Source organism: Podarcis filfolensis (assembly GCF_964270895.1).
Source record: "Podarcis filfolensis genome assembly, chromosome: 6".
In the NCBI taxonomy this organism is placed as follows: Eukaryota; Metazoa; Chordata; class Lepidosauria; order Squamata; family Lacertidae; genus Podarcis; species Podarcis filfolensis.
The window spans coordinates 34,894,273-35,016,168 of NC_139609.1; the positions used below are offsets into that span (position 1 = coordinate 34,894,273).

Here is a 121,896-nt window from a genome sequence, read left to right on the forward strand (position 1 = left end):
TCATTTGGACCTAAATAGGCCCTTATCAATACATTGCCTGAAACCAGTTTGAAGTTAAAATCCCAAGAGCAATTTCAAAATTTCCAATCACGCAATGTACTGCGAATCCCTGGCCCTTCTTGCAGCCAGTACAGTATTATAATGTTATTAAATACAAAAACTGAAGTAAAAAACAAACAACCCCATTTTATTGCCCCATTTGACAAAGCCTGAAGTACTATAGCCCCAGTCCTCAACGCTCTCCTTGTACTGCACTCCCTGAAATGTAAGAGCACAGTAGTGGAAGTGTTTTCAAGATCTCAACCATATGTACTTTAAAGATTACCAAATAATAAATGCTAAAGAGCTGTTCATAAACAAGCACTTTTAGATGATAAACAGTGAATTGCCAAGCTCTGTGACTGTAATTTCTGAAGTATTTATTATAACTATCACTACTAGAGATGCATTATTTTAAAGGCAGCACATCTCTCTAAAATTGCTTTATAGATGTTCAATAAGTCATTTATAATGAAGTAGACAGCCCTTAGAATTTTAGTGAATGCCGTAAATTCATTTGTAAAGCAGTTATTGATCAACTGCTTAATGAAGCATTTATAAAACAGCCTGTGCATAGATTATATATACAGTTCCAGCCTTAGGAAGCTGTTTACTGCAGTAATAGGTAACTTTCCATATAAAACACTACAGACATACAGCTAAACATAGAAGACATGCTCATATACATATAGTTAAATAGAGTTAAATGGTTAAATGTGTAAGAGTAAATATTTATTCTGAAGTACGACATTAAGACATGTAATGTTAGGGTTGACACAGTTAAAAAAAAACTTTTTTGTACACAGTTTATAAAAATAGCCCTTTGCTTTTCTTTCTCTGCACACTGTCCCTTGGTGATCTCATCAAATCCCATAGCTTTCAATATCAACTATATGCAGATGGCATCCAGCCTTGTCATTCTATCCCAGAACTTTCCCTCTCTATCCAACCCTTCATCTCTGGCTGCTTCTCTGATATTTCTGCATGGATGCTTCACTATCGTCTCAATGAACTTCTCATCTTTCCTCCTAAGTTCCCCCTGTCATATCCACTGACAGTAGAGGTGTTCACATATTACATTCAACAAGTGTATGATCTGTATACCTGTATGCAAATAGATGAGTTTGCACAGTTATTCACATACAACATTCAAGGAGTGTATTATCGGTCTACCTGTGTACACAATAAATGAGCTGCACTAATCATCAAATGTATACTCTTCCACACAAACACTTGTACATTTGTAGAGGCAGCTTGTACCTGTGTTCAGAGTAATATGTAGACAACCATAGTGTTACCATCCTCCTGTTGAACACACAAGTAACGTTGGTTTTACCTTTGACCTCTTTCTTGTTTCTTTTATGTATTCACATGTCTTCTCCTGGTACACATTTGGAAAAATCTGGCCCTTCCTTTCCTTTCAAGGAACCACAGCAGCCTGGCTTAAATATTGTTCTGGGGGTTGGGGTCTTCTTGCTATAGTCCAGGGTTCACAACTGGCTCCCTCAACTGGCTCTCTCCTCCAGCAGAGGCTGACAGCGACAAAAGGGAAGTGGCACATACAGCAATGTTAGAAAATGCTCTTCCTCAGCTTCCCAGATGTTCTGGCTGCTAATGCTGGTCTTAAAGAGTTTGAGTCTGGTTTATTTTAAGTAACTAAAGTTACATGAAACCACACTTTATTGAGTTTGGACATGTCAAGTAACTGTGGTTAGTTCGAAGGCAAAAGCAGAAACATTTTTTCTCCTCCACACAAGTATGAAGGAAAAAGAAAATGAACAACACAAGCCTGTGCAGGTTCATACTCCTGATGGCAAAGTGGTTGCATTGGATTTCAGCCCTCCTCACCTCTAATTCTTAGCCTCTTCTGCCTGCCTGTTGCTTCTGCTAGCTATTGTCTCCTCCTCCTCAGACATAGCCCTTTGCGTTTTCTTCTCCTCAGTCTTCTGGACCATCCCTTTGCCTGCTGCCTCTTCCTTTCCCAGCCTCGTGCTTCTTCTACCCATCTTCTCTATGTCTTTCTGCCTGCTCTGACGACACTGAAACAAGTCAGTCAACGACCACACCACAAAATTCCTTAATGCTTTGCACTGAGACACCAGCAATGTCTGCCTCTGCTCTGTCATTTATACCAGTAAGCCAGCCAGCATAATTCCAACTTTTACCCTCACTATCCAGAAACAGGGAATTTAAACCCCTGACCTTTTTTTTTTTTTAGGCATCTATTTGTTGCCTGTTAAATTGTGTGCCAGTTTATATAAATCTCCCAGCCTGTTTGCAAAAGCCTTCACAAAGACTAGGCATAATCTGTTCTGAATACCAAAACACTTGGCTGCAGTTTGCGCATATCCCCAAACTATCTTTTTTTCTTTATCTTTTTTTCGTTTCTGTTCAAATTGGATTTTTCTTCCTCCCTGAGAGCAAGTTGTATTTTAAAAATAGAGGCACAGGTACATCAAATACCTCCTAGCACTTTCATGGTTGGCAAAATATGGAAAAGCAAAATGGTGTCTCTAGGCCAGCGTCATCAGTAGTCTGGTTACTGAAGAGAAATGTATTTTGCACGCCTCTCCTGGAAAGCAACTTCCTGAAGTTCAACAATCCTTGCCCATGAATAATTTTGCATAGCTATTTCCAGTTATTGTGGCTTTCTCTCCCTTTACTGTAAACAGAAGATTTTTTTAATACAGGGGAGGGGGAACCTATTCTATTATTACACTTCTGCCAGGAAATGAACATTTATTCTGCAAGAAATAGGATACTCTCTTACATGCACAGAAATTTAAGCCTCACATGAGAGCAGCTAATGAATTCCATGCAACCAAGCTAAAGCTAACTATGGCAAAAGAAGCACATATAATTGTACAAACACACATACATGGGCAAGGAGCCTGAGAGAAATCCGATCGCAAATTGAGGAGAATTTGTAGTGCTCACAGTTCCATCGACGTCCATGATATTCTGAACTTTTCCAATACGAAAAATAGGTCATGAAAGAATAATGCTGAGAGGCTCTGTAGTAGACAGAGCACATGGTTTCCATGTACAATTTGCTAAAACCCTGGCATAGCCAGTTAAAAAGATCTCAGGTGGTCAGAATATTCATATGTATCTATCTAGAACTTTATTAGTTCTATTTTCTCCTCTTCCTCCTCCTCATCCTTATGGTTCATCTTGCAGAAGACTTCTGGGGTGAAGTGGGGCTGAGAGGACACCCAACACCCCCCCCCACAAAATTCCATTGCAAACTTGCTTTAGGAATCAAAGGAGACTTGGGAGAAAGGAAAGGAGAAAATGAATCCTGCCAGATATTTATGCTTTGTTAAATGTGATCCAAGAATGGGAGAGATGATAAAACAGTCCTCCTGTGCATGTTACTCTAACTGAATTGATAAATTCGCATAAATTCAATTTACGGAATGGCTCAATGGGCTATATCATTTATTTTAAAATGTATCAACTGCTTTTCAACAGAAGCTCCCTGTCAGTGCGCATGCAAAAGGTTGAAGGCTAAATCCCAGGCATCTCCAGGTAGGGCTACTGGATGAGCAGAGAGAGAAAAGACTGAGTTGGAGGGCTAATGGTTAAAGGGAAGTACTGGCATGTATTGTCCTTTGTACTGGTTTCAGGTGGGGTTTTTTAAAAAAACATACGATGACATCTCAGATGAGTAAGCTATCTGCTTCTTTTTTAGGCAGCAAAGTAAACATCTTTATACTGAGTCAGCATCTTCAGAACTGAGTCAGGCAAGATTTTGGGGAGGGGGGATTCATCAAGTTGCGACAACTGGAGATCTATTTACCGTAGATTTGACAGCATGCAAGAAGTATGTTTTTCTCATATTTCTTATCGAAGCTAAGTAGCTTGAAGACATCTCTCTCCAAATGATTACTCTGGATGCTTGTACGGCGACTACTTTAATGCCATGCTTCCTGTACTGAGAGCAGGCATCTATCGGAAAAAGGGATTAGTGCACTGGCAGGTACTACTCTGCTTGGTATGTGCATATGTGCACTGTGAGGGCATTGCTACACCATTCCCTCAGTCGTATCCAAATCCTGTATGCAACTGTTAACACTAGGAAGCTGCCCTATACCAAATCTGATCAATGGCCCTTCTAGCTCAGTGTTATCTATCATAGGCTATCTGGCAGTGGCTCTTCAGGAGTTGAGACTGGGAATTTGTCCTTGCCCCACATGGACTTGCCAAGGCCTGAACCTGGGAATGTGTTCGTGTTGATGCTGTGCCATTTGGCCTCTCCATCCAGTTTGATATACGGCAGGCAAGCTGAACTAAGTCAAGTCCTGTCTTCCTGTGGGAACCGTGGAGCCAGAGAGGACTGACCCAACTATTAGACAGTGAGATGGCTGCCTTATGCAGCTAATTTTGGATGCCACGAAATGGCGACAAATGGTTAAATTACTTTATTTACTGGAATTGCACTTGTAGTGCCAAGGAAGAGAAGCGGTTGTGGGGTTTTTTGCCTCCATTGCCAAATCATTTTACCAGCTTTAGATACTATATACAGTGATTTAGGAGAGAAGGTGACATCTGCTGCTTTGCCACTGGCAGCAAAATATCCTGGGCTGATAATCTTGAATTACATTCACATGACAGCAGGTAGAAGAGACTTTACAGGGGGAAAATATAAGGAACAGGGGAATGCAATTCAGGACCTAAAACACCACCACCACCATCCGACTTTGAGCAAGGATGTAGGGATAGGCCAGGCTGGTGTGGGTGTTGATGAACATTGGTGGTGTGGTGGACCAGAAATGGTGATGAACAGAGCAGCTCCTGTACTTTTTTCAGGCTAGCAGTTCTAATTAAAAGCAAAAGGCTTTCAGCTAGCTGAAGATCTTTAGTGAAAGCACAGTGTGTTTTACCAAATGAACCTCTGCAGTCAAAAGTAAACATCACTGAGTTCAATGGCGCTTACTCCCAGGTAACTCCGCAGAGCATTGCAGTCATCCCAGATGGCTGATCAGAGATGGGAACCCAAGTTCCAACATGACAGCCACCATAACTCCCTTTGTCAGCTCAGTGTTCTACAGCTGTCAGCTAATCCGAACAAATAGTTCTTGGAAGGCCTGATTCAACAGGCTGCAGCTAGCTGCCAGGAAGCCAAGCTTAAGGGCAGCCTAACACAGAGAGCACTGCAGTAATCCAATCTGAAGATTATGAATGTGTGGATCACTGTGGCCACTTTATCCCCATCTAGGAAGAGTTGATATCCCTGCTGAAGCTGGTAAAAGGCACTCCTAGCCACTGTTTCCATTTTTCCTCCAGCAACAATATGGATCTAATAGTATCTGAAGACTATGTGTCTGCTCCTTCAGACAGGGAGTGCAACTCCATCCATAACAGGCAATTCATCTATTTCCCAAAACCATTCACCTGTTCGACCTCCATCTTACCAGAATTCTGCTTCAAGGTACATAGTCCACTGCATATTTATCACATAACTTTGCTTATTACACGTCAACTTGCAATGCATTTGAAATGTTAAATAGACATTTCTCTCACACACAGCAATATGTCTGTTAAACTAAAGAGTTATAAATGTTACCAATAATAATAATAATAATAATAATAATAATAATAATAATAATAATAATTTATTACTTATACCCCGCCCATCCAGCAGGTTCTCCCCAGCCACTCTGGGTGGCTTCCAACAGGAGATTAAAAATACATTAAAACACCAGTCATTAAAAAACTTCCCTAAACATATAATGATTATTATTACCATGAAATGATAAAAGAGCATTTCAAAAGGAAATCTTGCTTATAGACCTGTAAGGGAATGCCCATGAAGCAGAAGAGAGCAGTCCTAGTTCTCAATGAGGCAATTACCAGCCTTTTAACTAGCTAGTTATCCAAATAGTTAAACTGGGCAGTTCAACTATACTATTCACATTTACAATAGTCCTCTAATAATGCAGCTCCATCCGCTTATACGAGAGTAAGTCCCATTGAATTCATTGGGACATTTGTCTGAGAAGACATGCACAGATTGCACTGAATGTTGCCTAGGCTGTCCTTAACAGTGAGTAAAGTGATTCATAAACAGAATTGAGCAAATTTCTGGGGTCAGGTAGTTGAAGAGCATAAGAATGGAGGTATGTAAGATCACCCAGAAGATCACAACTGATGATCTTTGTAGTGATATTCAGAATAGCCTCTCCTGGAGTCAGGGGCTAGTTCCAAGTGTCTTATGATGACCTGCTAGTTTCTGGCTCTTATAACAGTATAGTATATTATCAATTCTGTCAGATATACAGTATAGCGTTTGCCCAATAAAACTGTTTACCTAGACAGCAGGTGCAGCTATGACATTATTGTACCCAATTTTATTAATAAAGCTATTAATAATGCTATTGGTTTTTCATTACTAATCACTGATGGTTATGAAAATTAATAGCTTAAAATGAAAATATATGACAAAATACTGTATTAAATTTTAATCATACAATTAAAATAAATAAATAAATAAACTTGCCCCAATCTTTTAACCTGGGCTGAGGGAAGGTACTGCCCCAATCTTTCAGCCCTGGACTGAGAGGAGGAATTCCTCTCCTCCCAGGGCAGTGCTGTCAAGAAAAGGAAAATTGCTCTATCACAGCACTCAGTTCAGAAAAAAAGGTTTAAACCTCTCATTTCATCTCAGCACCATGATGGGTAGATTTCTCCATCACTGCACTGGGCTCAGATCTCCACTGCAGTGGTAGACTAAGAGCAAAGGTTCAAAATTAAAACATTTAAATCACTGTTGGACTTCTATCCTAAAGTACCCTCTCAGCAACTTAGGCTGCAATACTAAACATAAGAGCTGGGGAGTAAATCCCACTGAACTGAATGAGACTTACTCTGAGTAAACATGTTTATGATTGATCTACACAGGACTGAAGTACACATTTTTCCAACTGAGAATTCAGTTGGAATCCTGTGGATTTATTTACGTGAGATTGGCTAACACAACTCACATATTTTCCATATACACTTAGTTTCAAGCACAAGTCTTGCTGTGATCAGAAAAGGTCCATTCACTTAGGCATATACGACAGCTATAAGACAACAAACAGACATGATATGTGAGAAATGTGCCAGCAGATATCTGAAGGTGCCAGTCAAGTCTGTTGTTGTTTCCAGTATAAAATGGCTTTCGACTGGCTCTGGTATAACATGCCTTACAGGCAAAACTCAACAGGGCTTAAACATATACTTGCAAAAGCTAAACCAGAATTATTTAAGGATGAAATAAAATTGCCTCAGACTTCTCAGAGCTCGTAAGCACAGCTTCCAGCAGGAACAGGCTGCTGGATCCAATCACCCTAGTTCAGTCCTAATACAGATCTTATGCATCAGGCATTTCCTTATTCATTGCTTAATATTTAAGAAACATCATGGAAATGGTCTATCGGTAATGAGCTACACACCTCCCTCATGCCAACTCCCTGTTGTATAATTTCACAAAGTCATATTCTCTCTATGAGAAATTTAATCAACCTGAATATGGACTTTGAAGAGAGCCCTGGGGAAAATCAGAGCAGCAAATGGCTGCAAATCAGCGAACTGATTCTGGAAAAGTTTTTCTCTTGCACTCACAAGGTTCCATCGCTCCATTCCAGAGAGAGAAGCAGCTGAGGGATTTATCAGCTTCATGACCAGCAACCAGAACAGCATATTAATTCAGAGATTTGAGCTCACAAACTCCTACCAGCTTTTCCCTGGCTCCGAAAGAATCACATCTACTTAGAATTGTGGAGCAGAAGTTTGGCTGCAGTTTCAAGCAGTTTTATAAGATGCACGATGGGGGTAGGATAAGTTTTGCCTGCTAAAGTTTAGGATTGGTTTGTTTTCAACGGAATATGGATGTCTAAGGCTTAGACTGTAATCAGTGGGATGGAGTCATGAATTAGTTCCTTTAAGTCAAATCTTTTTAAGATTTCCCTCTTGCCCTATCCCAAGTATTAAGTGGGGATTACAGTGCCTCCATCACATTTTATCCTTACAGCCACCCTGGAAGGCAGAGCGAGTCAATAAAGAGAATTTGTCCAAGGCTACCCATCAAGCTTCTTGAGTGTGCAACCTGCTCATATACAAAACTCAGACACATCTACTGCACATGCTTCCCTGCCTGCTGTTTTTTAGCTTTGCATTGTTGACTATGTTACAATGACAGCTGTAGAAACAATACACTGAGCGGTAGTGTTCTGACATTTTGCAATGTCACTGCCTTTCTTCAGCAGGGCTGCTTCCCTTCCCAGGGGGGCGGGGTTTCAGGCAGGCCACATGTACAGTGGGGGGGGGCTGGCAATACCGCATCATTGGGGAGTCCTGGCCACATCACACCCTGCGGCCAACCAATCCAGTCGACCAGGGGGCATGGTTTACACCATTTAAACCACCACGCAGCTGGGCAGCTCCTTCTCCTTGCACACATCTCACTTCCTCCAGCAGGAAAAATGGTTTTGGGGTTTGGCTTCCTTTGGTGGAGAACTGGAGACACATTGTTCTTGCAATACTTGATTTATTTTCAAATATACAAGGACAGCATAGGCGGGGCAAAGAGCTACTGCTTTCCTAACACCAGATTTCCAGAGAAACCTGTGGGTTTAGAATAGTCTCTTTCTCTCTCTGGCTGAGTCACTTCTAGAAAACTACAATTTCTTTTTATTATTTCTGTTACAGATCTAGGGTAACAGAGCTTGGAAGTACAAAGGCACTCATAATTATTGAATGTTAGAAATTAATAAAGGAGTGGAATTTAGCTGATTTTTATTTTAATATTTTTTTAGTATTGAAAGAAAGATGCCAGGCCAGTGGGAAAATACATGCTTTCGGTGTAAATATGTGTAAGCCACAATTTCAAATCTTACCTGTTGAGGGCTTTTGACAGGATTGCTGAGAAAATATACATGAACCATTTTGAGTAATTGAAAAGTACTATCAAAATACCCACAATGCTACACCAAATCTGCTTGTAGCAATTCCATCTGGGCCCAGAGGCACTGGTGTAAGATGAAGACGGTAGACAGCTGGAGCCTTGGTGGTCTTTGCTTTACAGTGGACCCAAACACCCCATAAAAATGTAAAGAAAGAAAGAACTGCCAGCCACTAATGTTGTAGGTGAGAGGAATGTGGAGAGATGGGTGGTAGGAGAACAGATTGGCTGGGGGCAATGTGGAGGAAAAAGCAGGGCAGTGTGGTGGTCCAAGGTGGGAGGAGACTTCAGTGACTATGGTGGGGAGCAGAGGGCAGAAGAAAGGAGGATGGCACAGCTTGGTGGTGAGTCAGCAAGTGACAGGACCACAGGAGAGAAGAAGAGGAAGGGAGAGAGAGGGAACTGAGATGCGTGGCTTTCTGTACCAAACACTGTAAGTCAGGAATGAATTCACAACTGGCATTTTGCAGCATTGGGATTTCTGATTTAAGCTGAAAGCATGCCTGCTTGCATTAGTTTTGCAAAGAATCTTGTCATGAAAGAAGCTCTGAAATTCAACAGACAAGAAAGATGATGCAAAGGTTAAGTGTATTTCATATTTGATCTATATGGAAAAGAAAATCCATAAATTATCCTGTTTATCGCTGAATCAGAACTAGTTTGGGCTCTTTGAATCATGTTGACTGAAGTTCTGAAGTCTCTAACATTTTGGTAAGTACAAAATCTCTTTACACCTGTCAAGCAGCAGTTTCTAAGTAACCGTAATTTGATTTCCTGCTAATGAGTGCAGTTTCTCCAGCCTTCTAAATGTGAAAACTGATCTACTCCAGATGCTAAAGAGGCTTCCATATAATAGGATTCTTCTAAGAGAGTATCTCCAGGAGGACTTTATTCAGACTCCTCATTCTGAATCAGATGACAAGAACATAGCAAAGATGGGAACAGCTCATCTGTTTTATCATCTTGAGATAAAATATGTAATAAATCAGGAAATGGAAGTAGCAGGTGAAACCCATTATAAGCATAAATATAAACTCAGAGAATCCATGGGGATTGGAGAGGCATTCTAGTAGTTAAAAAATATAAATTAAAGTCAGGCTTTGAACTTCATTATCTGTTCTTTCAGAGACTCCAGAAGGAAGTTTTAGCCACAAGCCTCTTTTTTTAATGTGGTATTAATTATGGATATTTGAAGCCGGAGTTTCAAAACATATGCTGCCTTAAACTTCCTTTGCTGCAACTCTTTGAACCTGCCATTACACTTCAAAGAAACGACATCGGCTAAATTAAACCACTTCCTGCTGCATTTTCAGACAGAGAATGACACCTATTATGTTCCATTACGTCCTTTTGTGACTTGCATGGGAAAGGTTGTGTTCAAAAGGAAAGCAATTATGAGAGAGCAACCACTAAATAATCTGTTTCGTTTGTGTGTGGAGGTTAAGCATACTGATGAATGAGCTCCCATAGTGCAAACTGGGAAGTGAAACAAAGGGGCCCACCAATCTGTAAAACTATATTCCAAAATGGCAGCTGCTAGTATTCACAAGTAGAACCCATAGACTTGGCATATTGCTATGGTTTTGAAGGAAGGAACTCCACAAAAATGCCTCTGCTGAAAGGGGTGTTCAACCGAGGCTGGGTGAGCTACTCTGTTCTACTCTTGGTTATCAATGCTGCAAACTGAACACCATTTCTATTAGCAGGGGTTGGGGAGAGAGACAAGAGGACCCACTGTGAAATAAGGGATATGAGGGCAAATGTGGCTATGTGCCCCCATTACAACTGGAAAACATCCAATTTTCTCTCAAGCCCTTTTCAGGAGTTGTAAACACTTGAAGGAGGCACCGAAGGCAAGCATGGTGGCTTATCCTACTGGGGGCAACTGTCCAAAGCAGGGAGTCCTTCCATGCAGACATCCATGTGGAAGAAGAAGAAGAAGAAGAAGAAGAAGAAGAAGAAGAAGAAGAAGAAGAAGAAGAGGAGGAGGAGGAGGAAGTAGTTTAGCATGGAGGTTCTTCGCCCGCCTGCACTTTGAGACCATCCGAGTAGCAGAGAAGATGGCGCCGGGTCGAGTCTCAACTGAGTCTCTGCTGCATGAGTAGGAGCTCTAATGATCAAATTACCCTGATAAAAAGACTCAACCTATGAAAATATCTGCCAACTTTTATCAGTAAAAGACTCTGGGAGCTGTCAGGTGGACTTTTAAACCTCCCCTCCCTTTCAAAGCTACTTAAATCAACTTTAAACCACCTCACTTGAAAAGCCCATAAAGCTGTGGGCTGCACTTTGAGACCATCCGTACAAGCCTTGTTCACAGGTTTGTGCCTTTGAGAACAACAGAAGGGGTGTTCACAAGTTACATTCAATGAGTGCACAACCTGTGCTCCTGTGCTCGCAAGTAATTGAGCTTCACGGATCAACAAGTGTACACATTTTCATGCAAACACTTATACATGTGTAGAGACAGGTTGTAGCTGTGCTCATTGTTAAGGTGTGTACAAGCCTTAAGTTCACAGAAGCCTTAAGGAAGAAGCAAGAGTGTTCCCCACCCCCCAGAAGGTGCCTTCCATTTGTGGATTGTTTTGCAAATGTGGGTACATCATGGCCCCATCTCCGCAGACTGTAAAAAGAGTTGTTCACTGTTGATTCTCTTAAACAGGTTTTTATTGAGTTACTGAATTTATGAAATGGTTTTCGTTATATTTATTTATTGGATCTTGGAGCTTTTACGGGGGTGGATGTGTTTTTAGTGTTATCACTGGTGTAATTTTAAATTTTTCTAAACCATCCGTCATCGAAACAGATCCCAGGGTAACGTACGGCAATAATAGCAATCATAAAATACAATAAAAGCAAAACATAAACCATCATAAAACAATGAAAACTAAAAGGCAGCAGCTACTTCAGGAAGAACTGTGTATATTTGCACTTACGTGTACTTTAAAATGGTGCAAAATTAACCCAAATTCTTACATACATTCCCACCTGCGTCTACTTGCTTATTCCACCTAATATATTCTGCCTTTCACAGTCATAAAAAGTGGAAAATAATTTGATTTATTTTTTTTAGTTTCTGCCTAACATCCTTACAGAGTTCAAAAAGTATCTTACAACATTTATTAAACCAGTGCTTCCCAAGCCCACCCCCCCTTCCACCACAGAACTATTCAAAATTGCTGAAGATCCTGGCAGACTAATAATATAGCAATTGTAATGTGCTGCTCTAGATGCGGCATGGTTTTTAGTTGTATTTTTATTGCTTCTTTTATTTATTATATATTGTATTTTGTTATATTACAATTTGAATTCCACAGAATTCAAAGTGTAATACAATAAAAATCAATATAAGAAAGCAAAGCAATAAAAACACAATTAAATATCTATCTGGCTATTTAATGCAATTGAAGTGCTGTCTACTGCTCTTCAATCACAAATCCGTAGGCACATGGCAGAGCACCTGAATGAATCTCCCACACCATTGATGCTCCATGGACCACAGTTTGGTAACTCCTGTGTTAAACAATGCAGGGCACTGAAGGCTGCTCTCCAAACTCCCTAGTAAAGCTGCAATCCTGTGCACATCCACTGAACTCACTGGGACTTGCTTCTGAATAAGTATAAACAGGGTTACTCTTTAAGTATGTTTGGTATTGCAGAATAAGGCTATGATCCCAAATGCACATACCAGGAAGATGGGCCGGCATAGAATCATAGCATCATAGAATTTTAGAGTTGGGAGGGACAAGGGTCATCTAGTCCAACCCCCTGTAATGCAGGAATCTTTTGCCCAATGTAGGGCTCGAACCCACAACCCTGAGATGAAGAGTCTCATGCTCTACCGGCTGAGCTTCCCCTGGTCAGGAGGCACAATGAAAGTTACTTCAGGAAGGCATTGAGCTGTTAAACTGTGTCCAAGCTACAGTACTTATGCTCACGTTAGAAAACGTTTGGGCTTTTCTTAAATCTGCAAAGAATTTTCAGATAACTCCAGTATGTTGTGATTAAAATATATATATATACAAGGCCTTTCCTTACTTACACCTGAACTACTGATGTACCTTCCATTTGCCTCCTCCTAGAAGGATATGTATTTTCATAAATGGATTACACTTCCCCATGAAGTGCTTTCTGCCTCTGTTCATGCAACGCTTCACAGGGCACTTTTCAGATAAAGCTGAGGCAGTAAGTGTTAATAGAGCCATTAGGAAAGCATGGTCAGTCACAGTTCCTTGCATCACTGGGATGCATCACCAGCCTTGGTCTTCTTGACATGGGGTGGGGGGGCACTTTGCCAGCTTTCAGAAGCAGAGGAAAATGGAAGGTGGGCTGTGTCATTTTCATCTTTCTGCTTTTACTGTCAACATTTTCATGCTGTTCTTGAAAGCAGCCACACTCCATTTCCTGAGGTCCACAACCTACTGAGCACACAGGGTGACTAGGAAGGCAGAGTTCTCTCTTCACCACAGGGACTGTTCCCTGGTTTGCATTTGAGACTTCAGAATTTTCAGAACTGGAGATGAGGGGATGAATATGTGAAAAATGGAGAGTATTGGCTGACAGCTTTTGCTACCAGTATTCAGAATAGAAATATTGTAGAACTTTGTGCTCAAACTGCAAAGAGAGAGAGTGTGTGTGAGGGGGGGGGGGGAGAGAGAGAGAGAGGGAGAGAGAGAGATCAGGAAAATTATGTCACAAAAGAACAGTTAAGATTTCCTCAGGCAAGATTCAGACAATTAGGCCTCCATATCCCAAATGAGCTCTGTTGCCCGGTGACCCAATTACTCTGAAACTGTTAGCACTGTCATTAGGGATTGCCACTTCAGTTTCATACTTTTCCCTCTGACCATGTTTCTTCCTAGCTATTTGCATAAACAGCGGTTTGACGTAATTCTACAGAACCTAGCCATGGCCATAAAAACAAGAACCTGGTAATACACAGTTCCCACATTTAAATTTTGATACAGTTCAAATCAAGGCAGATATGATGGGAAGCGAATTTGACAAAGGAAGAAACTGGAAAGCTTATACACCCTCACTGACACACACAGAGCTAATAAAAAATGATTAGCTTATCCAACACTGTAATCTCAGTCTCTGAAGGAACATGGCAACAGGACACTAGAACAACACATTCCCACCTTATGGGATTCAGTAGAAGCCTTTCAGGCAAACTTTTCTTCCCCTTTTGAGACTTTGCGTTATTATCCAACCCTCGTGTGGAGGATTTGTGTTAGAAAACCTAGTATTTGAACCTAAAATTAGTCATGGCTCCTAAAAAAAGAAATTTGCAGCATTCTTCATTAAGGCATTCCAGCGCATGAGAAGCATGTGAACAGAACTCTCCATATTCCAGCATGACACCCAGAGAACATTTAAAAAATAAATGCATAATAAGTAAATAACATTATCATTCTTGCTGAGGAACCCTGAGGCTGGAGACAGGCTTTTAAAAAAAAAGAATAAGAACAAAAAATGTTAAATATGGTACTGAACTAGCAGTGTCACTCATAGTCGTGTTGTGCACTCTTTCTGTACATATCTCTATTGTAAAGAGGTTTATTTGGTGCCTTCCCTACAAAACAATCATGATATGAAGGAATGTGGATATGCATCATGATTAAAAAATGGTTCCATCACGCCACCTTTGACTCCCTTTAAATCTCTCTCCAACATAACAACCTGCATGTTTCAGAGAGAAGAACAAAAGACTGTTATGTCATGTAGCAAGGGTTAAGAGTAACACAGTTATCAACAACTTTCTGATTTCTATCTCTCCACTGTGTCTGCAAGAAGAGCCAACTCCTCTGGGAATGCTAACATTCTTCTCTTCCATAAATACTCTGAGGTATGTGTAACTAAGCTTTCTGAGCCTGTGGGCACATTTCCAATTCCAACTGTTGTGGGCACCACATACATGCCGCAGCACTCCCTTCTCCCAGCTGTAAGCATCCCGTATTTGACCCCATACTGCAATTGGACTTGAAAATAAGTCTTCTATTGGCTAAAAAAGCTCTCTTTCAAGTGAGGGAAATGAGAGCCTGAGGGCACCAGGGAAGGCCTCTGAGGGCACATGTGTGCCCAGGGGCACCACATTGCCAACCCATGCTACAACATAATAAAAGGGATGGGTGGGTTTTTGCTTTGCGGGGGGGATGGTGGAGTTTAAAGTCAAGGGATACACAGGAAGAAAAATGCATTCTCTTAGCTTCACAAAAAAAATATAATGGTCATTATTATTATTGAAAATACTCCGGAGTGATTTTATGGGCCTATTAATACATGCCTGGGGAAGCTTCACAGCCCTACTTGATTGTACAGTAATGAGCCAATAAAGCATACGCTGTCACTCCTTGATGCTGTATTATTCCATCGTTTTGGTAATGAAAAGTTCTTAAATTTAAATATAGTGCAAAGAGCAGATCATGTAAAAGTGTGTTTTTAATTGGTTGGGCAGTAACAAAATTCAAGGTGAGGCCTGGTTCTTCTTTCTTTAAAAGAAAAAAGAAAAATTAACAGGCAGAGAATCACCCATAAAGGAAGCAGACCTCTACTTAAGCCAGCACACAAGAGGATTCACTTAATTGGTTCAGCCCCAGGAAAGCAAAGTCAGCAAGCAGAATTCCTGCAGAGCCACTCTGAGAAGAGCATGAGGATTGTGGGCCACTTACCAACTTTTTGAAATGTTTTCATCTGGTTCAAAAATTGCTAATGAAACAATCCATTTTCTTTCTAAATTTGTACGATTCCTAAATGTCAATCTATTTTGAACATTCCATCTTCAATTACAGGCACTATTATGATATCTCTGGAGCTAAACTCCAGAGGTGCTATCTTTGGAGTTGACAGATGTTTGAAATTTTTTGCCACCACTTTCACTTAAACCAATGTCTGCCCAAACCAGAAACAGTGATTAACATTAAATGCAAGACAGCTTGTACACAAAACCATTTCATAAACCTTGTTTTGAAGCGAACTTCTTTTAAACTAACCATAGCTAGCATTAACCATACTTTGTTGGTTTGAACAAAGGGACACACCACAGTTAAGCATCAGTTTTGGAACTACAACTCCTGGCTGTGCAGTAGGAAGGGGAGGGGAGGCAGGGAAGAGAGTGTACAAGTCTAGGAAATAACTACGTAGGTTCATTCATATAACATTAAACAACAGTTTAGCATTACCTTGAAATGCAGCCACTGCCTCTCTCACTCAGGATAGGCAGATTGCAAATAACACAATAACCAATACTGAACCTACCAGCTGTCTTACTGAATTAGGTAAAGGGACCCCTGACCATTAGGTCCAGTCACGGACTCTGGGGTTGCAGCGGCTCACTTTAATGGCCAAGGGAGCCGGCGTACAGCTTCAAGGTCATGTGGTCAGCATGACTAAGCCATTTCTGGCGAACCAGAGCAGCTCACGGAAACGCCATTTACCTTCCCGCCGGAGCAGTACCTATTTATCTACTTGCACTTTACGTGCTTTCGAACTGCTAGGTGGGCAGGAGCAGGGACTGAGCAACGGGAGCTCACCCCATCATGGAGATTCAAACTGCCGACCTTCTGATCAGCAAGCCCTAGGCTCAGTGGTTTAGACCACACACAAAAATGCATCACAAATAAAAACAATACGCCATACACACAGAGTTTAAAAGGCCAGTGGATTGTTTAATTAGACAAATGTTAGAACATTTTTGTGGCAATTAATCCAACTAGTTATGTATTCTGTAAAGAACAACACATTCTCCCCACAGTAAATTTGGTAGCTTCAGCTAACCATAAGAATAACCGAATACCTCCCACATGAAAGGGTTACAATGGACCATAACTTTAGAGATATCTCTGCCAAGAAAAACAGAGTTGGCAAGACAGTGAGTTAAAGTGCAATTTTATATACACACTTAAATGAAATAAAGCCCCATTGAACTCACTGCTGCTGACTTCTGATTTAACATGCATAGCATTCAACTGTAACTCAAGGCTTTTCATATGAATGCTGGTTATGTCATATTTATAACTATCTCAAACTTCAGTTTTCAAATACCAAGGAACAGGGAGCAACCACAATACACCACCAACTTTTGCTTCTCAACACTGCCAACTCTTTATTGACACCACACACATCAGCCAAATCTAAAATATGATGGAAACACATTTATGGATTCTCAGTTTAGCTCCAACCTACATATTCGTCCAAGATCAGACACTAATCTTCATACAGTAATCCTCTGCTGTATTTATATGAAAAGCTGACATCAGGAGAACAAGAAATTTGATTTACAAAAGAAAATGCTAGCCTTGGAAAAGGAAGTGTATAATCTATGAAAAATGCCCTCATTATATCTAGACAATACCACACCAGCTGGGTTTCTTTATCACATAAGTACCAGGGGTTACTTTGGCTAAATCTATTTGCTGAAGCTAAGAGCAACACCCAAACTGAGCAAGTTTTTCTCAACAAAGTCCTGCTTTTCTTAAAGACATATTCTGATCTGGCTCCAACTTAGGAAAGCATCTGTGCCAATATAAAAAGGACAATACACATAAGCCATAGTACTTTCCATTTTAAAAAATACTACCCTTTCCTTTAGGCATAGATTGGCTGTGCAAAAGGAGAAACAATATTCTGTGTTTAGAGACTGATTTAAAGACTGTGGCGATGTCAACGCTAGGAAGACTATAGACACAGGTCTGATTTGCATATCACAATTAAGTCAATCCATGGCTTAGTGTGGATGCACAAGTATGTGAGCTCCCAGGGAGGCAAATGCAGCCACTCTACTCCTCTCTGATTGTTTCGCTACTGCACCACACTAAGTTAAGCCATGACTTGGCTTAAAGCAGTGATGGCCAAACTTGGCCCTCCAGCTGTTTTGGGACTACAATTCCCACCATCCCTGACCAGTGGGTCCTGTTAGCTAAGGATGATGGGAGTTGTCCCAAAACAGCTAGAGGGCCAAGTCTGGCCATCACTGGCTTAAAGTCTCACTTGAACTCAGGCCCATGGTTTAACTATCTCCAGACTAACCATGAGCTATAACCAAGATATTTTTTATTGATTTATAGCTTGTGGTTTGTCCTGAAGAGGTAAACTATAGATTCCCTATATTAACATATATATTTACATTAAGATTTATGGATTATTTTCATGGTTAATATAATGTGACATGCAAACCAGGTGACTAACTACTTGTTCTTATGAGTGCATGGTTTATAATGGATTTGCAGTAGTTGTAACCCACCAAGTTGACCACAGCTCATCATCCATCTATGTTGGCCCTCAGGACCTGTGGCAAGTCACTTGTTTTGAGTTCCTGTCTGGAATTTTGCAAAAACACAGTGCAGAGAGTTGGCTAGTACTTGGCAGACCACAATATATGGCTGGTGGGTTGTGCTTGACCTCATGAGTCACAAGTTATTTAGGCTGGGTGTACACAGTATTTGCTAGCCTGAGTGTTCTTATTAAGGGGTGGAGGAGAAGAAAGCAGCTTCCCACCAACGCATCAACTGATGGAAGGGCAAAATCTCTTGAGACCTCTGTAGACTAACATGCACGAAATCCTAAAAATTGGAAATGGACTCAGATTACAGAGAGCTGCAAAGTAACCCCTTGAAAACTCGCTGGCTGTGTTTGGACCATCATCCACAGCTTCAGTAACCATGGTATGTGTGCCATAGACATACACTCATGCCTTGTATTCCCTCATTCCGCACTAGCTTTACAATGGAGATCCTAGATTGTGTTAAGTCAGAGTCCTTGTTATGTTAAAACCTGGGAGCAGTGACTTAAAGTCAGAACAATAGGCCAGGAAAGGGGTGGATGGGGGAAGAAGGAGCACATAGGCACTCATTCACAGTTGAGGAAGTCATGGGCTGTCACTGTTTATGAAGTAGTTACTGTCACCATAAGTACTGCCCCATGCATAAATACAGTGTTGCTACACCTCAACTTCCCCAGATGTTTAAGCACTACAAGTAACTGCGAGCACTACTCTTAAAGGCAAGGTCAGAGGTCTTCTCATGGTTTCAGAAACCACAAAACAAGCTTTTTAAACAGCCACGCGGCTTCCACAAAACCTGCTGGAACAGCAAGGAAAACAAGTTTCACATATTTCCATTTAGACTCTGCTCCCATTGATCTTAAAGGGGAATGACGAACTTAGCAGCAGATGTTAACCGTCAGGACTGGGTGAGTCAGATCCTGTATAACTCAGATCATTGTACCCTGTCATTATGCTAAGGGTCAATTTTGCCATAACCATTACCTAATCAAATTTTGGGAAATAAATGTAGGGAACTGGGCACATATGCATGTTTTCAAAGCGTGAGAAGGGGCTGGTCAAAGTCTATCGCAAGAGGCAGGCAATGGTTGCCTCAGAATGATGAAGAAGATCTGGAGCAGGCATCAATGTTTGTGGTGTGTACAGTCATTCCACAATTGTCTCTAGTAAACAGATTTTGTAAGTTTTGTCACTTTTCAAAGGCTTGCAAAACCTGTTCTACCACAGATGACAGCAAACAAAAGAAGTGCCCATATCTCAAAGGCACCACATCTCTATTGTACCACAGCCTCATGCAAACCGTTGTCTCTTGCATGATGCAGGCAAGGAAAATTTTGTAGGTGTGTTTTGTTTGGTTCTTTTTTCCAGTTACACATTGATGTTTTAATTGTGTTTTTAGGTTTAATAGCTTGATTTAATGGTTTAATTGTTTCATGAGGCGCCCAGAGAACTTAGGCCATGGGGCAGCTATGCAAATTCAGTTTAAAAATAAATAATGAATTACAAGTCTCATAACAATGTGTCTACAGCTCTCTTCAGAACACCGTGCAGAACTGCTTGATGTAAGAACCACTGTCAGCTGCACATATTTAAAGAACCTGTGTTGTGTACTGGAAAGGTGAGCAGACATAAATGCAATGACAATAATCAGAATGTAAGTGCCTAACTTCCTTTGACCAAAAGAAATAAGTTATCAATAGGGCATAGAGTCAATGTACAAGGTGCTGGGGCATTGACCAGCAATACGATGAGGCAGGAGCAAAGCTCTGGCATTTCTGGCAAGACATTACCAGAGCCCCTTCAAAGAGGCTAGAGACTATGCACTATGCACCTCTCAGCCAAAATGTGCAAGGGGTGGGAAGATAAAAGTTGCCACCATGTAAACAATTTTGCTGTTTCACTGCCCTTTCCTACACCATTGTTCATTGCAGTCTAAGATTTATTTTTGGCTTGTCTTGCAGCTGAAAGCATCATGGAAACACAGAAGCCAGCCATCATAGCCTAGTGCTATGCCACTGCAATAAAACAGGGGTAGACAACCTAAGGCCTGTGGGCCAGATGCGGCCCAATCGCCTTCTCAATCTGGCCCGCAGACAGTCCGGGAATCAGCGTGTTTTTACATGAGTAGAATGTGTCCTTTTATTTAAAATGCATCTCTGGGTTATTTGTGGGGCATAGGAATTCATTCATTTCCCCCCCCAAAATATAGTCCGGCCCACCACATGGTCTGAGGCATGGTGGACTGGCCCACAGCTGAAAAAGGTTGCTGACCCCTGCAATAAAATCTGTCAAAAAAATAAAAAGCCCTTACTGGAGAAAAGCGGTAAGTTTCACTGGAGAGCTTGGGTGGGACGTTTTCGTAATCAGGGGTAGCAAAAAGCCACCCCATAGAATGTAAACTCAGTTTTCATTATTTGGAGCCAATTCTGTAAACATTGGAGAGAAGTTATTTGAGATCACTTTCCTTGAGTGATGTTTAACTGGAACAACATTGCCGCTTGCCTTATGGTGTGGCTAATCTCCCACTATCCCTTCCTCCTTTTATCCTCACACCCTCCTGCAATAACAAGATTAAGCATTAGCCAGGCCAATACTGGTTTGGTTACACAATTCCTGCTTGTTAAGTCTTTTTCAGTGAAGGAAAATAATAGCTTGGGAAACGGTCATATCTTGATAGCACTATTAAATAATGGGTTCGGGGGGGGGGTAACCTATAAGATCTGCAGAGAAGACCTAAACTTCTATATCCAATAGTGGCATATGAAAAATAACTTTTAGACTGCAATCTATATCCACTTATTTGGGAGTAACTCTCACTGAACTCTACAGGGCTTGCTTCTGAGGTGGCACATTTAGGCCTGGCCAGTTCACTCCCCCTTGTCAGACTCCTTCGAGAGTCCTTGGAAAACTGAGTTGTTCATCCACTTCTAAAGGTACTTCTGTTTATTTTAACCAGTTTCCATAACGTTTGGAAACTTCTTAGAACAATGTAGCAGTGACTAAGCCAGTGGCTCTGGTTAACCTTTCCGCATCTTTCTGATAGCCATCTATATAATTAAATTAGCCCACAGCCTTAAAAGCAAGGGGATTAGCTACTTTTGTGATGTCTAAGAATTGCCTCTGGAAGAGGGGAGGTGGGGAGAGTGGAGGTTGGTCTGAGCAAGATCATCTTTCCAAGTCTGATAAGAATCCTTCTTACATATTATTCTAGGTATTCTAGGTCAGGTGTGAACATTATAAAGGCACAGAAACTAGATACACATTCTTGCTTCTGTTTGAAACAGAGGAGAAGGTATCTACTTAATGCCAAATGTGGAATGTGGACAGCTCAAATTCAGCATCACATTTTGGCAATGCTTTGTTGGAACGCTGCTTTCCTCCAGTGGGCCTTTTGGCTCAGTAGGTAAGGGTGCCTTCCTATTAACCCTGAGGCTGTGGATTTAATGCCTAGTGAAGGTCGACAGCTCCGTGGCACAGAAACCCCCAGGTTTAATTTCTAGTATTTTAACTTCTAGTATTGAGCTTGGGGTGGGGGAATACCCTACTTGCACAAATAGGAGTTTTGCAATGGGAGGGCAGGCAGGCAGGGTCAGTCAAAGCGATTCTGCTGCCTGGGGCAAAGAGCAAGACAGTGCCCGCTCCCACTTCCACATGCAGAAGCTAACTAGGCTGGCAGTGGAGTCTTGCTTCACAGGACAGAGTGTCCCACTGGAGAGTCACAACAGGCCACAGGCCACTCCCTGCCTCCCAGTAAATGTTCCTTGAAGTGGCTGCCTCCCTCTGCCCCTGGGGAAGAGGGCAGGTTGCAGGCCAGATGCAAAGGTGCTACAGGCCCATGGACTGGTGATTCCTCACCCATGATGTAGTCAATTACGCAGGCCAATGGTCTGACACAGAATAAGGTTTCTTCCAACTGTGTAGTTATTGCCATAAATGGAACGGTGCTTCTTAATGAGATATCTTGGAAACAGACACCTTGGCATATGCACTAATAAGGACTTCAAGAAGTTGGGCATATCTTAATCCTAGGGCACACTGTGAGAAGCAGAACCTGGATAGTTCAGCTGGTTAGAGTGTGGTGCTAGGAACGCCAAGGTTGCAGGTTCGATCCTCATACAGGACAGCTGCATATTCCTGCATTGCTGGGGGTTGGACTAGATGGTCCATGAAACCATGTGAAACCATGCAAGGCCAACACAAGAATATTGCTGGCTGCAATTTCTCATTCCGGGAGGGTGCTTTTCAAGTTTGGGGGCTTCCGCGCAAAGGACAGCTATTTCAGTAAACAACTCTGAGGAGCTGAACCAAGCAGAGTAAGGAACCTTGGGGGCTAATAAGAAGGGGCAAGAATAATAAGGGGGAAGGACTTGCACAATCAGACTAGTGTGCTGCCTGCAGAGGCCATGCATGCATTTACAGGTAAAGCAAAAGCAGAGACTTCGAAGCCAGAAAGAAGGTGCCTCAGGTGGCTGTGCTGATGCATCTTGAAAATGTGGTTTGTGAGAGGCAACTAGTGTTCTCTCTACCCCTCACTTCTGCCTCCTGGGAGGCCCCCTGATCCACATATACCACCACTGCTATATTTGTTTGCATAGAGGCTTGCCCACGTCCCTGTATCTAAAAGAACTGGGTGTAAAGGTGATAACGACCCAGAAGGATGTCCTGCTGCCTGTAGGCAGCGAGGGAGGAAGCCAGCCAGAAGATGTTTTGTGGAGTGGAGTTTGACCGTCTCAAACAGATTAAGGACAGGTTCGGGCTCTGCTGAAAACTGAGGAAGGGGGAGGGGGGTCGGCGCGTGTGCTTGTGAAGCAACTTGTACGGTTGTTGCAAATCTGCAAGGAGTCATAAGTTCTGCAGCGTCGGTTCCCAAAGAAGAGGAGAGCAGGGTGGGAGGGGAGAAGAGGAAGAAGAAAAACGTCTCCGGTGTTTTCACCGATGGAAGAAGACGACACCCTCTCCGGCCCAGTCGAAATGCTGTTTCTCTCCCCACTGTGGCTCCTACAGCAATTCCTAAACCTAAACACAAGAAAGTCAAGCAGGCGAAGCCGGCGCTTCTCTCCTTAGCCTAGCCTATCATTGCTGCGCACAGTCCTTCCCTCCCTCTTTTCCCAACACCCGCAAGCTGCTCGCCTGCAGCTCCAACAATGCATGGAAAAAAAGGACAAGAATGGCAGAGGAGGAAATGAGCCACAGCTGGGCGATTCTGAATCTCTCGGTCTTCCTTATTCCAGCGGGGCTGGAGGCGGGGGTTTGGGGTGGGGGGTGGGGATCAATGCTCAGAAATGTACAATTACGACCAAGCTGCAGCAGGACCATGTAAGGACTGCATACACAGAGCAGCAAACGGGTTTTTCTCTCTCTTTCTCTAACCAAGCCATTCAAGCAACAGATAGACGTTTACCTTCAAAATGCAGGCCATGTTCTTCCCTAGCCTTCCTCAGCCCGCAAAGCAGAAGGAGATCTGCTTTGTGAGTAACAGATCCAGTCTGAGACAGGAGGTTGGCCGGAGAGCTGCGGAGGGGTGCCCGTGCCTACATTCCTGGAGATCCAGAGAAGGAGCCACAATTCTTAAGATCCGTTAGTCATGTTAGTCTTTTCATGCCCTGTTTGTTCCACCCATCAGCTTCTGCCACTGGCTGCAAGCCAGCCCAGTACCTCCCCTCCGTCACATGACTGAGTTTGATTCAAGGCTCTAGCTGGGGGATTTTATTTTTTTCAATTTAAGAGGGAAAAGCTCAGTTGGATGCTCTCTCTGCCTTTACGGTATGCGAAAGCAAATCTGCACTGTGCAGATGTTCTGGGTTTTAGAGAGTTGCTCATTAAATTATCTTTCCGATCATTCCAGTATTTTTTTTTTTAAAGGAACATTTCTCCGCTGCGTTGGTCAGTTTACAAGCACAAGAGTGTTTCCCAGTAGTTGAGGGGTCACACACGCAGACACAAACACACACATACACAAATCAGTCATCTGCAAACATTTATTAAATGCCACGCTGCAGTCTTTCCTCGTCTGGAGAACAAACTTTCCTTTGTCTGAAAGTCCTGCAGAACTGCCTGCGGTAGAAAGAGGCTCACTCAGTCCCGACTCAACACACACACACACACACACACACACAACACACAACACACAACACACAACACACAACACACACACACACGCCGGATCGCTTTGCCCTGAGTGTGTCTCCTTATATGCTGCTGTTCTTACCGGAAAGAATACGTATGTAAATTCCATTCCATTTGTTTCCAGGAAGCTCGGAACCTATCCTTGGAAAATATATGGATAACTAAATGTAATTTATGGATAATTGGAGTAAATAAATGGAATTCGTTTCCCAATGATAGGTTCTGAGCTTCCTGGAAAGGCAACGAAAGTGAAACGAAAGTTATTCCATGATTTGCTTATCTTATCGCCTGGCATTTAGGGTGAATCCAAACTGCTGTCTGCTCCACAAGACTCTTTAAAAGAAAAAAAATGTTCGTTATTCGAATCCTTTCTGTATTTGAAAATGCTCTAGGGAGACTTTTGCTGGGGGTGTCACACAGCTATGTGCTACCAGTGAGAAACAGCCTTGTGGGAGAAACATCCAAGCGAAGTCTCTCACGTAGAAAAACTTTATTATTTATTAAATTCGGATACCACCCTCCGTAGATCACAGGGCAGTTCACAGCATATAAATGCAAGTTAAAAAACAAACAAACAAACCAGAACGTAGTGGGTAGGTTCCAATTCAAAGCAGAACTCCGGTGCTGCCCAAAAGATTGGGAATCCTTGGAGTTCCTCCCCACAAACACACACTTTTGAACTGCAGAGACACACACATGCCCCCCCCAACTGGTTTTTTGCCGTTCTTTTTATTTATTCATATACATTAGAGTACATATCCTGTGCTCTCAGAAAATGTCATTGCGGTGAAAGTCAATATAAAAATCTTTTTGAAGACCATTGAAAACATTACAGATTATCAAGAACCATGAGCCCAAAGCATCCTCTCTGATGCAAAGAACTGGTCACATAGTTTTTCAGGCGCTAGTCACTATCTGGCTTTTCAAAAATATAACTTGTCTTTGTTATTTATTTAATAAAATAGTTCACATGGCGCCTTTCATTTCAAGAAGAAATGCCAAGGCGGTTCACAAGCAACATCATGCAGTAAAATCAACTCATTTGTCTATTATTATTATTATTATTATTATTATTATTATTATTAAAAGTTCAAATATCCACCCTGAATAAAATAATGTTACAAATTTAGTCTCACTAACCAGAAAAAGTGGAACTGGGTATTAATGGCCATAGCAATTCCCAGGTAAACAGGTACATTTTCAATGGGGGTGGGGTTTCCACAGACATAACCTGCCTGATGTCCAGGGGGTGATCATTGCAAAAAGTAGGTGCCACCGCGGAGAAGGCTCCACGGAGTAGGCCATGGCACAATGGTGCTCTTTCAGATAACCAAGTCCTGAAATGTCTAAGACATAGTAAACAAGCACTAAGACCTTTAACTTGGCTCAGTTGCTAGCTAACCAGCTGCCAGGGCAAACTCTTTCAGCGCAGATGTAACATGTTCATGGTGGGAAGCCTCACTGAGCAACTTAGCAGCCACCTCCTGCTTCAGCTACAGATCTGAATCTACTCTTAAGGGCAACCTCACATAAACTCTTTTTTTAAAAAAGGCATTCTAAAACAGACAAAATGTTCTAAAAACAGTTACAGTTAGAAACATTATTTCATTCAGTGATCTCATAGTTGCTGGGAACAGTATTCCTCAGCTGCCAAATGCCTGGGTGAAAACGTAAATGTTTCAAAATTCCTCCTGAAATTTCATAATGCTAGAGACAAGCACACCTCACTATGGAGGGCAATCCAGGAACAATAAACAAGAGCCGAAAAGGCCTGTCATGAGTCAACACCAACCAGGCATCCCCTAGTGGTGGCACCACCAACAAAGTCTCAGTGCAAATGTTTCTAACATATGGATAATAAATGACGTCAAGGGTGCTGATAATTGTAGCTTTGCAAACCACAGTGCCCAAAATCTGATGGAGCTTTAAATGTGCTTTATATGTATGGTGTTTACCCTGCCAGAACAGGAGGTCAGGCTTCCTGTTGGATCATTGGCCCAATCCAGGAGGTTCTCCTTATCTTCTTAACATGCTGTGTGGGCCACACATCTGTATTCTAACTGTAATTTTGTTTGTGGTGACTTCTGAATCAGAGTGACTTCCGTAAACCAGGCTAAAATTCTAGTACTTACACATTGCAAGACAAAAAACGAAAAAACTCAAGCAAACTTTAATCTCTGGCCAGGAAACCTGCCCAGGAAGCTACCCAGTTACTGTTAATCTGTTTTTCAGGGATGGTGGTGCTGAAACAATATAAGAACAAACAGTGATAAAATCTTTATAATGTAAACCACAGCAATCCCCGCCTCAATGACAGTGAACACTGGTTTTATCCAGAGGTTTAACTCAGAGCTGTACTACCCAACCAATACAATTGTCCATCCTTTCTGATAATTTTTCTTTAATTAAAAAAGTTGTTTGTAAAGCTCTTCGGGGTCCTGCAGAGCCTAATGGTTATTATTGTTTACTCTCCATAAACACTTATAGGAGCTATTTGTAGCTTTATTAGGTCCCTTTACTGAAATTTATTAAGATCTCCCAAGGCATTGCAAGCCAAACTGCCTAGAAACTATTTCCAACTTTCTTTAAATCAAAATACGCAACATCCCACCAATGCAACTGGTTATAAGATATGGATAAAGGTTTGTTAAAGGTTTGGTCTGATTTACGGCTTTTATTCCACTTTAAAAAAAAAAAATATTAGAGCATAGGATGCATAGGATTAGTCATCATGACTTGACTTCAGAGATAATTCTTCATGCTTTCTGATTATTCTCGTAGTCCCACATTTGATGTTGTTATTGTGTATTCAGGCCTGGCATTTTTAGGTACATTTAATCACCAGTATTCTACCTAGTGAGCCTGCCCCCATGATCCCCATGAAGTTGGATATATTGTTTGGAAAGGGTTTAACTGTATTACGTGTGCTTAAGCATCATTGATTTCACTGAAATATATGGTACTTGTGCAAAGCCATGCTATTGCCTATTGTCCAAAGGCAATAATAACCTTAGTAATAATTTTCCTGGCTAGTGCTTGTATTCAAAAAACTAAAATTTAGACCAGAGCAGTCTGCTGGCCATGCTGTGTGGATTCATTAACTGTAATGTTTTCGTCACAGCACTTAACAATTGCTTACCCTCAAGGGAGTTTTATTCTGCTATTTTCCCATTTTACTACATTCTTTGATACTATATGCTGGTTTTCTCTTTTATTTTTAAAGAAAGCTTGCATGAATAAACTGTTCCCTCATATGTGATTTAACTATGTCCCAAATATGAGCCAGATGAACATATTCACTGTCATGTAGTGGTTAGCATGCTGGACTAGGGTCTAGAAGACCAGGCTTCAAACCCCTACTCAGTCATGAAGCTCACTGTGTGAGTTTGGCCAGTCATAAGATGTATGCCTAACCTACCTCAGAGGGTTGCTGTGAGGCTGAAATAGGGTGGAGGAGGACCATGTATGTCACCATGAACTCTTTGGAGGAAAGGTGGGATATAAATATAACAATTAATATGAGACTGTATTGCTAAAATAAAGAAAAAGAACAGCTTCTTGCTTAGGTCTTGAAAACTCATTGGTTTTTGAAAGTTATTTTTAGTTTAGTGCAGTTATTTTTATACTTACATGTTGGCAAGTAAAACATGGACCACTTATAAAGGCCATCTCCAACTCCTCGAAAGATTCCATCAACGGTGTCTCCAAAAAATTTTACACATCACTTGGGAAGACAGATGAATTAATATCAGTGTACTGGAAGAAGCAAATATCACCAGTATTGAAGCAATGATTCTTCAACATCAACTTCATTGGACTAGTCATGTTGTGTGGATGCCTGATGCTTATCTTCCAAAGCACCTACTCTATTCCGAACTTAAAAATGCAAAGCGTAATGCTGGTGGTCAACAAAAGAGGTTTAAAGACTGTCTCAAGGCAAATCTAAAAAAAAATGTAGTATACACACTGACAACTGAGAAACACTGGCCTGCGAGTGCTCCAGTTGGAGAACAGCCTTTACCAAAGGTGTCATGGGCTTTGAAGACACTCAAACTCAAGACGCAAGGGAGAAATGTGCTAAGAGGAAGGCACGCTTGGCAAATCCACACCGTGATCAACTCCCACCCGGAAACCAATGTCCCCACTGTGGAAGGACGTGTGAATCCAGAATTGGCCTCCACAGTCACTTATGGACTCACTGTTCAAACCATGATTATGGAAGACAATCTTACTCGGCTACAAGTGATCGCCGAAGAAGATATAAACAAATAAACAATGCTCATATTATAGAGATAATATTTACATATATTATAACCTTTAAGATTCTCTGTGTGATAAAAGGCAAGATTTATGCTTTTCAGAAAAATTGGTGTAATTCTGTTCCAACAGAAAATGGCCCCTCCATGCATCTATTAAAAATAATTTACGAAAGAGGTTCCAAATGTCTTTGAAATTATAGGTTGAGTTCCTTACTGTATTTCTATATTTAGCACATTTCCCACCAAGACATCATCATAAGAGATCTCAGAATGGGGTACAATCCATTAGAAAATCAAATTCAAACAATCACAATAAAAACTATTACACAACTAGAGCCGACCAAGTGTTCAAAAATGTATCAAAAATGTTACTAAATAATCTACTGTGATTCCCAATTGATGAAAAAACCCACATCCCCATTTAAAAGAACTTATCCTGCTTTAGAATCAGTTATTTATAATAATCCTCTTTCCCATTATCTGAAGAAGAAGAAAAGCAGTAGTATTAATTTCAGTAACTTCAAATATACTGTTATAAAAATTAATCTTCATCTAGATAGTTCTGTTCTTCTGTAAAACTTCTTAGGGACATTTTGGATCTGTATCACAACTCTTTTGGTTTCAACTAAGTTCAGCAGCATAATATCTTATCAGAGGAGGATTTCAAAAAGTGTCTTCTGTTATCCTGAAATGAGTTTCCTATCTAAAGATTACATTAGGTTTTCCTTTTGATGTATTTGTTTAATCTCCATATGTTAAATGGGGTAAATCCTGCCACATTTAGATTTAAAGTAATTTAAATTTATCCCTGTGTTCCCTCAGTTAAAAATAAATACTAGGGCTGTAGGGGGCGGGAGTTGAAAGAAAATAGAAAAAAAAAGGAAAGGATGAAATATCAGGAAGAGAAACCAAAATCAAGAAGGTTGAATAAGTGTGTGTGTGTGTGTGTGTGTGTGTGTGTGTCAAAAAGGTTTACCATTCTCCATCCCCTGTGTATATAATTCAATCTGTACTCCATCCTCATCCTCTGTGATAAAGGTATAAAATAGCTGATCAGCATTTTTTTTGTAGGGGCCACATAAGCATCCACTATCAATGCCTCGTGTCTTTTTTTTTTTTTTTTAAAAAACACCTTGAAGACTTCTCTGTAGCTTTTAATTGGGAGTTGTAAATAAAGGTTGCTTGCATGGATGTGATTAAACAGTTGCCTATTCTGGGTTTTAGTTCACTGCCATTAATAGTATAGTAATATGTCTTATGTGCAAATTGGCTTTGAAGCTTCTTGTAAGCCATTTTGTAGAGGACTTCCTTAAAAATCTCTTAAATAAGATAGAAATACAGCTTCCCAGAAACTCAAAACATTAAACAATTACACAGGTAGAATGCATATAACATTTAATAAACAAATAAAAAGACAGCAACTATAAAAGCAGCACGAGCAAGTTAGCTAGACGCCTTCCTGAAATGGGTGGCCTTTGAAGCCAATATCCTAAACAAAACACAGTGCTAAGTAGAGAAAATTCCATTTGAGATTTGCATTTCTTGAGTGATGTGAGGCATGGAAGGGAATTCTACTGTTTTGCCAGCTGGCTGTTTGGATTAAATGACTGTTCCTACAGTCTCTTTGCTTCAGTGTTTTTCTCAAAAGTTAGACATAAGAGAACCTAACTTCAGAATGATGGTGTGTTACTTCTTTCTGAGGAAAGGATAGCTGGATCATGAATGCATAAAGAGCCTCCTTTGTTTCAAGACAGCGAAGAAATTTAATTATCAGCTAAGTCAGCATCAGAATGTTCTGGTGTAGACTAAATTTTCACGACAATGCAAGCGGCATGATTAACATTACACACAAAAAATATATTTTGCTATCAGGCTTAAAATTGCAACTAATAAAGCTGACCTGCTTAGAAAAAAACAGCTTGAAACAATGTATCTGATTATTTGGACATAATGTATTGTATCTGACCAAGTTATGGAGTAGTAGGTGCATTGCAATCAACAGACAAGTTAATAATGACTAACCTAGGTGCATTGATTTCAATGGTTCTGCTTTCAATATGACGTTGGATAAAATCCATCTTGCTTTGTAAACACTGAAAACTGACTACCTTAAAGGTTAGGTTGTGATCACATGTTATGTTTTGTGCAGTTTTTTTAGATAAAGGAAGCAGCCCTATATGTGAATATGACACATAGTTGTAAACATGTGAATAGCACAGTTACACTCATCAGAAAATTGGTGCTCTCTATCAAGTATACGCGGGTGGCGCTGTGGGTTAAACCACAGAGCCTAGGACTTGCCGATCAGAAGGTCGGCAGTTCAAATCCCCGCGACAGGGTGAGCTCCCGTTGCTTGGTCTCTGCTCCTGCCAACCTAGCAGTTAAAAAGCATGTTAAAGTGCAAGTAGATAAATAGGTACCGTTCCAGCGGGAAGGTAAACAGCATTTCCATGCGTTGCTCTGGTTCACCAGAAGCGGCTTTGTCATGCTGGCCACATGACCCGGAAGCTGTATGCCGGCTCCCTCGGCCAACAATGCGAGATGAGTGCCGCAACCCCAGAGTCGGTCACGACTGGACCTAACGGTCAGGGGTCCCTTTACTTTTACCTTTATCAAGTATACATCCTATGTCACATGAAACCAAAGGAAAAATGCTGACTGGCTGACTGACTGTCAGAGTAGCAGAAAATGGTATGCAGTAGCTGGAAGCCTGAAAGGAAGCACTTTACACTGCAACACTTCTGTTGCAGACCTCCACTCTAATCATCACGTGCCATTAGAATGAATGGAAATTTCTCATGTTAAGATGTGTATGAAATCAGAAACTTGGACCATTCACATAATATGGTAAGAATACAGCCCTATTGGGAAAATAATAGTCTGATTCAGTTGGACTTACTTCCGAGTAGGTGTGTATAAGATTGTACAGTTAGTTGCTTCATAAGTTGGAAATGTAAGTTTAAAAATAGTCTGTAATTTTCTGAAGGCACTGAAGCATATCTGAATAAGCTCTTATTATTATTTTTGAAACTCCCCAGTTTTCATCTTATCAAGATGTGACAGCAGTATGCCTAATGGTATGTTTTATGCTTCTGCACAGCATCAGCAATAACACATTTTATAGTTCAAGATGAACTTTTAGATAATTAGAATTGTTAAAAAAAAGTAGCTTCCAAATTATTATTTTAAATAGCATTAGGAGAAGCATGGCAGCTGCAGAAATGTAAGCCTTGCTAAGAAAATGAAAGGCAAATCCTGCTTGAAACAGGAGTGCTCAACCTCATGCAGAGAGAGATTGTGCCTGTGACTGATTTTTTTTTTAGGAAAGAGAGATAGTGATGTAGCACAAGTACCTTCCACTTTCAGTACTTAAAAACCCATTTCCATCCATATTATTCTGTGTACAAACATGGGATCTTCTAGGCTCCTTCTTCAAGTGCTGAAAGGTGCTCAGTGATCTAGGGCATCCCATGAGCCATAAAGGGCAACAACAACAACAAAAATAATAATTGTGTAGCAGAGTGGACCCCAACTTCTATCGCCAGTGAATCCATCAGGTATTCTGCCTCCCCCATGACATATCTAACTAATCACGAAGTCCCTAAGCACCGGAGGGCCTTTACCCTGGCACGATGTCACACCCTCCCCTCGGCTGTCATTGAAGGTCGATTTGGGAAGATTGCTTACTCGGAGGGACAATGCCCCTGTGATTCTGGACAAACAGAAACAATAGAGCATGTGCTTCTCCAGTGCCTATATTATAGAGACATTTGTATTGGCCTCATTTCCCCACTACTCCATAAGTACCCAGGGTGCACAGGATAATTCTATACCCCCCTGCTGCTTTCAGATACCAACCCTGCTACAACATACAATGTTGCCAGGTTCTGCATAGCAGCATTCAAAATTTGTCGGATGATGACCTGTGCCACAAATGAACACTCATATCAGAGTGCTCTGTAAATTGATAGCCATAGCCTTTTATATACTAACCTTTTATGCTCTTCCACTTCTATTTAATGCTTCTAACCCTTCTTTTAGATTCTTATAGTCTTTCATATATACCTTCTGTTTTAATAATTTTAGCGTTCCAAAACGTTTTGCAGATTTTAAATGATTGTTCCCCACCCTACTTATGCTGCTCTATGACTGTAATAAAGATTTGATTGCGTGAGTGAGTGTAGCAGAGCGTTGTACTAAGACCGGCGGGGGCGGGGCGGGCAAGATTCAAGTTCCATTCAACCATGAAACTCACTGGGTCACTGATCACTTTAGGATTTTATTGATTTATTAGACTGCCCTTCATCATAGGAACTCAGAGCAGTTAAATTAGGATTAAAAACAAGTAAATAAGTAAAATAGAACAGCAAAACAATAACTTCCCCCTTCCCAAAGACACATGTAAAGGCTACGTTTCCGAGCACAATTCAAAGTGTTGGTGCTGACCTTTAAAGCCCTAAACGGCCTCGGTCCAGTATACCTGAAGGAGCGTCTCCACCCCCATCATTCTGCCCGGACGCTGAGGTCCAGCGCCGAGGGCCTTCTGGCGGTTCCCTCCTTGCGAGAAGCAAAGCTACAGGGAACCAGGCAGAGGGCCTTCTTGGTAGTGGCGCCCGCCCTGTGGAACGCCCTTCCAGCAGATGTCAAAGCGATAAACAACTACCTGACATTCAGAAGACATCTTAAGGCAGCCCTGTTCAGGGAAGTTTTTAACGTGTGATATTTTACTGTATTTTTGGTTTTTATGGAAGCCGCCCAGAGTGGCTGGGGAGGCCCAGCCAGATGGGCGGGGTATAAATAATAAATTATTATTATTATTATTATTACTATAGAATATTAATGAGCCCAAGGCCTGGTTGAGCACCCCTTCAAGCTCCTTGGATAAAAGTTAGAAGAGAAATGTTAAGAACTAACAAAGGAGAAGTCTTCCATGGGGTCTTCATGATCAATGTGAGGTGATATGCTGGGGGTGGGGGGCAGGTACATGGGCTATTGCCCAAAAGCAAACTTGGATCCTCGGGTAAGTTAACTAAGGGAAGCTCACAAACAGGAAGTTTTCTGCCCTGTCATCTCCTCAGAAGCCCACACAGCCCTGTCCGTGTTATTCAGGAGGGTCCCTGACCCTGTAGAGAAACTCTTTGGGACACATGTGGCTAACAGGAAGAGGGGAAAGGAAGGATGGGAAACTTTCCTTCTGTGAACTTTCTTAAGTTAACTTCCTGCCAATGAGCTACCAGCCTAAGTTCAAGGTGCTGCCTGAAAGATAACCTCTCCCCTTATACACCCAGTCAATAACTGCTCTGTGCAGATGCCATCTTATCATGAGGTCCGTTCCACACACTGTAGGAATCGGGCCTTTTGTGTTGCAGGCACTGTCTCTGTCATATTTTCAGCACCTAGAGAAGGCCTTCCTCCTTCAACAAACCTTCCAAGTTGAAATCGTTCCCATTCTGCATCAGTATTGCAACTGCTTTTTAAACTGTGGTTTTTTTAAAACTGACATTTTTATTTTATTCCCTGTTTTTCACTAGGCTTCTGTGGGAGGAAGGGCAGGATATAAATTTAATGAAAAATAAATAAACCTATCAAGCCATTGAGTTTAGTATATTTTATATAATGTTTTTCCAGCCTATGTTGTAAGCTGCTTTGAGCAACTGTAGGGGCATAAACATTTTTGAATGAGTGAATGAACAGAAGAGAAAGTTGAGTAGGCTCCTATAGTTGGTAGAACATGACCCATAATCTCAGGGTCCTGGGTTTCAGCCCCATGTTGGGCAAAGGTTTCCTGCACTGCAGGGGGTTGGACTAGATGACCCTCACGGTCCCTTCCAACAATTCTGTGATTCGATTACATGGGCCACTTTAGCAGCACAATGAGGCATTTTGATGCCCATAGTTTCCTTCTACTGGTGGTGAATGCCAGCAGCATTTAAGGCAATCAGGGCCACTGAGAAACAAGGAGGTGGTATCAGCATGCCCTGGGGAAACCCTGGGGTTTTCAGAAGTACAAAAATGTCTCTTTTAAAGACATACGAGAGCAAAATATTCAAACAAAAAAGAGCAGCCCAATAAGTAGCCATGGGCTGTAGACTGACCGTTGGGAAGGAAATGTAACTTGTCACTGAACACGCTGCAACATTTTGCTGCAGGCCTCACCTGTTGTACATACCTGACAAATCATAAAATAAGAATTTTGTTTAAAACCTTATTTGACCAGAAACCATAGTGGGATGGGGTGGGGGTAGATGTGTGTAGCCCCAGGCAAAGATAGCCCTACACACTGCCTTTAAGTGTCTGAAAAACTATCATTTCTGAAATAACACTGCCTAACTTATTCTGTTGGACAGAGCTTTGCTTCAGGCAATTTCTTCAAGGCCTTTCTGGTCTCGTCTGTGTGGCTTTGGGTGCATTTGCACACTCACTGCTCACAGCTGTTTCTGTGTTTCTAACCTGAATTCAGAGATGTATAGTGGCAAAGCAGCAGTCTTTCAGGAAAGACAGGATACAAAGCCAGCATTGGGTAATTATAGAGTTAAACATTGCCCCAGTTGTTATGGGTTGGGTATAAGACTCTACCCTGTAGCTTGTTTATGTGATTACTTTCATTTTCTTAGCAGCAGTTAGCAGTGACAGACAAGTCCATTGATTTAAGTAGTTCTCCTCTCACTTAACAGTGCAATCCTATGCACGTCTCTCTGGAAGTAAGCAACATTGCTTTCAGTGGGACTTACTCTCTGGTAAATGAGTATAGTTGAATACAGTCATACCTTGGTTGATGAACGCCTTGCAACTCGAATGTTTTGGCTCCCGAACACACAAACCCAGAAGTGAGTGTTCCAGTTTGCCAACATTCTTTGGAACCCGAATGTCCAACGTGGCTTACGTGGCTTCCGATTGGATGTAGGAGCTTCCTGCAGCCAATCAGAAGCTGTGCCTTGGTTTCCAAACATTTTGGAAGTCAAACAGACTTCCGGAATGGATTCCATTTGACTCCCGAGGTACTACTGCACTACCAATAAACACCTTTCCACTTCTCTTTGTGCTTTATGAAATTTTGTATTATGCACTAGAACAGTAATTAATAACCAAAAAGGTATAGTAAGCCAATGTGCTGGTTCAGAAATTGCATCAAATCATGTTTTGGTCTTTCACATTTTGGCAGAGTTTGAACTGGGTTTTTGGTCCTGGATTGTAGATAACCTACGCTTCCCCAAATCATAATTTACCCAGTTCAGACAAAATTGCAAGCTAAATTGATGTGGAGGAGGAAAGATGAGTATGCAAGAGAAGGAACAGTGGGGGGGGGGGAGGTGTAGGAAGGTCAGCATGGGACTGATTTTTATTGTCCGAAAACATAGTTCTGCCATTAGTTTGACCCAAAACACAGCCTGACTAACTGTAGCCCAAGCACTGTTATTTCTAACTCTTCCACACAGAGCCTTTTTAACAGTTTCAGAATAATGCATGAAAATGAAGCTATATTGCACAGTCAGGCATTAGAAAAAAATGGCAGCCATACAATTCTTTATTATATATATTTTTAAAATGCTTAGTTTTATTTATGTCCCATTTTTTTAAAAAAAACATGCTAAATTGTAATGATGTCCCATTAATTCTGTCCCATTTAAAACAAACAAACAAACAAACAAACAAACAAACCACCTCTCAGAACAAGGACATTGGCAGCGCCAATAGTTTCTGCAAGGAAAAGCTGGGTTCCAGTTGGAAAGGTAAACTGCACAGGCTTTAGACTGACATCTAATTTAACCAGAATGGCGTCAGGGTGGAATTGATAGATGGAAAGCCGACACATTTCTGTCCAATCACATTTGCAAATGGAGACAGAAATGACAAGCATTATCCTAAGGTGCAATGTTGTTGTTTTAATGCAGCCCCAGGAGACAGTGCCTGAGGAATGTCAGCCCAGACCTGTGAATCTTCAGAGCTGACTCACGGGGCCCATGAGTGACTTCAGTGACATTTACATTCCTGTAATGTGGCTGCTTTATTTTTATTTGCTTTACAGAATGCTATTTTCATTTCCATTGCTCAGAGCTTTTCTTTTTTTTTTTTATCTACCCAGGACAAACACCATTGCACACACAAAGCTTACAGCAGAGAGAAAAATGCTAATGTCAAATTCAAACTCTACCATTATTATTATTTAATGCACAGACAAGGCCAAGCTGGCTGACCAAGCGACCATCTGCAGCAATATTTTTAGCAGTGGGTGGGTGTCAGGGCTTGTCAGGATCAGACACAAATGGCACCACTCAAAACAATCCAGTGTATGGGTTCCAAGGCTACTTCTTGTAGGGGAGGGAATGGGTCGATCAGTAGGCATACCCATATTCCTGCTTTATTTTTTGGGAAGTAGCCTGTTGACATTGGTAGGCAAAGGCACATTGGCAGAAGCAACAGACAAGTGTGCAGATGACTGGCTGTAGGTTGCAGATAGCTAACAGGTGGATGGATGGCTCTGCTACCATTCCTGATCTGCCACCCGAGTCCAGGGGCTCACCTGGGCTCATAGTAGAGCTGGGATTGTTGGTTTCCCCAGTCACTTGATTCCTCCAGGGCTGATTGGCTGCAGCTTTCCTTACTGCTGCCAGCAGGGGATGATGGAGCTGCAAGTCTCAGGTCATCTAGTTTCCTTGTGACTCGGAAAATTAAGTAGGTGGGCTGGGCTTCTGCTTTGAGTCTGCTGTGGCTGGCAGACTGCCATCTAGTCTAAAAAGTGGGCCTTTTCCACAGCTGCATCAGCCCTCTGCAACACGTTCCCCTGTGCAATCCAATAAGCATCAACTGTGACATGTTTTAGATGCCTATTAAAAATACATTTGTTAATTTGGGCATTTCCTGACCGTTGATTTTTCGACTGTTGATTTTTACTATGTGTTTTGCTTCAGTGTACTGATTCTGGATTTTTATTGGGATATTGACAGGATGTACCGTACTTTGTTCTATCTTAATTTTGTGATCTTTGCTTTCTACATTTCTGAGGGTCACATGACAGTGGTCAGTGGGGCCAGAGGCAAATGTGAGCAGAACAACCTTTGCACAGTAGGCCAGTTTCTACACACAGCCCTCTATGTCCTCCATCCAAACAAGATGCTCTATCAGAGTTGAAGGACACATGGTGGGCAGCGAACTTACTTGGGGTGCAAGGCAGGGCCAGCGAGGGATGTATGACCAGGGGAGACCTCTAAGGGCCAGAAGAGAGGCCATATGCAGTTCCTGGGACCTGACAAATAACATTGCCAGGGATCATGTGATCTAGCCACATGAGGCAACCAAAGTTTCACCAGGTATACTGGCTGCATAGCTTTGTTGCATTGTCACCATTTCCCCCACTGCCTCATTGCACAACTTCCTAGCTTCATTTTTGCATCCAGTTGTATTTTTTCTGCGTACACTGATTTAAAAGTCATCCCCTCTCTACTGGGAATTGCCATGTTGAAACTCATAATTCTAAGCATTCTTGTCAAACTATGATCCCCAGGATGTTGGGTGGGGTTGTTTTGTTTTGTTTTGTTTTTTGTTTTGTTTTGTGAAGGGCAGGAAGAAGCCACAACAGTTGCACTGGTATAAAACTAAAACGAGGCTGTGCACACATTATCGACTCAAAATGCAGCTAGGTTGTTCTTTTTCTCAACTTGGACCGAAGCTGGTTTGTGGGGGGAAATGCATCAAAATGCAGTTTTTTATGAGAAACAACAGGATAAATGCATGGATTGCAACTAACATATTGTACACGTGGCTTCGCAAACCAGTGGATGCAGGAGTGTATGAACAGCCTAAGCCTGTAGTTTAGATATGCCCTTAGACATTTTGAAAGAGCCTTAAAAGGATGCAGCAGATGTCCTTTCAATTAGGAATGTGTGTAATTAGCACCTTTAGGGAGCATGCCAATCAGGCAGATTCTCAAAAGTTTTCATTAACTCATGACTAACTACTTGCATTCAATTAAGAAGGCACCGCTCAGTGGAAAAAAGTTTCACTTTGAAGTCTCCTGCAGTTTGCTTCCTTTCAGCCTTGGTTAACTGAGCAAAGGCTGCGCACAGCATGTCGCATCCTTCACCGGGAGCCCCAGAGACACTGCAGAGGAGCCTCATTTGCATCAACAAAAAAGAGAATAAGGGCATTGCTGAAATACAGCAGCTAATTCATTCTGAATCCGGACAGCAGCTTCATTTGTAGGCACTTCCAAGTCCCAGGGCGTTCTGTGGCTTTGACTAAAGGTCTCATTGGAGATACTCTTTGAAGGGAAAATGCATGCCACCTTGTTAGCTTAAGCAACACCACGAGGCATTGGGTCAGATTTCCACAGCAGAGATTGTGCAGAACCGTAGCTTAAACGTATGTGGATATTGCAAGCACAAACTCTGTGCGTTGTTATTATCCAGCTGATTTAAATGAGGATAAGGAGCAGTTAATAGCTGCTAAAGGTAGTTCAATTCTGTTAATTTTACCCTTTGCTCCTTGACGGCTAGTCTGTCATTGAGGTATAATGTTGATATTATTGATGCTGGATACTGGCAAGTGTCTTGTTGGTATGTTTCATCCTCAAGTAAACTTTTCATATGTTTCAAATAAATTGTAGCTGTTGGAATATCGATGGCATATGACAGCATATTATTTTCATCTATATTTTTGGTTCTATTTCACTTAAATTGTCTTGTGTGAACTGCTTTGAGCACTATGTATTTGTGCACAATGTAGTATATAAATGAACCAGATCATGGCTTCGAACTCTGATCATTTGCCTAGACTGGTAATGTTTCTTTTATTTTAATGCCTCATTGCGGTTTTATTAATTTTACTATTCCACGGGAGTAACTGTAAAAGCTTTGTCATTCCACAGTCTTCTATTGTTCTGTTCTGAGCTTTTGCTTGGAAACACTCACCTTCTGATCAGCACTGCTGATTTTCCACAATATCTACAAGGGTAAGTTTCAGCCAATTCCATGTAGTCTGCTGCCAACAATGTAAGTCTTGGGGCTGGAAGAATGGAAGAAGCAGGACACCGTCACAAGGTGCCAAGGTGCACAACAAGGAGAAATGAAATCTTTGGTTCAGAGAGTGAGTTGAACACTCACTTTATATTGTAAAGGACCCCTGACAGTTAAGTCCAGTTGCAGATGACTCTGGGGTTGCAGCGGTCATTTCGCTTTACAGGCCAATGACTAAGCCACTTCTTGGGCAACGGAACACCGAAACCAGAGCAGTGCACGGAAACGCCATTTACCTTCCTGCCGAAGCAGTACTTATTTATCTACTTGCATTTTTTGGTGTGCTTTCAAACTGCTAGGTTGGCAGGAGCAGGGACCGAGCAACAGGAGCTCATCCCGTCACAAGGATTCAAACCGCTGACCTTCTGATCGGCAAGCCCAAGAGGCTCAGTGGTTTAGACAACAGCGCCACCCGCGTCCCTTCTTTATACTGTAGAAGCAGCTTAATGGTGTTTTGAAACTTAGTTTGTAATGGCTTTCCCAAACTCCTTTCATAGAACCAGCACCCCATCCATGATTGAATATCTGGATTCTGTGATTTCATGCCTTGGTGCTATGTAATTTCTACTTTCATTTTAATGAAAAGAGCACAATGGATGAATTCATGTAACCAGAGCAAAAGGAAACTACCGATAAGAAGAGGAGCATGAAAATCAGGCGTTAGTCTCTCTGTGCATTTCTAGAAGGCTCTTCACTTGTGCTGGTGGCAGAAGAAAAAAGCTGTTTGTAGGCGCTGTTGTGACTCAACTAAGTCCAAAGACAGAAAATAGTTTCTTCTTTTTTCTTTGAGCAGAAGGCAGCTTGAAAAAAGGACTGCCTGCTTGTGATGTGCAAATGAATTTTGCTTTTGCCTCTGGTGAATGGGGTTTGCAAGTTTTGGGAAATTTGTTTCAAAACATGCAGAGGCAAATGTGGAGTCTACAGAGAGAGAAGATGTGGTACTTCTCTCAAGCCACCTGTAATTCTCCAAAACTAATATTTATAAACAAATGTATGATGCTGCCATATACTGAGACCATTAGTCCAGCTAATCAGATTTTCTTTCTTTGGTTGGTAAAGTCTTTTTGTGTCCTCAGGTAAATAAAAACATTTTTCTAGTGCTCATGATCTTTCTTTAACCAGCAATACTGAGCCTGTGAGTGTCTGAATGGACACAACAACTGAACTAAGGACTTTCCTAGTTGTCTGCCTCTGTCCCCGTTTCAGACTTTAGCGGAAAGGAAGGTGGCCTGCAGCATAATGGAGAAAGCTGCCTGATTTGAATGGTAATATACTGCTGCACTCAAATAGCTTGTCATGTGGTGACAACTGCCACACGGAAGACTTGTTTTCCCTTTCCTTCCTCTCTGGGTCTTTTGGCTCCCAAGAGGTAATGAAAGAAAGTTGGACTCAAAAGAGAATACGTTTTTCTCCTCAACAACTAAAGTGAGATTGAAGTTCCGCATTTTGGGTTTTGTGGTTTCCCTGCTGGAATTCGCCACATGGGATTTCTCTCCTCACATGACAGAGCAGGAGTGTAGTCTTCCTGATCAGATTTAGCTTTGACAGTTTGAGACTCCCTCTTCGCTTTCAAGGACTCTCTGGAGTTGATACGCCCTTGGCCCATCTTAGTTCACAGCTGCAGCACTTTTCTTCAGGCTTTCGGCCCTGACTTGTCAAAGGCTCCTCTCTACATTTTAGCTCCCACCCTCTTATCCAGGCTCACTGTTTTTAGCTTCTATATAGGAGTTTTATCGTCGTCTGCTTAATAAAGGTTTGGGGAGTTAAACTGTGCCAAACACTGAACCCCTGGATTCAGCTTATATTAAATATACCTATATAGATAACAAAATAAGTTGATACATCGGTGCTGCCACACTCTGAAACTGATTCTTCCCCCTCCAAAACTGGCTGAACCCCACTTATCCAGATAGAGGAATCACCCACACACAGCTTGTTGGGAAATAAGCTTCAAGTTATTGGCTTTCATCCTGTCCTTTACCACTGTCAGGCACCTGTCTAGCACACCAACCACAACATCTGAATACAGATGAAAAGCAGAAACAGAGTAGGGTGGGATACCACACATTTATGGCACCATGCAGATGTCAAACAGCACTCAGCATAGCACTGAAAATCTGATTATGTTAGTTCTATGAGGCCTCTAAATGGGTACATCACATAACTCACCCTCCCCACTCATGCCAAACTTCCCTCTACACATGATACCTTAAAGGTAAAGGGAAAGGTACACCTGACCGTTAGGTCCAGTCGTGGATGACACTGCGGTTGTGTGCTCATCTTGCTCTATAGGCCAAGGGAGTCGGTGTTTGTCTGCAGACAGCTTCTGGGTCATGCGGCCAGCATGACTAATCTGCTTCTGGTGAACCAGAGCAGCACACAGAAATGCCGTTTACCTTCCCGCTGGAGTAGAACCTATTTATCTACTTGCACTTTGACGTGCTTTCAAACTGCTAGGTGGGCAGGAGCTGGGACTGAGCAATGGGAGCTCACCCCGTCGCAGGGATTTGAACCACCGGCCTTCTGATCGGCAAGCCCTAGGCTCTGTGGTTTAGACCCACAATCTTTTACTTGCCCAATCGTTTCCTGCTTTCCACACCTGATCTAATCAAGCCCTTCTCAGGAGAAGTTAGTTTGCAACAGTTTAATAAAAGATACCCAGCCCTCCACAGTAACCACCAAAACGACCATCCTCCCCCAACAAAAGGCCTAATTTCTCTGCAAACCTCAATAGAGTAGCTTGCCTAACACTTCCTGTTGAGTCAAAGCTTCCAAAACGCACATATCAGGGCATTCCACATAAGCTCACCAGAATTAATTTACATGTTTTGGATGGTAGTCAGCAGACTTCTCACTTGTGGCAGTGTTTCCTTCCAGATCTCACCTGGGTCTCTTCTCTCCATCATTTCCCCATCTTTTATATGGAGAGTTGAATGTTGCCTGTCCTTCACCAAGACCCACAGATCCACATACGGTAGTTTTTGTATTGCTCACTTTCTTTTTGAACACCTCTACAAAGCACTTAGAAACCACAAGCCAGGGTTTGTTTGTCCCCAGAGAATTGCCACTTACAATAGCAACAGTATCTGAGTGAGAAAGGAATAATTTTTTAAAAAAACCAACCACATAAAACCTTTTAACTAATTCCCCCCCAGTTTTTATTTTCTTTTTGACACAGTTTTATACCCTTCTGGGATTTGGATAAGAATCCATTTATTTATTGCAATATTTCTTTTTAAAAAGTAAATCATTATCATTGAATGTGTCTGTGCATATATATCTGTTTGTTTATGTGTGTGTATACATACCATAACATGCATTTTATACCCTTTTAAAGTTGTTGTCATTCTTGACACTCTTTTGTATTCCTGTATCATTTTGTGTATATTCTCTAGAATGTGGGGTTTTTTTAGTCCCAATAACATCAGAAAACTATGAGTAGCCACAACACACAAATATCTTCCCATGTGGGACAACCCCTAGGCCTTTCTCTTTTCAAGCAGCAACCATGCTGCAAAGTAATGGTGTGACCTGCTTTTTAAGCCACTGGACTCCCTGCGTTTATTATGCAGATAGTGGTGATTTTGGTTCAATCCAACACTTTAGTCAATTCCAACCATGGTCTTTTCTCTCCCCATTTTACATCCCAAACAAGAATCTTATTTTCCAATCAATGCACACACCCAGACATCACATAATGGTCACCCTGCTGGGATGACCCCCTCGCCCAGTAAGCAACTCTTGTTAGCTACAAGCAATTTGGAGTTTCAGCAATCCTTATCACATCTGTATTGTTGGCTGTATTTGTTCACAAACGAATGAGCATGGTGGTTAAGAAGCAAGCATGGTAGGATTTCACGCTGGCTACTGCTGTTGTATATTATATTTGTCCATAATTCACACAATTTCTGGGAGGCAGTAAAACAGCCTTTCACCAAGTATGTATTTTTCATGTGCACTCTCCAAAAACAATAATTTATAAGCAAATGTTCGTTTCTTTTACAGCCCTCCTATGGTATTCCGGTGTCATAATTTATCCCAAGGCTTTCTAAGTCAGCCCCAACACAGTAAAAGATCATTAGAAGACACAACAAAACTTTTGTTCTGGCAAAACCAGTAAGAAGATTTCCTGCAGTACACATGCTGGCTAAATTAATTCTAGAACTAACGCATTAGGGGTATTTTATGTCCATGGCTCATAAAATCTGCCAACATTTGAAGCCAAGAGGAACAGAATCTGAATGAGGTGACAGCCACAACTTACATTAGAATTGGTTTACCAGCTATTATACCAATTTTATGAACTACATGCATAGCTGCAGCCTCTTTAACAAACTTGGAAATGACTCTAGTCTTTTTCAATCACAGGGATGCCAGCAAGTGAGCATAAGGAGTTCATAGACCATCCCAAAGCCAGCGGTGGACCCAGACTCTTGGCTCTCATTTTGTAAAAAGGAAGTCAGCAAGAAATCTAAACATGGAGGCATCTAGAAAGCAAAACGTGGAGGCAAGCTTCTAAGAATCTGCTGTTGCTAAGGTCGCTTAATCATTCACTGTTGCTAAGAAACCAGAGGAAGAAATGCTGGGATTCAGGATGGGGGGGGTGCCTCCCAGAACAGAAGAAATCAGGACTATGAACTGTCACAGTTAAAGCAAGGGGGGGGCTGGTTTTCTGCATGCTTATTTTTCTTTACATCATCTGTATTTGTGGTTGAATATTTGTATATTGCTTTTTCTTCCAGGAATTGCGTACATTATCCTCCCCTCCCACTTTATATCTTTGCAACAGCCCTGTGATATAAGCTGGACTAAGTTAATATATGTACATAAGCAGCAGTTCTTGCCAGTAGTTGGGTGGATGCAGGGGCCCCAATCCTCATACAATGTACCATTGCCATATTTTCTCCCTCTACCCCTCCCTCTTGCACATTCTCTGTCTCTCATGCACATACGTTCCATTCCATTTCATTCACTTCAATGGAACAGGGCACCTGTGATGTATATGGCATAAGCATGGAGGGAATGGAATGTTCAAATGGGAATGATTCCTCCAGCCAGAATATTAGATTGGCAGAAACACAAAACAAAAGCCTCTGAAATGCTGCCTGTACTCTGGAATGTCTTCCCTAAAGAGGCTTGGTTAAATTCTGCCCTCCAGGATTTTGGGACCTTTCTTTATAAATCAACTTTTTAAGCTTCTCTTAGATAACTCATTTACTGCTGTATTATTTTGTTTTTCAATCTTGGCTCTGCTTGTGCTCATCTATAAGACGTTTGTGTTTTAGCAGTATTTTAACTGTGTTTTAAACATTTTGTTGGGCCTGACTTGGACCCTGGGAAAGTTCCTGCTTTACACTCACCCATACCCATTTTCCTCTTCAAAAGCCTTGGCAGGTTATGCCCTTGGATATTTTGTTTTAAGAGCTCTGCCCTTTGTTTGTTCTTGCTTTATACCCACTCACAGTGCAATCCTCAGCATATTTACTTCATTGCAGCTTACTGCCTAATAAGTGTATTTAGGATTGCAGCCTTAATATGTCAGTGGAACTGGAGCTCAAGTCAATTCAGGTTTTCCTCTAGAACCTGTGGAGCATCTTTTTGTGCCTGGGTGTGACAGCCAGCTAAGCGCTCCTGAGAGAAAACACAACCTCTGCCTGTTTGGGTCCTATGGGCCTTAGGGGGGATTAAAATGGGCAAATACTGGTAAGCCAATTTTCTTTGACTGAAACTGTATGTACGTATGTACATATGTAATTATGTACATAGAATACAGCAAATGCTCCTAAAGAGCTAAATGCATAAGTAATTTGTTTAAAAGATTAACAAGGCAACAGTCCCCGTGACTATTTACAGAGAGTAAAATAAAAAACATTTTTTACTTGCAAACTTTGTAGTCAATCCAAGTGGTTTGCAGAGGTGCTGGACACTTCAGAGATGCTCCTTTGCAAATATTTTCAGTCCCAAAGTGGGGGAACAACCGCAGCAAGTGGCTGTATGGAGGACCTAGACCTGCAAGTATAATCCAAGGATAACAAATTATAACATATACAATGCCAGATATACAAAAAGGGGGGTCCCCACCCCCTTGCTAATTAATCACATGTAAATTTAGGCATGCATTTACATAAATTAAAATGACCTTATGCAGAGTGATAAGAGCCCAGAAATATTATCAAGTTCTTGATAATAAACCACTGAGGGGCTCTCCTTTTACAGTGCCAAACCAGCTCATTCGTGGGAGATATATTAGCAAGATCCATCTAAGGCAGAACAAGAATACAGGAACCACACAAATTAGGAGCCAAGCTTTAGAAGTGCTCTTGCACACAATCATATTTCAAAAACTGCCAAGGAGACACTCATTTCAATAGGGGGAAAAAATGGGCAAAGCATAAAAAGGAGTGCCTAGTTCCAGAACAAAATACTATTTGGACCATCTCTGGAGACGAAAAGTTCTAGTTGCTATTTGGAAGGAAGATGCTAACATCTGGACCATTATTCAGAGTGAGGCAAGCTGCTTAGATTAAGTACCTAATAATAAAAGAAACCACAAATGTGTCTAGGGGAAAAGCAGCTGTCTTGGAATCTCTGGCAGCCCCAACCTTGCACATGTTTTATAGTGCTGAGAGGAGACTACAAAATCCTACCATTTATGTAAAGGCTTAACGTTTCCTTGTTGAGACTCCTTCTGCCACTATAGACCAATTTCTCTTTGGGATTTGGGACACAGGCCTCATTTTTGCACTTTGAATCCTCAAATACAATTCTGTCAGCATAATTCTTCAGTCTCCTGCAGTCTTGAAGATTTGTCTGGTACAGAAGTTCATCTCTAGTTCGCCATGGTGACCTCAGGGAACATATTCAATATTTCATTGTTAACTTCATTTTAGACTGGAAGCTTGGAAACTCAATTCGACAGCAGTGAGCTGAACCAGTTTCAGGCAGAACTATATACGGTATTCAGACCTTGCAGGTAACCTTGAGCTGTCTGTTGCTTCCTGAGAAAGTGAAGGAGTCCAACATGCTTCTAAGCTGTTATACTTTGTTAGCCTCAGAATCAGCTCAAATGCGAAAGCAATGATCTGTATGCAGTTTTCCATAGCAAACCCCTGCCATATATTATAGAAGACATGTATTCTCAGCTTTAAGGGCAGCAAGAGTGTTTTTAGATATCACAAAAGCGGTTTGAAAGCAGTTATGGATCTTGCATGGAACAGGAAACACTGTTCAGATCTACGAATTCAAAAATTCTCCCACTGAGTCAGAATGAAACATCACTAGCATAACAATCTGTCTCCAGTGCAGTTAATGAAGCTGTGGCCAGTTTCAACCTATTTCTGTCTCCTGGTCTGTTATTTGGTTTTACATCCTTGCCTAGCCCTTGCCTGGGGCCACTAGGACAACTGCCTTTCAACCATCAATCACCCAGCAATTTGCCTGTAAACCTGCAAATTGCAAATATGATGCTGAAAGTATCTTACCCTTCTCCTTCTAGTACCACAAAGTGTATTTCAAACTACAGCCCTGAATATTTTCTACAAAGGATATCCTGTCTGCAGAGGCAGACTTTGGTCTTTGAAATTTCTGTGGCACCCTTTGCGAGGCCAAAATTTGGCACCCCCTGCCACTCGTCTTCCATTCTGCTCAATTTACTACAGGTAGTTGCAGTGTTCTGTGGCATCCCCTAGGCTCGGCACCCAATGCAGCAGAACCAGTCACACAGCCCTAAATCCACCTCTGCTGTTTGCCTTGTCAATTCCCAAACACCAAGCTGAGGTATTGTTCCCTAACTCACCACAGTCAGCAGTATGAGAACATGGCAAATTTTACAGCACTGATAAAATATACAAATTTAGAAGAATAGAAACCATTTCTAGTCTATATAAAAAGTTATTTGTCAAGCAACAAATGTAATTTTCTATATGGAAAAAGAATTAAATATTACGTAAAAGAAAACACAGTAGTTAATTGAGCTTTGTTTTCTGTATGTTTAAGCCATAGTTTCAAGTGCACTCAATATGGCATTTAACCTTGCATTTTAAGTTCCCTCCTAATAAAAGAGGGATAGTTTTTAAAAACCAGCAAGTTAAATGAACTGTCTATATTTACTCACACATATCTCCTTGAAGGATTACTTGCTTTTACATTGCTTTGAAGACATGGGATATCAGGTTGTTACTCGCATCCATGTCCCATCCCCAGAATGTCTTATGGTGGCAATAATTGATGGCTTCAAATCTCCTTTTACTTTTAGCTCATACTACATGTGGATGGAGTTACAAATTCTACAGGTTAACAAGAGATCACAGGGGTCACCAGCTGAGCTTACACCATAAACTGCCTTGGATAAACATAAGGAATGCTTCAGTCTCCCAAAAAGCATTCCAAGAAAAGAATTCAATTCTCCCTCAAAATGGATCAACAGATCTTTTAATCTGCTCCCAGTTTGCTTCTATGTCACATAAGGAAACGCTTTCTACATGGGGGTAACTTGTTGCATTAAAATGGACACACGTTCGTCTGCTAAAATATGCTGAGCTAATTTATGCCATATGTGAAAAGGAAGGAATTGGTCTTGTGCTAAGTATCCTTAAGGCAGAAGCAATACAGTACAAAAAAAGAGAGTAAAATAATGTTTGCTTTTATATGTTCTCCTGGCAGTTGCAAAGACATTAGAAACTGCACAGATGTTCACAGAGGACTCTAGTGCCCTCTTTCTGCTCTGGTGAAACTTGCACATTAATTGGACTGTAAGATTTGTAACAAAACTAGTATTTGTGCATGCCAGTTAGGCAATCATTAATACACTGGTAGATATATTGCTTTCATTTGTGCTTGCTCACATCTCTTGGACTTAGTTATGACCCTGAACTAGAGGACACTGCAGGACATAAAAGGGGATTTCCACCAGAAATGTTTTCAAACAATGACAAATGTAACATGAGAAGGCTAAAGAGAAGCCATTCAGGGATCATAAATCTGGAGAAAGAAAACCCTAAATGTCAAATTTAACTAGTCTTATGATTTGGGAGATAGGGAAGACCTTGAGTTTCGGTGCCTGTCTGTGTGTCCCATAGCACTAAGTAGATCATTTCAGGGAGGAACTATCACAAATGTCAATCTAGAAAGAATTTTGAATTTAGGGTGGGGAAATGAATAGTAATTGCTCTCAGCTACAATATAACAATGGGTGTCAAATTGAGATGTTTCTTACTGACAGTAGTTCACTAGCATGAAGGGTATATGTCTTGCAGAAATCCTTCTTCAGTTCATTCTGGGAGACCAGAGCTCAGTAGGACCTACCAACATCCCAAGGCTTCCAGAGCCTTTCACAAGGCTGTCTACTCCCTATAGTTTATTTCTGACACACTCCTTTTCACATTCCATCTTTCTCACAGCCTGACTTATGACTTCTGTTACTAGTTTAGGCTAGAAGACTGTGCTGGCCCAACCCTTAGGTGGGATTAAGCTGCTGCCTCAGGTTGAAGAAACCCCAGAGCCACCACCCACCCCATTGCCACCATCCACCCCATTGCCTCCACTGCCCCTGGAGATGCAGCACCAGCATCAACCTTGATTTCTGGCAATTTTTTGTGAGATCTCACAGAAATCACAGGTGTGTGACATCTTGCTGGAAATCAAAGAGATTGCATCGGAAATCTTCTCTGCTGGTGGCAAAGGCGGGGCAGGTAGCAGTGGCAGGGCAGAGCACCACTTCCTGTTTCTCCTCAAGCAGCGAAACAGTACCTACTGCCCCTGCTAGAGTGATTTTGGAAGCATCTACCATCTGGGTTGAACTATTTTGAGCCAGAAAGGGTGGGGGCTAGCATTCAGCCCAGGAGTCAGTTCATCAATGCATGACTGCAAGAAATTCACCTGGTGTTTGAAAGTACAATTTGCCTGAACTTACGTGCCTTTCTGAATTCTTGTTTTAGAATAGGTGCTTGAAGTAAAGACACGTCATCTCTTTCATCAGCTATACTTATGCTTGTCTGTTGTTCAGAACTGCAAGGTCACCTGTACTGCTGTAATGCTACTCTTGCTCATCAGAGTGCAGGGCTCTTGCATCATGAATTCAGACAGATCTGCTGGCGCTATTAGCCATAGAAGGCCTATGTTTCTGCAGTGGTGGGAGACCCATGACTCTCCAGATTTGGCTGGACTCGCATCAGATGGAGTCAGCATAAGCCAATGGTCAAGGATGATAGCAGCTGTAGTCCAGGAACATCTGAAGGGCCACAGATTTCCCATTCCTATGCTATGAGTTATGCTCCAGTTTCCCTTGACTGCTGTCCTTACCTTCTGGTAACCATTCCTGACACCTACCTACCGTCCTCATTTTTGCTATTTAGTGATACCTTGTAAAAAAAACCTGTCCATATGAATTATTTAAAATGTCATTCTGCACTCAGTTCCCCAGGGCTCTCAGAATTAAATTTCTGTTTGAAGGGTGGGGAAGGAATGAATCTTGATTCTACTCAAGTTTAATTGCACATGCATCAACATTAAGGCTGGGATCCTATATCTAATTATCTGGGAGTAAGGCCCATTGAACTGAATGAGACTTACTTCTGGGTAGACATCCTGCCATTTCATATACTGCAACAGCAATGATAACACACTGTAGGGCCATTCATTTTTTCATTTAACTTAGAGTATATAATTAACCCAAGGATACCCTAAGGGAGTCTATAATATTTCCATATGTGAAACCTTGGAGACTATTCTATAAGATTGCCAGCAATGATAACAATTTATACCATTAGTTGATGATAGGTGCTCAGCAGTTTTGGAAGTCAAGCACTTGGAATTAAATATGTTTGAAGCCAAAGTTAGAGTAGGAAAGAAGTAAAATAATAGGAAAGTATAATTATCATTAAGTAGAAGATGGAAAGAGAATCTAATTTAAAGTACATTAAATGCTTATTCCTCTTTCCTGTTCCCACCATGGAAGAGTACAGAGCAGCACTTTATAAAGACAAACTGGGAGAGAAAACGTATGAGATCCATTAACATGCTTAAACAACATTTTAAGGAGAGATTGGAAAGGCATGTTGCTAAGACAGGTGGAACACATACAAACAAACAGACACAAACAAAATAAGTCTGGTCCAATATATATACATTTTTATGACTGGCCAGTTGGACATGAACATTATTTTGCCAGCCTTACTTAGCTATTTCCGTACCTGCTTAAATGTGATAAATAATTTTACCTTGAATCATTTTTTTTGTTCAGTGGCCATAAATATGACAGTATATTGCAGAGTCCTGATTAGATGAGATCCCAAGTCCCAGTGTGTGATGTGAATTAATAACTGTCTGGCTGCTGGCGATTACAGCTTTGGTAAAGGAAGTCAGCAATTCAACAACATTGCCTGAGTTCAAAGCACAAAGAGATCAGTCTTTTTTTCTGACCCCTTCTGCGAGGAAAGTTAGGTGTGCACCACGTATGGCTTCTAATTTTTCAGCATGAAATAAACTAATATTTCTATTGCAAGCACATAGTTCTTTGTAGAAAAATGCTTTTTTTTGAGCCGACCATACAGCAAGTGGAGAGCTGGAAACAGCAGAAGTACTGCTATATTTGAGCTATGAAACTTCAAAGAAATTGCTGAAAACTTTCTTTTAGAAATCACATCCCCACCCCCCGCTGTCTATGACTGCAAACACGGGGAGGTGGACAGGCACTTGGAAGAGCATCAGTCACACTGGTTGGACTTTGGGTTATTTGGTAGGTGGTGTGATGGGTGGAGCTGACACAATGAAATCATTCAACAGTATCACCCATTTGGAACGAACACCCTGAACTGCTGTCCCACGAACAATCCAGGATCATGTGTCCAGGAACCAGGAACCATGGGAAGGATTTGACCATTGTTATACCGGTCATGGATGATCAGGAGCCCGGTGCATTACCAGGGACTGTAACCCCTGCTGCCCAGAGTAATCAAAACAGTGCCACTCAAGAAAAAGGTCTCAAATTCAGTGCTATAACTCAGTGTGGCGATTCTTTGGCCCTGCCTGTAGTTTCTGCCGAAAGGCTTTTCCAAAAACTCAATAATTCCAAATTCCCACAATTGCCTCTGTCAAAAAAATGTGCATGGCATGCAGCATTTATTCTACACTCCCGGCATTTCCCTTTTACTTGTCTTACCCACGCATCTGCACGGCTCCAGGTGCGTGCCGTACTCTCTGGAAAGCCATGAAGGAGCTCGGTGACAGGCAGACAAGCAACATTCTGCTGCAGGAGGTAGCTGGGGGCCTTATTAATGGAAAACATCTGGTGTGCAGGGATAGTCGGGAGCAAGCTGGATTTTATATATTAGCTCGGTGCAAATTGCCAGCTCAGTGCAACAAATAGAGTCAATCAGATACGTTGTCCCGAGGAATTTCTGGCACATGGATAGGTAATGGATATTTAATGTTTAGTAGCTATGGAGCATGAAACGAAATATTACGACTCTATGGAGGCACCATTTTGTGTTCTCCCTCTCTCCCCCTCCCATCACACCTACACACACACACACACACACACACACACACACAATAAAATGAAAATACACAGCTTTATCTTACATGGAAAGTGGGGCCATCCACATAATAATAATATTAATAATAACACAATAGAGCTTTTTGTGTTTATAGTCTTCTTGCCCTGACATCAAACCTATATCCTCTAACTCAGGAAGCTCAGGCCCAAAGGCCAAACGTCACCAAGACTCCTTATTTCTTTCTTTAGAGCATTTGTACCCCTTTCTTTGGCCATAAAAGCTCCCAAAATGGCTTACATCTCATGAAAATAAGATGCCCCTGCCAGTCTGATGGAACGGCTGCTCCCAGGTCTTCTCCATCCAGAGGCATGTTGAGGCTGCTCCGCTGAGGCGCAAGGCGGCTTCTTTTCTCAGCTGAAAAGCTTAACGAGCCCCTCTCTGGCTCCTGTGAACCGGAGCAGCTGTGGGCTGCTTTTCCTCAGCTGAGGCGTGGCTTTCCCACATGTCAACTGTTAGCTGGGCGGCTGAAGAGTCTCAGCAAAGCCCCACTTTGCCTCCGGCTCATGAAGAAATCCTCTCCGGAGCCCGTAGACGATATTCCCTTCAGGTTCCAGGGAGGGTCTCTTCATGGGGGGCTTTGCTGAGGCTAGTCAGATCCCCACACTTCCAGACCCCAGCTGAGAGGGGCCGGAATGCCATTCCGGAGACTTCTGGCTGAAAGAAAGCCCTGGATACACTCTTGGCTGCAGCACAGCTGCTGCTTATTACACTCAGTCAGTAGAGCATGAGATTCTTAATCACGGGGTCATGGGTTCAAGCCCCACATTGAGCAAAAGATTCCTGCATTGCAGGGGGTTGGGCTAGATGACCCTTGAGGTTCCTTCCAACTCTACATTCCTGTGAGTCTGTGAATGTCCAGCTCCACCAGTGGAGCCAACACAATGCTCCCACCAGTGGGCCTTACAGTCACCTCACCCCTCCCAATAAACAACAGGGAAGCCATTGCAGCAGTGGCGTAGCGTGGGTTGTCATCACCCGGGGCAAGGCAAGTAATTTGCGCCCCCTAACCCGTGGATTTGCGCCCCCTAACCCATGGATTTGCCCTAACCCCAGATGTTGCGCCCGGTGCGGCCCGCCCCCCCTGCACCCCCCACGCTACGCCACTGCATTGCAGGGATGCTAATGCTACCGGCTGCGTCCCACAGGCTGAGCCACTACTGGAACCAGAAACCCTCAGTCAGAAACCCAGAGATGGAGCCCACAGGAAGGCTTTCTTGTGGAGAGGAAAACTGGATCTCACCATTTGCGTGAGAAAGTGTTGAATTTTTGGGCTATGATTAAAAGGACACTTAGGTTGGATTTTTCCCTTCACGTTATATCCAAAACCAGCAGATGAATAAAAGTGAAGTTAGAATTGCTCTTCAAACCACACAAAACTCCAGGCAAGGTGATAAATCTGGATTTTTAGCAATAATGATGAATGTGTTTATTTCCGAAGGCCTTCTGCATCTAGTATGGTTTTTTTTTAATATTTTGTATTCCCAAAGTTGATGAAAAGATGACTTAAAGGTGACTTTTCCAATAAGCAAGATAAACAAGGTTATAGCTACCACACATTTTAAAAGAAGCTGTTCTTTATCTTTCTGCCATTCATACCATGTGGCTATATTCCTATATACCTGTAACCCTTTTGAACTCAGCGGGACTTGCTTCTGAGACAGTATGCATAGGATTCACGGTCAGTAAATGAATAAGTTTCAGAGAGCTGATCAACGGAGGGAGGGACTTGAATTAGTTGGCCGCTTTATTACTTGGAATCATACATAAAATCAATTACCTGGGGTTTTGTTTTTTAAAAAACTGCTCTTCTAACAGAACATATCTGCTCATTCAGGAGAATCACTAATTTCTCACACCCTTCCAAGAGCAATTCAGCTTTTCAGTGGGGATTGGGTGCTGCAGATGGGAAGCATTCGCTTTGGGAATGATGGCCTAAACCTAGTAATAAAGAACCTCTTTTACAGTAATCTAGCTCCCTTTAGTAAGTATCTAGAGTAATGATTACTGGTAGTCTTTTCAGGGCTTTATGAAAGTAGTAAACCATGGTTACATCTTTACATGCTTTTGACCCTTTCTTACATCCCAAGACAGCCTTGAAAGATATTTGGAGGACAAAGACATTAAAATTTGATTATCATTTCTTCTGACAATACTGTGTTACTTGAACATATAAAAAAGGCAACTGGGACAGTCAATTTTTCATTGTTTGGTGACCTTGCAATTTTTTAATGACCTCACTGGGCACAAGGTACATGGAATAGATTCTCTGTCAAAAGTAATATAATCCTTTTGTAACAGGAGATGGTAGTGAAATCGTTTGTCCCTTGGATAATTGTATCCCTGTAATCAGGAAGCGCCTGGATAGCATTTGTCAAGGCAATTTTCTTTTGAAGAGATAAACAGAATTCTAAGCAACAAGGCAACAACTTGCTCTGAGCAGGTCAAATTGTCAGATTTCATTAAAACGTCCAGTTTTCTTTATGTGCTATACCTGGGTGTATCTATGTGCTTCCATCCATGGCTATGAAATGCAGAAATCCGTTCTGTTACACTTTGGCTTTAACCACACACTTGAGAAACAAAAAAATGTATTGCAAGTAAACCTATTTTTCTTTGAGTCAACGTTAAAAATATATTGCAAGTTTTAGTATTAGGCATTCAGGGCAAAATACTATTTTGTTTTGCGCAAGAGGTTTTAGATAGCTGTGCCACCTGCCCTTTTAGGACAAAGAAGCAAAACATGAAACATTGTATGTGCACACATACACCATCTGTTAAAGGGAATAGTCATGCACATGAAAGCTTGTGTGTGCAGATTCCCAGTGGGGCTGAGAATTGTGAATGCTTTATATGAAATACCTGTGGGTGGATTTTTGCATCCTGGGGTTATACATGCGATTCCAATCATACCATTAGAATCATATACCCAGCACATGGCAGATGTCACTGTCAGTTTTGACATTGCTGACCACATTTTGGGAGACATGAAAGAACTAAATGTAATAATGCAATATACTGAATGAAACTCTCATGAAACATGCAGCCTTCATACAATCAAGCTCATTGCAGAAGAGTGTCTGTATTATTATACTCTGTTTAAACCAGGCATGTTCATTAGGACACCGCAGTGGATAATACAAAGTGCTAGACAGGAGCTATATATTATGGGTGTGTACATGCCCTAAGATTTGCCTTGTAACTGCATTTTTTAACATTCTGGTTTGTTTCTGAGTTGCTCAGTGCACTCTCCACTTTGCTCTGTTCTCCAGTTTCTGAGGTCTTCAACATAAAACAGTGTTGTGTTCCGCATTCACTTGGAGTCTAAAAATGGCCATAACATTTTCTTCTTTGGGCCCAAGTGGATGAAATAGGATTCCTTCCATGGTGTATTAATCTCACCAAATTCTAGGAAAATAGGTCTAGGGGATTTTGTAGGGGGATTTACCTCCATAATCCATTTTAGGGTAATACCATATTAATAGGGCCAACAAAAATTCCAAAATCCATATTAATTTCATATTTTTGAGGGGGGGAGTTTTGTCTTCCTTCTAACCTTAACATACGGTAATTAAGAGACAGCCAAATGGAACTCAGGAAAACCTCTCTCTGCTGTATTATTATTATTATTATTATTATTATTATTATTATTATTATTATGTAGGTCTCTCACTTCCATTTTCTCTGCTTGAATCCATTATTTATTTACACTGCACTCTACCAGGAAAATAAATACTGGTTTATAAATGGGGCAGGAGGGAAAAACAGGTTGTCTAGAGTCTCTTAATCTGTAATAGAAGCAAGCATGAAATAAGCAGACCGATAATGAGCCAATTGAAATTCTGGGCTTTTAAAGATAATCCTAAACAATTTACATCCTTCTGCATGCTAATAACACAATCACTTATGTTTAGTAGTACAAGACAATTCACTATCACGCAGCAGCTTAATAGCAAATGAGAACGTTCCAATGTCAGTTGGAAGGATAGCATTATTAGATTTCATTGCCTTGTTCTTATAATGCCCCATCAAGTCATTGCTTAAGACAGGGATTTGTTTGATCTATTTAGGAAGCATCTGATTCATGGTCACAACCCTATTAAAATGCAGAAACAATGAAATTTCTTCCCTGTCCTCATCACTGTAGCAGCCCTGAGCTGTTGGAAAGGCTAATAATGCTTTGTTTTAAAAATTGCTTTTAAAATGTCACCTTGAAATTTAAGGTCAAAAGTGAAGCACAAAAATATATGCTAGCAAGTGGGAAAATAAGGGTACCAGTGACTGCTATGCTATCTCCAGGATCAGAGGTAACATCTTCTGAATATCTGTTGCTGGGGAACAATGGAAAACAATTCTGTCCACCTGTCCTGCTTGTTGGCTTCTCAGGGGCACTGTGGAACTGAAAGGTGTGTAAAAAATGCTGAATGAATGAATTTTGCTTGGGAATTCAGGGGAACAGGATGCTGAAGTAGATAAACCCTTGATCAGACCCAGCAGGGCGCTTCTTATGGCAAAGATATATGCACTGTATTATTTAGGGCCCATCAAATCAAGAAGCAATTTTTATTCTTAGGGAAAATGGCATTGCCAAATGTTATGTTCACATGATTGTCAAGAATGAATTGTAACAAGTAGATTTAATTACCACAAATATGGAGCTAATGGTAAATATTACATTTAATTGCTTTCCTCATGTTTATAGAAGTGAAGAGAATACTCCTCTAATCAATGTGTTCAAAAGAATGTAGTCAAATCCATCTGTTAGAATCTCTCCGTCCTCAATATCAAAATTAAACTAGTAATAACAAGTAATAAATATTTGCATCCATAATAACTAAAATGGATGCATTGCTTAAATATTTTACTGTGATTGAAAAAAGGTTGGGTAATCCTATTTAGATTTATTGACATACTGTGCAATCAAACTCCAGATCCACCGGGCTGGAGGGGTTTATGTAATATAGCACAATGGCTCTTCTGGTATAAAAGGTAAAGGTAAAGGACCCCCAGACGGTTAAGTCCACTGAAAGAAAACCATGGGGTGCAGCACTCATCTCGCTTCAGGCCAAGAGAGTGGGGGTTTGTCCACAGACAGCTTTCAAGGTCATGTGGCCAGCATGACTACATCACTTCTGGTACAACAGAACACCGTGACGGAAGCTAGAGTGCACAGAAACACCGTTTACCTTCCCGCCGCAGCAGTACCTATTTATCTACTTGCACTGGTGTGCTTTTGATCTGCTGGGTTGGCAGAAGCTGGGACACAACAATGGGAGCTCACCCCGTTACGTGGATTCAAACCGCTGACCTTCCAATCGGCAAACCCAAGAGGCCCAGTGGTTTAGACCACAACACTCCCCATGTCCCCCTCCTGATATAGTACCCCCACCAGAAGACATATCCCCACCCAAAGAAGACCACGTGCCCACTTACAGGCAGCACTCACCTGCCTGGTGTAACAACCCCCACCCAAAAGGGGTGTGATGGGTTATGCCAGGACAATGAGAGATTTGACAAACCAGGAATTTTAGTTCTCTCTGGTGGTATACAAAGAAAGAACAGAAAATATTACAGGACTCCCTTGACTAAGAGGACATTAGCGAAAGCTGTTGCCTGGCAACCACCACCCAGGGAAGATTTACCCCCTCAAATTGAGTGAGATCTAGCTGCTTAGCCTCATGCTCTGACTTCAGAGAACATAAGTCAGAATGTTGCCTGGTAGGCAGAGGCTGACAGGCAATACTAGGGAAGGGCAGGAAATGAAAGTTGAAAAATTCTGACACCACAGCGGTACCATGTTATTTCTGTTCTTGATGCCAGAGTTGAATGTGATTTATATTGTGGGAATCTTTTGCAAATTGCTTTGAGAGCCTCTCAGGGCCATCTAATACGATAGAAGTTTTCAAAACAAAACAAAACAAATAAACATTTAATGCAATATGTATGTTTTGGGAAATTTATGTTGAATGTACTGTACAAACACCAGAAATTAGAAATAAGCAGAAGATATGAAGAATGTGTAAAAACTGACATGAACAAACAGAATATTATATATCACTCAAGTCTTCACTTAGTGACCATGTATATTGACTGGCAATGAATGTAGTTCCTCAGATAAATTTACATCTTCCAAATTCACTTGGGAACTATGCATACTGACAAACCACTGTATGAAATATCCAGTTTATACTGTCAATTTGAGCTCATTTTCCATGCCTTCATGTAAATGCACACCATATCTATACGTAGTCTCCATTCAACACACATCAGTCTCAACACCAGTGCTTTTTTTCTGGCAGTACGCAACAGTATGAAGTACTACCATCATTGGGGGGGGGAGAGGGGGGCTCTCGGACCCTGTCAACACACCATGTCGCTTTCCCCAAGCCTGGGAAGCGTTTGGCCTGCTTAGGGAAGGAGGTGCAATGCTCTGACACAATACTGAAGCCTTGCTGCCAAAGCTGGGCAGGGGAAGTCTCTTCACCTGGGAGGCAGTGCCCCGGTAGGTGGGTGGGCAGGCGAGGGATCATTAAGCAGCTCACCACCCAGCCTTGGCTTCAGGCCACACCCCTCCCTCATGTGCTGGGCCCTCTCCCTGCTTCCTGGTGAGTACAGGCACTTTTTTCTAGGAAAAAAAAACACTGCTCAACATATACCCTCAAATTTCTTTAAAGTGGATGGTTTTTAAAAGGAGCTCTACACTGTTAGGCAACATTAGGTACAATGAAATGCAGGAGAAAACAGAACAGATCACTCTTTTCTGCTGAAATGGGATTATATATGCATAAGAGCTATTCTATGCAGAATGATAGAGCTCTTAGTATCGTCAAATACTAGATCATTAAAGAAAGTGTTCAATTCTTTTTTTTTACTAGTAACATGATGTAGAATGTCACTGCAGCCATCAATATTACAATAAATACTTGCAATTACTATAACAGTGTTGTCCACTGCACAAGAAAACACCATAAAGAAGCAGAAACAACCCAGAAGTCAGCTTATCAAACCAACACATCTGGAGATTCAAACAATAAAGCTTATATGAAGGGATATCATAGATATGGCAAATGAAATAATATAGAAGAAAAAACAATTTAATCATATTTTAAAAGCTTTTATAAACAACTTATTTTAAATATATTCAAATATATTTTAAATATATTCAAATATATTTTAAATATATTCAAATAAATATATTCAAAAATAATGTTTTGAAATGAAGAATAATAATTTAAAAGTTCTAGAATTATACTGTTTCTGTTCATGTATCTGGTTTTGCTGCTGCAAAATTGGTGCATGCAAACCAGAAAGACAGAATGCTCCAGAACTATCATGCATTTTTTTAAAAAATGTATATTTTCAGGCTCTACCTATATTAGTGCTTCAGACTATAGTATAAATTATTGCTGGTCTTCAGTAGGTACTTGTTCAGCAGCAAGGCAATCAGTCTCATACTTTTTCTTCAGACCTTTTAGGTATATTCGCAAACTGTCTGGATCCAGTCGAGAGTTGCGGGCAGTTTGAACTAACATATTTGCTAAGTGATATATAGCCTTCTTCTTTAATGTCTCAGGAGTACTTCTTTGTTGCTTCTGTTATTTAAAAGGACATGAACAAATTAAAACCATACTTTTAGCATTATATTTACTATTGATTAGTTACTTAGTTGCCTAATGCCAACAATCTACTGGGGACTAACAACAGATTTTAAACTCACAAAAGTTTCAGCTATAAACAATTAACATTATACATTTAATTAACATAAACGTTTCAAAAGCACATCAACCGCCAAAAGGAAAAGCAAAACTCAGAATGTCACCATTGAATAAGCCATGACAACCAACTCAACATATAGGGAATAAGATAGATGCCAAAAGTGTTGGGGAAAACTTTGCACAGATGGGGGACTACAACCAAATTGTTCAAGTCAGGAGAGGCATTCTGATAGGTCTTGTGATCCCAAGCTGCATAATGCTGTAAATTAAAACCAACACTTTGAATTGGGCTTGCAAATGTATTGGCAGCCAATGTCGAGGCTGCACTATCAGCGGTGAAGTTGGACCAATTGCACCAGCAAGGGGGCCTAGACTTAGAACTTTCATTTATTAAAAACATGAACAAAAAACAATTGGCCTCCAATTAAGAAAGTTAAAATGTGAAACATGCAGACAGATGAGCCAATTTGAACTGATAATTTGAGTTATACGTGGTGGTTTTTGCTTTAATTTTTTAAAAAATCATTCTTTTATTCCTATGGTACGCTGCATTAACTGCCACTATGTTGCCTGTATATACAATGCAAAATAAATAAATTACTGAATTTACTTCCAAGCAAAATTGTTTCAAATCAGCACCTAACAAAAAGAGCTAACACCAGAGAATGTTTTGACATACCGACATTTGTCTAGAAATCAGAGTTATGATCTCCTTGGCATCCTGTATTATTGATGGTGGAAGAGAAGAAACCTCTGCAGCTTTAAGTCCTAAATATAAAACATATGAAGCTGTTTTTAATTGTCAGAGGTAGAGAATGTTACATTTAATCAAAAAGTCTATGAGGACCTATGATGATGTAATGCTCCTGGTCTTTTAACCAAAGCTAAAAGATTAGGAGCAGAGCAGGCCACAAGATGACACGTAACCTCCACCTATCCTCCCCTCCAAAATCCCATCTCCTTTCCCACGTGAGCTTAAACCATGGATTAGTGTTACATCTGCATAAATACTAACAAGAATTTTCTTCTTAAACAAGATTTGAAGCAGCTATGCAGATCCTAATAAAGAGGGTTTTTATCAGTTATCATAGTTAGCGTTTAACTACAGTTAGGAATTGTACAAATATAATGCTAAGCCATGGAAATGTAGGGTAGAATTCACTCCAAACATGAGATGAGGGAGCACATGCTCACATGACTTAACCACAGCCAAGAGGTCAGCAGCATTACATCTGCAGTAGCTTCTAATTTTTTAAAAAAAATAAAAAACCTTTTAATGTCAATCTTGAAAAAGCTTCTTATTAGTATCTGACTGGGTAATTTGCTTAGCAGAAAGTTAACTCAGAATCAGAATAGCTGTGCATGTTCAACTGTCATGTTGAATCAACTGTCATATTGATTCTCAAAAGGCTCAACAAGGTTTCTCCAATTTACATAATATTCCCCCATAACAGACTAAATAATTATTAAATAATGAGAATGAGAAGAGGAACACCAATACCGCCATTTCTTTCTTCACGATATTATATCGAATAGTACTGGAAATACAGTGGAGTAATACAAGAGACTGAAAAGAAGTGGAACATTTTGCAGAGTGGAGAGGCTAATGACAGCAGCAGTAATAACAAGTAGGTAATAAAAAACTTAGTAAGCGTCTGAGTGAAATAGATGCACAAACCATATAGTTCTAAATACAGAAAGTAGTGGCTGAATGAATCCCTCTGCACATGCAGACAACATCTTTCATGTGTTTAATGGAACAGGTATCTAGGTACTCTTGTTTTATCTCTTCATATTAATGTTCTATATGTTTATTTCTGTAAATTATAACAATCCATATAGCATATTACCATAGTTTTTTTCCTCCGTGTGTCCTTTAGAAAGAACATAAGTATAAGCAATTTTCTCCCTACTTCCATAACTACTTCTCACGTGTTGCACTTCAAAGTAATTGTTTTCCACATTGGGATATAAGGCATCAATTTGACATAATTCCAAAAAATGAGTGGCAAAGAGTGTAAATGCCTAAAGTATGAAACAAGAAATTAAATAGACTATAAATTATTGGAAAAGAGAAATCTTAATGACTATTACTATCTTTTATAATAGTTAGGGAAATTTCATGCACTTATTGATTAAAATATTAATAATACCTTCAAATTAAGAAGATATTCACAGACTGCGTAACATATGCCGATGCCTTCTTCAGCACTGGTACCTCTGCCAAGCTCATCAATTATGATAAGTGATCTGTCATTAGCATTTTGTATGATATATGCTATCTAGAGAGAAAGACATCAAATTTCATTACTAGCAGTAGCATGTGAGGATAAAATCTGTTAATAAGAATTCTCATTTCCTGCCCAAAACAAGAGTCAGGAAATTTACTTTAGGAATGTTTTACCAGCTGCCACATAAAAACAGAACATCCATCAACACAAACAGCTCAGTCTAAGAATTCTGAATGCACATTCAATGCACACAGAAGGCTACACATCCCTTTTCAAACTTCTTTGCTGGTAGCAGCTCCATTAGGGATGCTGTCAGTCAGCAAAAAGAGGTGCTAATAACAACTGAATGCCTCTGATTGATTACTTGTGCATAAGTGTGGGCTGAGCAGGACCGATATCTGAGCCCCCACTGCTACCACCTTTGTTGCCTTCCAAAGGGCCCCCGAACCAGAGGCGGGAGCCTCCAGCTCTTTGACAGAGCCACAGATAGGTTTGGGGGCTTATGGGAGACAGGAAGGAAGGAAGCAGCAGCAATATTTTCATCTAATTGTTATTTCAGTGTGAGAGATAAAGTAACACAAGTCAATGTAAAAGGCAATATATGGTTTGGCACAATATTCAGCATAGAAGCTGAACCACTACAGAAAGAGATCCACTCTCTGAATGGGCGTTCCCTGTCTCCTCTTCCAGTCCCCTCAGAAATGGCAGGGGATGTGGTTCAATTGCTCATAGCTGGAGTGGGGAACTGGAAAATGGAATATCCCCTTGTATGAGTAGAAGTCCCTTCGATTCCCCTCCAGAATTCTGATGGATCCTAGCCATTATTATTTTGCAACCAGAATGCACAGTCTGGGGAATTTAAATGGTAGCTTACAAGGTGGCATGTGTATGTTGGTGGAGGTGTTTGCATGGGAAAGGGACTGGTGTGCTGAGGAAGAAGAAAATGAAAACATTGGGTATGTGCAGCCTATTAGTCTAATCTTTGCCCTGTAAGGAGAAAAACAGAAGCAGAGGTCCTTGAATATTTATATGTAAGCAAAATGTACAAACCTGTGGGCCAATTAAATATTAATCAAGGCCACTCATAAAAGAAACACTAAGCTCATCTGAATACCTCTTTCATCTCCTTCATGAATGTTGATGAATTTGTTTCTATATCATCATCCATACCTATTCTAGTAAATATTTGCTCAGCAATCCTAAATGAAGAATATTCTGCTGGGACAAAAGATCCTGCAAATTAAAGAGAAGGACAAATTAATGTGAGGAGAAGTTGGCAGTAATGTTGCAGTTTAATGTTAGCCATGTGAAATTCTTAAAATGGTAGGAAATGATAAGGTTCTCTCTTGTAAATAATAACTTTGTAAGGCTGTGTTGACAGGTGACTCCTGTCTTCAGCCTTCTCCTGCCAGAAATTGTCTTGTGTGGTGATGACAGTATGGGCCTCACCCTTATCAACAGATACTCAGAGAAACAGGGAGAAGGGGTGCAGTCATATAATGGGAAACTGCACAGCCTGGGGAATGAAAGCTAAACAAAAGAGAAGAAATAGGTATTCTGGGCTGGGGAAAGGAAGAGAACTCAGGCAGAGACTGTGAGTGATGGAACAGATTTGTAGAGTGGTGGGGATGGGGAGACTGTATCAGAATTGATTAAACAAGATAACTAAACAATATTATTTGAAACTTAAGTTCCTGATTATGAGAAATTGCTGAGACCTCCTGTAAGGATAGTAACCTCACCAGGTCTCCTCTAAAACTAAGACAGACTTGGAACTCTGAAGGAATCAAGGCTGCTAAAAGCTGCTGAACTTAAAGGGAAAGGAAAGTGTAACACATTGGTTTACTAAAATCACTGGATAAGAGAAACAATGAAAGTTCAAATAACTGCTTACCAATTTGTGCCATAATCTGAGAAAGGGCTATCTGTTTTAGGTAAGTTGACTTTCCACTCATATTTGGTCCTGTAATTATGATAAAATTACTTCCCTCTGTAATGTAAGTATTGTTGGCAACAGGTTTCTCAAAAGATATTTTTTCAAGAACAGGGTGCCATCCTTCCTTTATTGCTAATGTGTCAGTAAACTCAGGACGTACTAAGAAAAAATAGATAATATTTAAATGTTTTGCTGTTATTAACAAGTATATCGCAATCCTACTTTGGTTAAGTCTTGTTCTTGTTACATGTTAGTTTATGAGAAATCTAGTAATCAATAAATTCTGAACGAAATAGGTGAATAAATTGAGTAAAACTGTAATCCTCATGTCTTAACAATATAATTCTACATACATTTACTCAGAAGTCCCAGTAATTTAAATGCGGCTTACTGCTAGGTAACTGGGTAAGACTGCAGTCCAAGGAGGCAGCTGTCAGCAAAGTGTCACCAATGGGTAAACAAACATGGTTGGTGGCCACTGTGGATAGGAGCCAACCTTAGCTCCCATTCAAAAGTGGTGGCACCACCCACCTAGCACTGAAACAGCCCAGTGCCTGACAGAGTTGTGAGTGGTGGTGCAGCACCTAACCTAGCTGACTATTGTGCTGGGTCTGAGCCTAAGAATAGTTCCACTGATAGGAATAATATAAAGAAGTAACTTTTTGAAAACTGTAACTTTAAAGCAACAAAGTTCAGGGGAGTGTTTCCTTAAATAATATTTGATTTTTGCTATATTTTGCTTGTCCTGTATATGAGTACTTGCTATTTGCTTCTATTTAAAAGACGCATACGAAACAATTGAAGGACATGTGAAGCAACTTATTAAAGTCTTATGAGAAAGCAACAAAAACTAAGTGAAGCTTCAGTTTGATAGCCAATCATATTTTCAGAGATGCTCGACAGAATAAAAAAGAATATTACACCCAGATCTTAACTTCTGAGTCAAAGAATCTGTCTAAACAAACTATATTACATATCGTTTAGTGATGCCATTATGCTACAGTAGTGGGAAGTATTTGCATGTTGATGCGGGCAATCTTTGAATCTGCCAATTACATTATGTCAGCACTATTATTTGACTAATTCACAGTTTGGGGACAGGGGAGGTAAACCGCAAGTTTTAGTAAAAGCTTTTCTAAATAACAAAGCTACTCACCATAGTCAGAAAGCGTACAGGCGTGGGCAAATGACTGCAACATATCCAGCATAGACACTGCATCAGAGAGTTTGTACAGGCAATGAATGTGTTCATAAATTTCACTCAGTAATTTACACACTATCCTGAAAGCACATAATAGCACAGTTTATTTTATTCCTCAAAGCAATAGACAAAATATTTAATAAAAATGTTGAGCTTTTAGTCTAAAATAGCAACTGTATTCCAATACAACTAAAAATAAATCAAATACAACTAAATGTATAATTGTCTACTTATATGGAAGTGGACAACTGCCAAGCAAGTTCAGCACAGTCACAGTTTTCTTCAAAAGAGTGAACATCTCAAAAATACAGGGTTCATTTTTTAAAAAATGAAAGGGAAATTCAGGAGCTTCAAATTTCTCCATAATGCTTGGGGGTTAATCAAAACCACAATAACAGAAGGTCATCTAGAATGTATATTGCAGATCAGGACAAGTATCACCAAGGCCAAGAGGATGCCAGTGTGTTTAATGACCCAAATAAAGAAAGCTATTAGAAGCTAGAAGGCTTCTTTCAATAAGTGTAAGTCTTGCCCAAATAAGGAGAACAAAAAGGAACACCAAGTCTGGTGAAGTAAGTGGAAGCAGACAATAAGGGATGCAAAAAAAATAAAATAAAAAATCAAGGAAATCACTGAAGACGTTAAGACCGACAATAAAATATTATTTTATTAGAAGCAACAAACTGTCCAGGGAGATGGTTAGCCCTTTGTATGACCGGAGTGTCAAAGGAGGAAAACATGGAAGACAGTAAGAAATTGCACAACTTGCTTTAAGAAAGTTGCAAGCTTGAATCTAAGACCTGAAACTGGGTGAGAATTCCAAGTTTGAGTGAAAATTCCTAGTTTAAAATCACTACCCACAAAAAGAGATTTAAAAGCTCATATCCAAATGTTAATTGGGCACAATATCAAATAAAAATGTTTGAAGTATTCTTACAAGTATGTCATGTGATAAATTTCTCTCAAAGACTCTTGGCATCTTTCATTCATTTTCATTAAGTCTTGTGAAGTAAAGCTATACACATTTTTCATTTTGGTAATCTGTAGGGAAATTTCAAAAAGAGATGCTAGATAAGCATAAATAACTACTCCCAGAAAACAAAGCAAGAGCAATTTGAAAAACATGAGAGTAAACTGCCTTCAATATTTTTTAAAAAAGAGAAAAGCAATAGTAATAAAGCAGAAACATAAATTGAAAATAATTAGTGTGAAATTATTTTATCACTGGATAATGTACACCACCCCATAAATGTTTATTAAAATAGCAAGTACTTTTGTATGTGTTTAAATTGTGGTAGCACAAGCTAACCCACTGTAAGATTAAACATTTCTAGGCTTTATAATGAAGAAATTTGTGTTCAGATTATAAACACCCTCTTTGGTCATAAGCATTTACATGACAGATTACTGAAGAGAAAACGAATGCAGCATACAGAGAATAAAGGTAAAGGTAAAGGTAAAGAGACCCCTGACCATTAGGTCCAGTCGTGACCGACTCTGGGGTTGTGGCACTCATCTCGCTTTATTGGCCGAGGGAGCCGGCGTACAGCTTCCGGGTCATGTGGCCAGCATGACAAAGCCGCTTCTGGCGAACCAGAGCAGCACACGGAAACGCCGTTTACCTTCCCACTGGAGCGGTACCTATTTATCTACTTGCACTTCGTGCTTTCGAACTGCTAGGCTGGCAGGAGCAGGGACCGAGCAACAGGAGCTCACCCCGTCGCAGGGATTTGAACCGCCAACCTTCTGATTGGCAAGCCCTAGGCTCTGTGGTTTAACCCACAGCGCCACCTGCGTCCCATACAGAGAATAATCTTCACCAAATGTTGTTGGGGTTGGAATTCTGTGCCACCACAGATTTTTGTAAATATAGCTTCTTGTCCAAAGATATATTTCTTTATTGAGTTGTGTAGGGGATGCAGGATGGAAAAAAGATTGGGGGGGGGGGGAGCAGGTGGCATCATTCCTGTAAGGAAGGGCCACTAACAGGGATGGGCTTCTGTACCCACAGATTTTTAGGGATACAATAGAGATCTCTCCATTGACTTGGAGATGGTGGGGAAATAGAATAAATACTATAAATCTCCAGGATTTTGATGGACTTGACGTGAAAAACAAATTCCAATTCCTCCTGCAAATCACTGCACTTAGGAGTGTCCTGAGAAAATACTTGTGATTAAAATCTAGACCTATTTTCCCAAGCTTGTTTGATTTTGTTTCTTGGGGGAAGGGAGAAACGGCTGAGCATTTTATGGACATGAGACCACAGAATGACTTGGATATTTGGGGAGTCCTTGAGCCACTCAAGATGCCTTGTTTTTAATGGAACAATTCAATTCAGAAATGTAAGACTCTTCCTAGAATTACCTCAATACAAAATCCTTATTTTCATTTCTGTAACGTTGCAAGTTAGGGTAGTTAATGAATATTTACAGATATTATAGAAAGAATATTATTTATAACAGGCTAGATCCAGACTGCATTAGCTGAAATCAGCATGACTTCACTTAATCGTATTAATTACATTTTCACACTGATTTCACTGGGTTCTCAATACCACAAAGAGTGCAGCCTTGTCTTCTTAATATTGATGGCTGGAGGGAAGGGGTTAGGATAGAGCATAGGTGCCTCTCGAATCAGCTATCCCACCAGTGGTTCACTTGCTTCTTCTAATAAGTGTGATGCCCCAAAATAGCATCAGAAGGTTGGTGGTTCGAGGCCCTGCGACAGGGTGAGCTCCCGTTGTTCAGTCCCAGCTCCTGCCAACCTAGCAGTTTGAAAGCACGCAGTGCAAGTAGATAAACAGGTACCGCTCGGAGGGAAGGCGGTGTTTCCGTGCGCTGCTCTGGCTTCGCCAGAAGTGGCTTAGTCATGCTGGCCACATGACCCGGAAAAACTGTGTGCAGAAGCAGACAAACGCCGGCTCCCTCAGCCTGCAAAGCAAGATGAGCGCTGCAACCTCAGAGTCGTTTGCGACTGGGGTACCTTTACCTTTACGAGTCCTAGTTTAAAGCTTAAATATTAAGACACTTTAATCTTACCACCTTGCTGAGAGTGAAAATGAGAACAGGGAGTGTGACAACCTAGTATTTCTAGTGCTAAAAATAGCAACAACCCCCATGAATGATCTTGACAGTAACTTCAGCATGGAGACTAGTACCGTGACTGGCTGGATAGTGGTGAGGAGTAATTCTTAGGACAGCAGCATGGTAAGCACTGGGCTAGCCCCAAAAGGGGGATAGAGAAGAGTTACAGAATCAGTGATCTGCACATCAGAACTGATAGCCTCAACATCAGAGAAGAGATGGCCTGAAGCACAGTAGCAAGTAGTAGTGCATCTGAAGCTGGATCTTGGCTGGACAAAGGGAAAAATTGCTGCCATTGAGGCAGCAAGGTTGGCATGTTAGATGTGTAAATAAGGGTGCATACTACACCCATCAAATCTCGATGTAAATTCACTAACTATAATGACCCAACAGCTCCAAAATGTGTACCTTGGTAAATTCTGAAGGAAATTGACCATTGTGTATTGCTGCACAGTCAGCACTCATCTGAATAAAAAATCCTCGTGCAGAACTGAAGCTTGTTTTCAAAGGAAGGTTGTATTTTTCTGCAAGCTGTGCTATCATTCCTTAATAGAAAGATGTAAAACAAAAATATTTTGTAATGTAACACAGTAAGGTTCATCATAGCTATCACAAAAATATTGACGGAAGTACTATTATGCAAACAAGTACGGGCTATAATATTGCAGGAAAGGTATATATATTTAAAGTACCCAAAATTAAATACCTAAACAGTGAAGTACCTGCAATATCATCCACAATCTCAGTGTATGTTCTTCGTGCTATATCAAGAAATTCATTTATATTAGGCTTCACTGCATAGCATTTCTGTGTTCTCATATTCAAGCATCCTTTTGTGTATCTTGTATCATCATTAATGACAGTTTTAATCTTTTCAAGTATGACTCCAAACCTAGAAATATATAAAATTGGGGCAATGTCTATGTCATATTTTACAAATGCTGTATTTATCTAAAAGTAATGTAATTAAAATACTCAAATCCAAAACCTCTGTACTTCATATTCACTGGGTTGTAATCAAAGATGTCTGTGCCTAAGTGGATTGGACTTTCACTTGCACAGCAAAACAGCAAAACTTTGCCTTCCTCTCCTTTCCCCTGCAGCCCCCTGCACACACTCAAAATTTGCTCTGGCGGGTTGGTGGAGAGGAAGGTAAAGGCCCACTACATGAGTAGAAGTCCACTCTTCATGCTGAATTTGAATATTTTCAAAACCCTAATAACATCTTCATATCTAATGCTGCACAATCGCGTTAGATACTTTGCATAGGTTTCCTAAATATAGCTTAGATGTGAACAATAATTTTCTTTGTCAGAATTATTTGTTTAATGGCAATTTTATTGAAATCAATAGCATGTTTTTTTCTTCTTTAATGTCAGCGCTAGTTTTTCACCCAAGTATTCTTTTTCATGGTATGCTTTGTTTCTAACTAATCAAGTTGGTTATTTTCTGTCTTTCAACAAGTTTCCTGCTCTTCCAGTCAGCCACTCCTCCAATAGAGTCAACTTGCAAGCTGGCCCTATCTTTCAATGGGAGGAGGAGCAATCCGAAAGGGTCTCGAATACCTTCCTTACTCTACTAGAGAAAATAAAATGCACATTTTACAAAAACAGGGTGCAAGAAATAATAACATCAGTGTCAAAGATGTTTTTAAAAATAAAACAGTACCTGTTGTCTTCCAAAGAACTATAGTAAGCCTTTAACAATGGTGTTTTATAGCTTTTTAAAGCATCCTGTTAAAATCAACATGAAAAACTGATATATTCAAGTGTACAGAAATGTTAATGGATTCAATACCCTTTCATTCATTTAGGTTTAACTGGAAAAAAACAGCTAATAAAATCTGTCAATATTAGATGATTACATAGAACAAGATATTTTCCGTACGCTGAACTTGTAAGTATAAGAGTCAATTTAAAATAAAAACCTAAACATTAATGTTTTAACCTCTTGGCTGATTATTGTATGAACTTGGCTCACATTCCAGGAAATACCATGAATATAAAGAACAATCTTGCGCAAGATAGAATTTTATTGCTTTTGAATTCTAATCAGTTTATTTAAAATATATACCACCTGACTCTTAATCAAAATTGACTCATGCGGCAGCTAACAATTAAAAAGTAACAACTAAAACAAACAAAACATCATTGAGTGTTAGCTAACTGACTCATTAAAGGTAAAGGGACCCCTGACCATTAGGTCCAATCGTGGCCGACTCTGGGGTTGCAGTGCTCATCTCGCTTTATTGGCCGAGGGAGCTGGCGTACAGCTTCCGGGTCATATGGCCAGCATGACTAAGCCGCTTCTGGCAAACCAGAACACGGAAACGCCATTTACCTTCCCACCGGAGCGGTACCTATTTATCTACTTGCACTTTGATGTGCTTTCGAACTGCTAGGTTGGCAGGAGCAGGGGCCGAGCAACGGGAGCTCACCCCGTCGCGGGGATTCAAACCACCGACTTTCTGATTAGCAAGTCCTAGGCTCTGTGGTTTAACCCACAGCGCCACCCGCGTCCCTAACTGACTCATTAGGTGATAGATAATATCTCACAAGTAGACTTCCATTTGCATGATGAGACTACCCCTTTCTCTCTTCCACACACTCCCAAGAGAGGTCCTTCTATCTTCTAGAACATATTTTGGGTGTGCGCAGGGGGCTGCATGGCGGGGTAGCAGATCTGTTCTACAATGGTGTCCATTTCACTGACAAATGGACATATTGGATTTCACCCATTAAAAACATGGGAGCAGAGAGAGAGTGCTAGGGCCATCCCCGCTCTCAAGGCGCATCAATTGCTTCCACAACCCTGGTAGCCTTTTCTTCCAGACAAAATGTAGTTGACCATGATAGATAATGGTCAAACATACAGAGCATGGATCAAATTGCTCCAATAATCCTATCCACATCCTCAGCTCACAACTGAAAGACATCTAAGTAATAAAGTACTGATAAAATTACTCCCTGGATACATTCTGCATTTGTATCCTTTCAAAAGTGGGATCAAAGTTGTGAGCGATTTCCTTTGCAAAATACCTTGTATCATAGAAGGCCTCTGATGGCACAAGGTAATCATGGGGTGGAAGGGATAAAAGCCTCCTCACAAGAGCTTTGCTGGATATCCGAGCATAGATTTCTAGCACAGAGTAGGCTCCAAGATGAGCTCTAGACAATGACTAGCCGAGCTTACTCCTAATATGCTTTCGTCTATGTTGTAGCTGTCTTTTTAAAGCATACAATTGCCAGGCCAGCGTTCTGGAGATGAGCAGGAAGTGATCAGGTAAATTATACAGGGGCAGGCGGCCTAAGTAATCAATTGTTCAGACCGAGGAATAATGCCAGGCAGCAGCTTTCCAGCACTAGGTGAAATAATAGCCCTTTGTTACTGGATGCCTAGTTGAGATGCAATAATACCACCCTCTGGCCATCTGAGGTGGTGAAGAACAATAGATGGCAAGCAACTGGTTCCCTTCTCTGGCAAACTAACACAGTGGCACAGATGGTAAAGGGCCTGGTTCCCACTGCAGGAGGACTTGGTTTTAAGACTCATAGGGCCAAATGATAACCGTAGCTGACATTTAACATAAAGCTTCAGGACAGAATACCTTCAAAGGTTCTACAAGTTCCAGGGTGTGCTTCAGATAAATTAAATTTGTTATCTTTGATTCAGATGCATTAACCTGTTAGAAAGCAGAAAAGGTATATACTTTATCATTATTTTACTGTTTGATTAGCATAATGTGGCCTAGATACTGTTGTGCTTAATATAATTGTTGCCTGTTGTATTCATATTTTTGTATTCCTATTTTTTTCTGTATGAAGCATGACCACAAATGTTAGGAATGTTAACTGACTTATTTCCTTTCTGCCTAATGAACTGATCACTTTGACTGGCACTGTTATATCACCATCATTTAGAATCATCTAATATTGACACTTGGTGATTCTATGTTATCAATTTTTGCAGTGAAACAGGAGCCTCTTACATACACTTTCGGTAGGGAAAAAGAAATATACACCCGCACCCCAGTACTTAGCACCTACCTGTTCACCTAGGCAACACCTTAGTGGTCAAAACTTAACAATCTCATTCTATGGTGCTATGGAGAAAGGGGGAATTTAATGTGGACCACCAGCTTGCCACTTCTAGTAATCTACTAGAAATGTTCTAGTCAGGAATTTAGCTTTAGTGTCATGAAGACTAAATAGTAGCACCTATAGCTCTAGGCAGGCATGAATAATTGACACTTAGTGAAAGATAACATAGTAGCAGGTCTTAAAAGAACAGTGATTCATAGGGTTCATAACACGAGCGACTTTATTACTGGATAAAGGTTGATCTGTGAATTCTAGTTTTATTGAGATGGATGGCCACCTATCATGTATGATATAGTTGAGATTTCTGCATTGCAGGGGGTTGGACTAGATGACCCTTAAGATCCTTTCCAACTATACAATGCTATGATTCTATGATCCTGTGGACTCTTGCCTTCTACTTCACTGGCCAATATGACCACATTTCTGTATCTGGAACCCAGCATTTGGCCTCTTTTCTGGGTGGATGTGGGCACCTTATTTCTTTTTCATCTGTTTGAACTTTTAGGACTTTTGTGTTATTGGTACTTTCTTCAAGTTAAAGTATTTTGTATGCTTTTTATATAGAATTATTTCACTTTTTGTCCTTTTTATCATATATGTAGTTTTATTCAGTCACCATTTGAAAACATTCTCTTATTTGAATTTTCACTGGAGCTTGTACATATTTTTTTCTAGTGTTATAATACTGGAGGCCAAAAACATTATTAACAATAATAACAACATTAGCTCTTTGTTGTAGGAAATCATTATTTTGGAGATTGGGACTATGTGCCTAGTGGTTATAACCAACAAACCTAAAACCTAAAAATAATTTGATTTTCAAAAACATAAAGTGCAAGTGTAATTCAGTGAAAATTAAACACAGAGAAATTCCATTAAATTGTGTGAATTATTAAAATAAATATAGTATGCTAAATTAATTTTTTTATTAGTAATTAACGAACATTTAAAATATGTTCAATAGCCTGTAATTGCAAACTTCTAGAAATCTAATAAAGATTTTTATCTCATTTGTACTCTGGTGTGAAAGTACTAAAATTTAAATGGTAAAATTCTCATTTAGTGCTGCAAGTTATGAACTGAGCGCACACATCAATTAAGAGATTTCTCTACAACAAACACAGAAGTGATCACTAATAAAAGGAAAGATAAGTGGCAGCTATTTATTTACCATTTATGAAGTAAAAGTATTTATAAACATACCGTATCCTGCTTTGGAATTTGAACTAAAACTGAAAGTAGTTGATCAGTGTCCAGGAATCTTGAAATAACTATAAAACAGAAATCAAGCAATCACTGAGCTCAAGCCACAACCATTATATCCAATTGACTGTGATTTAATCCTATTAATATAATTAAGGCTAAACTGCTTTAAATCTAAAATTAATATGGCCAAAATGTTAGACAGAATATACTTTTTATCTTAATAAACATTAAATTTGATCAGAACAGAAACATTGGGGGAAGCTGTTCTCTCATATTGTTTCATCAATCTGGATAAACCTCCAAAACTGCTATTGGCCTTGGGGGGAGGAGGGGATACAGATATATCATTGGTATCAGAATTCACTTCTTTGTCATTGGTAGCTAGCTTGGAAATGTGGTGCAGGAAGGAAGAGTTAAACACTCCTTCCCCCAAGCCCCACTGTTCCAATCAAATTTGGAGATCCCTACACTTAAAAACTTAAAAACTTAAAAACATACATACATACATACATACATACAGCGATCCACTCATAACAAGCTGAGAATGAAGCAGCAACAATATTCATCCTGCTCAAAAGCTGTGATTAATAGAAATATGATACCCATTATTAAAGGAAATATGTTATCCATTCTATAAAGCGATATTTGATTACCTGACTGAAGACCCAAAAAGAGTTCCTCTTCCTGAAGTAGCTCTTGAACAGAATCCAACCTTGTATTAATGGTATCAGCATCAATCAAAGGCTCTAAAATATTAGATCGAAGTCTCCGACTTCCCCCTGGTGTTTTAGTATAATTTAGAACACCAAAAAGAGTGTGCCCATTCCTTTGAAAAATAGCACAGTTGGGGGAGGGGGGGAATCTCATTAAGAAGTTGATACAAAACAATTTAAACGTTCTACAACTGCTAACACACAAATCACATTCCAAGGCTACACTCGTGCTCCTTCAATCTGCGGAAAGCACAGCAGTACCTGCCGTGCTACCTCCATGAAATGCATGTGGCTGCATTTATTAACAGAAATTTGCACTCAAGTGATGATGGAACCTCTGCCCCTCTGCATCCAGCTAACTGCACAAAAGCTTGAAATAGTTCTGGAAATATTTAGCAACCATCTCTCTGTGTGTAGATGCTTTTCAATAAGGGAAAGAATCAGAAGTTAGAAGTTTAGGAAAAGATGCCATGTACAGGAAAGCACTGAGTGGCATTTGACATCAATATCATAGTGCCAATGCAGCTGCTCTGTGGGAGTAGGGGAAGATTATGCTGGAGGTCTAATGTGAGCTGCTCCAAACCTGTTCTTCATGTGCCAAAGAAGAAGGGCATCAGCACAAGAGATAATACCGGCAATTATTATGCAACAAGTATATGACTTACTAATACAGTTTCAGCATGACCCAAGTCATGCATTTTGCTTATTAGTGTGTGACTATAATACATCAGAAGTTTTCTTCTGAGCAGTGAATTTTATTTCTCAGTGAAAAGGAAGTAATTTACTCAGACAGTGCCAAATGAAAGTATTGTGATAAGAACAAATGAGAGGAAAATTTAACTAATCATTTGTACAGATGTTATCAAGAATATTAGAATTGTATGTTCTGTCAAGCAAAAAGAGAGAGAACAGACTTCAGAAGAATATATTGAAACTAGTACCACGTTTACCATTTCTGTCTGCAGTGGGAAGGAAGAGATTAACACAGAGAACTGGGGTGGAAGCAGCTATAACTTTAGTGGACACATTATGGCAGGTAGAGGACAGAGAGCGAAGTGAGCAGGACAGTACCAGGCAGAGGCTGACACTAGCCAATAAGTGGTTATTAGCCAGCCCAGGGGGAAAGGACTTCTTTACTGGGTTAAGTTAAAGGTTCCTAAGTAAGAATTAATGGTGGTGGCGGCGGCACTAGTTTAGGAGAATCATTGGAGCTGGAATAAATATCCCTCTTCTCTCCACACCTCCGATGACTCCTTTTGTTGTTGTTAAATACAACAACTTTGAAGGAAGAATCATGGGACTGCTCATCACATGTAGCATATAATTATCCTAATCACAAACTTTAAAGGAAATGGTACATTCAGAATGTTCAATATGGAACAACAAATATCTATAAAAAGAAACACAGGATTAACCAGGGGGGAGTGTACTTGAGGGGAGAAGCTCTTTAGGACCTCAGGGATTCCTACTGCCTGGTGTCCAAACAACAATCACAGCTCTGACTTCATTCATTGCCTAAATACATTGCTAGATGGGAGCAATCACATTTAGAAAACTCTGTGCACCTTTTGCTTAATAACTTTATTTATTTATTTATTAAATTTCTATACCACCATGCATCTGAGGATCACAAGGAAGTTTACAATATAATTTCCCCCCCTAGAAGACAATAAAGTTCCGTCTGTGGCACCTGCCGGAGAGCACCATTGAAGCCCTTCATGGGTGCCATGGTTGGTGACACCTGGGTTTGACTGAAAAGACCAAAATACATTTTTAGCTGAAAAACAAACTTTATTTTTTAAAACACCATAGGTATGCATCAATATCCACCAGTTGTTGTATAATCCAAATACAAATTCATTTCTATCTTCTCTATACCTTAGAGTCGTGAAATGAAACATCTTACCTAGGATTCCTATTGTTAGTTATTAATTCAAGGTTTATGGCTGACGTTGAATCAATCATTGCTGTTTGCTCACTTCCATGGAAACTAATCTTAAGTGACTTAGGTGCATAAACTGAATTTTGTATGAACTCAACATACTTCAGCACAGCTGCAACAGCTGCCAGACAGTAGTATCTATGAAATTGTAAGACAAAATAAAAACAAAATTGCACATACTATTGTGCATAAGCTTTTAAGACTTACGGCTTACCTAGCTTTGAAGGTAGAAACCCTGAAAATATTAGCTGGGATAAGCTAGAGTAAGGCTTTCAAATAACTCTCAGAAACTGATAATGACATATGAAAGGTCCTTCTTTGAAAGATAGTAAATCACATAAAATATCTAAAGGGCTCGCTTCTCCCATACACATCTGTCTAGCTGTTAAGATCTTCTCCAGGGCTCACTGCTGAGTCCTCCCACCTTCAGAATCAGAAATCTATAAAGTCCAGGGCCTTCTCTGCGGTGGCACCTTGTTTCTGGAACTCCCTCATTTTTTATTTAGAGCATTTGTAACTTACTCTTCAGCAAAAAGAAGTTCCTACAAAGGCTTACACAAAATCAGTTAAAATAAGAGAGTCTCTGCCTGCAGTCTTACATATGACAGACACAAAAGGCGAAATGGTCAGGGAGGCAAGAGGATTTGACATCTAGTCTGATAGTCTTTCAATGCCAGCATGCCCTGCAATCTCCCAAATCTGCTCCTGAGCACTGGGGGAACCACCAAAGCAGATCAGGGGGGTGCATGAAGTACATGGGAGTGGGGGGAAATTGTTCCACAAGTGGCAGTAATTCTACTTTTGCAATAATGTCATTATATACAACCCAAAGAGACTTTAATAATTTACTTTGCAAGAAATACTTGTGAGAGTATAACTTTTTGCTTTAAAACAACTGAGGAAGGAAGGGATGAAATATATTTATAAAAATTATGGATGGTATGGACAATGCTAAATATTTTCTCTCTCATCATTCTAGAACTGGGGTTCATCTAATTAAATTGATTGGCAGTAAATTCAGCATAGATGAAATAAAATACTTCACAGTACACATAGTTGTATCATTCATTTAAGCAGGGAATGGAGATTTCATCTAGCTTAGACTTTTTTTAAAAAAATAAATAAAGCTTACATGAATTAATAGTGCTTATTCCATCAGTCATCAACCAGGAAAGCAAAATATATTATTCACATTAAAGGCAATGTATGTATAATATCCAGATGCTGGGGAGGTGGGGCTAAGAATGGCCATTTCCAAGATACCCGGCTTGTTAATTTTTCAGAAGCAGCCAGTTGGCTACTGTTTGAAAGCAGAATAGTGGATGAGATGAATCTTGGTCTGATCTTCCAAAGCAATTCATGTGTTAAGGGAAGAGCAAGGAATATTGCAGATGGTAAACCATCTGAAATAATTTCCTTTCTGCAGATAAAGTTGTCATGTTTGCCTGCTCTACAGGAATGACTCACAATCTCACTGTCAACACATCTTATTATAATCAAGAACCATCTGTCATCAATGAAGGCTCAGAGATAGGACAGGTGGAAATACTACTCAGCCGATGTCCAACTGGGTTTTAGTCCTGTTACAGAGACTTTATAAATAATTTGAAGTCTTGTACTACATAGTTATGGGTAGGGATGTAATAAGGCATCATTCTCTGTCCTGCCCTGTATTCTTCACATGCAGCACTGTTTCCATTCTGCTGCAGTTAGTATTCTATTAAAAGCTATGTTATTCATCTCTCTGTCTGCTAGTGAAATTATGTAACAAGTGTAACTTATTATGTAAATTATGTTGTTATGATGTTATTTAATCACATTCATTGAATGTGGAAAAATACTTGGGTATCATTTGTAGATTGAAAGCAGCAATGGTAAATATGAATCATATTCAATGGAATGATTTCTGTTCTGGACGTAAGTGAACATTGGCAATTTCTATCCTGGTTTCTGTTTTTGATGGAATTCTGCAGCACTCCAAGTTAAGAGCCATTTTAGATTGAAATATGGTAAACAATTAAAATTCACATTCAACCATGCAGCACAGTGACCTTGGACAAACCACTGACATACAGCCTTACTTAACTCACACTGTTGTTGAAAAGCTAAAATGACAATAATAAATTGAGAGAGGGTGAGATATAAGTGAAATAAATACATTTAAGGCAGATACCTAAACCATGTCCTGTAAAATTTGTAGATCACAGTCTAGAAACTGTTAGAAAAGATTCAAAGAAGGTTAATTAAGAATGAAAGCTAATAAAAGCAAATGATTTGGAAAAGTGATCCTGGCATATGCACAGAGTGTAATCTTGAGACAAAGCCAATTTTTCCATTGTCTTGAATGTAAAGAGATAAAGATAAACGCATAGTGTAAAGTCATACTTGGTGGTGATTCAAACACTGTAGGAGTGGACTATCTGAAATGAATTTATATAGGCATAAACTGCTGAAGCTGAGCAAAACTTTGAAGCTACAATTGAATAATAAACAAAAACAGGAACAGAGGAGACAATGCATTACTTTATGCAATTGTTCTTTTTCCAACAGAAGCAACACTTTTGGCCTATACGCCCTCTGCTGGAATAAAACACTGGTTGCACATATCAAACAGCAACATAAGAACACAACTTGGAGGTATAAAGGAACTAAAGTGATATAACTAATGAAAGATAACTGACAGAGAGTCTTTCTTAAGACATTCCATTACGGAAAACAACAGCTTCACAGCAGTTTAACACTCTAATCCTAAACACATTTACCTGGAAGTATTTCTATATAAACCTTATTTTCATGTAACGTTGTTTGATATCATATCTTTCTACAAATCCAACCCACAATTATTAAGGAGAAGGTTATAATGAGCCAACAGAACATACTCCCAGCTGCTTTATGCAGAGTTAAGGTTATAGCCAACTAAACCACAGCACATGTGAAACAAGAACCAAGAACGCAACGGAAATTCTCTTCTTTCTCTTCCCCTGCCCTCTAAAACCCCTCCCGCCCCCAATCTATTGCAGAGGCTTGGAGAAAACCTTAGTGCACTCTCTAATTATTTGATCTAGTTGGTGTAAGAGTCAACAACATCAAATTATAATTGGTTGGTAAATGAAATTTCAACAGGGATAATGATTACAGAAATGTTGAAAGCAAACAATGGCTTGGATCCAAACCTGCTTTTGGGCAAGTGCAATGGGATTTCATTGATGCAAGGCAGCTCAGTTCCTGCTGATTCACCCTCCCACTGCAATCCTCTGTGCTATATTCTATATGCTTCCAAACACTTCCTTGCCTTCAGGAGTTGCTTTTCAGGATATACCAGGGGATTGTGGTGAGGGGTGTGTGTGGAAAAACCCTAGAATTCTAAGCATGTATCTTTGGTTTCAACCCAATATACAATAATAAGTAACCGAACATATTGGGCAAAAATCAATCATTATTATCAACAAGGAATATATATAAAGTTTTGAAGAATATTTATATCAACATATATAAGTATTTTAAAATATTTAGATCACTGTCTGAAAGCAGTAGACTAATAATCTTGTAGGTAGATGACCAGCCTATGAACTGTGAAATTACTAAAAATGTGGCATATCCAAAGATAAACTGTTAATTTCTATTTACATACATACTTGGACTGAACTTCCATCAGAACAGTGCTGAACTCAGGTATACATAATTGCTCAATATATTCCAAGCCTTTCGTTTCATTGAAGTATTTTCTTTGGACTGTAGTGAAAGTCACATTCTGGAAAACAAGCAAAGGCAGGATTACAGAACGTTGCTCCAATATGTAGAACCTTTCATTCCAATGTTCTAAAGAAATTAATAATTTCAGGTAGCAAAGCGAATTATTTACTCGTAAAGTCCCAAGTCTCAATATTTACATTTTGCTATGGGTGTGATTCAGAAACACACATGTGCACTGAATGGATCGTTTTTTTAAGCCTTTGAATTGCGTTTTTATTTTATTCAATTTTTAAGTGCCCCTTCATCAAACAAGATCCTGAGATGGTTTGCAACATAAACATATTATAGCACAACTAATAGTAACTAATTAAAATAAAAAAAACTTTTCCACAGCTTCCAAATGTCAATACAATTTAATTAATTAGGTATCCTTCTTCTTTCCCAATTGTTCATTTTTCCTATGCAATAATTAAAAACCATGGCTCTTTCCCCCTCCCACCACTCTTTTTCCTTCAAATAGCCTCTGGATGTTCCTGTGTAAACTTTGGCAGGTTTCTTACCCTGGGGCATCTCCCTCATAGTTTGAACCCCCAGGAAGGAAGAGGAGGGCAAGTTCCATTGCACAGCCAAAAGTCCTTGTGCTAGCAGATGCACTTGATTGGATACCACCCCAATGGTTTCCTACATGAAAATCCCTCGATGAATGTTTGAGATTTGGCAGGCTTAATCTACTCTCAAGGGACTCCTTTATCTGCAATCTTGCCTAAAAAAGATATAACTGTTTGTAGAGTCCCCTTTAGAGTTATTGGAGGCATAGCAGAGCATCAGACTTAACAAATCAGATTTGGATCCAAATAACATGCTGAATCAGAATAACACAGATTGTCCTACTTCCAGATGTTAGAAAAAACAAGGTGAATCCTGCACACCTTCATAATATAGTTTCTAAACTATGGTTACTACAAAATGTTTTGCAATTGTTTGAACTGGGAAATTAGTAGCAATACATTGCTAGCTTCAAAGGAGTTTAAGCATTAGTCTGAGTCATCGGTGAAGAAGTTGTTGGTAGGAATTTTTTTAGAACACGAATAGGCTGACTGCAGACTTTGTTGTTTAATTATTATTTTTAAACTACTTCAACAATTTGCTTTAAATCTACAAAGCAACAGGCTCCCTTAATAATGAAGCATTGCTAATTTATGGGCTGTTCTGCACATCTTTTGAAAATGCACCATTTTCCACATCTGTTTTGTGCACTGTTTTGCACTATAGTCTTTTGTGGTTCTATACCACAAGTGATCTCACATTCCGTGGTAAAAGGTTCACATGTCCTGCTCATTTCCCCCCTCAGCTCTACTGTTGTGTTTCTCATCACCAAACCATAAACTAGATGACACTTCTTTCTGTCACTGTTTTCTGAAGATATAGGGGGGATGTGCTCTCTGCTTCTTTTCCAGTATTTCCATCACATTGTTTGGTTATTGCTGTGTTTTGACTAAATATTATTGTTTCTAGCAATGCATTTCAGCAACGTACGGTACATTACTATCTGACTCTGGTTTCAGCTTTCTCTGTCATGCACATTGTTTGTCCTGAGTATTTTTCAGCTCCAAAGGAGAAGGATATACTGCACTCTGACTAAACATGGTTACTATATTCCTGGTATACTATATAAACATGGTATACTATATACTATATTGGTGTTATATCCCACCCCAATATCCTGAATGGTGCAAGATTTCAGGGGCCCAAGCACTTACGCAGGGTCTGTGTGTCCTTTGGAAATGAGGCACATCAGAGACTGCAGTATCTTTACAATATATGGTTTATTTACGCATATATACAACCAGAGTCTAGATGGAGGGAGTTCAGAGCATTCACATTCCAGTAGGGTCTCTTGCTTCTTGCATAGGTGCAGCAGTCTTGTATCCAAAACAGCAAAAAGCCATGCTCTGTCCCAAGGTGGCCCACTTTCTCAGCAGCTTGCAAACTCCAAATTGATTTTCCTGCTCCCTTGCATCAGGTCAAAATGAAATCCTAAACCTTTCCCAAATTGTCTTGTCTCTGCACACTAACACACAGCTGGAGGAGGGACTCCACTTCCCTTGCTGTCTGACACTGAAATTCCTGATGACCCATCTTTTGTTAGGCTAATGACTTGGCCATCATCAGCTTTGTTCTGCCAATGACCCACACTCAGCTAGCTTTGCCAGACTGGACTGGCTTGTTTAACATACAGTGGTACCTCAGGTTACAGACGCTTCAGGTTACAGATGCTTCAGGTTACAGACTCCACTAACCCAGAAATAGTACCTCACGTTAAGTACTGCGCTGCCAAAGCACGATTTCTGTTCTCATCCTGAAGCAAAGTTCTTAACCTGAAGCACTATTTATGGGTTAGCGGAGTCTGTAACCTGAAGCGTATGTAACCTGAAGCGTATGTAACCCGAGGTACCACTGTATAATCTTTCTCTCTATTATGCAAGTGACAACAACATGCAATTTCCCCCCCAATGAGGGTTTAATTTTAGTTTTATTCAGAGAAAATAAATGGTTCTTCTTTAAGAAATTGGGCTACAACTACCACACAAATACTTGTCAAATAATATGTTAAATAAGTGTTCCTTGAATGTACCTTGAAATTTTCTGTTATCAAGCTGAACAATTTTGTTGCATTTCCTGTATCACATGCAGTATTTGACATGATGATTTCCAAAGGTGCTAAAATTCTGAGTTTAGTGATAACCTAAAAAAAATAACGTGATTTGGTAAAAATATTTACATGAGCAGCTTTTATAGCACATGTTGTTATTTATTTATTTATTTTTAAGTGTGTGTGTGTGTGTGTGTGTGTGTGTGAGAGAGAGAGAGAGAGAGAGAGAGAGAGAGAGAGAGAGAATCAGTGTGCACAACAGTGTGTAACTACAGGACAAGTATTTGCCCTTTAAACTGCAATCTCAAATATGACACAGAGAGTCAACAGAGGGAAAGAAAAAGAAAAGGGGGGACTGAGCAAGAGAATGGTAGCAATTGAGTAACATGTTGTTATCAAGAATCATACACTTGCTGTCATTTTGAGTAGCTTCCTAGCTCCTTTATTCCAAAATCGCTGTTTGGTCTGTCAAGGCAGACAAAGCTGAGACCTAGGACAAGAAAGCAACAAGTGCAGAGGAGGCACACAGGGAGAAGGGGGAAGTTCCATTGTGTGAGTGTGCCTCATTATGCACACGCAACAATTTAGGTAATCCTGTCCAGTGAGTCAGTGACTGTAATTCTATGCCAAGTACATGCAATACCTATTGACTTCAATGCAAAGCAGTTTATATACAATTATATATCCAGATTTACCTTGGCATATGTTGTATTGTCTGCAAACTGAGATAGCACAACTTCTGGATTTTTTAAGTCAATACTTGCCATCCCCACTTCACCTCTGGCAAGACCTCTCCCTTCTATTACAGCCACAATAACAGATGCAGCATTGTGAGCAGAGACTGAAGATGATGTAACTGTAAAAACAGTGAGATACATTAGGTAACCTGACCTAATCTAAACTCTGCTCTAGCGCTACAAAAATTAATGGAGTTTGTTACAAGCAACACTTGATTGTTCATATTGCTGTTTAAAGCATGTGCTTCTCTCAGGTATACCAAAACGTTGAAAAGCCCAAAATAATTTATCTTGAGAAAAATCACACATGGTGCAACATTTACAGATATGTGTGCAGTATATCATATCTACGTAAAACAATAATGTTTACAAATACAAACATAAGCAGTACTTTACTAGGCATATATACTTTATAAACAACTGTTTTTAACATTAAGCATTTTGTAGTCACACTGATTTAAGCACTGCATGTGCTTTTCTTGCTCATTAAAAACAGAGGGCAAAATCCAACACTGAATGAATGAATTAATTTCGGTCACTGATCAGAGTCCAACATTGTACCAATGGATTTTCCCTCCCTTCCTTCCTTCGGCAGTCCCCGCCAAACTGCTCCAGTGGGTCCCCAATCCTCCAGAGTAGTTTGGGAGTTCATAGTGGATGTAAGGAGGGATAAAGGAAAGGAACTCCCATTTGCACAAGTGGAACATTACCCAATATGGCTGAACTGTGCTCCATAATTTTTAAGTCAGAAGAAATTACTCATAAAGTTTCTGCATTATTACATAAACCAATCCCAACCTTTCTATTAGACCCCAATGCCTATTAAATAATGCCAACATTTTCTGGTTTATTTTATAGTAAGAACTGTTTATGTGTGTTTTAAAAGAGAAAACAGAAGCCCGAAGACAGTTCAGTGCGCATGTGGAGTTTTGAAATACGAGGGCTGTTGCATCCTGTCGACTACAATGGACAGGATCCAATCATTCCCACATGCATGAAGAGGTATGTTTGCACAGCTTCTCCCTTTAATTGGACCCATAATGTTTATCAGGATGCTGTCTGTGAGATGAAACAGCTGACCATTTATTTGCAAAAAAGTCACTAATTTTTTATATTGTTCTGATGCTGTTTCTCAAAACAATTTCCACTAGTTGTGAATGGCGTTGAGGGAAATCTGAATAACTTAATATTTTTTGTGAACTTACTGTCAAAGTGCTATACTAACTAATTTTACTAACAGGTGAATGGTATGAGCCACTGCACTAAGATCTGCAGATGTCAAATGCAATACCAGAGGCCCAGTCACACACCAAGCTGCAATCCAAGAGCAGTTTTTATTTGTAATAAGTGACCATTCCTCCCTTCCTGGCATAGTTTTGCTAAGCAAAGGCAAAAACAAGGTACTGCATATCAGTGACAGACCATTAAGTGGCATTTCAAGCAATCCTCTAATGCTGTTCTCCAATACAAAATGGCATTTAAATGCTAGTGTGACAGTAAGAAAAATGGAACTGTCAGTTAACAAAACATTTAGATGATGAATAAAATGACGTTGTTTCTAATGTAATTATATTTTCAAAAATATCCCAAGAATTGTCTAGGTAATTATTTTTATTACAAAATACCTTAAGGGCCAGAAATTGACATTAAGAAATTATATGCAATGTGGTTCACATGTCCTAAATGATAGTTGTCACATCATGTTCAGTCATACAGCAGATAATGCTTACAACAGCACAAACTACAAGTATGTTAATGGTAAATCACCAGTCAAAGCATCGGTATATGTTTGCTTCTTTTGTTTAAAAACACGTTCTGTTGGTGATTACAACACTAGAGAACTCATCAGTCTTTTTAATCAAATGTTAATATGGAAAGTAATATCATCATCAATCTTTTTTTCCATTTCAGAATCATGCTCACTATACTGGCAGTCAACATCTTCATCAATGTCAACTCTCCTCTTATTTATCTTTCTGCATACTATACAATGGAGAAGGCATTCAAAACTGCTTGCTTTCCCACTCCCAATAATTGAATAATTATATTTCATTAGAATAGCTTAGCCTAACAAAATATATAATGTTAAATAGTAATTCTTCGTTGTGGTTGTTAACTACTATAACCATAGTCAGGTTTGCTAGCTGTAACTTTCCAAAAACATTCTAATATAATTTTACACTGCCCTCTACTGTCCACTTAATTTTTTGCCAATGGTGGATGCAAGAATATAACAGAATGAAATGCCACATAATTTTTCAACAATTTTGGTCTTAATACTTGTAAGATTTCCCTGAGATGCTAAATATCTGCCTCAAAACTGTTTGATTATAACTTAAGAAACCAGAACATGCAGGGATATCACTTTGGGGGGAAATGACTTTTTAACAGAAATCTGTAAAGTCTTCAGAGCACCAGTAAACTATTTAATAGTATCTATCTTTGCACTGGGCAACATCTAGAATACTGTAGACTGTGCTGGTGGGGCCATCTAAAAAATCTTATCATGGAGCTGAAAAGACACAGAAAATGTCAAATAAAACAATAAAAGCCAAAATAACCTTTCCTGTGGGAATTATTTTTAGAGTTTGAGATTTTAATTTAGTCCAGAAAAAATAATTATGAGAGGATATGACAGTGGTCTACAAAATTGGGAAAAGGGTAGAAAGGGATCCAAGGTGAAAAGGGTAGGAATTCAGGTGCTGTGGCTTTGCTGAAGCTGAGCAGGTGTTTACTTGATTGATGATCTGGGTGGATGAAAAGACTGCATAAAGAGAAATTTGAACATAAGAAGAGCTCTACTGGATCAGATCAAATGTCTATCTAGTATAGCATTCTCTTCTCACAGATGTCTAGAGAAGCCCACAAGCAAGTCATGAGCAGAATAGCTACCTCCCGCATGTGATCTCTAGCTACAGGTATTCAGATAACTCTGACAGTAACTATCCAAAACCCACAAACAGGACCTGAGTGCAACCATGTTAGCCCCGCTTTTGATTCCTAGCAACTGGTATTCACACGCATACTGCCTCTTATAGTGGAGTTAGAGCATAGACTTAACCTCCATGAAATTGTCTAACCATCTCTGAAAGCTTTCCAAGTTGGTGGTCATCACTACATTTTGTATTAGTGAATTAAATAATGTAATATATGAAAAAATACTTGTTTCTGTGTGTCTCGAATCTTCAGCTGTTCAGATTCACTCAATGACCCCTAGTTCTGTTATCATGAGAGAAACACTGCACTCTGTCAACTGTCTCCACACTATGACTCCCCTTACCCGCTTTTTAAAAAATTAAGAAGCCTGAAAGAAGTAATATTTTTTCATGGGGGGGTGTAGATGTAGATTCCTGATCAATATGGCTGTCTTGTGTATCTTTTTCTTCTCTACAATATTCTTTTGAGATGTGGCAACCAGAACTGTATGAAGTATTTCAAGTGTGCACTGGTACTGAATATGCAAAATTAGATTATTTTTGTCTGAATATGCATCACTTTACACTTGTTTACATTGCACTGTATTTCCTATTTTAATGCCCAGTCACCCAATTTAGAGATCCTTTTGGAGCTCCTCACAACCTCTTTTTGTTTTTACTACCTGTAATGATTTGGTGTTATCAGCAAACTTGGCCACCTTATTTTTCACTTTCATAAAAATAGAATTTGGAGATGTTAGGTGAAATAGACTGGCAGTAGGTTCACAAGATACATTACACAAGAATAAGTAAGAAATTTGCAGAATTGCCTAGCATGGTATGTGGAAGGCACTGTTTTTGTTACATAAAGACTGACACCTCTCAACTTCAGAAAGAGAGGTAATGAAAGTTAAATGGAAGCACCATGCTCAGAGGCAGTAAAATTTGAGTATTGGATGCTGGAGACATAAAGCAGGGGGAGGTCATCACCATTACGCCTTGCCTGTGAGCTTCTCAAAGCAGCGGCGTAGCGTGGGTTGTCAGCACCCGGGGCAAGGCAAGTAATTTGCGCCCCCTAACCCGGGGCAAGGCAAGTAATTTGCGCCCCCCTAACCCCTAACCTGCCGCCGCTGCCAGCTTCTTCTTGCTGCTGCCTGGTCTGGTCTGGTGTGGTTCTCTCCCGCGCTCAGCGCTGCGCTGGGCGGCCGCTGCACTGTCCCTCCCCCAGATAGTCCCTCGCTCTCTCTCGGCACCGCACGCCTGGCACCCACCCCCTCCACAGTGGGCGGCGACCCGGCGGCTCGGATCGGATTCGCACAGCCAGCACTGCAGTGAGAGAGAGTGAGTGAGGCAGGTAGGGGCAGAGAGCTGCGAGTGCGAGCGCCCCCCCCCAAATGTTGCGCCCGGTGCGGCCGGCCCCCCCTGCACCCCCACGCTACGCCACTGTCTCAAAGGTTTTGGGCCTGATCACAATTTATGATATCTGGACTAAATAGATCTTAATCTGATCCATCAATGCAATTCTTATGTTCCTCTACAAGTCTGACATTTGCATTTTCTAAATTCATGAGCTACAGGTATGAAGAAGAAAAACCATGAAACTGATAGTTGATCTTGATCTCTCGGTTTTTTTTCTAAAGTTAACTTCTCATTGTGGGAGCTGCTGCATTGCTGCACTCTTTCTGTCCCCTGAAGGTAACAACATAGGCCTTGAGCCATTTGGCAGAAGACCCTGCAAGTGCTGCTGCCTCAACAGTCTATCTAGTGCACGACATTGACTTTTTGTTACACAGAAATGTGACAATTTATTTTGTGATATATTGATCATGGAAACACACAAGACATCTTCTAACCTAACCTCATCTTGAAGATACAGTTACATTCTGATGCTTTGCAGCAGAATTTGTGAAAACTCTTCAAGAAAATCTCTTTTGTACAACCATGAGTGTTAGGGTAACATACGATCAAACCAAATATGGAGTCCAATGGTGGCCACCCACCAGCGGAAATGATTTCCACTGGGGCAATGGGACTTTCCCTTCTTCTCTTGCCCACTGCAGCCCCAAAATTTTATCCTGAGGGCTGGGGACCATCTTCAGAGTGAATTTGGGGAGGCTGTGGGGGACAGATAAGTAGCCCATTCATGTAGTGTTGCCCCAACTAATTTTTTCGTATTTACAACCCATCTGTGTAAATATTAAGATGTACAAATTACAGTAGGTGAACTTCACCTGAATATCCCATAAAAGGAGTCCCATTTCTGCACCCTGTTCTACTAGATGAGAGAGGTGTTTTTCGTACTCGAGAAATATGTAGAGCTCGGGTTGAAGAAGAGCTTGTCAAATTCACTGTGCTAATGTTTTCTGCATAGGAACTCTTGTCTCCAAAGTATGACTCTAATAAAAAAAAGAAAGAATTGCTCTTAAAGAGAAATTTAGAATTAGTGATTGCAGTGTTTGCTTTCCCCAGAGATAGTTGCAACAGTAGCTTGTAAGAACAATCTTGATCCTGTTAAATTCAATGTAAAATTACTCTGAGACCTGTAATAGAAATGATCACCCTAACAAATAATTTTAGGATGTTCTAAACATATTTGGAAAATCAAGATAATCAATTCCCATTTTAACAAAAATTAATCATTTTCTGCACAAGCAAAAGAAAAAACAGTACCTGTTATATATTTATTATATATAATTGTGCTTCTCCCTCTATCTGTTATATATAATTCTACCACATTTTCTAATCACCTAATCCTGAGTTAGTTCATTTCTGGACTTTTATACTATTTACATATACTGGCTCTCGAACTGTATTTAAATGGGCTTAATTAATAAATCATATTGGATGGGAATAGTCTTAGCATTGGGGTTTTTTATTGGTTTGAGTGGGTGAATAGTATGATTTACAATGCAATCCTATACATGTATATTCATGACAGAGTGGGGATTTTTGAACCCTTATCTACCAGGTCCTAGTCCAACACTCTAACCACTATACCACACTGGTTTCCTAGAGTACTTCTGCTATGGAGCAGCTGTATAATAATAATAATAATTTATTTGTACCCTGCCCATCTGGCTGGGTCTCCCCAGCCACTCTGGGCGGCTTCCACAAAGACCAAAAATACACTAATAGTCATACGTTAAAAACTTCCCTGAACAGGGCTGCCTTAAGATGTCTTCTGAATGTCAGGTAGTTGTTTATCTCTTTGACATCTGATGGGAGGGCGTTCCACAGGGTGGGCGCCACTACCGGGAAGGCCCTCTGCCTGGTTCCCTGTAGCTTTGTTTCTCGCAATGAGGAAACCGCCAGAAGGCCCTCGGCGCTGGGCCTCAGCGTCCGGGCAGAACGATGGGGGTGGAGATGCTCCTTCAGGTATTCTGGGCCGAGGCCGTTTAGGGCTTTAAAGGTCAACACCAACACTTTGAATTGTGCTCAATTCAATTAAATTAAATAGGAAAAGAAATATGAGGAAAGCAAAATGCCACTTAGAGAAGGATCCAATATATTTTCCTTGATGCTTGAATTTGTTTTATTGTGGATTGTTTTATTTAATGTTTCAATGTGTTGCAAACTGCTTTGAGATTTTTTCTTTTAAAAAAAATTCAGTGTGGTGCAAGCAAATTTTTATTCTTAAGGTCTGGCCCAGATAAAAAAAGTTGTGCTTACCTACTGTTAAGTCATGTTCATTAATTTCAAAGGGTTTTCTCTGAATAGAACATTGGAAACAACCTAGTGCGTACAATTGCAGCCATAGTGGAATTGAGTGTTTAGGTGCAGAGAAGTGGATTTGTAAATGTTCAAATAATTATTTACTACCCCAGTTTGATCTTACACATTTTTGAAAGATGTGGGGAGTTTTCACTTGCAAGGAGTTTTCACATGCCTTTTCAGCTTCTTTTGAATTGTCTGGATTCATGTGCGACCATTGTTAATGAAAGGCAGTAGGGAGAAAACAGAGAAAGTGCTTTGCTGCAAATACAAAAATCTTACATTCCCATCTTATGGATAAGAGGAAAAGCAAAACACACATTTTTTTTTTTTGTACTAAGGAAAACACTTTTTCTAGCTATGTGAATAAAGACCAGGTGCCACCGTTCATTAGGCACACTCACGCACAAACTTGTTTGGCAGATAGTAACAAATTATGTAAATAAACCCAGAATATGGGGTCTTTTGGAAGAGCCAGAAGATTGACGAAATCTGGAATTGTGCAGCATTTAACCAATTTAAAGCGCTGCAACTGAGGTGGTTTTGGGAAAGGAGAGGCATAGCTGAACACGTCCTTAGGTTGCTTATCAACACAAACAGTTACTATTCTGCCTTTGAACCCTCAGAACTCAAGCTGACGGTGTGTCTGTTTTAACCCAGAGGAGAGAAACTGCCTCTCCCACCTTCCAGCCCCCTTGAGAGGAAGGGCGCCATGAAGCCGCTGCGGGAGCCTCGGTCTCTCTGAGGGCGAAGGGGCTGCTCGTCCGAGGAAGACGGAGGGTCGCCGCCGCGGCCAGCAGGCGCCTGCTCCGACCCGAGCAGGCCACGGGGCCGCCGCTCCGCGCAAGGTGAAGAAGAGGAGGGAGCCGAGAAGGAGGTGGAGGCTGCCGAAACCTCCTCCATCCGGAGGCTTGTTCAAATGTCTCCCCAACCCTGAAGCCAGAAGAAGCGGCCTTGAAGCCTCCGCGGGTTCATTCCCCAACCCCTCGGCTCGCATAGAGCCAAGAATCCGCACGGCGGGAAAAAATGGTTGAACGGGCCGATCCATTTCAGCCAGCAGAGGGAGGGGAGAGGAAGGTTGGTAGTTTTTGTTACTGTCAACGACAGTAAAGACACCGAGTACACCTCACCTACATCCACGCAATGCTGGTTTCCTTCTTTAAGGGGATTTCCCGACCACTCTCCACACGGAGAGCATATAATAATGTGATTCCCCTCCACCCCGCGTGCAGGTTTAAGGTGGTACGGTCCATCCCTATAGAGGCTTCAGCGCCGCACAGGGACAGCGGGTGACCCCAATGGCTTTGCCTTAGTGCTGGCCAGAGGTTCGTTAAGCGCGGCAGCGCCTGCTTCTCCCTTTGACCGTCATTTCTTCCTGCCTCATAGGCCTAACAGCATGCGGCCTTCCCTTTATGTATGAAGAAAACTCGTTATGTTCTGAAGGGTACAGGGCAACGCATGCATCATAGTAGTAAAGAAATGGTGGAAATTGTAGCCCAACATTTGGAAGGCAGCACGTCGGCTGCCCTCAACTTAGGGAATGGCCCACAAAGTAATTTTCCATTCCCTCGTCCTATCTGCAGCCCCCCCCCCAAAAAAAAAACTTGTGAAGAATTTCTTTATGACTATCTGCAGAATGTGGCTAGGGAAAACTGAAAACAGAAGTTTGTGCAGGTTTCCTATGCTGGCTCCTTTTCTAACAGCCCCACTACAAATCGTTCTATCTTCCAGATTTGGGGGTGGGGGGTTCAAGTGGCTGCAGGGAAAGGACCAGGAAATTTCCCTTCCATGAACTTCCTGAAGTTTCACCAGGCAAAATACACTTTAAACACAATTTACACTACAGTATTTGATTGCAGCCTTATACTAATCTGACGCTGTTAGAAAGGCAGGAGGGATGAGAATAGGGGCTTGAATTTATGAAGAACGTTAGCATAAAGGTAAAGGTACCCCTGCCCAAAGGCCAGTCGTGACCGACTCTAGGGTTGCGCACTCATCTTGCTCAAGAGGCCGGGAGCCGGTGCTGTCCGAAGACACTTCCGGGTCACGTGGCCAGCGTGACGGAGCTGCATCTGGCGAGCCAGCGCCAGCGCCGCACACGGAAACGCCGTTTACCTTCCTGCTATAAAGCGGTCCCTATTTATCTACTTGTACTTAGGGGTACTTTCGAACTGCTAGGTTGGCAGGAGCTGGGACCGAACGACAGGAGCTCACTTTCTTTCACGGGGATTCGAACCGCCGACCTTACGATCACCAAGTCCTAGGCACTGAGGTTTTACCCACAGCCAAATTCAAGCAAAAGATCTATCAAACCAGCCAAAGAAAAGCTGTGATGAACAGAGAAAAAAACTGTATACTGCAGTAGGGATGGTATATATTCATTAGAGATAGTGGTTAGTTATTTCGGTCACAAGCACTGGCCTTTCTGCCCTCAAAGCAGGTTAACATTTCTTTTCTTTTCCCCCCTTCAGGATACATTATGTCTCAAAGGGGTTCTCATTTCTCCAACACATGTAGAGATTTTTAGCACCTCTGTCCTTTATCTGTAATTAGTACCAAAATGTCTGGCTTTCACTTCAAATCTAAAATATTGATGATGCAGCCAATGTAACAGGTGTTAATGTCCCCTTGTGCGACGAGACTTTTCTCTCATCCTGCTCAACCCTACTTCTTCTCTGCAGATTTCAGAGGAGAGATATCCTAAGAGGATGATTTGAGAGTGCACAGGGAAAGGAAGCCTCATTGGAGAGGCATAAATCCTTGTGCTAATAGAACAACTTTGCTGGATACAACCTGCCCTATTTCCAGTTCTGATTGCACTATTCAGAAGCAGTTCCAAGGATGCAACCATAATGTTCAATTAAGAGCCAAGTGGATAAAAGCCAAAGGTCCATCTAATCTAGCACAGCTCTCATGGTGGGCAGGTGCCTCTTAGCCCACAAGCAGACCTGAAAGCATTAGAACTTTCCTCACCTGTAATCCACAGCAGCTCTATTCAAAGGCATAGTGCCTCAGACTGTGGAAGCAGAACATTGCCTTACCCCGCCCATTAATTGGTCTAATCCTCTTTTAAAGCTATCCAAGGTAGCAGGCATCACTACATCTTGCGGGAGCAATCTTCAACAATTTAACTATGTAATGTGTGAAATTATTGTGTCCTTCCTCAAGTTACTACTGCTAGAAAGGGAGACAACCATCTCTCTTGTACACTTTCTCCACAAAATGCATAATTCTGAACACTTCAATCAATGTCCTCCCTTGCTTACTTTTCTTAAACAGAAAGCCCCAAATGTCGTAACCAGTCGGAAACCAATTTTTCACAAAATGACTTGTCAACAAGAAAAGTACAAACAACATTGTCTCCAATGGACCATCAAGTAGTTACTTCATAATTAGCTTTAATTTATTTGAAGCAGAATCCCATTTCATACTCAGAAGATTTCAGCCAAGTTACAAATGCACAATTGTGACAAATGTGAAATGGAAGCACTTCTAGAGTTCCAGTGGAAGCAGATAATTCATCCTGCAGAAAGTAATATTCTTCTATAGCTTTATTCTTGACTATATACAACCATTTGAAGTGCTACTGAAACTGGGCTTCAAGCCACAGTTACAATAAATACATTAGAGCAAAGGAACAAATTCTAAAATTCAGCAAGGCCATTAGTTCAAAACAAGTTAATGGTAATTAATCTTCACTGAATGTCACTAGTAGAAAGCAGTTGTCAAAGTACCATAAAATTTCTAGTTATGTAAAACTAGAACATGTGATTGAAATTGGATAAAAAAGTGTAGCAGTCAGATCCTAAACAGGAACTCAAGTGCATAAAGTGTCACTGGCATTAGCAAGTCAATTTCTTTTGATAGAAACAGTGCTTAGGACAATTCACTGTCCAGTACATGCTGTCACCAAGATGAGTGAATGATTGTGTCATAAATATCAAGCCACACAATTCAAGTATTCTTCTATTGTGTCTAGTACAGTATATTTCGAAGTAGCATGACTGGAATGGAGCCCGGAGGCAAACATATTTAAATACATTTAAACATATGTCTACATCTGTTATTGAGAACCTCAAGCACATGTAACACTCAGTTTATTTACTTTGGATACACTCCAGATACAAAATGACAGTACTTATAGTAAAGTGGTAATTTATCATGTAAACACATTTAGAAATGTCTTTTGACAGAAAATTCAAAGCAGCTGAGTATGGCAAAATTGTGCACATCAAAACCTAGCTTACAAGTTCTGGCTGTACATTTATTCTTTGAAGAACCTCTTCAGGCATACAAAACACAGGATTCACAGGCTTAATTTGTTCTTCTCCCAGTAATGATAGTCCAGCAATTCCAAACAAGGTATGAAATGGATCCACCTACAACATACCAAGGTGCATATTAAATACACAAGGAGGTTTTTACATGGTTTCGCACTTTCAAAAGGTTAGTCGGTGTGCATTAATAGATTTGAAGATTCAAATAAGGCAGAAAGCTGCAATAAGTTATTTTATTGTCTGACGTCTCTCAAATTCCGAATAAACTGTGAGATTAAAGTTAACTGTTTGAATTTATAGGCAACTGATACCCAGATTGCAATAGCTTAGAAGCCAGCCAAAAAATTCCAATAGCTCTGTTGCTTCCTTTAATTGACACATGCTTATCAAGAACCGCCTAAAAGGCTCTATGGCAGAAGAGACAGGGAAAGCACTTCCTCTGTAGCAAGATGCCCATGCATACTCAAGAATGAAACACCTTCTAGTGGCAACCCTTGTACAGGGTTTCATTCCAGAGGATCCTGTGGCCTTCAGATGAGATGATTATAGAGCTCCAAAAGACTGACAGAGGGAGGAGCTAAAAAGTATCCATGTACGGTGCATGAAGCCTTTTGGATCTCAACTTACAGGCCCAATATTCTGAATATATTTGATTAGCTATATCCTATACAGAACACTCCCCCCCCCCAAAAGCAGTAATCTATTAAATATCACCTGGGCCTGGGCCTAAATCAGCTCACCTTCTGATATGAAATTATATCAGTTGCCTTATCTTCTTGAGTGATCCAGAACCACTACACCTGTTTTTGTAGAGTATGGCTCCTTTTAAAGATCCTCAAATTTTGTGTTATTAGTTTAGAATTGTCAAGCATACATCATGACACCTGTACCTTGGTTTTCGTATGCCTTGGTATTCGTATGTTTCGGTTCCCGAACGATCGAAACCCGAAGTGAGCATTCTGGTTTTCGAACGTTCTTTTGGAAGCCGAACATCTGATGCAGATTCAGCTATGGCTTCCGGCGCACCTGCGTAATCGGGAGCCACGCCTTGGATTCCGAACGTTTCATCAGTTGAACGGACTTCCAGAACGCATTCCGTTTTAAAACCAAGGTACTATTGTAGTTTAATAGTGCCTTTGAGGCCTTTCCTTGATACCCACAAAACATCCAAGTTCTGCCTCCCCCCCCACACATTGCCCCTTGCTCGTGAGGGTGGCTACTTTTATTCCTTGAAAGCTACATCAAGATGAAGTTAGGAGAGTGAAACTCTTTTCTACTTTTTCTTCCAAGTGTATGTGTTTTTCAAGGCTTAAGATTGCTTATCAAATCGATCTTCTGATTCAGTAGAATCAAAGTACACCTGCACACACACCTTTGCTGTGTGTCTGAGAGAGAGCACACAGCTCAGAGGTGACAAAAGGGGGTGGTACCCCCCCAGCACTCCCCCAAAAATTCAAGTTCTGCCCACCAGCTGAAAAATGTTGGCAAACCCTGGTTTAGTTAAATAAAAAGTATTAAAGCTTAGTAACTTGCCATATCTCCTGGCCTGTCAGCAAATCCTCCGGTCTCTTCATCCTGGCAAGCCAAGATAAAACTGCGCAATTTCTCTCGGTCAATCCAGTGCAACCTGCCAATAATCTTCAGGGATGCCAATACCCACCATGAATAGCATACATCAGGTAACTAGCAAATATAATAATGGCAATATAGGTTAGGTCAATTGCAATTATAATCTCAACATCAGGTTAACTGTTGAATGTAGTGAGAAACAACCACATAAAGACACATAGGGTTGTTGTGTAGACAGATTGAAATTAATATATTTAACTTTATTTATTGCATTTATATTACACCTTTCTGCCAAGACAGCCATAGTGGTTTACAATTTTAAAGTATTAAGACAAATGTTGTAATATGCAAATGTTAAACATGTTGATGAATCTATTCACGAGTGTGACTTAGTGGGATAAAGCCCACATCATATCTTTCAGAAAGTCTATTCCGTTTCAGTAGAATTACAACCAGTTTTCTTTTTGATTCTATCCTTCCACCGAACATGTGCACAGCTAAATTTAAACCATCCTAAGATACAATGGGCTATGCTTATGTTCCTAATTAAACAGACTAAGATAATGGACTAAAGATATATATAAAAAACCAATACTCAAATCCTGATGTCATGTCATACCCTTAAGAAAAAAGTGAAATACTTTGACATCCTATTTTCCATTAGAACTAGAAACATTTCACAATGCTTGCCTAAAGCAGTGATGCAAACAAGGACTTTTTGAGTGGTTTGCCTCCATAAGCTCGCATCAAACAGTAAATTGCTAGAAGTGAGAAAGACTAAGGTTCTTATTCATAACCCATCAATACAGTGGGGCTCATAGCTCCAAAGACTTTTTATTTTAGTGCTGTGACAGAATTGTTTACGTGCGTGAAACACCAAGTTTGCCAAACCTGATCCCGAATATAATAGACACATTGTCTTTCAGTGTATTTACTTGCTGCAAGCTAACTTTTGCTTAACTGTTGTACCTTTTTTAAACTGTTCATATTAAGAAGATTATGAAAGAGCAATCCAATTCTACAGAATATAATCCAAGTTAAAATAGTCGTACTATATTTACCAAAATCACTCTTTAGGAAATCTACTTATGGACTACTAGTTCTATTCCCCCAACACAGGCCCCTCCATCTATACAGTATTTAAAATATAAAATGTAACTTAATACCTTCTCTGGCCTTCCATTAAGGCCACCAGATGGCAACTGGCGTTCACAAAGCCACCAGCCCAGCAGGTCAGCGTTTATTTGGTGTAACTGGCCAGTTATGGCTAGGAATCCTGTGCAACAATAGATCTAAAATTACAGACATAAAGTTCATGTCTATTTAAAAATATAGCTTCTCAGGTGAAACAAAGGAAATTACAATGTAGAATCCCAACCAACTGTGCAAAAATGTTTACTTAAGAAACTAATCAGCATTTTTCATTAATAAAATTTTAAATCAAAATTATTATTTTTAGAGGCTGATTTAACTTACATAACTCCTCATTTGAGACACATCTAGAAATGTGTAGCATTCAGCAAGATAATGGACCAGTCTGCATGCAACTTTAAACCATGGTTTAGTTCGATAAGGACAATCCACAACTAGTTTTGAGCTCAAGCACTCTCTCCTTCCCCCCGTCCTTTGGAATTGCCACTTGGAGATCAGAAGCTTCTGCATCTTTTAGGTTAAGCAGTTTAGCATTACATTAGAAAAACAGCAACTGTGCTTAATATAACTGAAGTTGGTAAAAACAAGCTAGTTTCATAAACCAATTTCAAACAGACTAAAGTCACCAAACAATTTGTTTAGATTTGAGTGTCACAAAAAGCTGCAGTAAATGGAAGTGAATGCTTCCAAACATCCACCCGACTTGTGGCAGTGCCAGAAGAACGGGAAAATGAAAGAATTGAGGCTCACCCTTTTAACACCAATATATGTTTAGTGTTACATGCAAACAGAGCCATTGTGCTCATCCACATTGATGCCCATACCTACAAATACAGAATTTAGCATGAGGGTACAAACACCACTGCAGCACCAACAGGTGGTTCTGTGCTGTTAGTTTTGAACATTGAAGGATGGGTTACTCTGAGGGCTCTATGCACACCACATTATGTATAGAGGCATCTTACTTGCCAATCAGATGTCACTGTGGGACCTCCAAAGATAAAGTAGGTGAGATCCTAATTAAGAGTTCCTCCTCCAGCTTAATACTTTAAGTTTTATTACAATTACTTTTGTTTTTAAAGCTGAATATAAAAATACATAAGCTGCTCTATTTTAATACTGGACACCTAACTGAGGTTCAGTTTTCCTATTTCAGACTCCAGTTCCTAGCCTCAATCCAAATAAATAATAGAAATATTTAGCACCACGGGAACCAGGATAGACATCTCTACAAATCACACCCTTCCTTCCTCCATCCCATGAAGTGCAACATTTGCAAACTGTCCTATTTCAAGGCATATTTGGGGGAAATAGTTGCCTTTTGCATTACATTATACAGAATTTAGGACATCTTAAAGGTTTGCATATCTGACGTTTGTGAAGCTGATAAATACTTCGAGTTAAAATACCATAGATTCCGGCGTATTAGGCGACTGGGCGTATTAAGACGACCCCCCAAATTGGCAGCTGCAATTTGGGGGTTCGTCTTATAAGCCCAGTTGCCTAATACGCTGGGCAGCTCTGCGCCGGGAGGCCACCCGGCATGGAGCGGAGCCCGCCGCCCCTCCTTCTGCTTCTGAAGCAGTGCAAGGGGCGGGCTCCACACTGGGAGAAAGCTGCCCGGCGCAGAGCCGCTCACTGCTGCTTCGGAAGCAGCAACAGGGGCGGCGGGCTCCATGCCAGGCAGCAATCTCCCGGTGCGAAGCGGAGCCCGCCGCTACTGCGGCTGCTTTGGAGCTGCCGCCGCAGCAGCGGGGGCGGATATCCGGCGTATGAGGCGACCCCCCCACTTTTTAACCTCTTTTTCGGGGTTAAAAAGTCGCCTTATACACCGGAATTTACAGTAACTAAACTGAACAGAAATAGGTTAGTGTGTTAATTGGTGTCAACAGGCATCAATAATCCCTTGCAAGGTTTATTTAAGAAACAGAACTACTTACCTGTCCTGCATGAGATTCAGATCCTGGTCTACAACCAAATCCTCCATCAAAGTTCATACAGGACAACACAAATTCTACTGCTTTGTCCACATCAATTGCATCCAGTTTCCCCTGAAAGGCAGTAAAATCCTTGTAATGTGTTTCCTCCATTTTAATACCAAGGACAGTCAACTCCAAACATACTAGCGCTGTCCCTGCAATATACTTCTGTGTGAAAGTCGTTAATGTCTGCAATTTTCACTTGAATGGCATATGGGGGGCGCGGGGGAATGTTTCTTAGAAAATTGGCAGATGAACCTGAGATTCATTTGTTCTCTACAGGTCAGCAGACAAGCAAGTATCCCAAACTTATCCCTGCCTACAGCTCCTTACCACTGGGGGGCGGGGCGGGGAAAAGCTTCCTTTCACAACATATGACAAGGGAGACAAATATGACAAAGAAATATATGTAATATATTTCTATAGCACAGTACTCTGTTATTTACCAAATTCTTCTTTTTACAGAAAACCTGTCTCTCATATATGAACCGCAGCACACAAAAGCTGGAACAGTGCTATCCTAAGTACACTTTAGATGAGCAAAATAAGGAGGATCACAGAATACCACACTCTGAAGACCTTGTATATTAGGGTTTTTGGGATAGAAAATATCAAAATGTGATGCTGTACCATTTATTCATTAAAATACTTTGCTTTTGCCTTTCCAAATAATGCCTATGGATGCTCTTCTAACCTCCTCTCCAATATAACCACATGACTTGGTCAGTACAGAACAACTAACATGTCATGAGTACTTGCTGCCATTTGCAACTCTGGAAGTATTTCAAGTTGCTAGCTTGCTTGTGATATGCTAGAGAACTTCTTACCTCCTAAAGGAAATACAGTTTATTTGAAAGTCTTCTTTGCCCACTGTAATTTAAACATGTATTTCAAAATCACGACTGCCACTGATTAAAGGACTCACCAAGAGAGCCAACGTTGCAACAGCACAGAAGGAAAACCGCGTGTCTATTTCTCCTGCAGGAAGAAATAAACTAAGTTTTCATCTTGACAAAGCATTTAAGCAATTTAATAAACAAACAGATGCAAAAAAAGCATTTTTAATGGAATTATTCCCTTGTTCCTATTTTCTAATTCCCCCAAAGATTACTTTCATTAAGTATTTGTTATGTAGCATCACAGAAACGATTCTGTAGTGATATGGAGTAACCTCCCCAAATTATTTTCATTGTAAAACCTTTCAATAAGCATATCAGCACTTTCTTAATCACTAGTACTAGTAAAGTACTAGCTTGATCTGCTTGTAGATAAAATAAGCTGAAAACCATGGCATCTTAAAAGCATTAAAGGTGTTAACAATATTATTCTCAGATCTCAGAGTAATTCTAGAGCTAAAGTGGTGACAGACATCAACTTTACTGTCAGATATATGCCAAAAATCATCACAGATCTGAGAAGCTACTGAATCAGTAAAAATGGATATGGGAATACTATTGACAACCCCTCTAAAACTGAACTTTCATACCGAGGATTGTGCATGATACAAAAGGAAAGCCAAACATGTGGTTTTGCATTCTTTGAAGGGAAAAGAAAACATCCAATAATGCAAGTTAGAAAATGTTACCCCATATGTCTCCAGCAAATGATCCATCCTCTTTCTGTAGGTTCTTTACATATTCAACAATTTTATTTACATCAACAACCTGGAGACTGTCATAGAGAGTTAGAATCTGCAAAACAAAACCAATCAAATTAAATGTTAGCGTATTCCAGAACTACTTCAAATTGTTTTCAAATATTTGCGCATTTCAAACTACACCCCAAACATCATGAAAAGAATTAACTTTTTATTGCTACATTGTTTTCCCTTCAGTGATGCATTCTTCCCCTATTTTCATGAAATATTCTCAGGTCTCAGAGTAATTCTAGAGCTATGTGTTAAAAACCACATCAACTTTAGATTCAGATAAAGATGTCAAATTTCATCACTGACCCAAGCAGCCGTGTTCATGCTTTTATTGCACAAAATGTGCCAAACTGTGCCCACTACCCATCCTAATTTCTGGCCTTCAAGCTCAAAAGCTTCCAAAGAAGCTAGTTGAACCAAGTGTTTCAGTATTTGCAGAAAAGGCCTGCAATAACATTGCTTTTTAGCCAGCTACAGATGAAGCTTCACCAAAAGAAACCTCAAGTAATTAAGATGCATCTCCGAAACAGGATGTACCCACACTGATACTATTTAATTTTCCTACAATATAATCAATATTATAGCCTCAGAAAGTTCATCATTAGTAAAGATAAATTAATTCACTAAACAAATACTATTACTCATGAGCTTACCTGGACAGCACTAAGTGTGTATAATAGGTGAGGATCATGACCTATACTGGCACTTATGCCACCACATTCACGCTGGCACGATTTGATAAATGCCAGAATTTCTTCTTTGCTCATCCGATGCAGCTGCCCCATGAGATCCATCACAGTCAGTCCCCAATAGACACCACTCATTCGTAAATATTCTGACATACAGTATTCCTAAAAAAAAGTATAACGGATTAGTTCCTAAAGTGATATAGTATAAAACTGACGTAACTTCGCATTTAGTAGTTTCAGAAATCCCCAAACACCAAGCTGCTTGATTTCATTCCCTTTAAAAACAGTTTTAAATGGCCAGTTTTAAATTGCCCCTTATTTTTATACTCACTTTTAGCACCAATCCAGCTCAAGGCCTTGCTAGAGTAGGCTCCCTATATCTGTTTATGGCTCATATTTGTAAATGACCATTTTTAAAATCAAGGGAGATGTGTACTGAACTGTACTGTAAGAACTAAATTTTTTTAAGTGAAGTGCTTATAAATGTTTTGATCTATAAATTGCTTTGAGTGTTAAAGCACAATACAACAGCTTTCAACCTCTGCAGCAGCAAAAGAAATATGGATGCTACATAACACAGAAGTACCTACTGCACATTTATTGCTCAAACTTTTCCAATCACTTAAAAGGCCTCAACTCTCTCCTATCTCCAACTTGAATAAAAAAACCCAAGTTGCCCTTCATGCTAATGTTTGCAGATAGGGCACTGGTTAGTTCCACTATGATCAATTTAACATGGTTCTCCCTTGAGAGGCTTTCAATCATTACAACAGATTCATATCAAGATTAGAACAATTTATAAAATAATACTGTGAACTTGGCTCTTAATATTTGCTTAAATTCCAACAAGTGGAGGTTTCAGAATAGCTGCCTAAATATTTACTGGCTTGGTGTGCACAAAATTGTAAACTATGGTTTGTTCTCATCTTGTTCTTGTGGTCTGCTTGGAGGGAAACAAACTATGGATGCTAGGTTTGCATGCAATGCTTACACTCATTTCCTCATGGTAAAGCAAAATGTGGTGGGCAGACACAACTTGAACAGTATGGACAAGCACACTTGCTCATTCCCAGTAAGCCAGTTTGCTTAATTCTGATTTACTGTTTTATGCAAACTACACCACAGAATATATAATCCAGTGCAGCTGCCTTCCTATAAACACTTACCAAGGAGTCAGTCCCATTGAACTAAGGTGGGATTACTTATTTGTAGACATGTATAAGTTTGCCAGATTCAGCACAAGTGCAATACATTTTTTTCACATTCAATAATCAACTTAAATAAACGTTTCTTAGGTCTCAGATCAATAAGTATATCTTCAACTTTGTAGTCAGATAATACATGCCAGGTTACATCACCGACCTAGAGAAACCATTTGCACTTTATGTCACAAATAAACCTACTCTTTTACTCAATATATTAATAGTCATATGAACTATACTGTAATAAAAGAATTAAAAATGCTACCAAGCTTATATTACGGTACTCACATAATCATCTTTCTTTGTTCCATAAGCTGCTATGTAGTCCGCATGTTTTTCTAATAATAATGAAGTTGGTGCATCATTTTTTATTATGACATCTTTTTGTGGCGTTCCCTTAAAAATAATATGGTAAAATTATTTTCACATTTCCCCCTAAATCTGATTGCATGTAACATGTCAGACATAAAACGAATTAAACAAATGGCAGAAGTGATGTGTACATACACTTCAGGAATTTATCAAGATCCTTCATATATTTTGCTTCTTTGGTTTTGTAGTAAAGAAACGCTACTGTACCTACGCAATTGGCTATAAAAGTTTCGTACACTATGTAAGCATTTATGCCTCTAAAACAGATTTTCCAAGTGATGTTATGGCACCTTTTTCTAGGAAAATAGCACTGTATACGTCATAAATAAAATGAATTCTCATAATTAATGCTTAGTATAGGCAGAATAAAAAAAGAATGGGGAGTATTTAGGAAAGGCTATTCTAATTTCTAATTCTAGGAGCAGGTGATTACCCTGTGTTACATCTTCTTGACTACATGTTCCCCAACATAAATTAGAAATGTGAAATCCAGCAATAATACCAAAGTGCTGACTCATAGGCAATGTACATTCACCTCTACCATGCTTACACAACATGGAGAATTTGGCAACTACAAACATATGCCAAGTCAGACTTTGTATTTCTTTGTACTAACCTATATATATATATATATATATATATATATATATATGTATGTGTGTGTGTGTGTATTTAGAACAAGGCATCCACTTTTACTTATACAACATCAAAAATGACTACAAACTATACAAAACCTTAAAAAGACAAATTTTCCCAAAAGAACAAAGTAGATGGAAGGGGTGTGTAAAGAAAGAAGAAAATAAAGATACAGAAGAGTAAGACCTGAAAACATTTGAAAATAATTGCAAAAAGCTTACAAGTTTAATGAGGAGCTGAAAAAGAATTTACGCTAATTAAATGGGCAATGTAAAATTGAAACATATACCTGATCTATAAACATAAACCCAATCTATAAGGTTTTGGGTCTCCAAAAGTCCTCTCAGATGCCATTCCCTTTATTGCTGTTTTAAGGAACTCTGGAATCCAACACAGAGCATTTCACACATCCATGAAGCATTCCACTTATGTGAGAACAAAGAAGCCATGTGGCTTCAGGGTGGGGTGGGTTTAGGAAAGGAGGTGGTAGCAGTTCATATATACTTGGGGACTAGTAGCTTGTGGATCTGCTAAAGCAGTGAAAAAAGAATATGTTACTCTCATCTAGGCCAAAACAGCTTTGCAAAACAGCCTACCAGAAAAAAGCCAGTCTGCACCAGTCATCTGGGACTAGAGTTGAAAGGCAGCACTCTGGCCTCTACCAAGATCCAGGAGACCAAGGGCCACTGAGAGGTTATACCCAGTTCCCAGAAGAACGTTTTGGTCAACCAGGCTCTGTCTATCAGCCACTTTCCCCCAAGCTTTCTTTCCATTTTCTTCCCAATGCTCTTCTCTATCATGTCTATTAGAGCATGTGCTTGTGGGCAAGGGCATTCTTTTACTGTATCTAGTCTCTCAGAAAATGTTAAGGCACTTTATAAGCATTAAATAATAAAGTACAGCTTAAAACTACAATCTTGATTTATTTATTTTAACAGTTCCAGGAAATCCTACCACAGCCATACTGAAGAAGACATTCGCTCTCAAATGCTAACGAACAGCTTTGCGATAGCCTACCAAAATTCACGCTGCCTATTTTTAGCAACTAATAACCCCCCCATTCTGTTGCTTAAAATTACGTGCCTTTGGTTACGTTGCAATCTTATGCTGCGTAATATGCCGCTTTAAAATAAAGAGCAATTCTACATTAAAAAAGAAAAGCACCACTTGGTGCAGTTATTCGCTTCTTAAGCAAAGGGCGAGGCGATGTTTTACTATGGCGGCCGAACCCGCAGCCCTCGTGCCTAAAACCCGCACAGCCCTTTACCGCCAGCGATCAAGGGAAGAGTGCCCGCAACCCTTTGAGACTATCCCTAGTAATCCCATTACAAAAACCTTTGCTTGGAGAGAGAGAAGACGAAGCGAGGCCACGCCACGTGCACGGCTCCCAGCATGCGACCCTCCATGGCTCCGCGAGCGAGATTCTGAAAGAGCCACGTGACTCTCCCTCGGGGGCGCCGCGCGCAGGTTCTGAAGGGCGGGCACGTCCCTATCCAGCTCTTAGGCCGCAGACGGGCCAACCGCTTGATTGGCGGACCGAGTGGCCAATCACCGCCCAACCCGTCTTTCACTAGACTCAGCTATTCCTTCGCAGGCTCTATTATTCTACCTCCCCCTCCCCCTCCCCCCCACGCCACACCGTCTACCGAAAACCCGACGTAGCACGTCCGACCGACTCGTTTCCCCTCACAGCTCGCGGAACTGGGGTGGCGGGGTGAAGGGAGATAGGAAACCGCCCTCGCGTGAAAGCTGAGGGGAGGAAAACGCGGCTCGCTACTCACCATGTTGGCACATCTGCGGGACTCAGCCCTGCGCCCAGCGCGCACGCGCCCCCTCGGCCGGAAGAGAACGCCATTTCCGGCTCGAGGACCCCCAGCATAGCTGTCCTTGTGATGCCTGCAGTGACGTTCGTAAATGTATGAGGCGCTGCTTATGGCCCACGTTATTAGCAGCCTTGGGGAGAGTTTTTGCCGTTTAAAATGGCAAGGCTTTCCCTTCTCTCCCCTGAATAGGTTTCACCACCACTGGAAACCGTAACTAGCGTTTTCTCCCCTTCTCTTTTTATTGCTTTCAGTATTTATTTATTGCTTTTTGCAGTAGATATTGAACACGGAAGAAGACGAATGGGGGCATTTGTCCTGGGTGAATTCCTTTCCATAGGAACGACACGGGCTCTATCAAGCCCCATATTCACGCGATCAGAAAAACCTTTGGGGATTGTGCCATCATGACCCAAACTATTCCTAATTTGATGCCTGTTTGCACTGAGCCGTGGCGTGGAAGTGTTTCCTTGGGGCAGCACAAAGGCATCCCTGGAAGTTCAAAGTCGCAAGACAGAACTAAAGACGGGACCCTGGCTGGCTGTGAACACTTGCCCTATGCATAAATATGTAGAAAAAGGAAAGAAGCTTTTGAAACAGATAATTCTAATAGGCATTTTCTTATTTAAGTGTTTCGCTCTCTCAAAATTATCGATGTTGGTTTCTTATAAAAGTTAGATGTTTTAAAATGATTTGCAAGAGTAGATTGCCTTTGATGAAAAAGTCCAAAATAGCTAGTCTGGGACTAGTACAGGCAAGGTGTTGTATTCAAACAGTATTTTGGTTTATTGAAATGGCAGAGCTTTCAAGAAGTCTTTTTTAAACAAAGATGCAAGTGCAACCTAAGAGATAAATTATAGCGTGCGCACTCTGACCATCCACACACAAAAATGCACCAGTCATTTTTTAAAAAAGAGCATTTCAATGCACACAATTCCCACCACCAGAACAAGTAATATAAAAAATGCATTTAGTTGCAAGAGAAAAGTTATCAGACAGCATTTCACAGCAAACTCCAACATCGGAGATCAACTGAACTGCACTACAGTTGAAGCAGAGACTGGACACCAGTATTCTAATGACACCTTAGAACAGATTTAATACTAACACAAATGAGCTGCTTTCCATTTCAATGCCAAAATTCATACCCAGATTATAGAACAGAAACAGAGTTTCAGGGCAAGTATTTTTTTTTAATTAGTTGATACTAGAGCTAATTGACATAATGACAGTACTGTAAACATTACTGGAACAAAAAAATACATTGTATGGCTTTTTTCATATTTGAGTGCAATAAAGCATTTGTTTAGTAAGGTTGATATAATCAGGCTAAATGCACCAAAACCATTGTGTATACTCTTCAGATAATTGAAAAGTTCAACACAGGCACCATAGGTTTTGTTTTACAACAACATACAAAGTCGTTTGCAAAACTGCTACTCTTCAGTTTCCAAAGTCATAAAATTAAAAGTCTTTATTTTTTCATAGAAGTTAATACAGTATACAGTAATGTGGCTTTTCCAAGGTCAAGGCAATTTGTTCTGAGGCACACTGTAGCATGGTGTGAGGTACACATTGATTTCAAAAGTAAGGTTCATTGTTTCTTTGTTTCACATTGCTCTTTGAATGTTGTTGAAAAAAAATCCACACTACAGCTGTTCCACAGATGTTTTGCATAGCTACGCTATATAGAGAAATGGCAAATTAAAATACAGTCACAGTACAGTTGACTTGATAGTGATTATAATTTCACACCTTACCTTGCGTACAATATGCATTATTTGGTAATAATTGGTATGATAAAATGATGAGTCCAGAATCTTCTTATTCCACAGAAACAAACATTCTTAAGTGGCCCTACTCCCAAAATACATAATTTGGAAATAGAAAAGAAGAACCCTACACTGCCGGTATTGGTATGAACTTCTTAATCCAATACAGTGTCACAAGTTCAATTTGAGGCACTTTAAAAATGTTGTGAGAAGATCAGAGGACAGGGATAACCAAGTAACTATGGAGTAAGGTGAAAGTAAAAGCAGCCACTAAAAAAACAAACTAAAAAGAACCACATGCACCAACATGTATCTAATAACCCAATTTTTCAAGAGGTCTCTAGCTAACAGTTTCAATAATTAAGGAAACAAATTTTTTCCCATATATTGAAGATCTGAAACAGATATGCTACTACTTTGAGGCCATTTTATTTTTTCAATCTTAAAAGGAGCATACCAGAATAAAGACAAATGTTTGCAGCATCAGGTTAATACATGCCCTGTCTCTCTTCAAAAGTTCTCAACCCTTAAACCTGCCAATGTGTTCACGAGCTACAATCAGTCTCTGTATCTGAGCTGTGCCTTCATATATCTGAAAAGAAAGCATACAATAAATAAATAAAAGGCAGGTGCTTTTGAGCAATTTCAAAACTACATAAAATATGAAAATACAGGGAACTTCTTATCAGTATGTTACCAGTTCAATGCAAAAGTTGCTACAGATGCTTAATGGCGGGGAAACATCTCTCCAGGTACTTCAAGGCTGCACTTAAATGGCTATGGTCCAATAGGCTACTTTAGTTAAGCCTAAGAACTTGAGCGTACATAGTGGCATTTTTCAACTTTCTTCTTTGAACAGCAGACACCCATGGCACATTACAAATCATTTGTGAAAATTTCCTCCATTTCAAAATGTGTTTTCCATATGGACACTTCTGTTATAGAAACAAGTTCAAATCCCTGAAGTACAATGATCTACTGCTGTTGGGTCAGGATCCAGTACTGAGTTCCAGCCTAATCATACGTGGGTCACAACAGCAACACTACCACCATACAAATAAATGGTAAATATGAAGAAATGGGTTTCAAGGTGGGTCCCAGGTCTGAAAAGGTAGAAGACTACTGCTCTAGTTTGTACAGTTATGCCATTCAGACCTCAGGCAGAATTTTTATACTATTTAAAAAAGGAATGGCTATAACCTGAGCTATGGAAACCTACCTCCTTTTCAAAAATATTACTTGATTTCAAACTGTATAGGTGCTAATCCTACTCTGAGTAGACCAACATAAAATTAATAAACATTGCTTAGGTTACTTAATTTCAATGGGTTCTGCTCCGAGTATGACTTAGTTGATTATAACGTAATATTTTGTTAATAATTACCACATTTTAATTATATATATGTGTGTGTGTTTATATGTGTGTTTTTATCTGAGGTCAAGCCGTTACACCTAGCATATGTACTTTCCAGATAACTACATATACTATATTTTCTATAGGATTGCATCCTAAACGGGTCTTTTCCCCACACTGCCCCGGATTTAATGCTCAGCAGATTTTAATTTTTAACCTGCAGGCATTTCATACAAATACTGCTTTAAAAAACCCTGCAGGTGCTGAGTGCCACCTTAAAAGAAGCTGCCTCCCCTATGAAAGAGAATACCTCTTAAGATGAATGCTGCAACAACACAGATGTGTCATTTAAAAGGGAAACATACTTTTGTCTTTATATTATATACACAAATTTATTAATAGACTTCTGCTATCAGTTCACTAAAAATGTTAAGTGGGCAACAGTTCTAGTATTTGCATTAAATGGGTTACCTACCTGGTATATTTTGGCATCTCTCATTAGCTTTTCTACTGGGTATTCACTATTGAATCCATTTCCTCCAAAAATCTGGACGGCATCAGAAGCTACTTGATTTGCAATGTCTCCAGCATATCCCTTTGCAATAGATGCATAGTAGGTGTTTCTACGGCCAGCATCTACCTCCCATGCTGCCCTTTGGTAAGCCAAGCGAGCAAGCTCCACTTTCATTGCCATTTCAGCCAACATGAAGGACACTGCCTGGTGCTAAGATGGTTGAGGAATATAGGCAAATATTGACCAGTTAGAATTGAGAAGTTTACTTTTTGTACAATACATATCAAGGAACATGTAGCAGGCTTCTGCTTAGTGCTAAAATTGTATTTTCCCCTCCCTCATTTCTCCTGCTGCTGTGTTGCTGGGAGCCAGTAAGTGTTATATCCAAACGCAGGTCCACAATTTATTTTCCTCAAAGAAGCCACGAGCAATAAGAACTAAACTTGGTTACAAGTCATGGTTTGTTTGGAGAGACACAAACCATGAGCCTTGCCTTAGCTCCCAGAAGGAGGTTCTGGCTGCAATTTTACCAGGGTGTATGCTGTGTGTTCCCCATTAATTCATGGTTAGGTTTCACTATGGTTTAAAGTGACATGTGAATCAGACCAAAAACGGAAAACTTTATCAATACAGTATATAGAATTAAATATTTTGCTAAGCTACTTTGTTCATATTTGTTAAAAATTAGAATGAAATTTCATCTAATTAGAAAAGTTACCAATGCACAGCCAAGCCTCAGAATTATTGGTTCTGGTTCTTCATCTGGTTTTAGGATTTCCCTAGGACTCCTATCACTCCTCAGCTATATTTATTTTGTGATCATAGCATTAGTTATCAGAAAGCAGTGCTGGTTTAATCTGAAGTGCTTATATATTTAAATAATTCTCTATTAATGAATGTGTGCAGATTACTAAATGACTTCATGTCGCCTTGTCTCAGTAACAAACAAGAAAACCCTAAAATGACTTAGAGTCAAACATGTATTTATTTATTTATTAAATTTATATTTTGCCTTTCCTCCCAAATAAGCCATTTGTGGGGTGGGGGGTTATGTATGGAGACTCACAGTTAATACACAATGAGAAGTATACAAATGTGATTAGTTTGGTTCTTTGCAGTGACTAGCCACACTATCCCTCATTGACAAAATCAGCATTAGCTTTGCTATACGACAGTCCACATTTTTTAACTGTCAGCTGCAGCAATCATGAATCCTCTTACACCACAAGAGACCCATTTACAAAGCAACACTACCCTTAAATTTAAATGGCTTCTAGTAAGAGACTGGTGGATCATATTTTGGTTTTACCAGCATTTTGACTTCCAACTTGCTAAGCTATTCTTTTAGGACCCTACAATATAAGTTTTGTGAAAAAGATTTCCCTTAATACACATTAACTGGAAATGGCATCATATAAATGATAAGGAGATTCACATACCTCTGCAATGACCTTTCCAAAGGTTTTTCTTTCCATAGCATACTTTGTAGCTTCATCCAAAGCTCTTTGTGCTAGCCCTACAGCACCAGCAGCTACCTGTAATTTTAATGATGGATATCATAAAAACAGAACTCTAAAATGATATTTTTCTAGAACTTATTTCAGATACTTACCGGAGGCCTTGTTTTATCAAATGCTCCCATGGCAATTTTAAAGCCAGCACCTTCACCAATTAATACATTCTCTTTGGGCACTCTCACATCCTCAAAAACAATCCCTCTTGTATCTGAGCAGCGTTGACCCATATTAAGTTCCTGAAAAGAAAGTTTATGAAATATTTAATTATGCCTTAACATAATTATTTGATGAAGTAAAAAACTAATGTAGATTGGTAATTTATAGCCAAGAGTGTAAGAATTATGCTTGTGATTTTACACATCCACACACAGAATCTAGATGGTGTGTGTGTGTGTGTGTGTGTGTGTGTGTGTGTGTGTACTCTACCTTTCTTCCAATTTGTATTCCAGGGCTATCCGCTTCCACAATAAATCCAGTAAAAGCTTTGCCTGCAGGAGCTTTGGGATCAGGATTGGAGCGAGCCAATAAAAAATACCTAATAAACACACACAAAAACAAGAGCCAAGTTTGACTTTAACAGATGCTTCTGGTAGCTTTATACCAGAAATTAAACAACAATCAGGCGGTTTCAAAAAAGGAGGACAACCCAGTGTGTTTTGAAGACTTCTACTGAGCTTTAACATAGTTAAGACTGCACTTCTATTGTTCAGTATTATATATAAAACAAAAAGGAAATACAAGACAGTATACAAGGAAAAGACTCATGAAGCACATGTGGCACAGGATGGTATTTAGTAAAAGGATGGTTTCAGCCCTCCCAACATGTACTGTCACTCCTTCTTCCAAATTGTCTCACTTTATTCCTTCCTTCCAAACCAAATCCTGGATGGTGGTCAAGAATGTGGACACACAATACCACACTGGCTCTTGCCTCATTTGTGATAGGGTAAGAGATAATACCTAATCTCCCCAACTGGTTTCTAATAAACATTCTGTATCTTAGTCACACTGAGCATGACACAAAAACAGATCAAATGTGGGAAAGAACTACATAGAAAGTAAAGCTAGTTACGAATTGCTATACCAGTTAGCCTTGCCACCATTGGTGATCCACATTTTTTGTCCATTAATTATATATTCATCTCCTTTCTTTTCGGCTCTTGTTTTTAAACCCGCTACATCAGAGCCTGCTCCAGGTTCCGTTACACAGTAGGCCTGAGGAGAAAAAAGAAAAAGGAATAAACAGGAGGCACACCTGTTTAGGCAAGCAATCCCCTGAACTGCACTTCTGATTTTGTTGGCTTAACTGTCTGTTTTTAGATGTTTTAACTGCGGTGTTTAACTGCTTGTTTTATTGCATATTTTCATCAAGACTTATTCTAGTGCCCAATGGAATTGCTATTGTGTATTTCAATTATGCATTAATTTTATTGCTGTAAACTGTGTGGAAGCAATATTTTGCATATAAGCTGTAGATAAATTAATAATACCGTATTTTTCCATCTATGAGGTTTTTTACCCAATTTTTAAGATGAGGTTTTTTACCCAATTTTTTAGGTTGAAAAACAAGGTTCGTCTTATCCATGGAATACAGCAATTAAATATATAAATAATTATGGTACTTGCTTTAGCAGTCACAGCTCCCGGCAGCGGCTAGCTGCGTGGCCTCTGTAGTCTGCTTGTCTCCTCCCACTCTGTCCGCCCTACAGATGGGAGGGAGGCTGTAGGCAGCTCGTTTTTGTGCGGCGTCTTCGCACGGCTCCAAGCAGACTAACAAGGCCACATGAGAAAGGCGTGGAGGGGAGAGATATCTTTGATCGCTGCGGCCAACTGGAGTAGCAGTTCCTTTCCTGTGGGGCATTCTTAGTCTGTTTGCCTCCTCCCACTCTGCCCATCCTACAGCTCCATTTGTGCGCTGATGTTCGCTGATGTGAAAGGCGCAAAGGGGGGGATATTACTTCAATCGCCACACTCCTCCTGTGTAATGCTGCGCCGCCTGTGCACAAGAACAGACTGCCTACAGCCTTGCAGAGGCAAGCAGAATACAGAGGCCCCATGGGAAAGGCGAAAAGTGCTAAAAGCAATTGAAAGAAAAAGCTTCACCACTCTCCCCCCCCCCCGCAAAAAAAAAAGCTCAACCCTGCCCTCCCCCAAAGCTCAGCAATTGCCCGCGAGGGAACAGTTGATAGGCACACGGCTGTTAGGCTCTGGGCAATCCTCTCCAAAAAAATGTCAACAACTTAGGGCAATTTCCTCCCCATTTTCTTAATTTGGAGTCTCCCAAAATAGGGGGCGTCCTATACATGGGGGCATCCAATATACAGAAAAATATGGTAAGTGTATACAGGTTTTTCACCAGAGAAAGCAAAGTAAAATTCTACAGACTTGGGGGGAGAGGGGGAACTTACACACATCATAGGTTCCTCTGTCATTCTTCCCAGATATTTCTTCTGCTGCTGCTCATTTCCTGCAATGATGACTGGCATTTGCTGCAAGAAAAAAAAAAGAAACATTCAATACAAAGAAGGTCATTATCTAGACTACTACAAAGAAAGAAGGAAAATACTTACACCCAGGGAATTTGCTTCAATAGCTGTTTGAACCCCTGTACACGCATAAGCTAATTCTTCAGTAATAAGGCAGGCATCAAAACAGCCAAGGCCAAGGCCACCTATAGCAAAACATTATCAAACAAAAAACAGTCCCATACAAATCCATTTTAAGTGCACTTTACTTTCTATACACTCTAACCTTTGATATGGTGAATTTTGACATCAGTGTAACAGGATGTTTCAATTCCATTTGCATATATCCCTTCAACACACCCACCCACCCAAAACCCCACAATATTGGTCTATCCCTATTCAGAGTAACCCCAGTAGTTAACTAAATCATAACTTGCATGTAGGAATGGGTCAATACCAATTCAGGATACAAATTCTTCCAAGTAATATTGAAATACAATAAAACATCATCAAAGCACAACAAACCTTCGGGATCCTTTCTACAGAGCTATTGGTGGTAAATGGCCTTATGGTTGAAGAGGCTGGTCCAGATGTAACACAACACCTTTCAATGGTGTCTGCTTGCATATCCATTTACCAATCATCAAACATACTGCAAAGAAGTTAACTAATATCCATATCCATATACCCTGTATGTTTGGCAATACTGCTATTTCTAATAAGGTCTCAAGAGATGAAAACTTATCTTACACCAGACATACTGGCTATTGCTATTCCTTCACATTCATAAAACATCCTATCGTAAAATCTGTCGTATCTTTGCCTCCTAAAAGTGTTCCTTAGTTGATGCTATTTTATTGCTTAAAAGGTAGTTTACTCACCACAGCTCTCTGGTATATGTGAATTTATCAAGCCGAGCTCCCATGCCCTTTTTATGAGGGGAACAGGGTACTAGAAAGAAAAGAAATAAAATATTTCATTTTATGTACAGTGTCTCTTTTTAGAAACATTTACTCAATGAAATGTTAAAGCAAGCTGTTTCCCCCTTCTATAGCAAGCCTACCTCTCCAGTTCTGTCATACTCGGCAGCAACGGGCAAGATTTCCTCTCTAGCAAATTTACGAGCTGTAGCTTGAAATTCTTTCTGTTCATCAGTAAGTTCTAGAAAACATGGCATTCACATGTCAAACAATCAATTATATCCAAATATTTGAAATACCCATAATAATTCAACGAAGTAGCAGAACTGCAATACTTTGCACCTGACATTGCTACAGTGTATTATTTTGGCACCTAAATTCTTCCCTAATTCTACTCGCCAGGATGTGACAGGACATGAAGCAGCACAGCAATATAGGGAAAACCATGACCAAATGGGGCAAGAGCAGGATATTCCAAGAGGTATAAGGGTATGTAGCAACATCAGCTGGAATAAATTATATTTTTAGAACAGTGTGAGGAAAATCAGGAGCCTCTGTTCAAGAAACGGACTGTTCATTTGCCTCTTACAGAAGCATCTACTGCAAGCGAGATGACTGCACATCAGTTTTCCCACCTGAGGACATAAGAGAAGCCCTGCTGGATCAGCTCAGACCTCCAAGTATCTCTATGCCTGGCCATCAGGGTCCTCCCCAGGCCACACCATCTCTCTCCAGGCTCCTCATTGGTCCTGCTCTGAACCCTCCTTGAGAGCCTGGATGGAGAGATGACTGTGTGTGGCTGCAATGCAGTCTACTGCACACAAACAGCTGTCACATCTGTTGATCAGCCTAGTGTATTGTCTCTGGCTACAACATCCATTGGTATGCGGGCCCCTGTCTGACTGCACTGAAAAAAATGCAAACGCCTGTATCATATATTTTCCCTTATGAACCAAAAAGCAGCTCAGAAAGCAATTTAAACTGGGAAAGTGGCATAAGGAAAAGATGTAACGCACACTGCACTTCTCCAATTACAATTCGTAGTTCACTAATTGTATTTAGTAAAACTGCACAGCTGCTTTTAGTAAAATAAAAAGTAAGTGCATCAGGCTTTGAGTCATCAGTCTCCTGCCATCACACATCAAATGGTTCAAATTCTGATAATTTTCTTTAGGTTTGTGAAATATTTGAGGCATGGGACATAATGTAAGATTAATAGGGGATATTTTTACAGTGCTTTGTCAATACTTACCAAAGCTAAATCCAGCTGCCGATTTACTTTTGGGTGCTGTTGCAGCAGCTTGACTTGATTGTGATCTCCAACCGCATGTAGCAATGCTTCGTAACACCTGAAATTTTGATTTGGGGGGGGGGGGATGAATAGCTCCGATTAAAAGCCTCCAAGAAATTTCTCAATCCTATTGCAAGTGCCAACTAAAAAATAGTCTGCAGCAGAGACCAATGTATTCACCACAGAACTGATTGTATTTTGCACTAGAAGTAGTTGGGGGAATTCTGTGTTTTTCAATGTGTAGCATATTTTCTTTTAAGTTCTTTTGCAAGATCGTATACATCTAAATATACCAAATAACCCTGATAAACTGCTAATTTTGGTTCAAAATACCATTTGGCCTTTGCAAATAAATATGCCCCTGTACCTTTCTATGGACTTTGTTGTCCTCCTATGAACTTTCCATTGCTGGAGCAAACTGAATATTTTGCAAATTATTATTATATAGTTCTGTTGAAGATACATACTTATAGGACATATATTATATCTTATTGCTGAAAGATCTAGTCGTATCCTTAGCATTTATTATTTTTGAAAGTGACTAAAATACATAGCAAATTTCAGGGACAGGTCTCTGCATAGTGCCTTACAATCTAAAGGCATGAAACAATAGGAGAGGGAACCTGGAAGGGGAAAATGGAAAAGCTTTCTCTGGAAGAATAAAAGAAAGAAAAAAATGTCCAAAGTGTGTATATATATATATATATATATATATATATATATATATATATATAATGCTTAACTGACAATTAAAGAAATAAAGCAAAACTGCAGGAAAAAAGGACAATTTTGTGCTTTCTTAAAGTGGGACAAAGTGATAGTGAACTGAATATCAAGAGGGAGAGAGTTCCACATATAAGGAGCCCAGAAAAAGCATGAAGTTGAGAAACATCACAAGAGAGTTGAAGTTAAATAAGATGAGTATTTGATACCCCCCAAGTAAGTTTAAACTGAAGCACAAGACTACTAAACCATTGCAGTCATCAGCCCAAGACAGGAATTAGAGTCTGAATAAGGAATTTAGTCTAAATAGACTAAAATGGAAGAGATTGAGAATTATTAACAAGAGAACCAGCAAACCTTAGATAAGATAGGAAAGAAAAAAAGAAAGAAAAGAATGAGAAGGGTCAAAGATAATGACTAAACTCCTAATTTGCAGGGGGAAATTGCAGTGTAGAAACACTGACTTTTGCTGGGCTACAATGCGGCTCTGTGTACAAGTCACATCTGTGGTTCAACTCACTTTTGCCTCTGGCCCCACTCACCACTGGTGCAGAGAACAGTGAGATAAGATGGGACAATGTTCTGACACAATATAGGGCAGCTTCCTACGCTCCTAATTTGGGGAACAAGAACTAAAATAAGTAGCTTTGACTAAGCAGAATATGAAAGTGACAACGAAAGATGGTCCAGTGGTTAATAAAATAGCAAGAGAACAAAGTCCATTTAATTATACAACTACACACCTGTCATTCAAAAGAAAAAGAAGTGAATGAGATAAAGATTGCATAAGACATGCACAAGATGTTCTATCAAGTGTACAATATTAACCAAAAGGCCACAAAGCTTTGGATATGAACAACTTATTGACCATTTCAACTTCACTACAATTTCAAAGAATAATTTACACTAAAATACTTTGTAACCTGTGGCTCCCTGGCTTCAAGGGTGATGCTTTAGCAAACAATTGTGGAATGAAGTCTCTAATGCTATTTGATTTAAGTAAAGCATCTTTATCCTACTTTCAGCCAACACAGAGAGAGAAAGAGAGAGAGGGAGGCTCCCAGAGTACCTTACAAATGCCAGTGTTAGAAAGGCCCTCCCCCAAGGATTACAACCAAAAATATGGGACATAAAAGGCAAAGAGATTGGGAGGATGAAAAAAGCAAACACAGAAACGATTTTTTAGTTACTGAGTTTTTGTAATAGCCAGCTGGAATAGAAAGTTTTTTAGCACTCTGCTCCATACCTTGCTTTTCAGGGGTTGGAACTTATCAGTTATCTTATGTGTCATACTCTTTGGGGTGGGGGGGGGGGAGAGAAGCAGACTACTCACTGGCACTGCCAACACCAAATTCCATTAAAGTTACAAGGTACAGTGGTTTAAAGGCTGACCTTTTCGTTGTGGCAATTTTCAATTACATGTTGTCCTTATGGAAAACACTTCTGCTTTTCACTCTCATAGCAATTATTTTTTTCAAAAAGAACTCTGTACACAAATGAAACATTTGCCCTGTTTATCCTCCACTTTGCTGGGTACGTCCTAGACAGAAATACACGCTCATAACAATCACTTGTTATGATTTATGTGTGACACCTACGGAGTAGAATATTACAAAGTTCCCACATCATAAACCAACCTGTATGAGACTGGTAAAGTGGCACATTAATTGCACACAACATTACCACATCACCATATGCAATACTCAGCTCACTGGTTTGGCATCCTTCAGTTTTATCAATAACTGTCGACCAACAAATTTAACCAACAGAAATCTTGTGTAGGGCCATTTCTGTCATAGAAGAAAAATCCTCAGAGAAGTGTTAATAGCCCTGCAAATCCTTTCTAGGCAAACTATTGTATACATCAATCTGAACCTGCACATTTTCAGAGTGCAAAAATGCATTTATTTACATACTGTATGTCATATAGATTGACTCAACAGTGATAAGTGGGTTATTATCAAAGTTTAGTAGCTTTGCTCACATTTTGCTTAAATAAAGGGCAAACAACTACTAGATCAAAGTATTCTGTACAGATTTGAAACAAAACTGCAAATATAAAAGTATTCTTATTAGCTTTATAAATCAAGTGTATAAACAAAACCCATAAAAGGACTGTTCTGTCCAACATTCTCAAAGAGCTAGGGTGGCATAGTAGTTAAGAGACCACCCTATTCATCAGACTATCTGTATTCTAAATCTCACCTCTGCCATGGACATACTAGATGGCCTTAAGCACCATTTCTTAGCCTTAGGTCTTTGTCTATAGTATGTAGATAATACTGAAGGACTTTAAAAGGGCAAAGGGACACCCAAACTACCAAGATTCAAAAGCAGTCCTTTCCCAGTCACAGCACAATGCTTTAAAAAAGTTGTTTTTCTTTCTAGCATATGAATTCTTAAGATTATGTCTTATCATTTATATACTTAGGGGCAAAAACCAATACAAACTGGGATTTTGTAACAAACCGTAAACAAGAATAAAAGTTGGAAGATATACCAGCTACACTGGCACAAAAATGTTTTATATGAAATATATAGCGGGTAGTATAATTAGTTAAACCTATTCACAGAAGATAACTCTATCAAAATCCCCTAAACCTAACACACATATGATCTCGGTTTCTATAGATCTCTTCTGTTTCCCTACATTTGCCATAAATTTTTTAAAAAACCCTAGGATCAAGGTAAGGCAGTTTCCTTCCGGAAACCAACCCCTCCTTATGAATGCCAAACAAATAAATAGATATGCTGTTGCATAATACCAAAAACTGCGGTATTGTTGTTTGTTACGGGAAGGAATGTGCTTCGCTTTATATAAGCTGGAAGTATCATTCTGTGCGAGTGGAGATACCTTTTCCTTTCTTCCGTGAGAACTTGGCATCCTTCCCCTCTTCTAAATATTTATGTTCTGGTTCTGATCCCTGCATGGCGGGAGAAGGGGGTTTGGACTAGATGCCCCTCGGGAGCCCCTTCCAAATGTACAATGTTGTAATTATAGAAGCCTTAAGACTACTAAATACGCAGTAAACATCGCCCGCTTATCAGCACTTTACTGGGGCAGTGGGTAAGCTCCCTTGGACTAAACGGGGTTATCTCCCGAGTAGGCACGCTTCGGGCTTGCATTGCCGGGTTACAGAAACCCACCCCGCCCCACCTTGCAAGGCCTCCTTCCCTCAGCAATCCGAGAACGTCCCCCAAGCTTGCCGCTTTCGGTTTCTGCGCCCGGCTTCTCCCCTCACGCCCCTCGCCACCTACTCCGTACCCGAGAGACCTTCAGCGCGGCCATGACGTGCCCTTCCTCTTCCACAGGCCTCGGCAGCAACCTCCCACCCAGTAGGCTCCAAGCCAAGGCCCGCCCCCTGCGCTCGGGGATCGCTCCAGGAGGCTAGGCCCCAAGAGAGAGGCGGCGAGGGAGGAGGAGCCGAGAGAAGGAAGGCGGCGGGGACGTCGGCTGACGAAGGCCGGTTTGGCTCCCGTGCCGCGGTAAGCCCTGGCGGCCGCCGGTGACAACAGCGGAGATTTTTTTGTGGGGCGGGGAGGGGGGAAGCGTCTCTCTCACTTTTGCCGGGGCCCCAATCCGCCTTGCCACGCAGCAGCCAGTGGGCAGAGGTGGCGGCTCATTGCACGGCAAAGCCAGGCCATTGGTGGTGACTACCGGTGATTTGGGCACTGAAAAAGGGCTTCAGGAGGGTGACAATAAAATATTGTAGGGGGACAACTAAGCCCCGCCTCGCATAATGGATCATACGATGGGGCGCACCCACCCTATCTGAATGGCAATATGTATCAACTTTTGGGGTGGGGGGCGGCCCCCTCCAATATTCTATGGGGGGCGAAGGGACCACGGCCCCCTAGAAGCTGGCTCCTGCTATGAAGAGCTTCATAGCAATGCCAGCGAAACACATTTTCGTGTGTTTGCTCACTCTCTGGGTAATACACGTGGAGGGGAAATCAGGCCTGGCATCACAACCTCTGCCCGCTTGTTCGATCCCTTTCTGGGGGCAATGGGACCCCACCGCTGTACCAGCCTGTGGGCACATGCAACATGTGGGATGACTGCCACACACGCTTCCCTTGTTTAACTTGGTTTTTGCTCCTCTGGGTGGCGCAGCAGTGAGAACTCTGCCCCACTTAGGAAAATTCTCTCTGCTTGTCTACTGAAAGAGATAAGGAGGTCAGTAAAGAGGTCAAAGGTATGGGGATAGTCTTAAGCAGGCATCCCCAACCTGCGCCCCTCCAGATGTTTTGGTCTACAACTCCCATGATCCCTAGCTAACAGGACCAGTGGTCAGGGATGATGGGAATTGTAGTCCAAAACATCTGGAGGGCCAAAGGTTGGGGATGCCTGGTCTTAAGTATCTGCAGGTTTCTTGCTCTGTCTGTTTTAAGCCTATATAAACTCTTCTCAGCAAGCTGAGTTTCACCCAAACTTCTAACCTGAAGAAATGAAACAACACCTCTGTTTGGATCAAGTAATCTTGAAATCAGGAATGTAAGGTAAAGGACCCCTGGACAGTTAAGTCTCATCTTGCTTCAGGCCAAGGGAGCTGGTGTTTGTCTGCAGATAGCTTTCTGGGTCAAGTGGCCAGCATGACTAAACTGCTTCTGGTGCAAAGGGACACAGTGGCGAGTGCCAGAGCGCACGGAAACGCCATCTACCTTCCCACTGCAGCGGTACCTTTTTATCTACACGCGTTGGTATGCTTTTGAACAACTAGGTTGACACAGATGCAATGGGAGCTCACTCTGTTGCATGGATTCGAACTGCCAACCTTCCAATCGGCAAGCCCCAAAGGCTCAGTAGTTTAGACCACAATGTCACCCACGTCCGCAGGAATGACAATCCTGTAGCCCTGCCAGTGTTGTTGACCATTGGCTATGTTGGCTGCATCTGATAGGCACTGAAATCCAACAACATTCAGAAGCCCTCAGATTTTTGTATCCCTGCTCTAAACAACTTGTTAAAATCACATAGGACATTCTAGAGAGCTTCGGGAAAACATGCTGTTTTGCCAAGTTACGGCAGAAATGTCTTTACCTAGCCTGTCTTTACTGAGCCATGTCTAGAAACATTTCATTGGCATGATGGAAAGGGCCAGCTCAAAACAGACATTTGGTAATGAAATAACAAGGCATAAAGTTACACAAATACCCTCTAGGGACAAAGCAGTAATTGTGTGACTTAAATACTTCCTTCTGGGATTTTAAAAACTAAAGTCAATCCAAATGTCTCACTTGTGCTTGTCAGGATGCGAGAGTGAATGATGCAAGCGAATTTGAGTACACAAACGAGGAGTGAATCTCAATTGAGTCATATGTGCTGGAGGCAAAAAGACAGGAAGGGTGTCAATGGAGGAAAAGTGAAGAAGGAAAGTGATGCAATAGTGAGGTGAAGGATAGTCAAATGGGAAAAAAGGTAGGAAACTATAGAGAACATCTATATGGGGCACAGTAATCAGGCCAAGTAATGACTGGACAAAAGAGCCAGGTTGGACATGGAGAAGAGATTTAATACAATAGGCCAGAAACTCTGAGGCAATGCCAGGGAACACAAGTAAACTCTTCCATTCTTCCAAGAAAAACAACTGATTTCATTCATACAACTTGGACATTTTAACAAAGTTGTATAACTAGGATCAGTAGTTTAATATCACGGAGCAGGGAATACAAATACAATTTCCAGACTTTGCTTTGGATTAGAAGCGTAGGGAGTGCAGACGTATGCCGAATAATGCAGTAGACTGGTATTGAGGAACATATTTATTTATGAAACAAACTCACTGGCTCATCATTTGAGTAGCATTAGGATGTAGCGGCAGACTGATGATAACACTAGAAATACAGATCTGCTCCTAGCCCTTCTCATTTCACAAACATGCCCACACAGTGGAAATCTACACTACGACAGGACCTCGTGTAAGTAATTCCATTTACTCCAAT

General features: G+C 40.4%; 4 protein-coding genes across 16 annotated transcripts in view; all 4 read right to left on the reverse strand.

Moving 5' to 3' along the window:
• ST6GALNAC3 (ST6 N-acetylgalactosaminide alpha-2,6-sialyltransferase 3) overlaps positions 1–47,231 on the reverse strand; it is a 273,570-nt gene extending 226,339 nt beyond the window's left edge. For 6 of the 7 annotated variants that reach the window (XR_014549735.1, XR_014549736.1, XR_014549737.1 and 3 more), the window contains exon 1: positions 23,668–23,960. Coding sequence is in view for 3 of the 7 variants with exons in the window: in XM_083621065.1 (XP_083477191.1) it covers positions 23,668–23,685 (18 nt within the window). In the remaining 4 variants the exon portion in view is untranslated. Of the gene's footprint in view, positions 1–23,667; positions 23,961–45,542; positions 45,673–46,310 lie in introns of those variants that run through there. The other variant, XM_083621064.1, reaches the window with a different exon arrangement.
• Positions 47,232–58,156: 10,925 nt separating this feature from the next.
• MSH4 (mutS homolog 4) lies at positions 58,157–90,956 on the reverse strand (the record flags this gene model as incomplete). 4 transcript variants are annotated; one of them, XM_083620912.1, is made up of 20 exons in its annotated part: positions 58,157–59,806; positions 60,609–60,697; positions 61,780–61,954; positions 62,083–62,211; positions 63,275–63,393; positions 64,055–64,255; positions 65,253–65,377; positions 66,235–66,338; positions 68,792–68,928; positions 69,106–69,275; positions 70,052–70,116; positions 71,991–72,065; positions 73,687–73,754; positions 74,343–74,515; positions 76,309–76,482; positions 79,980–80,095; positions 82,673–82,783; positions 83,386–83,546; positions 88,574–88,738; positions 90,737–90,956. In XM_083620912.1, 20 exons carry the CDS (start codon positions 90,954–90,956, stop codon positions 59,615–59,617), a joined length of 2,769 nt encoding a protein of 922 aa, XP_083477038.1. In that variant the 3' UTR covers positions 58,157–59,614. The 4 variants fall into 4 exon arrangements, with proteins under 4 accessions (XP_083477038.1, XP_083477039.1, XP_083477040.1 ...); XM_083620913.1 differs by lacking the exon at positions 88,574–88,738; XM_083620914.1 differs by lacking the exon at positions 76,309–76,482.
• A 2,478-nt stretch (positions 90,957–93,434) lies between these two features.
• Positions 93,435–105,470, reverse strand: RABGGTB (Rab geranylgeranyltransferase subunit beta). Of its 4 annotated transcripts, none has more exons than XM_083621056.1 (10): positions 104,913–105,004; positions 103,867–104,107; positions 102,858–102,965; positions 101,332–101,529; positions 100,616–100,721; positions 99,956–100,008; positions 98,992–99,102; positions 97,066–97,191; positions 95,864–96,013; positions 93,435–94,432 (listed from the first exon to the last, which is right to left on the reverse strand). In XM_083621056.1, exons 2-10 carry the CDS (start codon positions 103,879–103,881, stop codon positions 94,292–94,294), a joined length of 1,008 nt encoding a protein of 335 aa, XP_083477182.1. In that variant the 5' UTR covers positions 103,882–104,107; positions 104,913–105,004; the 3' UTR covers positions 93,435–94,291. The 4 variants fall into 4 exon arrangements, with proteins under 4 accessions (XP_083477182.1, XP_083477183.1, XP_083477184.1 ...); XM_083621057.1 differs by having other exon boundaries at positions 103,867–103,957; positions 104,913–104,928; XM_083621058.1 differs by lacking the exons at positions 103,867–104,107; positions 104,913–105,004 and adding an exon at positions 105,359–105,470.
• Positions 105,471–106,569: 1,099 nt separating this feature from the next.
• On the reverse strand, positions 106,570–119,530 carry ACADM (acyl-CoA dehydrogenase medium chain). Its single transcript, XM_083621035.1, has 12 exons — positions 119,219–119,530; positions 115,192–115,288; positions 114,083–114,180; positions 113,901–113,970; positions 113,125–113,225; positions 112,963–113,043; positions 111,639–111,769; positions 110,981–111,089; positions 110,650–110,790; positions 110,477–110,572; positions 108,999–109,247; positions 106,570–107,761 (listed from the first exon to the last, which is right to left on the reverse strand). Exons 1-12 carry the CDS (start codon positions 119,240–119,242, stop codon positions 107,690–107,692), a joined length of 1,269 nt encoding a protein of 422 aa, XP_083477161.1. The 5' UTR covers positions 119,243–119,530; the 3' UTR covers positions 106,570–107,689.
• Between the last annotated feature and the right edge of the window lie 2,366 nt (positions 119,531–121,896).

Coding starts and splice junctions, on each gene's coding strand:
- RABGGTB (XM_083621056.1), bottom strand. Junction 100,722..101,331: donor ACACACTTAGTGCTGTCCAG/GTAAGCTCATGA, acceptor TTTGTTTTGCAG/ATTCTAACTCTCTATGACAG. Junction 94,433..95,863: donor CTGACAGGCCAGGAGATATG/GCAAGTTACTAA, acceptor GGTATGTTGTAG/GTGGATCCATTTCATACCTT.
- ACADM (XM_083621035.1), bottom strand. CDS start 119,242: ATGGCCGCGCTGAAGGTCTCTCGG. Junction 114,181..115,191: donor GGCAGCTGGATTTAGCTTTG/GTAAGTATTGAC, acceptor CATGTTTTCTAG/AACTTACTGATGAACAGAAA. Junction 113,226..113,900: donor ACATATACCAGAGAGCTGTG/GTGAGTAAACTA, acceptor GTTTTGCTATAG/GTGGCCTTGGCCTTGGCTGT.